The sequence below is a fragment of the Patagioenas fasciata genome, chromosome 9 (assembly GCF_037038585.1).
Source record: "Patagioenas fasciata isolate bPatFas1 chromosome 9, bPatFas1.hap1, whole genome shotgun sequence".
NCBI classification, from domain to species: domain Eukaryota; kingdom Metazoa; phylum Chordata; class Aves; order Columbiformes; family Columbidae; genus Patagioenas; species Patagioenas fasciata.
Genome location: NC_092528.1, coordinates 31,286,002 through 31,401,229, shown reverse-complemented (window position 1 = coordinate 31,401,229; position 115,228 = coordinate 31,286,002). Strand labels below are relative to the sequence as shown.

Genomic DNA, 115,228 nt, shown 5'->3' with positions numbered 1-115,228 from the left:
GGAAGGTCCCTTCAACTCAGACCATCCCGTGATTCTGTGATTTCAGGGAATGACAGCAGCCTCGCATCTCTGCGGGATGTGTGAGGTCTTGCAAGGTTCATTTGTCTTCCGCAGAGTTTTCCGGAGCAGAAGTGAAAATCCGCAGCTGTTGGTGCTGTCACGAGGGCAGAGCTTTCTGGGGTGCGGGAGCTGGGGGTTTCAGACAAGTTTGACAGATGGCCAGATTGTGTCATTGTTGCTTCTTATTTTTAAAGCATCCAGAAGCGTGATGTTACCTTGCAGAAATGAGCACGGGCTTAGTTCTCATGGAGGGAAATTATCAGTTTAAATTTAGCCCTGCGCTGCAAGAAGGTTGTGAAAAGGCGTGAGGACGTGGGGGCAGAAGGAGGAACGCCCATGGGTGGGTGATCATGGGGCAGCGTGGTTTCTCTTCTTTTTTTCTGTCTTTAGCAGACAGACCGGCATTTCCTGAACGCGGATCTGTGAGCGGGATGGGGAGCAGTGGGTGTGGGGGAGCAGGGGTGTGAGATGGAGCTCTGGGGGCGATGGTGTGGCTGCAGGGACTGGGGACCCCGTTCCTGACCCCCGTTCCCCCACCTGTGCGGTCCTGGCAGGTGAAGGGTGGCACGGACCGGGTGACCCTGGGGCCCCTCTCTGCGCTACCCCCTCGCCGTGGAAAACAGCGCTAGAAGGCCGGTTTTTGCACCCTTTTATCTCCATAGGAACCCCTTCAGCTATTAGAAGGCACACGTAACCTCGCAAGGTACCGCGTCGCGCTGGGTGACCAAGCTTTGTTAGCATTTCCTGCACAGTTTCAAGCATTCGTTATTAATTCATTATTTGCATGAGCGTGTGCTGGTATTTCCCAGTTCAAACGAGTGCTGCCTTGCCGTGTCTTGTTGCAAGGCCCCTACCTTAGCGTGGGCTCTTCTCCACCCCCCTGTCCCCGGCTCCGAGGTGCGGCAGCTCTGGTGGGCAGCGCGGCCTCCCTGGTCTGGCAGGAGGTTCTGGGGGGACACAGGGTACCCCCTGCACCTGCCAGCACCCTCCGGCTCTGCCGCGGCCGGCACTGGGGCTGCCGTCTCGCCAATGCCCCCTGGTTGTGGGTGCTCGCAGCGCAGCCCCAGCTCCCGTGCGGTGCCTGGGCAGCGGGGACACGCCTGTCACGGTGTCACCAGGGCTGCAGGCACCCAGGGACCGCGGTGCTCCAGCTGACCCACAGCTCCGGATTGAGCAGAAGCTGAAGAAGGGGGACAATGACCAGTGCAGCCCCCACGTTAACTTGCTAACCCGCAGGCTCCTCATCCCAGCTGGGTTGAATCTCAGGCTGCTTGCGATGACTTCTTTTGTTGTTGTTGTTGTTGTTTAATTCAAATCATTTAAACCAGAGTTATGGATCAGTTGCAGAAAGGTTTGTTGTTCTCAGTACAGTTGTCGTTAGCAACACACATTTTGGTATGACTAACAGGTCTTTTTTGGGTGGTGTCTATAAAAAAGGAAGTGAAAAGTGGTTAATGTGAGTGAAGAGCGATGTGCCTGCCCGTGCTTAATTTTCCTCTGTATATTTCCTCCATGCAGTAATTAATAAGGTGAACCTTGCCATCAAACTAGTTGAACCTTGTCAAACCACTTTTAACTGTTTAATTCTATCTAATTAATTAAACTCTGTCAAATTATTATTTTACCTCGATAAAACACATTGCTGCTTCTCTCTTTTGAGTGAGGCGTACGCCACTCCTCTGCAGCAGTTGCACACACTGGATTAAATAAATGAGGTGCACGCAGTATTGTCAGCTCTTAATATTGATTTCACTTCCACTGCACTCTTAAGAGACACCGGGATTTCTTTAACATCTCTCCTGGCATGGGAGGAAAGCAAATCGCTGCCCCCTTTTCTGCCAGCTGTCCTGGGGCAGCAGAACCCGCGTCCTGCCCGCTGGGAAGATGTGCAGCGAGGCAGCGTCGGCTGCGGCTGCTCCTCCCCGGCGCGGGCTCCCCGGCGCCTTTCCGAGCAGCACGGCCGCTCGGCGCGCCAGACGCTGGTTTGCTGATGAAACTGGTTTTTGTCCTCCGGACTCCAGTGTTCAGTGGAGATGGGAGTGAGTGGGAGATGCAGGGACCCCTCAGAAGAAGGGGTCTGTCTCATTGGATCCTCAGAAGAAGGGGTCATTCTCCTTGGACCCCTCGGATGAAGGGGTCATCTCCTTGGATCCTCAGATGAAGGGGTCAGTCCCATTGGACACCTCAGAAGAAGATGTCAGTCCCATTGGACACCTCAGAAGAAGGGGTCTGTCCCATTGGACCCCTCAGAAGAAGGGGTCAGTCTCCTTGGACCCCTCAGAAGAAGGGGTCAGTCTCCTTGGACCCCTCAGAAGAAGACGTCAGTCCCATTGGACCCCTCAGAAGAAGGGGTCTGTGTCCTTGGACCCCTCAGAAGAAGGGGTCTGTCCTGTTGGATCCTCAGAAGAAGGGGTCAGTCCCATTCCAGCTGATGGTCGCCCCTGCCCACTTGCTCCTGATGGCCATCTCCAGGGACGGACGCTTCTTCCCTGGGTCTTCGCTCCGGTCCACTTCCCAGGGGTGTGAATGAGTGTCTGAAGAGGAAACACAGTTTAAAAAAGGTCTGGAAACCCCAGCCCTCTTAAAAAGACTTTGAGGTGCGAAGCAGAAGGGGCTGCATGGCGTGTGTGTGCTGCAGAGCCGGGGCTGCCCCGCCGGGGGAACTCGGGTGCTGTGACCCAGCTCTGGCTCCTCGCGGGGCGTGCTTGCGTGCTGTTTTCTGAGCAGATGCACACATCCTTATCTGCAGTCACGCTGTGAATCATGACCGTGAGTCTCCAGTCACCCTTCTTTCCTGCAGATGCTGACTTTAGTGTGGTGGTTTCAAGTGTCTTACTGTAAATGTCACAGTGCAAGGAGAGTGAGGAAAAGGGGCTGGGTGCTCAGAAAGCGAAGGCGAATGGTGCACAGCGGCACAGAAAACCAAGAACCTCGCATCCTGAGCACACAGCCTGGTTCACAACCCATTGGAAGCTGCAAGGAGCAGTTCAGTCCTCCTGCTGTGAACCGGAGGTGGAACACGAGGGCCATGGTGGCACCTGCTGCTGGGCAGGAACATATAAGCTTACGTCTAAGGTAGCTGCTGAAAACGGGCTGTTAACCCCTCCTGCACGCCAGCCTTGCTGCATTAGAAATAGGTTTGTTCAAAGTTTTGAATGAATCATGAAACGATTCTGCTTCCCGTTGTGCTTTGTGCCTCCAGGATCGCTGTCTCCTGGGGCTGTCCCGTGGGAGGGGTGGGTGTGTGGGGGCTTCGCCACACTCAGCAGGGTGCTCCTGTGGGACTGAGGGGGCTTCACAGCAACAGAAGGTGAAACATGGTGTTAAACGATATGTCTGTAGTGAGTACTTAACACAGGAGCGATAGTTGCATCTTGTATCCTGAAAACCTGCCACTTCTCTGAGAAAAACTCTTTGCCCTCATGTGAGAATAGGGGACACAATGGTGAAGTCCCGCGTGGCGCTGTGCTCGGAGGAGATGATGAGCTGTGCCCGGTTGGTGGTCACTGCTGCACGCCCCGTGGCTGGGGTGGGCTTGGGAGCACCGCTCGCCCCAACATTGAACATCTCAGCCTCGGCTGCACCCCCTGCACAGCGCCCGCCGTGCTGGGGAACGGCTGGGGCACACGGGCCAGGGCAGGTGGTGCTGCTGTAGAAAACACCCTATAGAAAATACCCTACAGCTATTCCCAGCAATGGGCCGCCTGCTTGAGAGCATCACCCCTCCTGAAATGGCCACAGTCCTGTCAAAGCCGTGTTTGTTTGTGTGTTTTCACGCTGTTGTTTGGAGTAGGCTCCTCTGTGAAAGGTCACTATTGCTTACACTGTGGGTGTGTATACGTTAAATGCGGACCGTCGAGCTGTGTAGCTCGGCACACCCAGCTGCACCCGTATGCCGGCCATACGTGGTCGGTGTGTGCCAGCCACCCCGCGTGCCCCGCGCGCGGCTCCGTACCGACGGTCAGCCGTGCCGTGCTGCTCTGCGCCCGCCGCCCGCTGCACAGGAGCAGGGGGAAGCGTCTCTCCACGCGCCAGTCACGGAGCAGCCGCACGTCGGTGCTGAACAGGACGCCGAGCCTGCTGGCAGTGCTGCACAGCCAGACGGGCAGCCGCGGCGTCCGCAGCCCGCGGCACACCTGGGGGACAGAGCGGGGTCACGGCGGTCCCTGTCCCCAGAGCCTGCTGTCCGCTGTGGGGAGGCGGGGTACAGCCGCGGGGCTGTGCCAGCTCACCTGTGGCTCCGCTGGTGCCCGGCCCCCACGCAGGTATCCCACCGGGCTGCGCCGGCACGGCTCGGCCCCGCCACCGCCACCACCGGCACCGCCGCGCCGCGGCTCATGGCCAACGTCCAGCTCGCACGGGATCGCTTGGCCCCTGAGGAGGAGGCTGAGCAGGGCCTGTGGGAACACGGCCATGGGGACACATCCATGGGGACACAGCCATTGGGACACAGCCATGGGCACGCCATGAGGCACAGAGCCAAGGCCCCATGCAAAATGGCAGCTGGTGTCCTGTGCCCGGTTCTGTTGTGCCCATGGTCAGCAGAGGAAAACCCAACTACCCGTGGCTTTATAATAATAATAATAATAATTATTATTATTATTATTATTGTCGTCATCATCATCCATTTTTTAAATAGACAGTCATTATTAACATTTGCAAAGTACTTTTCCATGGCTTTGTGCATTTTTTTTCATTGGATTAACAACTGAGAATTTTTTGCTAAATAAGGTGTGGATGAAGATGAGGAATGAGGCCAATCTTACCTCTGTACAGGTGATGTTTCCAGAACTGGATTTCAACAGAGGAGTTGCTGCGCAGCCTAAATCTTCCTGGAGCCTGGAGGAAGCACAAGGAGTTACAATAGCATCAGAGGCGATCATTGTAATGTCTGATTGACAGGAAACAGGGAGAAATTGCATGGGCTCCTGGATTCCCTGGGCTGCCCCGGCCCCTCGGTGCTGCCCTGGCGGAGCAGCGCTGGCCCCACCAGCACCGGGTGCTCAGCGGGCGCTCTTGCCCTTCAGGGCTGTCCCATTAAGGTGCAAATTCAGGGTCAGATCAACCCTGGGACGCGCTGGGGTTCCCGTGGGTGCAGTTCCTGCGAACGGCCTCGGCAGCACCCGGTGCGGCCCGGACACAGCTGGTGGAGGCAACAGGGCGTTATTTTGCTAAATAGCTACCATAGTGTCAAATTAGTATGAATCATGTTTCATGTTGGTATAAATCTGCCTCTGTACCTTTCCAAAGCATCTTTTACCAAATCTAATTACATGGGGTTTAGAAAGACCGGTGATCCCTCCCAGCACGGTCACCCTGGCGGAATTCTTCTGTGTTTAAAGAAACTGTGACAGTGACTGTTGTGTCACTGGGGAACTCCTGGTTCCGTGCAGCGCGTTGTTGTATTTTTGGTGTGTGACACCCGTACCCATCAAACACGGTGTGCGGGTTATTGTATTTTTGGTGTGTGACACCCGTACCCATCAAACGCGGCGTGTGGGTTATTGTATTTTTGGTGTGTGACACCCGTACCCATCAAACGCGGCGTGCGGGTTATTGTATTTTTGGTGTGTGACACCCGTACCCATCAAACACGGCGTGTGGGTTATTGTATTTTTGGTGTGTGACACCCGTACCCATCAAACATGGCGTGTGGGTTATTGTATTTTTGGTGTGTGACACCCGTACCCATCAAACGCGGCGTGCGGGTTATTGTATTTTTGGTGTGTGACACCCGTACCCATCAAACGTGGCGTGTGGGTTATTGTATTTTTGGTGTGTGACACCCGTACCCATCAAACGCGGCGTGTGGGTTATTGTATTTTTGGTGTGTGACACCCGTACCCATCAAACGTGGCGTGTGGGTTATTGTATTTTTGGTGTGTGACACCCGTACCCATCAAACGTGGCGTGCGGGTTATTGTATTTTTGGTGTGTGACACCCGTACCCATCAAAAGTGGCGTGTGGGTTATTGTATTTTTGGTGTGTGACACCCGTACCCATCAAACGCGGCGTGCGGGTTATTGTATTTTTGGTGTGTGACACCCGCACCCATCAAACGCGGCGTGCGGGTTATTGTATTTTTGGTGTGTGACACCCGTACCCATCAAACGCGGCGTGCGGGTTATTGTATTTTTGGTGTGTGACACCCGTACCCATCAAAAGCGGCGTGTGGGTTATTGTATTTTTGGTGTGTGACACCCGTACCCATCAAACGCGGCGTGTGGGTTATTGTATTTTTGGTGTGTGACACCCGTACCCATCAAACGCGGCGTGTGGGTTATTGTATTTTTGGTGTGTGACACCCGTACCCATCAAACGTGGCGTGCGGGTTATTGTATTTTTGGTGTGTGACACCCGTACCCATCAAACGTGGCGTGCGGGTTATTGTATTTTTGGTGTGTGACACCCGTACCCATCAAAAGTGGCGTGTGGGTTATTGTATTTTTGGTGTGTGACACCCGTACCCATCAAACGCGGCGTGCGGGTTATTGTATTTTTGGTGTGTGACACCCGCACCCATCAAACGCGGCGTGCGGGTTATTGTATTTTTGGTGTGTGACACCCGTACCCATCAAACGCGGCGTGCGGGTTATTGTATTTTTGGTGTGTGACACCCGTACCCATCAAACGCGGCGTGCGGGTTATTGTATTTTTGGTGTGTGACACCCGCACCCATCAAACGCGGCGTGCGGGTTATTGTATTTTTGGTGTGTGACACCCGCACCCATCAAACGCGGCGTGTGGGTTATTGTATTTTTGGTGTGTGACACCCGTACCCATCAAACACAGCGTGCGGGTTATTGTATTTTTGGTGTGTGACACCCGTACCCATCAAACGCAGCGTGCAGGTTATTGTATTTTTGGTGTGTGACACCCGTACCCATCAAACGCGGCGTGCGGGTTATTGTATTTTTGGTGTGTGACACCCGCACCCATCAAACGCGGCGTGCGGGTTATTGTATTTTTGGTGTGTGACACCCGCACCCATCAAACGCGGCGTGCGGGTTATTGTATTTTTGGTGTGTGACACCCGTACCCATCAAACACAGCGTGCGGGTTATTGTATTTTTGGTGTGTGACACCCGTACCCATCAAACGCAGCGTGCAGGTTATTGTATTTTTGGTGTGTGACACCCGTACCCATCAAACACAGCGTGTGGGTTATTGTATTTTTGGTGTGTGACACCCGTACCCATCAAACGCAGCGTGCAGGTTATTGTATTTTTGGTGTGTGACACCTGTACCCATCAAACGCGGCGTGCGGGTCGCACCCGCCCCTGGGACAGCAGCTTCCCCGCCTTCCACTGGAAGTGGACATTCAGTAAAACAGGGAAGAGAGAGGAAGATGTAAGTAAAGTACAGAAACAAGCGAAATGTACCTTTCCAGTGTCCTGGAGAAAAGCAAGCTGTATAAATACAGGATCACCCCATGACTTCCTTCACCCTGGAACTGGAAAAAGAAAGAAGGAATCACTGGGAAGGAGCCATGGCACATATATGGTGTTTAATTAAAACAATTCCTCTGCTTAAATCCAGCCTCTGGTGAGCATGTGGAGCCAATTGAACAAGGTGTTATTCGGGGAAGATTTTGTAACAAATTCTGTTGAACAGAATCAGGTAAAAAAAAGAAAGAAGAAACTTCCAGTTATTGACTAAACTGTTTTTATACGCTTTTTTCCCGGATTTCTGCTGAAGATGCAAGAACCAGTATTTCATATTTGGGTAATGGACAAGGTGCTGCTCCGTTTGCCCGGCATTTGTGGACGGAGTGCTGACATTGGTGGTAAAGTCCCGGGGATTTTAGTGGGAGCGGGAAAGGCTGGAAACGACCCACGAACTGACTGTAGTGAATGTCTGAACGCCTGCTGAACGCGATACCATCCATCTCCATCAGCTTCGCTTTCGAATGGGAAATAAGATGTAAGCAAGCAACAAAATAATTCAGAATAAAGCAAACATCACTTACTTACACAGTTTATATGGTCAAAGATGAACTCCTGAGCTGCAGCTTTCTCACCACACTCAAAGAGCTGGATCTGCTGGGCATGAGCGCAGGGAAGGATGTTGTAAAGGAGATGTTCATGATACCAAAAAGCCAAGCTTTTTAATCCGGAGCTTCCTTTAGACAAACGAAAGACTAACGCAGGAGAGGAGTCTGCTGCCCCCTCCTGAGCTGAGGAGCTCAGCTCCGCACGGGAGCTGGAGCAGCAGCTGCGCGGCCGCTGGTTCGCGCTGGTCGCGGGGAGGGCGGCTCAGCCGAACCCGCGGGCACCGGGCTGGGAGAAGCCGCTGCCAGGGCGCGAGTGTCTCGGGCGGCACCGGGACGTGGGGTGGCGCACCCACGGTTAAGGGTGCCCCCAAACTAGCGAACAGCTTTATGAGATTTTACCTTTCTTGTCTTTAAGAATTTCAGGCCAAACGTATCTTTAGAGAAACTCCTGTTCGCAGAAGGTGTTTTCACACTCACCTTTTCCGTGAAGCTGTCGGCTCTGCAGTCCCTGCTCGGCGCAGCGTGGACGGCGGCGGTGATGAGGCAGATGACGGCCGTCCTTCCTCCTCCCGCTGCCCACAGCGTGTCCGCCAGGGCCGCGGCCAGCGCTGTCCCCTGCTCCCTGCGGCTTATCCTGCACAGCCTGGCCAGGGAGGGGGGTCTGTGGCAGAGCCCCCCTAGGGCTGCTGAGAGCCCCCCTGCAGCTGAGCCCCGTTCCAGCAAGGGTTGGTGGGAGCCCAGGGTGCTGCCCCGCTGCGGTACCCAGTGATGGGGAACGGGCAGCCCTGACAAGTGGGGGCACAAGAGCCAAGGGGTTTGTGCGGGAGGCAGCTGTGCATCCAGCTGTGCCATCTGCCTGGAGATTTCCACTCTTCAGTCGGTGCTGTCACTGCTGCTGTGATGTGCTCCCCACACACTGGGAGCGACCTCTCTGCCGTGGGGCTCCCGCCCCGGCGGGGCTGCCCCGGGTGTCCCGGCACCGAGGGCTGAGCCCGGAGCGCCTGTGCCGCACTGGTGCTGCCCGAGCACTGCCCTGGCTGCGGCCGCGGTGCCAGGGGTGGGACGAGGAACCCAGTGCTACTGCTACAAAACCAAGTGTTTTGGTGGGAAAAAGCGTTGCCTGGGAGCCAGACACGGCTTTTCTCCTGGGTGAAAATCCCCGTCTGTAGCTGCAAACCTGAACTGGAGTCTGGTTTGACTGAACGCAGAGGCTGGTGTCAGTCTGACTTAGTCCAAATAATGCAAGGAAAGAGGGGAGAGACTCAGCTTCTTACCTTTCCAGGTGAGTATACTCCATGTTTCTTACGAAGAGCAGGTATTTAATGATGTGTGCTTGTACAGCCATCAAAACGGCTCTTGTTCCCCCCTAGAAACAGGGGTACAGGTGTGAGCTGCAGGCAAGGGGTACAGGCATGCAGAGTGTGGGGTGCAGGGGTGCAGGTGTGGGGTGCAGGCAGAGGCTGCAGGGGTGCAGCGTGTAGGGTACAGGTGTGGGTTGTGGGTGTGCAGAGCACTCCCTGCTGTGAGTGGCTGAGTTGCTGGTGAGACGGTGCCGGTCAGTGCACCAACACATTTACCTCTTCTGCCTCCAAAGCGTAGGCCAGGTCGGAGTACGGCTCGCGGAACCTGAAGCACGCTTGTGTCCATTCGCAGCTGAAGCGCTGGGACACATTTCCAAACAGCAGCTGCCGCAGCCCCTTGGAGGAGGAGAGAGACGGGCTGGGGTCAGCTTGCTGCACATCCCGTGTCGTGGATCTGTAACGCCAGCGGGGCCCCGGGGTGCAGGTTCAGTGCGTGTGATCAAACAACCAAGTAGCTCCCAGCTAAACCAGATCTGCCTGCGATCTCTGGCTGTATCGCTGGGTTTCATCAGCCGGCGCTTTCAGCACCGGCACAGAGCTCCAGGGGCAGGCGGGTGCCACTCACCGGGCCGGGACGTTTCTCAGCCGTGCGCTTGGTACCGCAGCCCAGCCCACGGCTCCCCCTCGGGTATGGAGCCCTTGGGCTTCTCACTAAGGTTGTGCCCGGGGGGCTGGGGACTGGTCTGGTGTGGGAGGGCATGGGCGGTGACACCAGCGCTGGGGACCCTTCTGCCATCACCCCCAGCGCCCTCCCGCTGCTGGTGACGGCTCCCGACACCAGTGCCCCCCAAACCAGGTACTGAGGTCAGAGCAGAAATAGCTCACTGATCTGAAATTCTGCCTCTGTTCTGAGGCTGTTTGCTGGGAAAGCACCAAAGAACAGGGCAACGTTAGACTTTGCCATTTGAGCTATTCTCTGATGAGAATTATGGCATCTCGGTTTTAAGGTTATGTTGCAACTATGTTCTTTAGAAGTCTCATCAATAACTCATGACAACTCTATACCTCTGGTCCAGCCGACAGGCTGCAGCCCAGCAGTGTGCCGTAGCGCCCGGTAAGGTTTCCCAGGTTCTTTCTTTTAGTGAGATCAGATTACGGCTCATGTGTACCCATGGCACCGCTCATATGTACCCATGGCACTGCTCATGTGTACCCATGGCACTGCTCATATGTACCCATGGCACCGCTCATATGTACCCGTGGCACCGCTCATGTGCACTCGTGGCACTGCTCATGTGCACTCGTGGCACTGCTCACCGCGTCCATGGCCGAGGAGATGGGACGGCCGCCCGTGGCCGCAGGGAGCAGGAGGGGCCGGGGGACGGCGGGGGGGACGTGCGGGGGGTCCCAGGCTCCAGGGGCTCCAGGGTCTCCGGGGGCTCCGGGGGCTCCCTGGCCAGCGCTGCCCTGGGCAGGGAGAGGAGCAGACGGTCAGTGACCAACGCTGATGCCTTGCGGGTTTCCCAAACACTTCAGAAGTCTTAGTTTGTTATGTGTTGTTTTTCGGTTGTTTGGTTGTTTTTTCTTACCGTGTGTTCTAAAATTGAGAATGAAACCACTACCTGTAGACAGAAAGGTTGATTCATGTTGGACTGCTCCACCACTTTTAGATCAGGAAGACATTCCTCTAAAATATCTGAGGAAAATGAGTGTTTCTTAATGGAGGAGCATAAGAAATAAATGCCCATGGAACTGTTTGCTGTGCTGCACATACAGGTGTGATGTCCTCTACACGCTAACCTGGTGAACAGTCACAAAAACACTGGGCAAACAAAAAACGTTACCTTTCAGAGAAACAGTTACCTGGTGGGTTGTGTTACTGATTTCCAAACTGAAAGAGGAAAATAGAATACAAATTAAAAACCCCACAAACGACGAAGGTGTTGCTGATACGTGAAGAAACAGAACACCAGCCAGAAAAGAACCCCAAAAGAAAGGAAAAGCTGTAGTTACTTGCATTGCTGGGTACGCAAAGACCATTTTCCATGGTCACAGAAGTATTGTAATAAAACGTAACTTTAAAAAATGATATTAAAAACTACCTGGAACTAAAAGCACGATAATGAAGCAGAATAAAAATCTTACCCATGGAAACTAAAAATTTCTCTCCATTTGTTTAGGTCTGAAATTTTGCTGGTGATCTCCTCCAGCTCGGCCTCCCTGTCCCCCATGGGCTCCCGGGCGATGCTGGGGCTGTGTGACCGGGGCTGCCGGCAGCGGTGGCTCTCGAGGTGCCCGCGTCCCGTCTGCGCGATGGCAGCTCCCGCCGTCACACCGTGATTAATCTTTCATCAGCGCTGGTCACAGCCCGTGTCTGCGCTGGGAGTAGTGTGCCGGTGCAACGACAGCCTGGGCAGGGCTCCGCGGGGCTGGGAGCAGCGTGCCGGTGCAACGACAGCCCGGGCAGGGCTCTGCAGGGCTGGGAGCAGCGTGCCGGTGCAACGACAGCCCGGGCAGGGCTCCGCGGGGCTGGGAGCAGCGTGCCGGTGCAACGACAGCCCGGGCACGGCTCTGCAGGGCTGGGAGCAGCGTGCCGGTGCAACGACAGCCCGGGCAGGGCTCTGCAGGGCTGGGAGCAGCGTGCCGGTGCAACGACAGCCCGGGCAGGGCTCCGCGGGGCTGGGAGCAGCGTGCCGGTGTAACGACAGCCCGGGCAGGGCTCCGCGGGGCTGGGAGCAGCGTGCCGGTGTAACGACAGCCCGGGCACGGCTCTGCAGGGCTGGGAGCAGTGTGCCGGTGCAACGACAGCCTGGGCAGGGCTCCGCGGGGCTGGGAGCAGGGTGCCGGTGCAACGACAGCCCGGGCAGGGCTCCGCGGGGCTGGGAGCAGCGTGCCGGTGTAACGACAGCCCGGGCAGGGCTCCGCGGGGCTGGGAGCAGCGTGCCGGTGCAATGACAGCCTGGGCACGGCTCCGCGGGGCTGGCCGGGACTCGGTGCCGCAGAGGGACATCTCCGGCGGGGACAGCTCCTCTGTGCGGGGCGATGGCAGGCGGGATGGAGCCCGGGCTGCAGGCACTGAGCGGGATGTGGTAGCCAAGGGAAAGAAAGCGCAGACTGAGCAGATGTCTGTGAAGTCGAGCTCACCGGGGAGATGAGCTGGAAAAGGCGGAATCTGCAGGGTGGTGTTCCCGTGACAGCTGCCACCGGCTGAGTCGGGAACATGGGTCGGGGACCCTGCAGCCGATCTAGGGAGCTCACCGGCCTTGTGCTGCTGGGGCACAGATACCTGACAGGTTTCCTTCTTCTCTGTCGGTCTGTGAGAACTGGGGGTATCTGCCTGAGTTTTGGTGGAAAACACGTGAGGTTGGGCTGATGTGCCGGAGCTGAGCCCGACTCCACTCACTCACCTGGGCTGCTCGGGCTCTGGTGGGGGCAGCTGGATGCCCCAGCTTGGGCGGCTTCGCATCCTCCGCAGGGTGGTTTGAACAGCGTGGCTCAAACTGTGGCTATGCAAGCGGACAGCATGGGGGCCAGGCTGCGCGCAGGGCATCAAACGCCTGTTTCTGCCTTCCCGCCACAGGAGCCATGGCTTCATCGGCAAAAAAGCTGCTCTCTTTAGTGGTGCTACAGGGGCTCCAGTCTTCCAGCTTCCTAAAAACTGACATAAAAACCCTCCCCGCCTCACGGTTCCTTATAGAAAGGGTAGAGCACCCACCAGGTTCCCAACCCGAGTGTCTGGGACGCTTTGCCGTCACACCGCTCCAAGGGGCAGGTTCCTGGGGGCTCACTGCACGCACACAGACACACGTGCACACCGGCTGTTTACTGCATACGAAAAAACCATGATTTTCAAGAAACTTCAAAATGTACTTATATGTTTATCCTCACCATACAAATGTCGTTTTTAAACAATGAAATACACTAGTAATGAAACAGGGTGACACTTGTGTAGCTGATGCTCATGGGTTACAGTGGTGACAGGTCCGTGCTGTGCTCACCCAGCAGCGGAGCTGAGCAGCTCATGCTGGCTCTGTTTGTTTCAGCTGGTCAGACACAAATATTGTCTCAATTCTGTTTCCTTAGTAAGAAGTTGTTACGTATGCCTCAGGAACTGGATATAAATGAAAACAAGGGCCGGCCTCATGCTGGTGAGTGCGGCGCGATGCGGCGGGTCCGGTCCTGCACGCTGCCGACTGCCAGAGCTGGCACGGAGCTGCGGAGCAGAGTCATGAAACACCCGGGGCAAGGAGGATGGAATATTGCTCCTCATTTTTCACTGTGTAGTGAACAATACCACGAGATGTAATACAAATGATGCATTAAGAAGAATATACATATTAATTAAGAAGAAAATAATGAAAGAAGTCATGAGTCATGGCAACTTGCAGGAGCCCCTACACATGGTTAAGATCCAGGGGCAGCAGTGCAGCTTGGGGAGGCAGGGATGCTTTGGGAAAGAGTTCGTGGACTAGAGGTGTGGTTGACAAACCTTTTACAAAAGCCCCAGCAATGTTTCGCCATTCGTAGTAAAAGCGTAAAAAGGCAGCACAGAACTCAGCGAGGTCGGCTCTCAGGTGTGTTCCCAGCAGCCGGCTCTGGCTCTGGGCACAGGTGGCTGATGGCCCCAGGTGGGGTCGCTCCTCACCTGTGGCCCCACAGATAAATGGGCAGCCAGGCAGAGGCTGCTCCCCCCTGCACCTCCTCTGTTGTGAGCTCAGTGCTGTCTCCATGTCCTGCAAGCAGCGGCTCACGGCCAGGGCACCCAGGTAACCCACGGAGATGGTGTTTGGTGGAAAATGCTGGTTTGTTCTCTGTAAATCAGGGGCTGGCTCAGTAGTGCCTGGGTGAGCCCTCTGGTGGCTTTACCCGACTTGCAGAAGCTCAAGGGTGCAAGGGCTGATGTGTTTGTCTGCTCTGGCCTCCTGTGTGCCTGGAGCTGGAGAACCTCCTCACCAGGCTCTGCTGAGCTGCCCTGTGCCGGCTGCAGTACTTATTCCACTGTCACCCTTTGCTGAGGGTTTGCACTTTGTTATTTGGGTTGTCTGATGAGTGAGAGTTAGCAGGGTGGTTTTCTGGGCAGGGTTCTGTGTGCCTGTGACCGTGGCGGTGCCGCGTGTGGGGTGCTTGCTCTCGCCCCTTTCTCTGTGGGGAGTGCTCGTTGCCGGGCTGTGCTGCGGAGGGTTTGTCCAGCAGCCCCCAGCCCGGCTCCTCGCTCAGGCGCACAGGACCGAGTCCCATCTCCCCTGCATTGCGCTTTGCCATGGGCAGCTTCCTACCCACGAGCACCAAGCCACAGTGATCGCACAGGGAAACGAGGGGGCCCCAGGGTCACAGAGTTGCAGCTTGGCTCGTTAAAACTAAAAACCCAAAAGAGCAGCATGGACAGAAACAATGGCATTGCCAGGCGTGTGGCGCCGGGTTTGGGTGTCAGTGGCGTGTCTGGGCTTTGTCCCGCTAGCGGTCCGCGTGGTCCCGTGCCCCTTCTGAGCGCTGGGACTCTGGGGTGGAGCCCGGCGTGTGTCCGGAGCGAAGCCTCTTCTGTTCTCTTCTGCTGTCTGTAGATTCGCTGGGTGCCGTGTTCTGTGCTGCCCTGGCGCAGTGACCATTTCATCCTCGCCTCCGCCAGGGCTGCAGGGCAGAGCTGCTGGTGACTGTGTGTGCTGCCATTGCAACCCGTTCATCTTACTTTCCGGATCCAGTTCAATGCTGTCAGTGTTACCAGTTTTCTTCATACAACCTACTTGCCAAATAACCTCCCAGGAATAAAAGGCAAATGTTTTCATAAGGCCTTGCCCCAAGGAGGAGAGGGTATTTTGACCTTGCCAAACAGCATGTAGTCTTTTATTTACTGCATATGCCATAATGACATTTGAAACTTTCATTTTTTTTAAAAACTATTTAGAGTTAGTAGTTTACAAATTAGTACATCAGGTGTTTCTTGAATGTAGTGGTGATGAGCCTCTCTGCTCGAAATGTTCTTGAGTGATGTAACTCTAATACATCAGGTCAACTGCCCCAGTGGTTGTCCCCGAGTCTTTTGCTTTTGAGAAGGGAAATTCAAACCCCGCAAGCCGTATCAGCACGGCGTTCAGGAATTGCACCAGCGAGCACACCAGGACGACCCAGAAAGAGTCTGCAAACTGCTCACTGTGAGTCTTGAATGTAAAACTTCCCTCTTTGAAGTTGGCGATTTTCTCTGAAAGGTGATGGATCTTCACCTCCGAAGAGAAGAGAATCATGATGAGGCAACCACAGCAGCCTGGGAGGGAGGGAGAGAGAGGTGTCATTGTCCCCGCGGTCCCTGCCACGAGGCCGCTGCACACAACCAAACCCCGTGTTACGGTGCTGTTGTGGCCGCTGGAACTTAGCTTTAGCAGGGATTAGTTTGAGAATCCAAGCCAACAGTTACTGAAATGGTAAGCTTTTTAAATTGAATTTGGCTTAGGACCCGTAATGTTTAGTATGGCTGCTTTAGTGCCCTGATTCAGCAAAGTGTCTGTGTTCTGTTTCAGCTTTAAGCTGCTCATTGTCCCATTAAACATAACTGAACTGTCTACATGTTTATAGAGAACCATGCACTTAAGTCCTTTATTAAATTGTGGTAGTAATTCATAATACCTTCTAAAGTAATAGTGAACCTTTGCGTCAGCCAAGCCAGCAGCAGAGAATGGGTTTGCCTTCTCTGTACATGGCAGAGAGGCAGGGGTGGCCCCTTGTCCCTGGTGGCCGTGGCTTTTCAGAGACCACTTTACAGCACCTTGTGTCAGTCTGTCCCTCTCTGCTTCTCAGCTCCTCCCTTGAGAAAGCCTTGCTGGTGTGCGTGGGGCTCTCGCTTATGTGGCTGGAAACCTCCCATCCTGGCGAATGCCAGCAGTCGCAGCACTGACTTCCCCTCTCTAGTGCCATTCCAGTTCTCACCATGTGCTGTGGCCCCGGCTCCTGGGACTTGGTTCTGGCTGAAGGGCTGGAGGTGCCGTTGCTGCCTGCGCGCACCTGTCCCCCGTCGCGCTGCCTGCGCGCACGCAGGTTTTGGCTTTTTATCTCTTAACTGCAGTTTGGAAATAACGTGTTTTGATACAGCAAAATCATCTGCCTTCCTGCCTGACTCTGAACTAGCAAAGCAAAGTCAATGCAGCCGCAGCCCTTAGCACAGTCTCCTACACCAATAACCTGGTCACGGCACGCAGCAGACACGCCGGGTGCTGTCCCGGTGCAGCAGCACCGTCACCGCGCAAAACCGGGACAGGAACTCACAGGAGATGAAGCTCCAGAGGTACAACCCGACGGGGCCGTGCAGGGTCTCGTAAGGGCTGCCAAAGGCGTTGAACATGAAGAAACCCGCTCCCACCAGAGCAAAGACAATCAGGACTGTGCAGAACAGAATGACACTGACATGGATACTTGCAGGGATAATTTTGAGCAAATCTGGAAAAACTGAAAACAAAACCAACAAAACATTATTATACACATTAGGCAAAGCTGGTTTAGAAGTCAGGCCATCTGTGGTTTGTGCTGCGGGCAGAACAAACTCCCCACTCGTGGGCACTGTGCAGGGCAGCGCTGGGTTTTGGGGTTATTTGTTCCTCAGACACTGGACCACACAGATGTGAGGTGGAGGGTAACGTGCCCATCATCTGCCAAGCTGCTATTTGTGCTTTCACCGTGCACTATACAATATTAAGCTGGAAACTTTCTGGCTGCATTTGCTGTCAAATGAGCTGCCCCAGGCGGGGCTGTGGCCGTGGGACACGTGGGAGCTGGTGCGGCTGCTGGGCACGGCTCTGCGCGCTGGCCGTGTCTCTGCCCGCTGGCCGCGGCTCTGCCCGTGTCTCACTGAGCTCCACCGTGGAACACCAGTCTGGCTACCTGTGCAAAAATTTGGGAACCCTTTAAGTATCTTTATGCAGCTTTCTAGCTACTCTTTCAAACTGTGATCTTGCTTAGCCAGGGTGTGAGGGGGTAATCACTCAGACCTGTTAGGAGAGAACGGTTTTTAATCAGTTGTGTTTGTTTGGCAACAACGGGTACTTTAGAAGGAGCCATCAAACACACTCAACTGCTCCTGATCCACAGGGGCACAACTAAAGTGGGGGTAATAATGCCTTGGTGCTGCCTCCTTGCAGCTGTAGTGCGTGGAGAGTAAAAAAGCCTCACACAAACGACTCTACCTTGTAAAACATTTACCCACAAACAGGTCTGCAGCTTTCCATGTAGTAAACACCGAGAAGCGGGTAATGTGTCATCAAGTCCATTTATCTCCCTGACTAAATGAAAGGGAAATTAATGAAGCAAATGTTTGCAGGCTATTCTTGATGCTGTGTTAGGGAACTCTCCCCCGGAGTTGCTGGTGGCCGGCTGGGAGCAGAGGCAGCGCCCGCAAGAACAGTGGCCCAGGGACCCGCACAGGGGACAAGGGGACACACGGAGTCCTGGGCCAGCTGCCCCAGGGCCTGGTGTGTGCAGGTGCTGTGTGCAGCAGAACTGCCGGTTTGCTACGTTCACCCGTTTCCCTAAAGGAAGAGTTCACCCGTGGGAAAGGTGACTTGTGCTGCTGGCTGCCCTTGTCCAGCTGTGCCGCTGCTGCTGACATTCCTTATGTCATCATGCTAAAAGACAAAGCATGTTGTAGAAACTAGGCCTTGTGTTTATTTGACTTCATATGACATATTTCATGGATCCGCAAGCATCAGAAGCAGCTGTACTGTCAGCGGGGTGTAAGGTACAGTTTTGCCGTTCAGGGCAGCCAAGGAAAAGCTGAGGGGTCCCTCCCCTCCGGGAATTCTGCAGGGAACGGCACCGGTTCTGCACCGCTGCCTCACCTGCCAGAGCTGTACAGCTGTGTAGTCAATAATACAGTGATACACTGTTTATTTTAAGGAAAACACGTTACTGCGTTGTATTGAGTCTTTCCCTTGGCACCTGCATTGATAGTGGTTTATGTCGTTAAAATTTTATATGTGACATATTAGGAAAAATTGATTTCCAGTAGCTATGTTGTCTTGAAAGGAAAACATTCCTCCAGTGTAATGAATGAAACTGTGTCGTGTATGCACGCCAGCGACCTTTAGAAAATGAGCGGCTGGCCCGGCAGCCGATGGGAAGCAGCAGCAGCAAATGGAGCAGAAGGCTTTCCCAGCCCCGCTGGCACTGCAGCTTCATTTACAATTAGAAGAGAGATGGTGGTCAGAGGGGAGCATTTAATGGGAGCAAACACAGAACTAAATCATTTACCCTATTTTCAGTGCCTTTTCCAAGCATACTGACGTGCAGCTCGGTGCATTAACCTATGGATGTGTATGTTGTCCTCCCGGGGGCTCTGAGAGGCGGAGGGGGTGGGACGGGGCTGCCGCGGCCCTGGGCAATGGGAACCGGCTGCTGGTGGTGTTTGGGCTCTGAAGTGAACAGTTCTAGCAGAAGCAGATTTTACTGAGCACCCAACTGCTTTTGGGTAGGAAAGCTCAGTTGCAGGTGGTTCCTGAGGGTGCAGATAGGGAGCGTATGGCCACAGTGAGAGCCACCTCCTCTAACCCTGGGGAACCTGGGGCTGGAAATGCTCTGCAGTACTCGCACCCATCCAGAGCCCACCTGTGTGTAGCACTGCAAGATATTGAAAATATATGTGATGATTGATATTGTTAAATCATCACAAACAAGCTGCACGTTTGTATGATCTCTCAGAGCTGCAACATTCATTCACATTGCCCACAGAATTAAAACTCTTTCCAAACCACCGCTACAGTGGCACTAACAGTGTAATTTAAAGTGTTTCAGCCACAACCAGGTGCAATGTACGGGGGGGGGGGGCCCAGTGCAAGGTACATGGATGACAAGGCTTAGAAGTATCAGAGTGAGGAATACGTGAGCTGCGGAAACGGGAGCTGTGGTTCATGAAGCGTTGGCTCCAGCAGATAAATAATTCCTTGGGATCCAGTGGATCCCTCTGGCAATCACCCCAGCCTGTAACCAGCGGGTGGGATATCTTCACATTGTGATGGCAAACAAGGCAGTCCAGGGGAGAACTTCAGCTGTACAGATAGACTAGTGGTGGAATTCGATTACAGCTGGCACATCTTAATGGTATATTACATTCATTTGGTCTACTAATTTTGAAAAATATCATATAGCAAATAATTTCTGATACCGAGCCTGGTAGCCTTACATTGCCTTCAAGGACTCATGCAAGCACTTTCCCAGTCCTGTTTTAGCAGAATGCTTCTGAACTGGGTTTTGTAATAGTGTCAGGTGGCATCTTATACATACAATAAACGGCTGTTTGTTATTGTCTGTTTAACATGCTGCTATATATAAACTGTGTTCACTTGATCATCTTATTGATCTTCTTATCCCTGAAGATATAAATAGGTTATGAATATTACATGTAAAGCAAAACCATTGCTAACAGCCTGTGACAAAATCCTCTATGTCAGACAGAAACCCTGCAGATCAGGCAGCACCAGCCGTCCTGCCCGTTAACTCAGCACATCGCTCACTTTTTGGCTGCTTTGTTGCTCACCAGCAGCTAAAAGCCTCTGTGCCCCAGCTCTTCCAGGAGCTCCCTGCTTCTGCAGTTCATCCTCTGGGGGTGCACAGAGGATGTGCCGCTCACACACGCACACAGAGGAAGATGACGGAGATTAGTTGAAAAACAAAAATATTCTTTTTTTAAAGTAATAGTACAGACATTTTGAAATGTAGATATCTGTAACTGAAATATAGGTTGTTGAAAATGTTAATGTGGCTTTACTTGCATTAGAAAATAAGTTATTGGAACCTGAAGATCAGAACACTGCAAGGGCAGCATTTGCTTTGGCAGGTTCTGTGCTCGGTGGGCTCCGTGTCGGAGCGGGGGGACCAGGCAGCTGTCCCCTGGCTCCCCGGCCCTCAGCTGGGCGCTGTTAAACAATGCGAACGCTGCTGCTACTCACATGAGAACTGGAGAGGTCTCCCCCCGAGCCCGCACTGCCTCACGCGCTCGCCGGAGAGCAGCCCGTACTGGATCTTGCCGATGAACTTGTCCAGCTCCTGGCCGGTGGCGTTGACCAGCAGAGCTCCCGTCTGGCACAGGATGGTCCCCGTCACCCAGAGCTGTGTCCCCACGGCCGCCGCCGTCCCCAGCGCGCAGGCGAAGCTCAGCACCCCCGCTACGCAGAAGATGATTTTCTTCTGCTGGGCTGGCATGGTGGTGAGCAGAGCGCCCCAGGGCAGCACTCAGCGGGGCAGCCGCACCGGCTCCATGGCGGCAGAGCCCCGCTCAGGGAACCCCCCTGGGGCCCCACCAGCCACCCCCGCCAGGAACAGCCTCCTGGGAGATGCTCCTACAGGCTTTTGTTCCGCAGCTCCTCCTGCGCAGCTCTGGCTCGCACACGGCTGTGTGCAAACCAGCTGGAGACAGCGCAGTTTGCAGCATCCAGTGCGTGCTCTGTCACTCGATAGCGAGGTTTAGGATGACAGACGGAACCTCTGTAACTCGATGAGCGCTCTGCTCTGCTGCCCCGTCTGACTGGGTGGGGGGGGTCAGGGACAGGCCTGGCTGCACGGCTGATTATCTGCTCCCAAAAAGGATGTTTTCAGAGGGTTTTGTTGTTTCCTGGGTTTTCCTCTAGAGCTGGCAATGCTGGGCTGCTCTGCTGGTGTGTTGTAGTGTGTGTGTGTGTTGTTGTGTGGGGTTTGCGGTCTGTTTTGTGGTGGTGTTATTCCTAATGCGACGGCCTGGGTAACATGCGGGGCCCCTGCTGAGCCAGGAGCCCTCTCTGCAGCACCTGGTTGCATTTGAGCACCTGCATTTTCCCTGGCAAGGGCAGCGTGTGTGTTATAAATCATGTGTGTTGGCTGCAGTGTGTAGGGTGCTCAGACAAACAGTTCAGGTTTCAAGTGGACACAAATATGTTTTCTCTATTTGTCTCCAGTGAACATGGAGTTTGGGGTTTTTACCCCGACCAGATCAATTTAGAAAGTGTTATGTTATCTGGGTGCAAATCCATTGCAGAAATACTCTTCAGGTGGCTTAAGAGTACCATATCAGTCAAGCTTACAGACTGGGTCTGGTTTAACTATGTAGGTTTTAAGACAACCTTAGAATTGAAATGAAGCAAGGCTGTGTACAGACGAAATATTTTTCTAAGCTGATGTTTAAACAAAGCTGTGGCTTGTGCTGTGATCATATGTAACCGAAAGATGGCACACACAAAAGATGGCCGGTCACCGGATCCGTCACCGCTGGGCTGGCACCGCGCACCACGCCGAGTGCACGCAGGTTTGGGAAATGCTTGTATTAGAAGACAGTTTTGAACACTTTACTTGAGCAGAGTGCGTTTATTGTTCCCTGAAGAGGGACTAACATTTCAGTATGATTATCTCCAGCACAACAGCAGTGAAGAGAACAGACTTGAACATCTGCATATAAAAGTGACCATGTCTTAGGAAGAATTTGATGCAGGAAAAGAAATTGTACTTACCTGTTTTGGTGGCTACTTCTTTCAAGAGTCAGCTTTCTGACAGTCTTTCATTTGGGGCACTATTTTATGCCATGGTAAGTTCTGTAGCTTTCTGAAGGAGCTAAGGTGTTCTGGGATCCCTGGGCAGGGGGCGGTGGGGCAGGAGCTGCTGGCGCCGGCTCGGCCGTGCCCGCGGTGGCACAGGAGCTGCTGGCACCGGCTCGGCCGTGTCCGCGGTGGCACAGGGATGTAGCACAAGGAGAGGATTTGGCACAAGTAACAGGTAGGAAGGGGCTGCCCGGCTGCTGCCCCCGCTCCTCTGCACCGCCCCGGGGGCGGCCCCGCTGCGGTCCGGTGCGGGGGGAGGGCGGGGGTCGGGGCCGTGCCCGCGGGCGGGGGCTCGGGCGGCACCTGGCGCGGGTGTGCCGGGCCGTGCCGGGCCGCACCGTCCCCGCGGCAGCCGCCCGCCCCCGGCAGAGCGGGGCGAGGCTGAGCCGGGTGCCGCTCCGTGCCGCTCGGAGCCCATCCAGCGCCCCCCGCCCCGGCGAACATGAGCGACCGTGGCTCCTCAGCCGTGAGCACAGACCGCTCAAGCTCTACCCGCAGGACCCGCGCCAGGAGGTGGGACCGGCAGCGGCACCGGGGCCCGGCCGCCCGCCCCCCGCCCTCGGCGGCCGCCGCCCTCGTCTCCGGCCCGGCACCTCCCCCGAAACTTTAGAGCGGCGCCGGGCGGTCGCGGGGCCGCCCGCTAAGTGGCATTTTCTGCGGCGAGGCGGGGGCGGGTCTGCTCAGCACCCGGGCTGGCCCCGCGGGGCCGCCGACAGTGCGGGGCACAGCCACCGGCTGCAGGGATACCCCTGCCTGTGCGGGTACACCAGGCTGTGCGGGGGCTCCCCTGCCTGTGCGGGTACACCAGGCTGTGTGGGGGCTCCCCTGGTTGTTGGGGGTACCCCTGCCTGTGCGGGTACACCAGGCTGTGCGGGGGCTCCCCTGGCTGTGGGGGGTACCCCTGCCTGTGCGAGTACACCAGGCTGTGCGGGGCACTGGCTGCCCAGAGGGTGAGAGGTGGCACCAGCTGGGGCGAGCGTGGGCCTGCTGAGCTGCCCACCCGTGTTCTGACATGACCACAGGGACTCGTGCATGGAGGAATGGAAGGTATTGAGGGTCGAGAGGTGTATCTGAAATCACAGGGGCGAGGTGAGTGGGGCTGTAGCTCGTACTCCTGTGCCAGGCTGCGAGCATCCTGCTCCCCAGTTCCACAGCCGAGCCCACGGGACTTGCTGTAAGTGGATGCCGGGCTCAGGCAGGTGCTGTGACATGGCTGGCACGTCCAGCAAAGCCACAGGGCCGGTTGTAGTCTCTCCTGGCCAGGCCTCCTGCTCTCGCTTCTGGGCCACGGGTGCTCCAGAGGTGGGTGGCAGGAGCCTCTGGCTGGGTTTTGTGACTGGGATGTCCCCAGCAATGTTAACGGTGTCTCCAGCCACGCGTGCGGGGTTGTGACTTGTACACAAAGCTGTACACCAGATATACACCTCTCGGGTGCTTCGTCTGGTCCTCTCCTGTTCTGCTGTTCCTGGCTGTCTTCTGTCCCAGTGAATTTGTCACTCGCAGGCTGGAGTCCCCCCTGCGCTGGTGGGATCGCAGAGTCCCAGCACGGCTGAGGTTGGCAGGGACCTCGTCAGACCACGTCACCCCCTCGGGCAGGGTCAGCTCCAGCAGGGTCCCCAGCACCGTGTCCAGTGGGACGTTTCACCTCTCGCCCGTGGCTGGGCGGCTGTTTCGGTGGGGCCGCCCTGCGGTGGCAGAGCGCTGTGCCGTGCCGCCGGCGTCCCGCTGCGGGAGCCCCGTGGGCCGAGGACGTGATGCGGGACGGTATCTGCATCCCTCCTGCTGCCGAGGGCGAGTCGGGAAGTTGGAGTCCATCTGACTCCCAGCGTTCTGCGGGTTTTCCCTCCCGGGGACGGATCTGCCGTGGGAACGTCGGCGTTTGTCTCCGTGGGGGCTGCTGGGCTGTCTCGTGTGCTCCGGCAGCTTCACAGCTGCTCCAGCAGCTGCACGGCTGCTTGTTCTGCTCTTCCTCTGCTCCTTGGGCTGTGTCTGTTTCTCTGCTCCCGTTTCTCCCCATTTCTCGTGCCCCCAGGCGGGCGCGGAGCACGGCCAGGATACACACAGGCGTTCCCAGCAGCGTTTCCCCAGGCAAGGGCTTTGCTAAACTGCTGCTTTGCAATCCGAAGCTGCACTGGGGGAGCTTCCCATCGAGTAATCCAGCAGTCTCAAACATGCACGTGTCTAAGATGGACCAGGTTCCGTGGGTTTAGATGATGTTTCAGACCCGGCCCTAGGTCACGAGGCGTTCTGCTGGGCAGGTGCTCCGGGTGGAACGGCTGTTCTGCAGCCTGCCACTGCAAATCTTCAGCAGAAATCCTTCACATTTTACAATTTTTGGGTTTTTTTTGTGCAGTGTAGTTGATGTGTCACCTATGGATAATGTCAAACTCTGAGTTTCCTTGGGAGGTGTTTGGGGAAGATGGAATAGCCAGCTTTAACATTACCCTGTTGAAGCAGAACTTTGAAGTGGAAAATATTAGTGAATCCATCATAGCTGCTTTCATTAATGTTGTGAAACCTTTTATGCAAAACGGCTTGTTCTTTGAATGCACGTGGGTTTTGTTCACGACTGTGTTCTCAGCGATCGATGGGCATAATTCAAGACCCTCTGCTGCACCAGAATACTGCATGATAGCCGCCCACCGGTGTTTTAGTGACTGCGTTAGACAGCAGAAAGCAGTGTTTTGTACGTCAGGTGTCCAACACCAGGGTGCCGCCTCCTGCCATCCCCGTGTAAAGGTCGTATCCCAAAGAACCGTTGTTGAATCCTCCTGGTGTGAAGGTCTCACAGCCAGCGCAAATGTGTTATTAATACCACAATTAATACAGTGAGGATGATGCTACCTTGTGAGTATGACCACGCACACAGTGGGTGATTCAAAGGACCTTTGATTTCTAATTCTGCTTCACTGACTTGTGTAGTTTCTCAGTAGACTCAGCTGGGTATGATGATTTGAAATGCTGTGGCATAAAGCAGTGCACTCATTTGAAATGGCATTGCATAGAAAACTACTGACCTTACTTACAGCCACAGGTATTTTCCATGCAACGTTTCTTTGACTCAGAACATCTGTAGCGCACAGCTCCAGAATGGTCGTCAGTGTGGTGGTTATTGTGGAGTATCCCAGTCAACAGTTTGTGTTGGTACCACACAGTTTTAAATGAGAGCAAAACTGTGCTGCCCTCATCCAGACTTGGAACACCTGCGGTTCCTCTCAGCCCCTCTGGAAGGTCCCTCTGGCTGCTGCAGTCAGTGTGTGCAGCAGTGAAGTCCTCAGGACAGCAGCCAGAGGACGCAACAGCAGCTTCTCCTCTGTGAGGTCACCTGTCGCCTTCCTGTGGCCAAGAGCCATTTGACTCTCACCTCCCTTTTCATCTGCCCGTGTTTAATTATCTGCCACAATCTTTCACAGGTACAGCTAAGGAAGGGAACTGAGAAAGGACGTTTGGTTTGGTTTAGAATGGTTGGTGAGACTTTCACTTGTGAGTCTCCTGTGTTGAAATGCAGCCGAGCGGTGGGGAACACCCGGTGAGTGGACCTTCCCACAGCATCTCCTGGCCAGCGCGGCGGGACGTGGGGGAGAAGGAGCGCGCTTGATTTCCGAGGGGTGGTGCTGACTTCTGAGATCACCAGCAGAATCCTGAAACCTCATGGATATTTGTGCACTTGAATGGCTTGTGAAGCTTAGGTCTCTGAACTCATGTTTAGGTCTTGCTTCTCATGCTGTCTTTGAAGTCCAACTGAAATCTTATGATGCCAAGAGATGTTTTTCATTTTAGAGTGAAAAAGTCCTGGTTTTGAACTTGGTTCTCACGAACAGGGCTTGTTACTAATGCAGAGAGTTAGTATTTGTCTTTCTGAGATCACTGTGCTGGAAATGACACAAGCAAACAAACAAGGACAGCCCCGCTGTGTCTGTGGGAAAGGAGCTCTGCTGGTGCCTTCCTGGTCACTCAGCTACGGTTTGAACGGTTCGACACTGCCTGAGGGACCCGAATCTGGGCGTGCTGGGAGGTGCGAGGGGCACGAGAGACAAGAGGAGGAAAATCAACCACATTCACGCCGCTCGGCACGGGTGCCTGGCGCTGGACTGCCGCCTTTCCCAGTCTGCGGCTCTGGGATGGGCTGTGCGTTGGCAGCACAGTCCCCGCTGCCCGGGGATGCGCTGACTGCAGCCGTCGAGGCCATTGTTCGTGCTGCGGGGACTTGATACAGCTTTCAAACACCTTTGTTATTTTCAGTCAAAAGCAAAACCAAGCGTGTAATGTTTGGACACTTCAGGTTCGCGTTCCCGAGCTGCTGCAGCGCCCGGTGTGTGGGAGCGGCTCTGGTGATGCCAACCTGCCCAGCCAGAGCCTGCGGCAGAGGGGTCACTTACCTGCACCCAGACCAACCTTTGGTAGCTGCTGCACGTTCCTGAGAACCCAACTCACTGGTCTGAGACACTTAAAAGATTTTTCCCCTCTTCCCTCCACCCGGTGTCATTCAGTATCTCTTGCCCGGTGCAGCCTATCGACAGAAAACTTCACTGTGTGATGTGTGTGCACGTCCAGCGGCCCTGGTTGTGTGCTGTTGGGTTTGGTGGTTTTGAGGAGGACGATCAGGATGAATTTGAAGCAGGAACGTCCTTGCTGACTGTGAAGGAAGGATTCTCTTTCTGAGGGGCGTGCTTGATGCGAGCCCTTTCTCATGGAAGTGTAGGTCCCACTGACCTCGGGCAGAGGAGAAAAGTCACCTCTGCTTCGTTTACAGGTCGGTCTTATGTGTAAGCGTTCGGAGATGGCAGTGCAGGCAGGAGCAAGGGTGCTCAGCAGGGCCAGCTCAGTAACACACAAGGAAGATGCACTTCCAAAATGTGGGTGGTCAGTGGAAACAGATTGGATGAGCACTCATGATAGGACCATACCATATCTCATTGCTGTTCTGTACGTACGGCTTTTCTAAAGGTGTGTACAGATGTCTGTGTTAAGTCAGAAATAAGTTGAGCTTTTGGGGAGTTTTTTGACCGAGGTCGTACAATAGAGACCCCTTTAGAGGTTAGGGGCTTTGGTTTTGTTTTTAATGTGTCAGTGGGGTGCAAGTGATGGTCTGGAAACAGACAGAGGTTTGGAAGAATTAACGTGAGGAAAGTGTAACTCGTGTGGTTAGGTGCGTTAGAGGCTCTGTCTGATACGCTTTTCCTGTTTGTCTTGCTCATAGAGCACATCGCCCTTTTCCGTGTTTGTGAAGCAGCATCATGATAAAGGAAAATTTTGATTTGAGCCCCAGCAGTGTGAAAACTTGAGACTTCCCTCTTCGCCTTCCAGATTGTATTTCATTTGAAACACTATGAATGAAGCAAACGAGTGCGTCTGTCGGTACCAAGGAGCAAACCCCAGCTTTGGTGTTGATCCGCAGGCCTGGCTGCTGCAGGCGGTTTGCTCGGAGCAGCCCGTGGCTGCGTGGGCGCGGTGTTGTTCTCACGATGCCGCGGTGACGCTGCGCGGGTGGCCCATGAGCCGCGGGAGCTCCGGGGAAGCACAGCCCGTGGCCGAGCTCCCGGAGAAGGGGCGAGCTGGAATGGAAGCAGAAGTGAGTTAGTTCTGCTTCTAGAACAGTGTCAGCAGAATGCAGATGTTTCTAAGGAGACATCACTTTACTCATTACCCAACACGTAAGCTCAGTGGCATTTGGAGCATTGGGGACTTTTGTAATCAATTCACAGTTTTAAAATTCTAGATACATTTGAAATGAAAAAAACCTTCTATTCAGAGTAAGAAATTGCAGCCTGACTCAGATGGTCTGCACTAGCTGATCTGCGTCTGTTTGAGGTGGTGCGCTTCTGCCCTAAGACAGGGTTGTCACCGTCACTGGAGTCCCTGAGCGGGTGCGGAGTGGGTCTGCAGGAGCACGCGCTGAGCAGCCTGGCTGCAGCTCTGCAGCGCAGCATCGCTCTGGAGCTCTGCACCGCAGCACCGCTCTGCACCGCAGCCTGGCTGCAGCTCTGGAGCTCTGCACCGCAGCCTGGCTGCAGCTCTGGAGCTCTGCACCACAGCCTGGCTGCAGCTCTGCAGCGCAGCACCGCTCTGGAGCTCTGCAGCGCAGCACCGCTCTGGAGCTCTGCAGCGCAGCGTTGCTGCTGCCTGACCCGCAGCCGCGCAGCCCACAGGCAGCTCCCACCCACTGCTGCTCCGCTCAGGCGGCTGTTTTTCCTAGAAAAAGGGTCCCCAGGGCACTGTGTGACGTCTGCTGGGCCCGGGTGTGGGGCAGACGGGTGAGCGCACGTGGGCGCAAACACAGGTTTCACTTTCCAAAGCGTCTCTGTTTGTCCGCTCCCACCACCAACCCAGGGCGCTCACTGGGTTGTTTCTGCCTCACACCAAAATCCACGCAGAGCAGAGGTGTTTGCCCTGGTTATTATTATATTTAGTGTCATTTACACAAACAAGAGGAGTTACCTGTTGTGTTCATGTTGGTCCTGGAAGTTCTTTATCTTAAATTTTAGCTTTTATATGAAACAGTGTCATTGCAGATGATGGTGCATGTCTCACATATTCCTGTTCAATAAGCAATCCAAAGTGATTAAACAAAACATCTCAGAAATAACCCAGTGAGGTACTGGGGAAAAGCCGTTGTTCTAGAGCAGGTCTGGGTTCTAGGAAGAGCCAGGGAACCATCACACCAATGTTTGCAGGTGCAGACTGGGGGAGCATCCCGTGCATTCGTGTGCAGACGCGGTTTTTATTTGTTCTCTGCGCAGGGAAACGGGGAACCTGAGGTCCCAGGTGAAGAGCAATCTCTGTCTTCAGCCTCCCTGGCAGGTTCCAGTCCTTGAGACACACGAGCTCCCTCGTCGTGTGACTATTAGCTGGTTCATGTCCCAGAGCGGGTCAGAAACAGCGGCTCTGCTGTCTGGCTGCTGAAGTTGCTGTTTCTCTGTATTGGGTGTTCTAGAGTTTCTCGGATCACCTGCTGCATGTTCACAAGCACGGGTATTTTGAAATCTCTCGCCTTGTTATAGGATCTCTCTGTGATTTTTATTTCTTTTCACAAAAGGGAAGTTGGCAGAAGCTCTGTTTATTTCTGGTTAAGCCGTAGGAGATTTGGGGCAGTTACTTGCACTCTGTGCATATTTGACATCAAACACTTGTCTCTTTTTGACACGTTCACATTGGAAGTGACTGAATTGGAAATGACGCACAAGTGCTGGGGTCGAAAGCTGTGAGCTGACACATGGGAGGAACGAGAAAGGATCTTTGTTCATCGGACTTTCCTCTATCAAATGTCGTGGTCTAATAAAGCTGCCTGATGTTGTAGCTCATGTTTCTGGTATCTTAAACACTTCTACTTAGGGTGTTTTTTTTTCTTGGTGCCTTTAAAGGGGATTTTGAGTGGTTTGAGACACCGTACTAAAAACTCTCAACACCCGAAAAAGGAGAAACTTCTTAAAACTTTGTTACAGACTCTGAGGTATGGGCAGCACTTCATTTTCGTGCCAACAGTGACGTTGGCTTTACCAAACCATCCCAGCTATGTGTGTTATTTAGTCGTGTTTGCGGTGCCGTTGTGCGCTGGGTCGCCGTGCGAGGGGCGCGGGAGCAGCTGCGGCTGCCTGGCTCGCGCTGTTCTGGGGCGTTGGGGAGCGCTGTTCTGGGGCGTTGGGGAGCGCTGTTCTGGGGGGTTGGGGAGCGCTGGACGCGTTTCGTGGCGCTGTGTGTTTTGCGGGGCCTGGGTCTGTCCCCAGCCGTGGCCGGGTGTCCGGAGGAGGGCAGGGCCCTGCTCGGCCGCTCTCCGGCGCTGCCCGCCCGGCTCGCACGCCCGCCGTGGAGACACGGGTGACAGCACGGGATGTGCTGTGTTTCTCAGGCTTTGCTTGGGCACTGGTAAATAACACACATTTATTTTAATAAACTTTTTCCTGATGTGTGTGAGCATGTTTAATAGATACAGCGCACCACACTGTCAAGCTTTCATAAATATTGCTGTTCCATCTTGGACGCCTGGTGTGTGGACATCTGGAGTCGTTTGAACGCGTTTTAAAAGGTTTTCTGTTATGAATACAAATGTCCTGTAGATAAGACAGTAGCATTTACTGCAGTAATATAATCTGGGAGGAAAGGCCAGCTGTTGGTGGTCCGTTGCAATCCAAAGCTTCAGCTTCAGTTTCTCTGTGCACAGGGAATGTCCTTGTCCCCTGGCAGGGACCGGAGGTCCCCGCGCGGCACGGCCAAACCTGGCGGCTCGTGCGCAGTCCGGTGCCTCCAGCTCCTCCAGCAGAGCAGCTCGTGGCGTGTTCTGGAACCAGTGCAGGTTTAGATTCCACACTGCGGACCACGTTTGTGCCCGCGTGATGAGCTGCAGCCTGTTCTGCTGCACGGTCCGTGGGAGCCTGTGGGCAGCTGGAGCGTCCTCTTGTATTTCTTTTTCAATTATTTGTATATCTCTCATGCCAGTCTCATGCCAAATTTGCCCTGGAATGCAGAGGGTTTCTGCAAGTTGCCTTTCATGGTACAGCAAAGTAGGAAATAAAACCTGTGAAGGTGCGAGAGTCGCTTCCTCTTCTGGAGGTGTCTCTGGAGCAGAACTGCTGGCAGGGATATACTGTGAAGTTTTGCTCCCCCGCTTGGCCACTGCCCTTTTCTGTGTGTAGATTTAGGCTTGAGAAATATTTTGTGAATCAAGGCTTACCATCAAGACTTAAAAGTCAGTATTTGAAAACCCCTTTCCATCACTACTTTTTCTAAATGTTTAGATAGGTGGAATGCTTGGGTTCACTGTGCTTGGTGAAACGGGTTTTCAGTGAAACGTGACTGATGTTTGTTTTCTCTCTCTGGCAGTTGTTAGGATCGTAGCATAACGGAACGTATGGGCATTGAGTCAGGAACCACTGGTGGTTTTGATGATGTAGACAAGAGTGACTCGAAGGCAGATTTTAGTTCAATTTCCAGTAGGTCTAACTTTAGATTTCTGCATGCCTCTGCCCGTGTCCCCCCGTGACCGGCAGCTCCTCGCTGCTGCCCTGTGCAGCCTGTGGCCCGGCCCCTCCGTCCCTCCCGTGCCCCGTGCTGTCCTCGCGCTCCCGGTCCCTCCGTCCCTCCCGTGCCCCGCACTGTTCTTGCACTCCTGGTCCCTCCGTCCCTCTTGTGTCCCTGTGCTGTCCTCGCACAGTCCCGGTCCCTCTGTCCCTCCCGTACCTCGTGCTGTCCTCACGCTCCCGGTCCCTCCATCCCTCCCATGTCCCCGTGCTGTCCTCGCACTCCCGGGCCCTCCGTCCCTCCCGTGTCCCGCACTGTCCTTGCACTCCCGGTCCCTCCGTCCCTCCCGTGTCCCGCACTGTCCTTGCACTCCCGGTCCCTCCGTCCCTCCCGTGTCCCGCACTGTCCTTGCACTCCCGGTCCCTCCGTCCCTCCCGTGTCCCGCACTGTCCTTGCACTCCCGGTCCCTCCGTCCCTCCCGTGTCCCGCACTGTCCTTGCATTTCTGGTCCCTCCGTCCCTCCCATGCCCCAGGCTGTCCTTTCATTCCTGGTCCCTCTGTCCCTCCTGTGTCCCCACGCTGTCCTCGCACTCCCGGTCCCTCCCCGCACTCTCAGGGCACTGCTGCTTTTGTCTGGGGGCTCATGGGCACCAGAGAGCCCGCGAGTAACGTCCCCAACCCTGAGCACTTGTTCAGGTGGCTCTTTGTGTTCTACTGGGCTGGAGAAAGGGCCCGAATACTGAGCAAGGCTTGGGTGAGAACGTTTCTGCTCAGTTATTTGTTTCTGTTCTTTTAAAGGATGATAACTTTTAAACAGTCTTATCAACACAGGGAGTGTCATGTGAGAAAATGATGTGTTAACCACAGTTTTCTTTGGTTACGTTTTTAACTCCTCAGTTTTGGGTTCCGATTCATTGCAGGTGCGTTGTTACGAGAACACCGAGTGGGCTGTTTCTCTTCAGGACAGTTTTGAATGTTGCTTAAAGCTCCATTGGTATTTTGTCCATTTGAAGGACTAGAGAAGTCTGATGCGATTAGGTTTAGTTCCGGAAGTGTTTGACTCACAGCCGGAGCCAACCGAGGTAGCTGCATTTTGCCCATGCAAACAGACTTAAAATTTGGTTTATTGATTATTCTACATACGCATTATTTTTTAAAGTAATTGTAAATGATAATATTAATAGAATTGATTGCTGTTTTATAAATTCTTGTAGATAAAACCAGCAGAGAGAACACACTGGATATTTGTGCTTATTCTTTAGCTTAATTTAAAATTTCGTGGAATTGTCTGTGGTACCGTTAGCGTTTCTCGTGTTCGCTGAGGCAGCGCAGGGAAAGGCAATGGAACTTGGCAAGGGCAAGAATTTATTTATAAAGACTGCAGGTGTAATGTAAGCAGATACAATAATTTCTAATCAGTGCAGCTTAAAATCACGTTCTGGGGTAATTAATGCCCTCTAAAATGCTGTTGCGTTAATGGTATCTGTCAAAAGTTCGCAGCTTATGAACTGCTATTAAATAATCTCTTCACCTGATTGCACCAAGTCATTTAATACAGTGAGTACACAATATTTAACTTAGAAAGGCGAGTTGCGGTGGTTCCCATAGACACGGCTGGGGTGGCTTTGCGGGCGCAGGCTGTGACGGCGCCGTGTCCTGCAGCGCCGCTGCTCCGCGCGGGGCCACCGCGGCGTGAGCCGGGCCTGGAGGCGTCACGGCACGTTCTGCGGGTCCAGCCTGCGCCGTGAGGTGTCCCAGGCCGTGGGTTTGTTGGGGTTTCTCGTGCGTGGGCAGGCGATGCCGTTGGCCGCGGCAAGCTCGCACACCCTTCCAACAGGCTCTGGAGTCAGCACATTGCGTCCTGCTCCCCGCTCTGCCGCACCCCCGCGGCCGTGGCAGCCTTCTCCTCCGGGGGTGCCGCAAACGCCTCGGTGAATTTCAGCCGGAAGGATCTGGAGAGGTGGTAGTAGAGGATGGGGTCGAAGCAGAGGCTGGACACGGCGAACAGCAGCGTGCACTCTTTGGCTATGAAGAGGGCGCGCTTCAGCGGGCAGCTGGCGATGGCGTCGCTCTGGCTGAGCGTGTAGGGGATGCGCACCACGTGGTAGGGCACGAAGCACAGCACGTACCCCGCGCTCACCAGCAGGATGCTGAGCAGGGCTTTCCTCGCGCTGCCGTAGCTCTCGCTGTCCTTGTTACGATAGAGCTGTCGGACAACCAGGAAATTGGAGATCAGTATCACAGCTGAAAAGTTCAGGAATATCGCTGTGCATATGAAATTGGTTAACACGTGCCAGTCCCTTCCGAATTTCGATTTGAAATCGATGCATCCTGTCCCGGGTCTTTCTTCGATGGTTTTTATCGGGATCGCCATGTTGGGCACCGTGATGAGGAGAACCATCGTCCACACGACTGCAGACAACATCTTGGCGAAGCCAGGCTCCTGGATGCGGTAAATCTTACAACTGTGCATTAGCTGAAGGCAACGATCCATGCTCACAAACCCCAAAAATATAATCGATAAGTACATGTTCAGGTAGATGAAACAGGCTGTGACCTGACAGTGGAATATCCTCAGTTTCCAGGATGCGACTCCTAGGTCAACAACGATCTTCACTGGCAGCGCCAAAGTCAACAAAAAGTCCGCTGTTAAGAGGTTAATTAAGTAGATGCTCATAGGCTTCTGGTTCTGATCTTTTTGCGTGAATGCCCACAGCGCAAAACAACTTCCAATAAATCCCATGAGAAAAACCAAGTAGTAGAAGTAGGTGAAAGGTTCCATCTGCTCCCAGACGAGGCACTGCGAGGCATTGCTGGGCATGGCGAGCTTCTCGTGCGGGCGGTTTTGCTGCCAGGAGATCAGGGACCTACAGAAAGAGCCAAGGAGCCATCAGGGACGCTGGCCGAGCACAGCAGGTGTGCTCGCAGAGGTGTGTTGGGGTGGTTTCGGGGAAAAACACAATTGGGAAGAAGTGTTTGTCTCTCTCCTTGTGCTGCTTCACAGGTACCCAAGAGAGCTTTGCTCTTGTGTCAGGAAAGTTTGGAGATGTATTAGGACTGGTTCTAGAAAGCATGTGGACTTCAGAGCAGCTTTCCCATGAGCACAGTCCTTCTGGGTGTGTGCTTGGTTCAAAACCCCCTCCAACCAACCAAACCACCAAAGAAAAAGGGTTGAATTTCTTCAAGATTAAGCATCTGGTTGACAATGGTCGTACTAGGACTTCATAACTTTTGAACAACTGAAGCTATTCCATAAAGAAGAGTAATATTTGTAGTGGCTTGTTCTATAAAAACGTGTTAAAACGCAGATAGATCAGATGAGCAAACAGTTGTAGTCAGTCCTACTTGAACAGAGGAGAAATTAACCTCACGTTTTTCTGAAGCCTTTAGGAAAACGCACGTTCTGAAAGAAGCTGCTATTAAATATGGTTGCTGACTCCCCTTTTACACTTCACTAAGAGATCACAGGGGAGAAAGAAGGAAAGTGTTGATCTTACTTGAATTACACGTGCTGCTCGTGCCCGACAGGGCCCTGTGCCGGCTCGCTGTGCTGGCGCACTGCTGCACTGGGCGCTGCGGGGAAGGAGGCATCAAAACCAGTACATCTACGTCTGGAATAGCGTTGGGCTGCAACAGCTTTCTATTTTATCCTATTGTTCCTAATTTTAATATATAATATGAGAGAACTGCATTCGCACACCTGTTTTCTGCTCTAAGACGTGTATCCAGATGTGCAGAATTTGTAAACCAAAGTGACTGAGGATCCTCCGGTGATTTAAAAGAGGAGAGAAGCGGTTTGTTCTCGATTGGCTTTCAGGGTGCTCTGTCACGGAAGGCAGTTGCTAAGCCTGGGTCTGTGCTGGGCCGAGGAGCTGCCGGGGTGGGAGTCCCGGCAAACCCAGCCCTGAAATACGGCTGAACCGGAGCCGCCGAGGGTCACCCGTTGGGGTTAGAGCTCAGCCGGTGAGAACGCTTGGGCCTGGCTTTCCCTGTGCTCGGCACAGCCCGCGTTCAGGCTCTATTTTCACGTACTCTAGACGGGCTGGAATGAAGACCAAGGCACGTACCTGTCTCAGCGTCCCGGGGCTTCTCCGAGCATCGCCCTGCGAGGGTTCGGCGTGGCTGGGCGGCTGCTCCGCAGCCCGGGAGCGCAGCCTCTTCCTCTGCCGCAGCGGCTGCTGTTCAACGCCTCTGTGGTTTTTAACTGTGCCGACTGACGCAGTTCAGACCGGCGTTCAAATAACTGAACACGTGGACGTTACCTAAAAGAGAGGTGACGGAAAATGTCAGTGCTCACGGCAGAGCCCAGAGAAACCCTTTTCTTCCTTCCTGGGGCAGGGGCACGCCGGGGACGGTGTCCCCCCCCCTGCACCGAGGACTGTATCCCCCCCCCCCGCCGGGGACGGTGTCCCCCCCCCTGCACCGAGGACTGTATCCCCCCCCCCCGCCGGGGACGGTGTCCCCCCCCCGCCACCGAGGACAGGGCTCTGCGTGGCCGTGAGCCGAACCTCAGGCACTCGGTGCTCTACGGGATGGAACTGAGTGGCGGGGAGGAAAAAGGCTGAGAAAGAGCCGGGTTAGGCAGGGTGCCGTGTGCAGGAGCGCGGGCTGTTGTGGTTGTTGTGGCTCGGAGCTCATTTCTGCGGAGCGAGGTGTCGTGGTGCCGGCTGTCCCCGGAGCGCACGGTGCCGGCTGTCCCCGGAGCGCACGGTGCCGGCTGTCCCCGGAGCGCACGGTGCCGGCTGTCCCCGGAGCGCACGGTGCCAACTGTCCCTGGAGCACCGCGGTGCTGGTGCCGCAGAGCGGGCCCAGGGCTGTGCGGGGCTCGCTCCTCCTGGCCACAGGGTGAACGCTGAGTTCAAACGTTCACCACGAGTGCGAGGGTGACGAGATGTGTGCACTGAGTCAGCCCCGTGCGGGGTCCCCAAAACCTCGGGGGTCCCAGGGTCTTGTCTGGCGCTGGGGACGTGTGGCAGCAACCGCGGGTTCTGTGCGTTGGGCTTCACAAATGTGAAGCTCCCCCCACCCCCCATGTGCCTTACACAAAGATCGGTGTGGAGCCGGGGTACCTGCAGTTGGCCTCTTTCACTTTCATATCCCTGCATGATCTCTTTTCTAGAGTTGTAACCTGTTTTGCAGATTTACAGGCACACGGACTCCACCAATAGCAATTACAACTCTAAACCTTTGGCCACTTGCCAAGCACTATTAAAAATAATAATGACACTTTAGGGATTTAAGGGAAATGTTTATAATTGAACTTTTTTTAAAAACCAAACGAACAGGAGCAAACGTCCAACAGGAGGCCAGGAGCCGAGGTCCTGCCAGTGGTACCAAACCCCCACGTTAGCGCGTTGTCACAGCTGGAAATCCACAGGAATTTACACATCACGCACCAGAGCTTTGTGAGGAAACAAGTGAAGAATGTCTGGTTTGAAGTTTAGTCATAAGCTTAAAGTTCAGGCCATATTTGTCGAAATGTTTGTGAAGTTCATTATCCGCGAAGATCCCATGTGTGGTTTTGAGCACACGCGGGCTGGTTTGTGGTGGTACGCTCGTGATGAAAAACCGGTCTTTGTGTGCTCGTATTTTTCTTTTTTAAACTTGAAACGCAGCATTCAGTCGGTTTTTGTGTGTTTGTGTCTCCCCTTTTCTGCAGGGTCAGTTTGCAGCTTAGACAACTCTTCCAGGGCTGAACCCCGGTGTGATGGCTGCGTAAACCTTTACTGAAAGATGATTTATGCTCCATACAGAGGTGTTTTGGGAGGAGAGGAAACATGAGAACGTGAGTCCACCGAGCTGTGATTCTGTTTTTAGCGTGGGTCAGTGTCATCCTCGTCCCCTGTCTATAAGCCTCATTTAAAACGTCCTTTATGTTTATAAATCACAGATGCAGGTGGTAGATTTCACTGTACTAAAGCCGCTGAGCACTTCTCATCACAAACCCCTATTTTTGGTGGTTTAAGCTTTGCTGTATTTTTGACGTTAGAGGTTTTCCGTGGTGCGCGGCTGCCCGGGCTGGGGGTGCGAGGAGGGAACTCATCCAAAATGATTAAATCTGCTCTGAGAACAAGGCTGGGGAAAAGAACATCTAAACCTTATAAAAACCAAACCTAATCCAGTGACCTTTCTAAGAGCAGCGGGAGAGTTGTGTTTTGAACTGGACACACCAAAGATGGTTGTGGGTGGTTCTGGCGTTGGGATCAGTTCTGGTACCTCTTCACATTTTGTGTGTGCAGTTGGAACCACAGATCAGTTGGGTTGGAGGGACCTCCCCAGCTCCCCAGTTCCCCTGCCATGACAGGGACATCTTCACCAGCTCAGGTTGCTCAGAGCCCGTCCAGCCTGGCCTGGGATGTCTCCAGGGATGGTTCAGCCACCACCTCTCTGGGAACCTGGGCCAGGCTCTCACCACCCTCAGGGCCAACAATTCCTTCCTCATGGCCAGCCCGAATCTCCCTCCCTTAGTTTAACCCATCACCCTTGTCCCATCTCAACAGGCCCTGCCTCCTTTTTTCAAAGCTTGCAAAGTAATTAAAAAGTCAGACAAGCACATACTGTGGAAGCGTTTTCGTTTCCGTGTGCTACTGTGCTCTCACAGCCACAGTTATTTAGATTTACGTGGGCAAATACCAAGCCCTGCCATGTAAGGAACTAAATGTTTTTGCCATAAATGACAAAAACCTCTCCCTCAAAGCAGCAGATTCCCTTCCCCACAAGCAGTTTCCCTTCCTGGGAGGAAGAGCCTGCGAGGTTTCAGTTGGACAAGCCAGGGAGCTCTGAAAGAAACAGATAAATAATGTATTTTCTTGAAAGAACAGAACCAAAACGCAGCTTTCTCCCATAGACCCTGGGGCTGGCTGGGCCGGTGGAGCCCCAGGCTGTGGGTGGGGGGTGCGGGGGCTCCGCAGGGGGAAGGGACGGGGTGAACCCCCAGTGTGTGCAGAGTGCGCAGGGGAAGGGACGGGGTGAACCCCCAGTGTGTGCAGAGTGCGCAGGGGAAGGGACGGGGTGAACCCCCAGTGTGTGCAGAGTGTGCGCAGGGGAAGGGACGGGGTGAACCCCCAGTGTGTGCAGAGTGCGCAGGGGAAGGGACGGGGTGAACCCCTAGTGTGTGCAGAGTGTGCGCAGGGGAAGGGACGGGGTGAACCCCTAGTGTGTGCAGAGTGTGCGCAGGGGAAGGGCTGGGGTGAACCCCCAGTGTGTGCAGAGCGCGCAGGGGAAGGGACGGGGTGAACCCCCAGTGTGTGCAGTGTGCGCAGGGGAAGGGACGGGGTGAACCCCCAGTGTGTGCAGAGTGCGCAGGGGAAGGGCTGGGGTGAACCCCCAGTGTGTGCAGAGTGCGCAGGGGAAGGGCTGGGGTGAACCCCCAGTGTGTGCAGAGTGCGCAGGGGAAGGGCTGGGGTGAACCCCCAGTGTGTGCAGAGTGTGCAGGGGAAGGGACGGGGTGAACCCCCAGTGTGTGCAGAGTGTGCGCAGGGGAAGGGCTGGGGTGAACCCCCAGTGTGTGCAGAGTGTGCAGGGGAAGGGACGGGGTGAACCCCCAGTGTGTGCAGAGTGTGCGCAGGGGAAGGGCTGGGGTGAACCCCCAGTGTGTGCAGAGTGTGCAGGGGAAGGGACGGGGTGAACCCCCAGTGTGTGCAGAGTGTGCGCAGGGGAAGGGCTGGGGTGAACCCCCAGTGTGTGCAGAGTGCGCAGGGGAAGGGACGGGGTGAACCCCCAGTGTGTGCAGAGTGCGCAGGGGAAGGGCTGGGGTGAACCCCCAGTGTGTGCAGAGTGCGCAGGGGAAGGGCTGGGGTGAACCCCCAGTGTGTGCAGAGTGCGCAGGGGAAGGGCTGGGGTGAACCCCCAGTGTGTGCAGAGTGCGCAGGGGAAGGGCTGGGGTGAACCCCCAGTGTGTGCAGAGTGTGCGCAGGGGAAGGGACGGGGTGAACCCCCAGTGTGTGCAGAGTGTGCGCAGGGGAAGGGCTGGGGTGAACCCCCAGTGTGTGCAGAGTGCGCAGGGGAAGGGACGGGGTGAACCCCCAGTGTGTGCAGAGTGTGCGCAGGGGAAGGGACGGGGTGAACCCCCAGTGTGTGCAGAGTGTGCGCAGGGGAAGGGACGGGGTGAACCCCCAGTGTGTGCAGAGTGTGCAGGGGAAGGGACGGGGTGAACCCCCAGTGTGTGCAGAGTGTGCAGGGGAAGGGCTGGGGTGAACCCCCAGTGTGTGCAGAGTGTGCAGGGGAAGGGCTGGGGTGAACCCCCAGTGTGTGCAGAGTGCGCAGGGGAAGGGCTGGGGTGGCCCCCCAGTGTGTGCAGGGGGAAGGGCTGGGGTGAACCCCCAGTGTGTGCAGGGGGAAGGGCTGGGGTGGCCCCCCAGTGTGTGCAGGGGGAAGGGCTGGGGTGGCCCCCCAGTGTGTGCAGGGGGAAGGGCTGGGGTGGCCCCCCAGTGTGTGCAGGGGGAAGGGCTGGGGTGGCCCCCCAGTGTGTGCAGGGGGAAGGGCTGGGGTGGCCCCCCAGTGTGTGCAGGGGGAAGGGCTGGGGTGGCCCCCCAGTGTGTGCAGACTCTCGGTCCCCCAGTTTCACTGCGCCCGTGTGCCGGCAGAGCCGTGGCGCGGTTCGTGGGGCTCTTGCACCAGCAGTTTCCCACAGCCCAGGAGGAGGCTCAAAGCCGGTAGGTTTATAAACGTCTCACCCGAGGCAGTGTCTGTTGGGGCTGGGATGAAGCACAGTGGCAGAAAGGTGAGCACATGATATTTCTGTTCCTCTCTCATCTTTGTAAAGTGAAACGAAAGCATTCGGCTTCCAGAGCCATTGCCTGAAAGCTTCTGTGGGCGCTTTGTGCACCAGTGTGTTTTCCCTGTGCAATGATAAAAATAATCAAGAAAAAAGAAAAAGGCTGCACTGGAAAATACAGTTAAAAAAAGATATTGTATTTATATATAGAAGGTTAGTGGCTTTCAGCTACTATCTTTGTACAAAGAGAAATAGCTTATCATTGTCTCAAAAGCATAGGAAAACCCAAAACATCGTTCTTGCTGGATTTAAATATACCCCAGAGTTTCTAGGCTGCGTCCCCGTGTGTTTTGCAATGGCTCTTTGAGTGTTCTTACCGTCTCTGCAACAACAGAGGGAGTTACTAAGATCTCAGTTTGGTGTGGACATCTTTGCGTTCACCGTGGCACTGCGGAGAAGCCCTGAGGAGCATGGTGCAGTGTAACCGTGTCGGTTTATAGAAGGATCCTCCTTAGATGCTTGTCTTGAGCATCGCGTTTTATAGAAGTGCTCTTACATTTGATGCCTAAGGGTGACAATTGTGCTTAATGTTTAAGTTTGAGTGTTTTCCCTAAGAAATCCTATACATATATATATATTTAGAGGCTCTGTGCAGATCTTTGAGGATTTCATCTGTATTTTTGGTTCATGTGTTCTCCACAGCTGTTGCGATAGTCCTTCCTGCCGCTGCGCGCTGCCTCGGCGCCTTGCTCCGGGAGCTGGAGCGTGGGACGTGGGGCCAGGGCCGTGTCCCTGCCTGGGGTCCCAGTCCTGTCCATGGGCTGTGGGACATGGGGCCAGGGCCGTGTCCCTGCCTGGGGTCCCGGTCCTGTCCATGGGCTGTGGGACATGGGGCCAGGGCCGTGCCCCTGCCTGGGATCCTGGTCCTGTCCATGGGCTGTGGGACGTGGGCCCTGGGCCATGTCCCTGTCTGGGGTCCCAGTCCTGTCCATGGGCTGTGGGACGTGGGCCCTGGGCCACGTCCCTGCCCGCGGTCCCGGACCTGGCTGCAGGACATGGGCCCTGGGTTGTGTCCCTGCCCGCAGTCCTGGTTCTGGCTGCGGGATGTGGGCTCTGGGCTGTGTTCCTGCCCGCAGTCCTGGTCCTGTCCATGGGCTGTGGGACGTGGGGTCAGGGCCGTGTCCCTGCCCATGGTCCCGGTCCTGTCCGTGGGCTGTGGGACGTGGGCTCAGGGCCATGTCCCGGTCCCTGGGCCGGCCGGTGCCGTCGCCGTGTCGCTGTTGGGCAGTTGGACTGTTGGGCAGTCCCTGGCTGGGGCACCGGGGGTTTTGTTCCAGTTACTCCTCTGTTTTGAGATCCAGACAGGTCGTATCCCACCATAACGCCCTCACAGCATCAGCTGCGATAGCGCGTAGTAAATATATTGGCAACACGCAATAATGTGTTTATACAGAGAAACTCCACGTGGTATCTTTATGCTGAAAGCTTTTTCTGTTACTGCTGGTTCTCATCTGTTCGGTTTCTTTGAGACCTGAATACTTGAGTCCCTTTCCGAAACGTGTGTTATTTTGCAGCCCTGAACCTACACTATGTTTATACTTTCCCCAAGCGTGTTGGATCTTTTGGATTTAGAGATTTCAGCCTCGCTTGAAGTTTTCGGCTTGAGCTGCAGTTTTTGATAGAGCTTTTCTCGGAAGGGCGCGCAGAGGAAGAAGTAAATGATGGGGTCGAGGCAGACGTTGGCCGCGGACAGCACCAGCGTGAACTCCTTGGCGTAGAACAGGGCGGCTCTCGCCCGGCAGCTGAAGTGCGAGCTGGTCTGGCTGAGCGTGTACGGGATCCTGCAGAGGTGATAGGGGACGAAGCAAACCACAAACACGAACATGACGCTGAATATGTTGCGGTTGGTTTTCCTCTTGGTCGCTTCCGAGCTCCTTCTGAACCTTTTGTAAGAGCTGTATATTTTTTTGGATATAGAAGTGTAAACAATGATTAGCAGAAGAAAAACAACCCAGAATATTCCTGTGCAAATATAACTGGATGCCTTGTGCCACTGTCTGCCCAGCTCGCTTTTAAGACCTATACATTTTCTGGAATAATTTTCTTTAGTGATTTCAGTAGTTAAGATCATGTTTGGAAACGATATAACCATTAACAATAACCATACAATTATAGAGACCACCTTGCTCCAGTTAACAGTGTGAACAAAGGAGGCGAACAACGGCTTTACAATCTTGTAGTATCTGTCAGAACCGATGAGGCCGAAGAACGCTATCCCGATGTACATGTTCGTGTAAAAAACAACAGCGGAGTATCTGCACACGAACGCGTTGAGCTGCGGGGGCGCGATTTCCGAGTCGGCGAGGATCTTGAAAGGGAACGTCAGGCTCATGAGGAGATCGGCAACCACGATGTTCTTGAGATAGACAATGAAGCTCTTCTTGCTGGGCACGTGCAGGAAGAGCCAGGCGGCCACGGCGTTCAGCGCCAGCCCCGCCAGGAAGATGAGGCAGTAGAGCAGGGGCAGGACCGTCCTGGTTATCACTGTGCTGTGGCTGCAGCCGCTGCCCGACGAGTTGCTGCTGGAGTTGGGCATCCTACCATGTCCTTGTTCCTGGAGGCAGAGAAAGACTAATTAGTACAAGATTTCTGCTCTTACTTCACAATAAACCTGGCACATTACTCAGGAATTGCCACATTATCATTTCCATAGTAAGTATTTTCCAAGTGGTGCCATCTCACTCTTTGATGTTTAAGGGTTTACTGCTGTTTTAGATAGAGAATCCATTTGCTTATTTGTTTGGTTTCAATCTGTTGTCTTCAAGCCCTGTGCTGCCCTTTTCTGCAAGTATCGGCCTATGTGCTGCAAACTGGGGGGGCACCGACACACAGGGATGTGACCCCAGCACATCCCATTATCCCTAAGGACCAGAGTGTAATTTTAGCCCTGGTTTACCAGGAAGCACGTGAGGAATATGAATGTTCCTTGTACCAATGTTCTGGTTTGTATCCAGGCCCAGAGATTGCTCTTCTGTTAGTCAGGCCTGGAAATACCTGGTGTTTGCCAATATTCTCTGCCGCTCACTTCAGACGGCCGTGTGTGCCGCCCCACAGCCTGCGGGACGCGGGTGCTTGGAGCAGCACGTGTCTGCGTGTTAGCGTAATGTAGGAGCCAGGCTGGTCCTCTCGGGTCGTTCAGATCTAGATTTTAGAGGATCTCCGAGAAGGAATCACATCTGCTGCGAGCTTTTCTTTGGCAGGATGTGTATGGGGGCGGATTATCCTCCGCAGGGAGGGCAGAACAGATATAGACACAATGCTGTTGTGTTTGGCAAATGAAAACCTCGGCAACTGGAAAACACGTGCCATGGAGCTGGGAAAAAAAAGCCACCCTGTCTTTTAGAAAATAAAGAATTTCCTTATTGCCACAATCAGAGCTGTAGCTGATGCCTCCATATAGCAGATTGGAACCTGAACGCGACCTTTCAATAACTAGAAATGAGAATTTGCTTTTAAATAGGTAAAACTGGCTTCCTTTGGTACGTTGTCTCGTGTGCGTTTTGCGGCTGAGCAGCGCGGTGCTGTTGCGGCCGGAGCAGGGAGCGGGTGCTGCGCTGTGCCCCCCGGCGCCCGCGGGTCCTGGTGCTGCTCCATCGGACCTGCGCTCCCGTCTCGGTGTGTCGGCTCCAGTCACGGGGCGTTTGTCGTCATTTGGTTGGGTTTTTAAAGGAGTAAGATGGCACGGGGCAGGTGTCACACTGGAGTTACCACGTGAATAGGTGTGTTAGGATTAGTAGGTGATAACGGGTAAGTTTGGGGGTGATATTGCTAAAACTAGAAGATTCTCCCCTTTTCCCTCCGTATCCTTCAGCCGTCCCCTCAGACAACTGGAAAGCGCCAATAACAGTTGGCATTTTGTTTCGGATGGCGGCACGCGGCCATTGAAAACCGTTCTCCTCCCCAGGCGAGACCGTGAAGGTTTCCGTGCCCGCGGTTGGGCTGCGCAGAGGAGCCGCCCGCTCTCGCCTGGGCTGCTCCTGCTCCTGCTCAGGCCTCCCCCTGCCCCACAGGAGCATCCTCTTCCCTCGTGGAACGCGAGGACTCGCGGTGGCTCCACAAGGGATGTGTGGCTGGAAATGAGCCCCGGCGTTCAGCCCGCGTTCCGCGTCGGGTTCATCCGGACACCGTGACCGCTCCTCGTTGGCATGCACTGGTGGGTCCGCTTAGGAGCTTTGTGTCCAGATGCTGCTTGAGGCCATGACTAAACTTAGGGATTATTTTTCCCCCTTCTACCCAATTCTTCCATCACTGCTGTTTCTTTGTGCTGCTGCGTAGCCACTGCTGTTTGCTGGTGTGTGTTGGAGGGTACATGTTGGCACCCAGCAATTCGTGATATGTAGGTGGCAATGGCCTTTCATACTTGGGCAGCATTTTGTGTTCAAATGCCTGGTCCACCATAAAGTCTATTTATTCTATGTAAATAATATCAACTAGTTGTGCAAAAGCAGCAGGCTTGGTTCACCAATTAACAAGATTGTTTTGGTAAAATATAGAAAAGTTTTGAGCTTTCTCAGTTTGCAAATCATGTCGTCTTGGCAAAACACAAAAGGAAAGTTGCGTCAACCATTAAAAATGCTTGGTTCCTTCTGTATTCAAGCTCTTAACGCTATCATTTATAACCCTTCCAATATCACCAAGGCACTTTTTCTTCTGTAACTTAGCTGTCAGATTTCAAAGTTCATGGCTGCTTTACTGAACATAACAATAATATTTACAAGTTCTTTTTTCCCCCGAATATAATGAAGTTGTGTGGCACTGAGTGCGCATTTAAGCTGTTTATGGCAAGCGGTGCAGCTGCTTGGTGAGTAACGGGGTCGGCTGCTGGCAGCGGTCACCGTCCCCGGGCCGCGTGCCCTGCGCTGCGGTGTGTGGGGACGGAGATAGGGCCACACGTGGTCTCTGGTGTCGGAGCTCTGCAGGACACGCGGTGCCCAGCGCACGGAGCTGCTGAGAGAGGAACGTTTCTCTAACGTGTTCTTTCTGATGCGTTAGGACGTTTGACCTCTTGCAAGTTTGCCAGGAGACGAAGATTTCATTATTTTCTTGTTCTTATGATAAGATCTGTCACAAGGCAATGTCTGCATCTCCATACTCCAGAGAATAGAAGTATGCAAAATCTACCACGTATATTTCAGCTCTTTAAAACGAGGTGTCGGGTGGTGGTTTGTCGCGGATGCACGGAGCGCGGTGCTGAGCAGTTGCACCCGGGTGCCAGCAGATGACAATCGCGTTGCTGTTGCAGGAAGTCACGAGGAGCTGCGATACCATCGTCCGCGGTGCTGCGCGCGCTGCCGTGGGACGGGCTCCACAAAGGGTGCAGCGTCGCCTGGGGGTCTGGGCTCCTCGCTGTGCTCCGTGTGCTCCCCCTTCCTTCCTCCTCCCCAGCCGCTCGCCCTCTAGCAAAAATACACGTTGCAAGCCGACGTTTTCAGGCAATGCGGGGATGAGGAAAATGGGCGTTTTTGTGCCCGGGTTAATGGAGCAGTGTGGCGCACAGCCCGGTGCTGGGGGAGCAGGGACGTGGGACCCCCCAGCCCTCCCCACAGCCACGCTTCCAGCATCTCGCTCGTCCTGCTGCCCGCCCAGGACACGGATGGCGCGGGGGACCTGCTGCTGTCACTGTGGCCACCGGGCTGGCACCGGTGAGCACAGGTGCCTGCAGTGCCGGCCGTGTGTGCCAGGCCACTGTCGCCATGGCAGTGCCAGCCATGTGTGCCAGGCTGCCCGCCGAAGGCGCCACACACAGAATCCCAGAATGTCAGGGGCTGAAGGGCCCTGGAAAGCTCATCCAGTGCAATCCCCCATGGAGCAGGAACACCCAGCTGAGGTTCCACAGGAAGGGGTCCAGGCGGGTTTGAATGTCTGCAGAGAAGGAGACTCCACAACCTCCCTGGGCAGCCTGGGCCAGGCTCTGACACCCTCACCCCAAACAAGTTTCTTCTCATATTTAAGTGAAACCTTCTGTGTTCCAGTTTGCACCCCTTGCCCCTTGTCCTATCATTGGTTGTCACCGAGAAGAGCCTGGCTCCATCCTCCTGACACTGCCCCTTTCCATATTGATCCCCAGGAATGAGTCCCCCCTCAGTCTCCTCTTCTCCAGCTCCGGAGCCCCAGCTCCCTCAGCCTTTCCTCACACGGGAGATGCTCCACTCCCTTCAGCATCTTGGTGGCTGCGCTGGACTCTCTCCAGCAGTTCCCTGTCCTTCTGGAGCTGAGGGGCCACAACTGGACACAATATTCCAGGTGGTGCGGCCGTTTGCCCGCTGTGTCGGTGATGTCCGGTGCTATGAAGGACAAGGTGAGCGGGGAGAGGCACGGGAGCAGCTGTAGATAAGGCTGTTTGTTCCGTTCCAGGGCCCTGAGAAGGGCAGCGCAGGCACCCGTGGCTGTGGCATGGGGACACCTCAAGGGCAGAATTTCATTTCTGTCTTGCAAGACCCACCAGGGGTTGTTTCATTTCTTCATCTTGCCCAGCAGCCCCTGGCACTTTCGAAAGCTGAACTTTAACAGCCTCATTCTCCTGAAAGTTGAAGTTTTCATTCTCTTTTCATTTCTGGTTTTTAGACAAGGGTGTGAATGATTCTAAAACTGCAGTCTTTTAACATTAGAAGATTAGAGCTTGCGAAGTATCTGTGCAAACCCTGATACCTGCACTGAAACCTGGGCAGTGCTTTGAGCTGTTTGCATGTAGGGTGTTTCTGGTCTAATCCAAATTCTTTCTTATTAAGCCTCCAAAAAACCACACTGAGGTCCTTGTGATCCCCCATCAGTAACGATGTCCCAATTAGGGAGTGGTGGATGAAAGGAGAAGTTAGGACCAGAGTATTGGGAATGGGCAGTTTATGATTAGATATTGGATGATTAGACAGATCAGCTTTTAGAAGTGACTGTCCTGTCAAAGTGGGATTTGTTCTAGTAGGAGTGTGTCAATAAGGCATTTTGATGATTAGTAGTTTTATTCTCCTAAAACTGGGTATTTAAAAGGCAGAAAATGTGGCTCAAATAAAGAAATAGTTCTTTTTAGTATTCTATTGTAACAGTAACATTCACCATTTAAATATTGGATTTTTGTATTCTATTTTCTGGTGTTTTAAGCTACGAGATCTATGTAGTTATGTTTCCCTATTTGTAAATGAAAATGGCAGTAGTTGCTTAAGAAGATTCTCTTGCCAGATGCCCGGTGCGGAGCAGCCCTTACCTGGCTCTGTGGCGCAGCGCCGGGGCGTCCTGGGCGTCCGTCTGTCCTGCTTTGCCGTGTTCATTTACTGTCGTGGCTGCTCGTTCCCGGGATCTGTTTGTGTTTTGCGTAGCGCCTGGATGATTTCCCACTCAGCTTGTTAGTCAGTTACAAAAATGAATCACAGCGGTAGCTATTTTAAAGTCAGAAGAGAATGTTTGAGGGCGTTGGTGTCGTACAGAAACGTGGTGCAAAGGCAGAGCCTTTCACCTGGAAGGAAGCATCAAATCACGTGTGTCCCTCGTCAGCCGCGGGCAGGTGTGCAGAGCGCGTCCCGCAGGCAGGTGTGCAGAAGGAGCGCATCCGGCGGGCAGGTGTGCAGAGCACGTCCGGCGGGCAGGTGTGCAGAGCGAGTCCCACGGGCAGGTGTGCAGAAGGAGCCCGTCCCGTGGGCAGGTGTGCAGAAGGAGCCCGTCCCGTGGGCAGGTGTGCAGAGCGCGTCCCGCGGGCAGGTGTGCAGAGCGCGTCCCGCAGCCGCGTCCCCGCTGCCGTGTCCCCACAGCCACGGCGGGTCAGTCCCTCCCGGCTGGCTCCGCTCTCCCGTGCGCTGCGCAGGGCACCGGCGGAGCCGCCAGCGCGCTGTGCAGTGACAGCTATCTCCCCATCGGCGGCGGTGGCTCGTGGTGCAGTGGAGCAGCTGCTGGGCTGAGCTCAGGGCTGCAGATGGCCGGGCTATTTCCGTCCCCGCGGAGCAGCGTTGAACTGCGGTCAGGAAAGCCGCGTTTGTGCAGTTGGCAGAGCAGCCGGCGCTCTGGAGCTCGGCGCCCGTGTTTGCTTTTCCTCGGCCGTTCCCAGGCCCGGCTGTGACGTTGCGTGTGGAGCCCAGCGCCGTCAGAGCGGCTGCTGGTGCTGGAGCGCAGCGCAGGGGCTGAGCCACGCTCCGGGAATACGCGCTGCACCCCTGCTCTATGGCTCCTTGCTTTTTAGTTGTTCCTTTTCTTTGAACGTTTATTACTTGTCTGTCTTCCTCCCTTCCTGTTCTTTCCATATGTTTACTGGGAGGCTTTGAAATCAAGCACAAAATTGGTGGCAATGTATGGCAATGGCAAAGGTAATACCTTTGTTGTGAAGCTGGCAAAGCAGTATGTTCAGAGATCTCAGGTTTGGGGAGAGGAATTGAAGTTTATTTGTTTACTTTTTAAAAAGTGAAATATGTAAGCTGTGTATATTTCTGTCAATAATTATTTAGTACATGACTTGAGCTCTGCTTTACAGTGCGTAGCCCAAACCCTCTGTTAAATACACGGTTGGCTCCTGGACTTTCCGTCTGTTTCTCCCAGTACAAGACCGGGCTGCACGGTGTGCAGGGTGTGCACAGGTGAGTGTTCCGTCAGCCGCTGCATCGCCGCGAGTGCGTGTCCTGCGCTCACAGCCGAGCCCCAGCCCCTGCCCTCCCCAGACCCCAGGGAAACAAGGGGTGTCTTCAGAGACAGAATTGTCTTTACGCTATTGCAAGTGCTCTTGCTCCTCGGTTATTTCTGAGACTTCCAGATCAGAGCCATAATGGTCAATTGTTCATTGCTTTTGGGTGGTGAGCTTGGCTGTTTGTTTCGTAGACAGTTTTAAACTTGCCTTATGTCCCATTTCTGCAGCGGTGTGAGTGTTCGGCCTTCTGAGAACCTGCCTCTGAGCTCTCGGGGGTGCTGGGCAGGGACCGTGATGTGAACTGGGGTTCAGTCACTTTCTCGGGTGTCTGAGGCAGGGACTTGCTCTGGTCCCCTCTCAGCTGCCCAGCACCAGGTCCTTCCTCTTCAGGTGGCAGCTGCTGTGGTGATCCTGCTGGTGCCAGCCCCCTGGTTCGGTGCCAGCCCCCTAGCGTGGTGCCAGCCCCCTGGTTCGGTACCAGCCCCCTAGCGTGGTGCCAGCTCCCTCGTTTGGTACCAGCCCGCTTCCCCGGCCCTGCATCTGCCCCATGGGCTGGTGGCTGCAGGTTTAGGACTCACGTCCCATGGACGTTGTGTGTCACCCCTCGCACTGTCAGGATTTCTGCACGGTCCAGCTGCTCTCGTCGGAGGGAGAAATGCGCCATGCTTACGTCTTCATCTGAGTACGAACGAGAGAAGATGTTGGTTTTCTCTGGGTGAATGAGCGCTCCTCGAGGTAATAACCCAGTCGCCATCAGAAAACACACACGTTGCGGTTGTGTGTGTAGTTGTGTGCTGTCCTTTTCGATGGGAACAGCTATGGAAACTTTCAGTCATGGGATTCTCTTGTCCTTTTATTAAAAGCAAGAACAGTGAACTTCTGCCTTGCCTGCAAATTTCCTTTTTTAGAGTCATAAAATCTGCAGACCCACACGATGTGCTCTGCAGCATCTTCATTGGCAAGTCCATGAGCTGTCTGTTTGCGCTCAGGGTTGCTGCACATTAACCATCTCACCCCATCAGGGGATTTGCCTGTAAGGTTTACACTTCATTGTTCTTTACTGACGAGAGGCTTCCTGGCAACGTCACATCTGGCAATCGTCAGGCAGTGTCACCTCCCACCACCTGCCCTGACACTGAGTAACCCATCCTGGGAGGCTCTGGGGCTGCTCAGGACCGCGGCCACCTGTGCTGTGCGTGCGTCCTGCCCTGCCCAGAACGGTGTTTCTTCACGGAGACGCCGCCTGGTTTGGCCGCGTGGTCGGTCTCTGGCTTTGCGGCGCGTGGACGCGTGGGTGCACGTGGAATCCGGGCACCCCCATCGTGACCGGGCTCTGGGACCAAGGGTGCCCATGGGAACTGCTGAACAATTTGCGGGTTCTGCGTGTCCTGAAGCGCTGAGTCTTGGCAGTTCTCATCTGCAGTGACGGATGTTGTCATCAGGCACAAGGTGTTCCTTGTCAGGGGACAGAACTCGTGTTTTACATACTTTTGGCTCTATTGAAAGCCCGTGGGCAGAGCGTGACCGTGGTGCGCACCGATGGCAGGGCCCAGGTGGAGAGCTGCGGCTCAGACCTGGGGGAGGCCAATCCCGGAACAGTTTCGACTGCATGTTCATTTTTCCTGACCAGGTGGTCCCGACCAGGCTGGAGGCTGTGCTGGGTGCCATGCCAGCTGTGGTCCCCACCAGGCTGTGCTGGGTGCCATGCCAGCTGTGGTCCCCACCAGGCTGTGGTCCCCACCAGGCTGTGCTGGGTGCCATGCCAGCTGTGGTCCCCACCAGGCTGTGGTCCCCACCAGGCTGTGCTGGGTGCCATGCCAGCTGTGGTCCCCACCAGGCTGTGGTCCCCGCCAGGCTGTGCTGGGTGCCATGCCAGCTGTGGTCCCCACCAGGCTGTGGTCCCCACCAGGCTGTGCCAGCTGCTGTGCCGGCTGTGGTCCCAGCCAGGCTGTGGTCCCTGCCAGGCTGTGCTGGCTGCTGTGCCAGCTACGGTCCCCACCAGGCTGTGCTGGCCATGGTGCCGGCTGTGGTCCCCACCGGGCTGTGGTCCCCACCGGGCTGTGGTCCCCACCAGGCTGTGCCGGCCGCAGTCCCCACACTGCTCTGGGCAGCACGGCAGCTTTGGCCACCTCCGAGGTGCTGAGCAGGAGCAGCAGAACACGGCTGGTCAGGGCCTGGGGCGCAGTGTCACTGCCGTCCCCTCCAGGGGGGCCGGGAACCCAGTTCTGGGCAGGCAGAGTCACCCCAGCACGAGCTGAACTCCTCAAACGTGCAGGTTCCCTCTCAGAAGTTGTGCAGGTCTTGTGATGGAGCAGAAAGCTCAAGCTTCATAATCATTGGTACAAAATTATCTCAAAAATGGTAATATGCTGAAAGATAACAGAATCCAACAGTGAGCAGATTTGGGGATGGCTTTTTCATAGTTTATCTTTTGAAATGATGTCATTGTAGGACTGCCTAACAACATGGCTGTGCTTTTGTGTTTGAAATGTCATTCTTGGTTAAAACTTGTTTAGAATTGTTAAGCTAGGACCAAATAGACGGGTCACAGCGCTGCTGGTACAACACTGAGGTGTGCAGCTCTCCAGAAACGCGGTGGTTCCAAGTGCAAGGGCTGTTGTGTGATGGGTTAAACGTTGCACACAGATTCCTGTGCACTTCAGTGAGCGGTTGTTGGGGCAGAGGATTAAGAGCTTAAGTGGTGGGTGGGCTGTCTCAGCTCTGTGTACAGTTTCACCCCGTTGGAATGACTCTGGACAGCAGGGCAAACTGAAGGGTCACTTTGTTATGAAAACATGGATATTTTTCCAAAATGCCAGCCAACTTTAGTATTTAAGGACCTAAAGATTTGGCTGCTGTTTGCAAAGGGTTAGAAAGCCAGCAGTGAGCGCGATTGCGAGAGGACTCCTGCTGTACATCGTATATTTTGGTGGCTTAAAAACAGACTGATAATGCGTTTTACCTTTAGCTGTATAGGTCTTTCCCCAAAAATCCCAGATTCACTTCTGCTGGTCTAACTGTTGTTTTAGTAAGAAAATAATTTGAACTTTTTGTCTGAGCTCAGTGCCTATGAGAGGAAGCCTTGTTAATGGTCCTGCTGATGGAGCTGTGTGTCAGACCCGGAGAACACAGGTTCCAGACACAGGTGAAACGGCTGGTGTACAAGCGACCTGGTGACCGGGTGCTCCCGTGCCTGGGGACAGACGAGCACGGTGGGTGGCAGTGGTGTTAGCTCTTGCAGCCATGGGTGGCAGCTCCGCAGCCGTGGTGGCAGCTCCAGATGGGGCTGCTCTAAAGGGAGGATCTCAGACCGCTAGACCATTGCCACACAGCAGCAATATCTCTGACTACTAATTTTACAGGTCTGTGCCCCGTTATCCCACCTTCTGATGAAGTACTCGATGCTTCCAATGCTTCTGAATGTGAAAACACGTAGATCTTATTACTTCTGCTGCCAAGCTCTGTGAATTGGTAAAAGCAGAATGAACAAGGTAAGATTCTGGAATAACCCTAGTGGAAGGCATGCTCGTGCCGAAGGATTGCAGGGCTTCTGGATCCCGGTTTTCCCCCCATCAAAGCTGCTGGGCGGGTGTCTGTGCAGCGTGTGAACAGTCTCCTGAGCCTGACCGGGAGCTCTCAGACACAGTGCGCGGGTCCTTGGCCACGTTCAGGTGCCACCGCTGTCCCCCCAGGGCGGCCCGTGCTGGCGATGGCGCTGGCGCACTTCGGAATGGTCACGGTCACGCCAGCTGTGGCATTGCAGTTGCTTGATTCATGAGATTCTGCTGTGCGTCAACACAAATATAGGTTTAGAGAACTTTTGGGGGTTTAGTTTCTGTCCTTAAGATGCCCGGGAAGCCGTGCTGGTGGGAAGGCACAGTGAGGGTTGTTGCTAGAGAAAGTACAGAAGGAAAGGGCATCATGTATGTAGTGACCAACCTCCGGCACAGGTTGTGCTCCGGAGCTGTTCCGAGTGCGTCCGAACGTTTCTTCCACCATCACCCATGGCAGGGGAGTTCAGGCTGGGCCGCTCCGCTCCTCTGTGACACAAAGCTCCCTGCGTGAGGACACCCGCCAGAGCTCAGGGCTGCGTGCTCCTTGCGTTGTTGGCTCTCATCTGCTGTGGCGCCTGCCCCTGAACAACCACCAGTCGCATACGGTGTCCTGCACAAACAGGTGTCTGGTGCCACACAGCCCGCGTTCCTGTGCCTGCTGTGCTGCTCCGAAACGGAGGCAGATCAGCGCCTCAGACTCCTCCTGTGAGCTCGCTTGTACCTTTTTCTTTCGAGGAGAACTTCTAAGGAGCAAAATTCCGTGTCAAAATCAAACAAATTAGATGTAGTTATCTGGTATTTGGGGACTGGGATGTTCTTTTGTAAACTTGTTTTTAGCCCTGGGAAAATATTTCACAAACAGCATCTTCAAGGATGCTGTTTGTATGTAAGTGCGTGCATCAGCCGGCGAGAAAGGCTTATCACAGAGACATCCGGCCGAGATAAGGTTATTTTGGGGCGGCTGTGTGCAGTGTGGTGTGATCACAGTCACCGGGGGAGGGGGGCACAGCCGCCCCCTTGCCCAGGACCCCTGTGGTCCCACTGCGTCTCCTGGTCCCCCGGGGAATGGGCTCTCCAGCCAGTCTGAGATGGGCATGGCCCGGGGCGCCTGCTTCGGGAACACATTCTTGGGTAAGAAATTGTTCCTAGGGAACAGCAGCACTCTTTCTCCTGGGAGGAAATCCTGTGCAAATGCAGCCTTGAGTTGAACAACAAGTGTGTGGTGAGAAAGCGTGGTGTATGTGTGTGCGTGTGCGTGTGCGTGTGCGTGTGCGTGTGCGTGTGCGTGTGCGTGTGTGTGCGCGTCCCGTGCGGGGCCAGTGCTGGAACAGTTCCGTCCCCAAGGGGCTGTTGGGTGCTGAGCAGGCTGCCCCGGGCCGGGGGAGCTGGAGGGGGGCGAACGGCTGCCATCAGAGGCGAGGCTGTGCTGTGTGTGTGAATTTAACACAGTCATTATCGAGCAGTTTAACGAGCCATAAATCCTGTGATTTACCATTATTTGCATTGTAAAAGGGAGACCAGAAGCGCTTGGTCTTGGTTTTCTTTAACCATATAAGACCTGCTGAGAGCCGTTGTTTATTCACGTCTCTGTGTGCATAACTCACCCCCCAGTCCCACACGCTGCGTTTGACAGGGCCAGCGCAGCACGCCGGCCGCTTCCCTTGACTCGGTGCTCACGAGAACTGGACTGCGCTACCCAGTCCCCGGAGTGGCTCTCAGTGCGGTTTTGTACCTGCGCAGACCCCTAGGAATACAGGATGGCAAATGTGATTGCAGACTAATCTTGGAGGTTGTGTGTGGACATAGTTCTGTACAGATTGGAAAACAGGGTTTATTCTGTGGTATTTTGGCCATTTAAACTATTTTTATTTAAAGCAGGGTAAATACCCAGAATATCCTTGCCAAGGACCAGATGATCCTTGTGGTCCCTTCCACCCAGTATTCTGTGGTTCTTGTCTCCCTTTCCAGAAATGGTCTCCCCTGAGCGATGTAAATAGTTTTATAACACTTGCATTGATCTGAATATATAATCCAAATATTATAGTGCTTACACTTCAGCTTTTTCATTGTACGTAAAATGGAATCTAAACCGGAACTAATGGCGTTTTCTTAAAAATGAGAACTCCTTGTTTCGGTAGGAAGGTCCCTCGAAGGTGTTCTACAGCACTGCATCTAGTTACCTGAATTCTGCATTTTCAGCATTATTTTAGGAAACGTTTTTCCTGTATCAGAAGTCCTTGTAGGAATCGGGCGCTGGGTGAGGGACCGACGCCCCCTTCTGCCTGCTCAGTTGCACTACATTGCACAAGATCCTGCACGCACGGATTGCTCAGGACGCCTGTCAGCTCCTCACAGTCCGTGGGGTTTAAGTTGCCTGTTTATTTTTTACACGAGCAGCTCTCACTGTGAACAAATCTGACCCAGCCCCCGGTGGAGCAGGGGACAGAACGGTTTGTGTGGGTGTTGTTCTGTTTCCAGGGTGAAATTCCAGCGCGTCCTCGCTGTTCTCTGGGCTTTGGGCCGGGGTGTCCGGGTCAGCACAGCTCTGCTGGGCGCTGCCCAGGCCTTGGTTTTGTTCCGAATGACGTGTTGTTGGTCAGTGCTGCCCCAGCAGCAGCTGCTGTGCCGGTCTTGTCGTTCCTGTCTCCTCACGGGTGCTGGGTGCCCTCAGTTTGCTCTGCTCTGCCTGTGGGTGCTGCAGTGTCAGGTGAGACCCTGAAGGTGTTCACTGAACTGCTCTCCAAAACTGCATTTCTCCCACTTATTGCAAACGGTTATTGTTTCCCAGAGGTGAAAGCAGCTGCAGTTCTAAATAATTCTGAACAAAAAATTCCTAGTGCTTTAGGTCTTATTCCTGTTGTATTAAGCAGGAATAGAAAGTAAATTTTGAGCTTGATGTTGATTGCTCAGTCGTATGACATGCAAGTCTGTCAAGGGACATTTTTGTTGGTTCCTCACTTAGAATGAGATTAAGTGGGAATGAAAAGCCTTTTTAACAGGACTCTTTTTTGAGAAGAGAATGAAGCTAGGGTTGTGTTTGAGTTTTCTACGTTTGGTGTTTTGAGAGGGGTGTGAAGCACTTGGGAGGCTCTGTCTGGACCAGGCGGCGCTGCCGGCGCCACAGGGAGCGAGGACGCTGTCGGATGGCGGCGAAGCCCTTTCCAGAGCCCGAGCCAGGCTGCGGTCTGCGCCGCGGCGTCCTCGGCTGCCGGTGGCCCTAAAAACCAACCAACCAACCCCCCACCGGCCCCCGGAGCCCCTCCGGACAGAACCTGCTCTCTGCATGGGTTTGAGGTTGGAGACAGGTCTCAGTAAGCTGGAACGGAAAAGCTGTACGAGTCAGCGCATCAATGAAACGCCGTGGTCGGATACTCAAAGGTGCGTTTTATTTACACGATGTACAAGCGTTCTCACAAATGAGCGAAAGTCTCTGCGCAGGTGAGTTCAGACGTCGGTGTATTCGTGGTATATGCGCACTTCTGATCTTCTCACGCTCTGAAGCGATCGAATACTCTCACTCCTGGTTCTCATATTGGATTTTCTGAACAGCCTTCGCGAGAATGATCTGCACATGAAGAAGTAAATGATTGGGTCCAGGCAGACGTTGCACGCGGACAGGAACAGAGTCATTTCCTTACAATAATACAGGATTTTATGTGCGGAGTCGTCTAAAATTTTGTCTAGATGGCTAAAAGTGAAGGGCATTCTGCACAAATGGTACGGCAGAAAGCAAGTGAAAAACACAGCCACGACAACCCTGATGCTTTGATTATGCTTCCGCTTTCTGCTCGATGAGCTGATGAATTGTTTGCTCGACTTGTAGATGTACCTGGATATGGCGATGTAGCATCCTATGAGCACTACCAGCACCACCACGAAGGTGCAGGTGTTGATGTAGATGACAGCCGTGTGCCACTGCAGCCCCAGGGGGGACTTGAGCTTGAGGCAGTCGTCGATGTTCCTGCGCGTGGGGTAGCCGTTGGTCAGGATCAGGTTGGGCAGCGCCAGGAACGCCATCACCACCCACACGCAGGCCGACAGGACCTTGGTGAAGGTGATGCTGTACATCCGCGAGTCCCCGAAGGGCTTCACGACTTTCAGGTAGCGATCGATGCTGATGAGCCCCAGGAACACGATGGTGGTGTACATGTTGGCGTAGAACAGCACCGTGGTGTAGCGGCACAGGAAGGAGTTGAAGTGCCACGGCCCCAGCTGCGAGTCCTGGATTATCTTGAACGGGAACGTCAGTGTCATGAGGAGGTCTGCGACCACGATGTTCTTGAGGTAAAATATAAAACTGGTTTTATTCCTGATGTGGAAAAAAATCCAGACTGCAAGGCCGTTGAGCAGGATGCTGGCCAGGAAGATGATGAGGTACAGCACGGGCAGGACGATGGTGGTGAACTCGTTGTGCGCGGCGCTCCCGAGCGAGCCCGCCGTGGCGTTGGGCGCGCTGCTGTTGTCCGGGCTCAGACGATCATCTGCCAGAACGGGGGAAAACAACGGGTTTAGAGCACGTTTCTAGTGTTTCACAAATGGGGCTGTTTTAGAACTGTCCTCTAGGAACCGTCCTGTCTCTGGGCAACTCCAGGAGCTGCTCGGATTAAGCAGCCTGGAAAACACGAGTTTAAACAGCGCTTCTAAGTATTGCACGTGTCAAAGTAAACGCGCCCGTGGCTTGTTGGCCTCAGCAGGGCGTCTGTGCCTCCTGCTGAGATCCAGGGACAGCACAAACGCGCACGGTGCGAGTGCGCGTGTTCGAGGCTCCCCCAGGGCGGCTGGTGCAGGTACGCGTCCCAGCAGCATTGGGAGAAGACAAACAGCCCAGGAACCCTGTGCGGGGGCAGCGGTGCCTCTGGGGGCGGTGAGCAGGGCTGGGTCTCCAGAGCCCTGTTGGCAACGAGCCGTTGGTCGGAATTACAGGGTGGCAGCTCTTGGCTGTCTTGACACAACGCAGTTTATGAACTGAGATGATGTGTTTATCAAGAAAGGACTCTGGAGAGACTCTCTGGGCCTATCAAAACACTGTTTTAAAGTTTAGCTTATTTAAATCTGTTTAAAAACAGTCTTTGGAGGTTTTGAGATTTCATGTGTAAATATTTTTGGAAAAACTTCAGACTTAGATCTTCCCTCATAAAACTACAGCACGCTGTATTTCACATTGTTTATACGCTGAGCTCGGCTGGTGCGGCAGACCAGGACAGACAGCCCAGGGCCAACACTTGGCAGTATTTAGACTTTTCTGAAGTGACTGATGTCTTTTAAGTGTTGGTAGGAACTGGTAGTAATACAATAAATAGTTCTCAGTCACTTAGATTTCCAAGGTGACTTTACCTGGCAGTTTTCCATAGGACAGGTTGTACCCCATCGTTGCGTTGTTGTCGGTTCTCAGCTGAGTTCAGGAGTCCCGCTGGCAGCCGCAGGTCCGGGACGCGGCATGGGCTGTGCCAGCGCTACCTTCGGGGAGAGCAAAGGGGAATTAAACCTGAGGCAAACAGGTCCCCACCTTCCTGTCTCCAGCGTGGAGAGGAACGGTGTGGGATGAGCATCCTCCGAATTCCCAGTGATGGGCTGACCTGTGGGCACCGCGCGACTGTTCCATTGAGGCGGCCCCTGCCCATCGTTCCTGGCCGCGGGGCATCCCGCACCGCTGCCGCGGTCCTGCCGGGATCCTGCCGGGATCCTGCCGCGGTCCTGCCACCGGGGCCTCCCTGCCAGAACTGTCTGTTCCCTCTCTCCACCTTGGGAACGCGTCTGTGCCGCGGCCTGGCTGCTGTCACCGTTAGCCACCTTGTTCTGATTGCCAGCCTGACTGCCTCTGTGGCCGTATATATAATGAATATATATGGTCATATATTCTTGGATTAGTGCCTTTCATTTAAAGCGCTCTGTCTGTCGCCAGTCAGCCCTCTGAGTGTGTTTCTTCCCCTGCCGAGACCTCTCTCCCTGTGCCGCGGCAGCCCGGGCCCTCCTGTCCCCGTCACACGTGCGACGCCAGCGCCGCGCTGCTCCTCAGGCCTCCCCGGCAAACCCTGCACCGTCTTACAGAGGAGCTCCAAGAAGAGCTCGTTTGCTGGTGGTTGGTTCCTTGTCACCCAAAACACCTCAGCTGACTGCCTCTCAAATGGAATGAGTACATGATACAATCACTGAAACACTTTCACAGAGCTAAACTTGTTTTATGTCATTGTCACTGTGCTGTGAACTGGGTGGAATTGTCACTAGATGGCAGTGAAGCAAATTACTGCATTTTAAAGCATCAATTAAAGTTTTTATTCTGATGTTCTAAGCTTTTTATTGGTTTGATTTCTTGTCTGCCATTGTTTGCTCTGATAATAACTGGGGTCCGTTATGAGGTTGTCAGAACTACTTTGGATATTTGTTTTCTCTTGGTCTGAGAAGCGGTGGCCTGTTGGTTTTTTGCCGTTGTTTATCATTTGCAGCCATCCTTTTTTGCCCAGGAGGCACCAAGATCAAACGAATATGTCATTTTAAGAGCAAGATGCATATCTAATGTTCTCAGGCAAATAAGGTGCTTGTTTTCCTGCTTCTCTTTTAGGTCTGTGCAGCTCCCGGTCCTGGGGAGCTGCGGGGTCCCGGCTCTGCAGGCAGGGGCTGCAGGATCCAGGGCACCCGTGCGGGCACTGGAACCCTGGGGAATATTCAGTGTTTGATGGAGCTGGGACGGGATCTGCGGTAGATGGAGCTGGGACGGGATCTGCGGTAGATGGAGCTCTGTGTACTGCCACATAGTCTGGGTCCCAAAGGGATTTGCTCGAAATCCTGTCCAAAAAGGCTCCTTCCTTGTGCCACCTCTGCATCCGTCCCGTTAGGTGGGGGTTGGCTCTAAGGCTGTAGGGATCTGACAGCAGGTAGCAGAAAGCAGCCAGCTCCTGGCTGACGTGACCCGGGAGCAGCGCGTCCCGCCTGGCAGAGCCGGGCTCAGCAGAGCAGGGCTCAGCAGGCTCCGGAGGAAGCCATGGAGTCTGGGGTGGGTGAGCAAGGCTCACTGGGGACAAATCTGGTGGGTCCTTGTGCTCCAGAAGGTCGTTTTCTTCAGAGAAAGACCACTGGGTGCGGAAAGAAAGTTACCATGTATGGAGAATTCGCTTTTCCATGTGTGCTCTTGGAACGGGAGATGAAGACTGCTCTCTCTCAAAGACTCTTTTAAGATATTTGGTACTTGCTCGTTGGTTACGCGCTCTGATAGAGGCTTTTTTACTCATTTGAGTATCTGTGTGCAGGGAAGGTTGGTTTTCCACTCCTTGTCCAGGTCCCTGGACACTTCTGATCAGTCCTATCCTAACGAGCTGTCTCGTTCTTCTGTACAAAAGTACTCTGCTCGAGTGCTTTTGAAGAGGCACTAGAAGCTGCTCCTTTACTTGAGTAGCTCTATAAGCCAAGAATACTTGTTACTTCTTGTAGTTCCTGCGCTTGGTTGTGTTTGAGTTTTGTTCTTTGTCTTTTGCTGCCGTTCCCCTGAAGGCTGACAAGTGCATTAAACACCAGCTGCGTTTCCCATGAGGTAATCTGGTGCTGCCGGTGCTGCCAGACTGGTTTGTGTGCCCGACAGAACCTCAGGTGAAAACCTGAATAATGGGCTGCACGGCAGGCTTCGCTGTCATATGGGCAGGGGATGACTGTATAGTTTTCCTAATGACTCAGGCTTTACGTTGCCTCACTGTTTAAAGAAATTCTGCATCCTCAAATCTAATCGCTCTATTTTTGTCTTATTTAAAACTTCTTAAAAATCAGAAGATTATCTTTGTGACCTAGATTAGATATTCTAGGTCATAGGGCTGCAGAGTTTTAAGGGTTTGTTTATTTGTTTGGGTTTTTTTGAGCATATCACATTTGATGTGTGCCTTCCTGCCAGTCAGTCAGCGCTCATCACCATGAAGCCTGGTAAATGACAGAGTTAGCGTAAATAGAAATGCCAGACAGTTTATTAAATTTGCTGTGGGCTGGCTGCAATTAAGTTGTTGTCTGTTGCCCATCAGAACCGAATCTATTTTAATTGCGGAGACGGAGGGGCAGACAGCATCGCTGCAGCTCAGTGTGTGCGTGGAGCTGCAGGCTGCGGGTCAGTGTGTGCGTGGAGCTGCAGGCTGCGGGTCAGTGTGTGCGTGGAGCTGCAGGCTGCGGGTCAGTGTGTGCGTGGAGCTGCAGGCTGCGGGTCAGCGTGCGCGTGGAGCTGCGGGTCGCGATGTGTAAATGGAGCTGCGGGTCGCGATGTGTAAATGGAGCTGCGGGTCGGGGGGTGCGCGTGGAGCTGCAGGTTGGTGTGTGTGTGCGTGGAGCTGCAGGTCAGGGCGTGTGTGAGTGGAGCTGCGGGTCGGGGGGTGTGAATGGAGCTGCGGGTCGGGGTGCGTGCATGGAGCTGCAGGTTGGGGTGTGAATGAAGCTGTGGGTCGAGGTGTGTGTGTGTGGAGCTGCAGCAGCACCCGGAGCCTTCAGCCCCATCACCCCGGCCAACGCACACCTGGTGAGCCCTGCTGATGCCCTCCCTAGCGCCCTTCCTTGCTCCCCGAAGGGAAGCCCAGCCCCAGTAACCGGACACTACCACCTTCTCCCGCCTCCGAGGCCTCTGTTAAAATTTGTCTGTCTCCTTTTGGTAAAAGTGTATGTTAATGTACTGTTAATGCGCTGCGGAATAACCTGAAATTCCTGTTGGAGTCTGCCCCTACAGCGAGTCAGCGCGCGCCTCTCACTCCTGTGCTTTGCAGGCGTCCTTGTCGTTTGCATGTTTCTCCCTGTCACATCGCCATCCTTGGAGCTGTGCGTCCGTACGGCGGTGCTGGAGATGCCGGTGGCAGCTGTGCGAGCAGTGGGGTGGGCTGGGCGCTTGGGGTGCCCCAGTGAGGGGGTCCCCGGGACCCGCTCCTCAGCCTGCCGAGGGCTCGGGGTGTCCCCACCCCACGTGTGCCTCAGCCAGCAGGCGCGGGTTGGCCGCTTCGGACTGGGGGCTGCCTCAGCGCCGGGTGGCTGGGGAGGGGGTGGCAACGGCCCTCGTAGGCTCTGTGCCCGTGGCTGCGGTCCCGCCGTGCTGGCACTGGGGTGGCAGAGGGACGTGCAGGCAGCGTGTGCTGGATCACTGTGACACGGTGACGCTGCCATGCTCAACCGATGGAGTTGTGGAGGGGCTGAAAGCCAAGAGCTGGGCTATAACTGTCCCCCGCTGTGGCTCACGGTGCTTGTCGCTTACTCATATCCAGAAACAGGAACTGCTGCCGCTGCCCTGAGCGCTTCTCGTCTGCCTTGGTGTCTAGCAAAAAGCACCCTGCTTGGTTTGCAGGTTCCTCCTTGAACTTCCCCCTCAGCTCCAGCCCAAACTTTTCTCTCACGCACCTCTGCCCAGCGTCCTGCAGCGGGCACGCTGCGGTGTGCGGCTGCCAATGGACCCACCGCCGCAGCAGCTGCTGTCGGGACGCTGCTCTGCCCCGGCCTGCCCCTTGTCCTCGCAGAGCCTGCGTGGGTGCTTGGGGAGCTGGCACCTCTGGGGGCGCGTGGGGGACAAGCAGCCCCTGCGGATCTGCAGTGACGTGCTGCCAGCGGGGACTTCCTTCCCCAGTGGCTCCATGAAGTGATCCGCGCGCTGTTTCTGTGATCCGCGCGCTGTTTCTGTGATCCGCGCGCTGTTTCTGTGATCCGCGCGCTGTTCCCGTGGTCCGCGCGCTGCTCCCGTGATCCGCGCGCTGCTCTGTAAGCGCGGAGCTGCCTGCCTGCAGCCGCTGCCTGACCCTTGGGGTTTGGTCCGTCTTGGTCCTTTGTGAGCGCCAAAGCACCGTGCCCGTGTCCAGTGCCCGTCTGGGGTCTGCCCTGCATCCCAGTAGCCGCTAAGCGTGCTCGTTCCCCCTTGGTGCATCAGCCTCCGCCCTGCTGGCTGCGGGCCTGCCTGGAATCGCGCAGTCAGGCTGCACCTCCTCCCGGCTGCAGGAGAGCCTGAGCTGGGTGCAGCCGAATGCTGCAGCAAGCATTAAATAATACTGTTTAATATGCAAAATTCTCAGTTTGGGAGGAATATGCCCTTAGAATAACATTATTTCCTCACTTAAAAAATATTCGGACATATCTCATTTTCTCAAAGTCGTTTTTGGAATACTTAGTCCAAATGTAACCGTTAATTTTTTCCTCGTTTCAAGGGAATGATTATGAACCCTTATTTTCCCCTATGTGGGATAGCTCTGATGTGAGGCTTTTGCAGGATGCTGCCCCAGCTATCAAGTTCTTTATCTTTTCTGTCTTTTGAACTGTTCCTCATTAAAATTTCGTGCGTTAATATTACTTCAAATAAGATTTTCTATGCAGAGGTTACAAAATCTGGTAGATGTTGTTAATTGTTACTGCAAGACTGTTTATTTTTTAAACTAATTTGCAGAACCTAAAGATGCCTTAATTCTATTTGACTATTTATTGTAGTTCGGGAGCGATGTTGAAGAAATACGTCCCAGCCCTTTGCTATATTAGCGACAAGCGTGTGCCTTGTTCATGACCCAGCAGCTGGAGCTGCCGGGCTTATGGCGGGTCCTGGGCTGGGTGCTGAGCTCTGCTCTATGCAGGTGGCAGCGGCTCCTGGTGTGTGGCAGCGGCTCCTGGTGTGTGGCAGCGGCTCCTGGTGTGTGGCAGCGGCTCCTGGTGTGTGGCAGCAGCTCCTGGTGTGTGGCAGCATCCCTGGTGTGTGACAGCATCTCTGGTGTGTGGCAGCGGCTCTCGGGTGCAGCAGACACCGACGCTCCGCCGGGCACATCCAGGACCGTGTGCGGTGCAGTGCGGTGCTGAAGTCCGGCTTCCTTGGGCTGTAGTTGCTTTTACATGAGGAGGCAGGAGGGAACCGTCGGCAGATAAATGGCTGCTGGTGGAAAATGAGCTGTGTTGCAACTGCTTGCCTGTTTTTTATTTTTTTTTAAAAAAGAGCACAGCGCAATGGTTGGCAGAGTTGGGATAATTAAGGTCTTCTCAATATGGCAGCCTCTAATTAGACAGGAGGAAAGGATTAACTCTGGAATGTTTCCTTTGCTTCTTTCTAGAAGCAGCTGCTGCTGGTTTCTGGCTGCGGGAAGCCTGCTTGCAGTGGGAGCTGCGTTGTGACCCTGCAGAGCTGCTCTCTTCCCCCCGCGTTAGGCGCCGCGGTGCGAGGCGCAGCTCCCCGCAGCGTGGGGTGGGTGCAGGCGCGGTGCCCGGGCTCCGAGCAGTGGCCCCGCTGCTCCCGGCACTGCCGCTCGCTGCTCTTTGCTGACGTTGGCGTCGGTGGGTGCTGCTCGGGATGGTGGCGGCAGGCGGTGTGTGGCCCCAAGGATGACGGCTCCACCGCCTCGCTGGGAAGCCTGTTGCAGGCCTTGAGCACCCTGACAGCATTTCTCCAGAATAACTTCAGCTTTTCCCTCCTTTAATCTCTTCACAAACTCCTCTCCCAGCCCTTCCATTCCCGTTCTGCTTGTGTGTTCATGGGCTCTGTTCTTGGCAGCATGGAAATCATTGTCAAATAATCACCCCTCAATTCCACAGGCCGTTCCTGACTTGTCCAGTGTGCTTAATTAGCCCGAAGCCGTAGTCTTTTAGATTTAAAATGTTACAATACTTTGGGCAAGAAGCAGAAGCTGGTGAAGAAGTTTGAGCATGTGGTGCCTGGGTGGTCCTGAGCGGGTGCCAGCGCAGCAGCTGCCATGGGTGCCAGCGCAGCAGCTGCCACGGGTGCTGTGCAGCCCGTCACCCAGCACAGGGACCCTGGGGTCCCCTCCGCACGCCTGTGGCACAGCCTCCCGGGCCCAAAATGTTGGCTTTTACGTTTGATTACTCGTGTTTCGCAATGAAAACGATAAGTTAAAAAGCTCAAAGTAGAGCTTTAAAAGCAGCCAGGATGGCTGGGTCACAAGGAAAAAGAAATGAAGGTATGAGACTGAATGCATTACACCTTCACCCATTGTAGTTCTCGCTGTTGTGCATGTGTCACGTCTCTTAATGCTGCAGGGTATACTGTGAAAAAATATCTCATGAGGAACCAAATGTTATTGGTACATGCATGTGGACAGTGCCATTTAAACTCTGAAGTAATTCCAGTCTCACTTTCAGGTGTTCTACTTTGCATTGGAACAATTTCTATTGATGTTTTTTTGTACGCAATTCTAATTCATATTACAAAAGGACAAAAAAGTCCTCATCCACTGTTGCTAGCTGGGTTTTTCTGTGCTGTGACACAACTGGCCACGTTGGCTACGTGCAGCAATGCCACTGCTGCAAAGAGGAAGGGAAAGGACACGGGGATTTCGGGGTATGGCTGGGAGAAGTTCAGCCTGGTGCAACCCGCTGTTCCGTGCGCAGCCCCAGTGTCCGTCTGTCCGTCCCTCTCGGCTGCGGACAGATGCCGGTCCCGGGTGCAGCTGTGGGATCTGCTGCTCTTCCCGGCCCAGCCGCGCTGTTCCTGGGGATAAAAGCCCGATTCATAGCGCTTATCGTCAGTGGTCACTTTGACACGCCATGGACACTTTGCCGGGGAAAAACAAGCGGCAGTGGTTATTGTAGCATCTCACGCAAGGTTGGTCAGATGTAGAAAGCAAATTTTGATAGCTGAGGATGTGATTCTTTCGGTTTTGTTTTTAAGATGGCATGATCATTTTTTATGTTGGGAAGGGTTACGACCACCGAAACATGGGCATGAATATCGGTGATGCCTCTGGTGCTGCCTGGGCAGCGCTGGTCGGTGTCGCTGGTGTCCTGGCAGCAGCGCGCTGGGTCCACAGCACTTGCTTTACATCAGGTACGTTCTCCATTCCAAAGTGTTAATAATTATTGTGCACATCAAGGTTAATGGCACAGTCTCCCTGTGGGTGTCCTGAGCGGCTTTCCCCAGCACTCGGTCAGGGGGGCGGTCTGGCTGGGCTCTGCTGTGCCACTTGTGAAGAGAGACGGAGTTTCCCCTTCCCTTGGTCCTGGTGCACCTGGCCTTGGCTACGTGCAGCGAGTGGCGTGGGCTTCCTGGCATTCCCGGCTCCAAGAAGGAGCATCTCCGCTCCGAGGCCGCGGCGGTGCTGGGGTGCTGGACGGTGCCCTGCCAGCTCCCTGACCCGGGCTGTGCTGCGGGTCATGGCCAGCGGCGCTGGCCGGGCTGTGGGTGCAGCGGCTGGCAGAGCTGGTCTGCCCGCTCCCGCCCTGCCCCGGGGCAGCGCTGTGGGGCAGCGGGTGACACAGCCGGCTGCGCCGGGACAGGCCGGAGCGGGTGACACAGCCGGCTGCGCCGGGACAGGCCGGAGTGGGTGACACAGCCGGCTGCGCCGGGACAGGCCGGAGCGGGTGACACAGCCGGCTGCGCCGGGACAGGCCGGAGCGGGTGACACAGCCGGCTGCGCCGGGACAGGCCGGAGCGGGTGACACAGCCGGCTGCGCCGGAGCTACCGCTGGTGCTGCCGAGTGTTCTGCTCTGTGTCTCAGACCCCCGAGCACACAGGTTCTCTCTGTTTGCGAGGTCCCTGCCCCTCCCGCTGCCCTGCACGTCTCTCCCTGCGGCCAGGGCGGCCCCGTCCCCACGCCGGGGTGTCCCCGAGGTGCCCGTCCCTGTCCCCCCGCAGCAGGGAGCAGAGGGTCTGGCGGGGCTGCCCAGAGAACCAGGGGAGCACGGGCGGCTTCCGCGAGATCTGGGGCCACACCGCCGGGAGTGAGCGGCGGCAGCAGCCGAATGCTTGCCCGAGTTTGCTTTTCAAAAGAAGATCGCAGAATCTTCTTTAAAATGATGGAAAAAAGTGCGAAAGGCTACCGGAGTTCCAGCCCAAGCACCCGTAGCGGGAAGGCAGGTGTGAACAGTCCCAATAACCCACGAATGGAGGGTCACTTTTAACATACAAAACCTTCAATTGCACGACTACTTTCAGTTCTTTATAACTAAGAATAACCTTTGCCATCAAAAATACTCCTTAAAAGACGTAGGTTTCTGAAAGTGCCTTGTATATTTCCCAGGCTTTGAGGCTAATGAGATGTTTAGTTTGTAAGTTGCTTGTTCAGAGCTATGTGGTTTTTCCAGTGAACCTGACAAGTTTTAACACGACCTGAGTGAAGTATGAAGGGAGAGAACCTTGATTCTGTATAATATAATTAAGCGAATTCAAGTTTGCTTTTCTGTGCTGAAAGAGTTGAAAAAGAATACAGGTACAAACCTTTTATACCAAATTCAGTCGTTACGGTTACTGAATCTTGACATGAATTAAGCTCTGTCAGGAAGTTCTTGAAGCCATGAACCCTCCTGCACTTTGATTTGTATCTTAGGAGGAATGATTGTGAGAAAGCCATTTTTTTTTGCCATTGGAAAAAACATAACAACATTTAATGTTGAATGAATAAAAGGTTAGTAAAGGCTTGCTATTTCGAGAACTTTTAACTGATGTGATATTCGATTTATGATTCCAAGTCTGGTTTTCAGCAACCGTATCGTAATTTCTGTTTTACTTTCCCTTGGGGGTGATTAAGAGCGAGAAGATTCACAGAACACCTTATCAAACGCTTTTCGGGTGGTTGGAGATCACTTACCTGTCACCATCGTCGCCTTCCGCTTGTCCCTGAGCTGCATCTCGAAGGTGCCTTAGACTCCTCCAAAACGCTCCGTGAAGCTACAGCAGGCACGGGAGTGTTTCTTGCGGTGAAGTAGTTAAACCAACCATATCTAGAAGTAAGTTTTTCTGCTTCCGATGGCTTTTTTTGCGATACCCGGTGGGAGAGTCAGAGTTTGGCTGGGCAGGAGCGGCTGGAGCGGCTGGCGCTCTCATTCCCGGGATGACTCACGGGAAGGTGCGCGCTCCCGCTCCCGCCTGCCGGGGCAGACGCTGATTCACCGGGTGGGTTCGCGCTGCCGAGCGCAGGAGACGCTGCGGAGCGCCGGGTTCACCGCAGCCCCTGCGAGCCTGCCCGCGCCTTTCGCTTAATGCGGTTCTGTCTGCAGGGGAGTGCGAGTTTAATGTGATACTGAAAAACCTTGTGCTGGAGAGATGCAAATGTCTGCTAATCAAGATGATCGTGTCAATTATTCATTTGACTATATTTAGACATCTGTAATGTTGCGCTTTGAACAGATCTTTTCTAAATAGTGTGTAGGATGAAAGCAAAATGTTAAATCAGTAACTAAATATTTCAGCCGCAGTGACTAGACTGTTTACTGCACACTTCTACTGTCACGCTGCTCCTACAGACACCGAGCCTGCGGTCAGCGGTGCTGGCTCTGCGCTCGTTTGGAGAAAGATAAATTAGTGGCTTCAGAGCATTTAAATAATCGTGGCAGTGGGTGTATCGGGACCAAGTTTTGCGTCGTGTCAGAGCACCCCAGACTGCCAGGGTGGCCAGGGCTGGAAGGACCTCGGGGAGAGGGCCGGTCCGTGCTGGCAGGAGCCTGCTGACTGGGCTCGGCTTGAAGGAGCAGCCTTGCAAGGCAGCGTGTGGACCAGCGGGCACCGGTGCTGTGCTCCTGTCGTGTGTGCTCAGCTGTGTCACCCCAGGCTGCTCTGGGGAGCCGGGCGTTCTCACGGTGCGATGGTCCCAGCTGCACACACGTGCTGGAGGCACACGTCACATCACCGGGGACGGAGGAATGAAAATCTTTAGCAGAACGGTTCGTTGCTTTGGTTTTTGAGCTTTTCTTTAAAATCTCTGTACTTTGGTGTATTGGTAAAACTTAGTGGGTTAGAAAGCACATAGCATCTCCTGGCAGGCTTTCGGTTCAGACACGCCGTCGGGCCGTTCCCGGGCCGGAGCGAGTCAGGGCGAGCCGCCACATGAGCAGGAAACGCTGTGGAGCTGGTCGTAAAAACAGCGCGGAAGCAATGGGAGGCTCTGATGTAAAGAAAGCTGGAAGCTGACCTATAACTTTACTATTGTTTGCGTTACTTAAAGGTTGGACGTCCCTTTTTGTATTCTGGTGATTAGAGAGCAATTCTCAGATTTCATAAGTGCCCGAACGACGTTATTACAACAATTATTGCGTTGCTTCATTCTAAAACTCCTTTACTATCGTATTTAGCAATGTGAACTCCAGGGTTATTTCTAAAGCAGGTTAGCCACCTGGATAAAACAGGAGACTGGCTCGTTCTTGGTTTTAAACACAGGAAAGCAGCGGCAGGATCAGAGCATGTGGTGCTGGGAGGTTGCTCCAGCGTGAGACGCTCAGTGCCAGGCGCAGGTGCCGCTGTCACTGCAGTGTCCTGGCGCAGCGGACGCGTCCCCTTCCCCGTGGTTTGCTGCAGCCGCCGGCCGGTGGCTGTCGCTACAAGGGAAGGAAGGAGGAAAGGGGCTAATTAAGAACTGACGTTGCAAAGCTCGTTTCTCTTTTCCCTCTGTCCTCAGGCTCCTCACGTGCTGTTGGTGGCTCACCTGCAGTTCCCACCGCGGCTGGTCCTGCGGACCCAGCTCTGTTGGGGTGTCTCCGGGTTCCCCGCAGCCCGCGGGCTCCTGCGCTTGCTGTGCCGGCCGCGCGGTGTCCTGGTGCTCGGCTGGGCTTCCCAGCTGTGACACAAGCTGTTGGTTTGCACGTCTCGTTAACCGAAGCACTGCTGGATGTTCTGGGGATGCTGTCAGTGCAGGAATGGGTGTCGCTGTGCCGGGGCGTGGGTGAAGCACAGCTTGTCTTGGGGCATTCAGGGGATAAGTGGCTGTCCCTCTGCGGAGAGGCAGTCAGATATGAGATCTGGAAGGCTAGGTGGTGCATGTATTAGGCGAAGGTATTGTATATTTCCTTTTCCTCAAACACAAGTAAAATAAATACAGAGAAATAGATATAAACCTTTGTGTACCCAAATAAGATTGATTTCCTACAAAACCTGACTGTCTAGTGCCCTATAGTTCCCCTTTTGGGAACCCAACAACCTGTAATGATGTTTAGAATAAGCATCAGTAGTTTTCCTGTGAATCCTGGAGCAAGGTTCATTTGTCTCAATCACCTCGCGACCTGGTGCCAGTTTCCCAGTTCCAGGCTGTCTGTTTCTTCTGTCTGGAGCGCAGAGGAGCCCGGCGAGCGCCTGTGGCCGTGGGAGGGCAGAGCCAGCGGTGCCCGTGGGGCCGGCCTGGGGCGAGCACGGGCTGCTGGAGCAGCAGGAACAGCCTCTTCGGGGTCAGATGGGAGAACAATCAGATTTGGAAAAATGGTGATTGTTGTATTGAACGCGCTGGTAACTCTACCGAATTGAATAAATTCCCTGCCTGCGCTAAAGGAATCCGGAGAGCCCCAAAGAGCAGCGCTTGGTGGGATGCTGCTGGTACTCTCGACCTGCGGTCTGGGCTGACGGCTTCCTCATCTCTGGGGTAAAACAAGGCTCCGTTTGGGTCCTGCTGGTCCTCAGCATGCCGGGGGTGAGTGGCAGTGGGAGCGTGTTATTGAGGAGCAAGGCAGCATTGCTGGGGCTGAGGTGAGTTGGACAGGTTTTTCAATATACTGTGTAGAGTTGGAGTTAATACATAGTGGGTGTCTCTTTCATGTTAGAAGAGTGAAATAAATCCCGGGTTCTCTTGGGGCACAGTCCGTGTGGGCTCCCCTTTGGGACAGCGAAGGGAGAGCTGTGCCGGCGCTGCGGGAGCCGGGAGGGGTGTTCTGGATGGGGTCGGGCCGCGTCCTTGCTGCCGCCTCTGCCCGGCGCTGGGACTGGGAGGGCCGAACGTGCCACCCGAGGGGCGTTTCTGCGGCGGGGTGAACGGTGCGCGGCTGCAGGTGCAGCTCCAGGCCTGCGGTGCCCGGGCAGGATGTGCCCTGCGGACGCGTGGGGCTGCGCTGGGTCCCCACCCGGAGTCCCTGCCGGGACGGAAAGGAGGGCGTGAAACCTGAAGTGTGTGTGAGAGGTGGGGAGGGACGGGGAGGGACTGTGTCCCCCCTCCCTCTGTCAGTGCGGTGCCTCCTCAGCCCTGCCCTGTGCCGGCCGAGCTGACACCCACCGCAAAACTTACTGACTTACGAAGTCAATGGCTCTGGGTTTTAACCCCTAATAAAGCTAATTTGTCCTAAAAAGCAGCCATAGTCAGTAAGCTGCTTAAGTGCTAACAAGTAAGGTTTTTTGTTTAAAGCAGATAGAATTATTCTGTCGATTGCCATAAGTTATATAAAGGTGTTTTAATTCACAGGCTGTGGTTTGTCCGCATTCTGCGAGGCGGATGTGATCTAGTGACCCGATGGGAACGCGTCTGCTCTTGTTGGCAACACAAGCCTAAGGACAACGACCGAGCTGCTGGTTTTGTGCGGCCCCGGCGCTGGGTGCGCTCGGAGCGCCGTGGTCGGGCTCTGCGGCCCAGGGCTGTCGCGGTGCTGGTCTCCGGTGCGGCCGGGCACAGCCGCGGGTGGTGACAGCGGTGACAGTGGGAGCACAGCGCGGCCAGCACCCTGCTCCACCGCAGGTCACACAGCGTTTGGCCTGGTAAGACTGAGCAGCGAGCATAAAGAGGGACATCCATTTTGCCATTTTTATTAAGTGTTAATATTCCTGTACAACTGCCCTTCCATTTTCTACAGCAGAAGGAGAACAAGGTATTTTCTAACTTCTCTGGGAATATGCAGAGACTGTAGGATCAGAGTTTGTTAGGAGACGTTCGTGTGTCCAGTTCGGCTTGTGTGTTTGTGTGAGCTGTCCTGACCCTCCCGCACAGCACCCTTTCTAGGAACGGCTTGCACAGGAGCAGGTAGATGAGGGGGTCCATGCAGACGTTGGTGGCCGCCAGCCACAGCGTGCCCTCCTTGGCCACGAAGAGCCGGGTGTGCAGCCGGCAGTCCACCCAGCCGCGCGTCTGGCTCAGCGTGTAGGGAACTCTGCTGAAGTGGAACGGGGCGAAGCACAAGAAAAACACAGTAAAAATGATGAATACTTTCGCCTTGACCCTCCGTTCGCTTTTGTGATCTTTCTTCTGCATTTTCCTGTAAGACTCGTATACCTTTTTGGCAATAATCGTGTAAAATAGAAGCATGAGGATGAGAACAGTCCAGAAGATGAACTGACAGATGTAAGTGACGGCTTCATGCCATTGGAGTCCGAAGCGGTTCTTCAGCGAGGCGCACTTCTTCACTGACGCGGGTGTCGCCGTCCTGTTCGATAGGATCACGTTGGGCAGAGAGAGGACAAGGAAGAAGAGCCAGACCAGGCCCGCGAGGATCTTTGCTGAGAGCAGGTTTTGCACCCAGAACTTCTCGAATGGTCTCACAATCTTGAGGAATCTGTCGAACGCAATGAGCCCCAGCAGCACGATGCTGATGTACATGGTGTCGTAAAACACCACGGCCGAGAAGCGGCACACGAAGGCCTTGAGCTGCCACGGTCCCAGGCCAGAGTCCGACAGGATTTTCGGAGGAAGCATCAGGGTCATTATAAAATCAGAAACCAAGATATTTTTCAGGTAGACGATGAAGGTCGATGTGCTCGGGATGCGGAAGAAGGCCCAGCAGGCCAGGCTGTTCAGCACGAGCCCCAGCAGGAACACGAGCGCGTAGAGCGCGGGGAAGAGCAGGCGGGGGAGCGCGGTGTCCCGGGGACACGCGGCGCTGGCGGTGCCGCTGCCGTTACCGCCCGTGCTCTCGTTTGCAAAGCCTCCCATCGTTTGAAACAGACTGGGGTGGAAAGGAGAGAGAACACACAAAACATAGCATTCTGTATTAAAATGACGTGTTCCTTGCAGTGAGTGGCAGGTTTATAAATGCAGAAGGTGCAGTAAGCAGGCTGGCTGATTTCTCTTCTGCTTCTTAGAAGATCTAAATATTTGCCTAAGTTTAACTTGTTTATAAACTACTGTCTAATGAAAAGTTAAAATAGAATATATTCATTATGGACGCGTGAGATAAGATAATAGCAAGGTATAACAGCAGATTTCCCAGAGCGCTATTTATCTTTACATGGAAATGCATTTTAACTGTGAGCAGAAATGTTAGAGTTGTGGCCCAAAAGCGAGGTGCATCCGGGGAAGCAGGTTCTGCTGTTTCTTACCAAGCAGGCACGGCTTTTCCTTTCTCAGCGCTGATCTGGACGGCACTTTAGAGACAGGGGCGCAGTGCGGGCTGGCGGTGTCTGGAGGGGGAGCCCGGTGCCCCAGCCCGTCCCCCGGTGAGCGGCGCCGGTGCCGGTGCCTGCGCGGGGCTGCCGGGAGCTGTCAGGCGTGGGTCCCCGGCTGCCTCCGGTCCACCCGCGGCTGCTCTGGCGCGGAGGCCTCCAGCGCAGGAGTGGGAATGGGGAAATGTGTAGAAAGATGAGACTTTTTCTGTTAGTGTGGTGTTTCCTTCCTCATTCTCATGTGTTGCCAGTTAGTTAATCGCTTTGGCTGTTGCTTTTCTCTCTCGCTTTTGCTCTGTGTCAGGAGGTACGCTGCCGTCTGCTGCACTGACGGGCAAAAACCGACGATATCCGTCAAGACGGGTACATTTGGTTTGTGTGGACACTTCAGCTGTGCCGTGACAGTTTGGCTGCTTTAGAGACATGGGACGAACAGACCCCGGGTGGTTCCTGACAGTGTTCCAGGAGAATGCTCAGCTGTAGGGTTCTCATGTAGTTCTGATCTGTGCGCCTGAGTCCCCCTGTTCTGGACAGCACCAGTTGTCATCAAATGTGTGACCAGAAAGTCTGCTCAGAGTCACCCTTACCACGGGGTGGCTGCGAACCCACGTGCCCCGACATCTTCAGAAGCTGTGCCCTCCCTCTGTAGCCTGGTGCTGTCGACCCACAAACCTGAGCTTGACGGGATCTCCAGAGCGGGATTTCTGGTTGATTTTGGCATTGGTGTAGCCAGGGGACGCAGCGTGCTGGTTACAGGCGCTTTCTGGTTCTGTCAGCAGCTGCTGCACGGTGTGCTGTGTAACCATGAAGTGTGTGAGGCTGGAATCCGGCGCATCCCTGGAAACAGAACTTGTTGTGTGCGTTTACCCGTGCCATGTGGTTTGCCTGGTGACCCCTGCCAGCTGTGCGTTAGTGTTGGTGTGTGCCCAAGTCGGTGTTGAGTGGCTGTCAGAGAGCAGAGAGCCTTGAGGATGACCAGGATGAGCGTCACCCTCGCCATCGTCATCAGCATCCCAGCTGCCTGACCCAGCTCCTGCTCATTCACTGTGGGGTGTACAACGGGGACAGCCTGTGCAGTGCCCAGGACCGATGGCCGCGGTCCATCTGCCACGTTTGCTGTGGTGCTGGCCCTGGCACTGTTCCAGCCCTAGAGGCCGGTAGGATGTGTCCCCGCGTGTGCTGCTGTGGCTGCCCCACAGATCACTGCGTGTGCCCCCAGGAGAGCGGCCGCATGTGTGGGGATGGCGGTGGCAGGGACGGGCCCTGGGGGAGCGGGACCCTTTGTGTCCCCATCGGGCATCCCGGCAGCGGGGGGTCCTGGGGCTGGCGGGGGAGCGGGACCCCGCGTGTCCCCATCGGGCATCCCGGCAGCGGGGGGTCCTGGGGCTGGCGGGGGAGTGGGACCCCGCGTGTCCCCATCGGGCATCCCGGCAGCGGGGGGTCCTGGGGCTGGCGGGGGAGTGGGACCCCGCGTGTCCCCATCGGGCATCCCGGCAGCGGGGGTCCTGCCGGTGGCAGCGGGGGGTCCCGGGGCTGGCTGGGAGCGCCGACCGCGCTGTGCCGGCAAGGGCTGGGGCCCTGCTCTCTGTGGTGTAACCAGCTACCGATTGCGGTTGGTCCTGGTGTGTGTACCAGCATAAGCAGTGCACAAAAGGCTTTGTGAAATATTTAATTCATGCAGGCAGGTGATAGGAAATCCATAAACTCCAAGGCTGGGTGCTACAGTAAGTGAGCTGTCTTTTGGCTTTTTAGGAACATGGGTATGGGTTGTGAAATGGCGCGGTGCCGGCCGGGCACAGACCGGTGCTGGAGATGGGCGGACAGACGGCGGCTCTGGCACGATGAAGAAACAGCTCTGAACTGGTGTGCAGTGATGATAAATGAGCTGTCAGTTATTGCCGTAGCCGCAGATCTTTTCCACGTGTGGTTGGTATGATACCTGAGCATGTTGTGTGCCTGAAAATACCTCCCTCTTTTGTCTTTCAACTTTGCCAAATGAAAAAGAAGCAGTTAAATTTTGGGTATAGTGCAAAATAGCTGCCCTTAATAACCAGTGAAGATTTTACCATGAGCCTTTCCCTAAGTATTCTGTAAATAGTCTTTGTATGTTTTCTAATATAACATATTGTTCTTTATAAAAGTATACATTTTTGTTTATTCGTATAGTAAGGTCAAGTATTTGAAGAGCTAACTCGCATCAAGATAAACCTGGTTATGAAATTATTTCCTATGACACACAACAATTAATTATCGGTCAATGGATTAAGAATTGCAAGCGTATGATGAGATAAGCAAAGTGTTATTCTGTTACCGAAAAATCTACACAGATAAACAGCTTTTCTATATATGTCCTATATTTCTGTTCATCCACCGGTTGTGTTTAAGGTGACAGCTCCCTGTATTCAAGAATCACGTTTAGCGTGGACTGTGTGTTTCCCAGGTCTCGTGCTGCCACGGCCTTTACTCCGGCCCCAGTTAAGCTATTTCTGCAAAATCTTCTCAGTTCGTTGTCTCACCTGCAGCGTTTAATGACTGAGCTTTTCCTTGCAGCTCTGGTTCAGACCCTCCCAGCGGTTCTGCCGGCGGGGGGGTTGATCAGCCGGGGCTCTCGTTCTGCTCCAGCTTTCTGGGTGCACCGTTTGTGCAGCGGGTGACGGTGATGGCAGGGCACTTGTGCTTCATCTGTAGGGCGATTTCTAAAGAACCTGGTGGAATTCTCGGTGTTCTTTGCAGGATTTGCGCCGCTTTCCCCCCACCAGCGGGCGGCCGAGGCTGCGGAGGGCTCTGGGTGGCGGCCGGCTCTAGAGCGGCGTCTCGTCCGTGTCGTCCGCGTCGTTCTGCTCCCTCCTGCGCGCCCGCAGCTCTGCGGACGCCGCGCGCTCGCACAGCGTGGCCAGCAAGGACCTGCGGAAGGACTTGCAGAGGAAGAAGTAGATGAAGGGGTCCAGGCAGGCGTTGAGCGACGTCAGCCACAGCGTGCTCTCCTTCACGTAGAACAGCGCGGTCTGCGCCGAGCACTCGAAGACCGCGCGCGTTTGGCTCAGCGTGTAGGGGATTCTGGTGAAGTGGAACGGCACGAAGCAAATAAAGAACACTGCGATAATGATGAAAACCTTCAGGTTTACAGTCTTTTTGGATGCTTTTCCTGTGCATCTTGTCCTTTTATAGGATTTGTACAGTTCTTTGCTTATGAGTATGTAGCATACAACTATGACTGCTAAATTAACCCAGAAGATAAGCTGACAGATGTAGTTTACAATTTCGTGCCAGACCAAGCCAAACTCAGATTTCAAGAGAGCACACTTCTTCACGTTCTTAGGCGTTTTCTTCTTGTTTGTTAGAATCATGTTGGGTAACGAGAGCGCGAACATCGATACCCAGATTGCTGTGGACAGGATCTTGGCACCCAAAAGGCTCCTCGATGTGGATGTTCTGAAGGGCGAAGTGGCTTTCTGATAGCGATCGATAGTGATGAGACCGAGGAACAGAATGCTGATGTACATGGTGAAGTAGAACACGACCTGGGTGACCTGGCACACGAACCCTCTCAGCACCCATGACACCAGCTTCGCGTCGCTGAGGATTTTAAATGGGAAAGTCAAGATCATGAGGAGGTCCGAAATGACAGTATTCTTGAGGAAGATGATGAAATTTGATTTACTGGGTATTTTAAAGAAGACCCACATTGCCAGGCCGTTCATGGTGATGCCCACCAGGAACAGAATTGTGTAAAGCAGAGGAAAAATGACTTGACTGAGATTGTTGGTGCTGGTGCAGCTGCTGTCGTTTCTGGAGTAGCTGAAGTTGGTGGTGGCTTTCATTTGCGCTTTGTCTTCACCCCTTGGCTGTAAGAAAAAGAAAAGATATTGTGAATTAGATCTGTCGTAAGGCCTCAGCCTTTTTGGTCTGCTTTTAGTTTCTGTGTTGGCAACATTTCTTCGGGGGTTTTGTCTGCCGTAAGCTGTGTTATTTTGGTTGTCCCCGAGCCTGATCCCTGCCGCCAGCACCGTGTCACCCGGCTGCTCGGGCTGATGGGGCACCCACAGGGCCCCTGTTTGGTGCTTCCAGGGGAAGAGAGGGGAGCACCCGCCTCTCCACCCCGCGTGCTGGCACTTGGGCGGCCGGCGGCAGCTTCAGCCGTCACGCGTTCGCCGGAAAAGTCTGCAGCTGTTTGCAGCTTTATTGATGTAGGTGTTTCCATACACCTTTCTTTCTACTTGGGCAGTTTCTCCTGTCGTTTTCCTAAATCGGTTGCTTTACCGGTGCTGTGCTGCAAATCAGTTTAGAACTTCACTGCCTGAGCCAGCGCGCAGGAGCTGCACCCCCAGGCTCTGGTGCCGAGAGCCCCGCGCTGCAGCACCGAGAGCCCCACGCTGCGGCACGGAGAGCTGGTCACCACCGGCACCGAGAGCCCCACGCTGCGGCATCGAGAGCTGGTCACCACCGGCACCGAGAGCCCCACGCTGCGGCACCGAGAGCCGGTCACCATTGACACTGAGAGCCCCACGCTGCGGCACCGAGAGCTGGTCACCATCGACACTGAGAGCCCCGCGCTGCGGCACCGAGAGCCCTATGCTGTGACACTGAGAGCCGGTCACCATTGACACTGAGAGCCCTGCACTGTGGCACCAAGAGCCAGTCACCATTGGCACTGAGAGCCCTATGCTGTGGCACTGAGAGCCCTATGCTGTGGCACTGAGAGCCCTATGCTGCAGCACCAAGAGCCGGTCACCGCTGGCACCGAGAGCGGGTCAGCGTTGACACCAAGAGCCCCACACTGCGACACAGAGAGCCGGTCACCACTGGCACCGAGAGCAGGTCAGCATTGACACCAAGAAGCCCACGCTGTGACACTGAGAGCCAGTCACCACTGGCACAGAGAGCCCAGCGCTGCGGCACTGAGAGCCGGTCACCACCGGCACCGAGAACGCTGCACTGTGACACCGAGAGCCGGCCGTCCAGCACACTGGCTGCCATCCACAGAACCACCATGTGCCCTGGGCTGAAAACTGTTCCTCTCACTCTGAAACCCTGGCCAGGTCAAGTCTGTCCCAGCCGGTTCCCTGGGCAGCCAGGCAGGGCTGTGGTATCAGCCGGTGCTGCTGTTCAGGAGCAACCTCGGTGTGCAGCGATGCCTTTGTGCAAATGGCTGAATTCCTGTGGGATCCCCGCCTCTGCAAAACACGGCCCTCCGGGAGCTGACACTGTCTGCCAGCGCTCAGACACCCCTGACGTCTTCCTCACTGAGCTGCAAACTTTCCTTTCTATCTATAAGACAGAAATGAATTGGGTTGTGCTTTGAAGCACATAACACATTCAGCTGCCAGGTCTAATCCCGATGGAGCAAGTGTTCCCGAGCCATGCAGAATCAGCCCCCCCGGCTGAAGGAGGAGCTCACCGCGGTGCTGTGTGGTGGGATGCCGGCTGGCACCGAGGTGGCCACGGCTCTGCTGGCTCGGCTTGGTGTGCAGGTCCCGCGCCGCGAGCAGGGGCCGCAGCAGCTCCGCATCCACAGGCTCAGCTTGGTGTGTGGGTCCTGTGCTGTGAGCAGGGGCCGCAGCAGCAGCTCCGCGGGCTCAGTGCTGTGTGCGGGTCCCGTGCCAGCCACAGCAGCTCCGTATCCGTGGGCTCAGCGCGGTGTGCGGGTCCCGCACCGCGAGCAGGGACCGCCGCAGCAGCTCCGTATTCGCGGGCTCAGTGTGGTGTGCGGGTCCCGCGCCGCGAGCAGGGGCCGCAGCAGCAGCTCCGTATCCGTGGGCTCAGTGTGGTGTGCGGGTCCTGCGCCGCGAGCAGGGGCCGCAGCAGCAGCTCCGTATCCACGGGCCGTGCTCACCCGTCCTTGGCTCGGAGCGGCTGTCTCAGCGCGGGCAGCTGCAGGTTCCAGGTGACGCTCAGCGCTTCTGCTTCTGTTTCCTCTGGAAGAGACAGAGAAATGGAATCTTTAAAAAGAGTTAGCGGTTTACTTCCCGCTTTTGACCTGCTGACAGAGCGACTATTTTTAAAAGGGAGCGTGCATTTTGTAAGACTGTGCAGCTCTTGTGCCGCCTGCTGCTATCTTTTGGATTCTGGATTTTGTATGCAGCTTTATTTTTTGCAAACTTTTAAAGCGGTTTCAGTTGAAGGAGGCAGCAGAGGTAGCAGCTGGTTAGTTTGCAGAACTTAAGTGTGTTACAGAGCAAAGTATTCATACCTTGTATGATTTGCAGAGCAGTTCTCCAAGCTTTTAAGTTTTATGCAGTGCATCAGCGTTATATGATACATTCTATTAGAAGACTATAACCAGTTACAGTTTAAATAAACTGTACATATTTCATTTTCTTTTGGATGTGCAAAACAGCATTTTAGGAGTTGTGCTGCATCTTCTTTCGCTGGACTTTGCTAGTAAGTTTGGATGGACTTACAGCACACAGTTTCTGGACATCTCATGCTCTGTGGGATACCCATGCAGGGACAGTCGGAGGGTTGTCCCTGTGCATCTCCTGCCTCTGTCCTCAGAGGCACGTACGGAATTCATCATGCAGGGTTACAATTTTCCCTCTCTGTCCTGTCCTCCCTGGGCCCAGGTGAGGGCACGGGTGACACCGAACCCCGCTGTAGCCGCAGGGTCTGCCGTCGCGTTGCCCGGCTAACAGTGAGGTTTATACCACGTGTAACAGCGTGAGATGTAAGGTGTGTTGGGCCGAGCTCAGAGTGGTTTTATCTTACAGGCTGTGCGGGGTGGTGAATCCCTTTGCGTGCCCTCCCCGGAACGGTGTATCCTGGCTTGTCTCTGCCACCTGGACGTGTCCTGCAGTCACCTGAGAAGCGAGTTTGGGAGCTGCGAGGCGGGTGATGCGGCGGTGCCCGCAGTGTCCGCGGTGCCCGTGGCCGTGTCCGTGGACACCGCGCTCTGCCCGTGCTGCTGTGCCTCCCAGTGCCGTTCACCGCGCGGTGCCGGCGGCCGGGGCCGTGTGCTGCAGCACATGGTGCGGGACGGAAAGATCACCCGGTCTGAGCCGGCGTGGCTGCGATGTTCTATTAAACGCTCCCTTTGATGTGGGGAGAGGCGCAAACATGTTGGAGTTTGTGGAGTTTTATGCTCGAATCTTCAGTTCCTTGATTTTTAAATTAAACAAATATTTTAGGTGCCCGTGTGCTGTATTTTGGGCTCTTACTTTTCAAAAGGAGAGTGGGAACCTTTCATATGCAAATACCCATCTTGTGAGACTTACAAACTGCTTCAGTTACTGTTTCCATCCTGGTTTATATACCTGGCTTTGGTTTGCATATTTCAGATTTGCGGTTTTCACTTCACAGGGAGCAGGAAAGGAGTTCTCAGTTACAATATTAATATGTTAGTAGGTTTACAAACACGTGGGAACAGTAGCGTTTAATATGAGAAACACCAGGAAAAAGAAACCTGGAATATAGAAGAACTAGAGAAGCGTCTTAGCTGTGTGCTCACTTCTCTGCTTCAAACCTGAACTTCAGGAGCACAATAAAAAGTAACAATTAATACTGATCTACACTAGCAAATCAAAACATCATCCAGTAATTTAGAGATATTTAGGGCAGTAAATCATATATTAAATATGTGATCTACATCACTTGATTTGAAGCCTCTTTTTTAGACAAGTGGAGTTAGAAGTTGTCTGAAAACCGGTAAAAAAATGTATATATACATTTTTTTAAATGGCTGCATATAAGGTAATAGCGATACACTCATTTTCCTCTTGGTTTCCTTCCTACAACTGAAAAAAGCCCTAAAGCCATGGTTTGTGCGCAGCAGCTTTCCCAGCTGTTTTCAGCAGGTGTGAGTGCGGCTGTTCCTGGTCCCGAGTCAGCTGGAGGCAGCAGTGAGGAGCAGGGACCGGCGCTAGAGACTCAGACTCGCCTCCCGTGTCCCGCAGGGCGGTGACCGGCGCTAGAGACTCAGACTCACCTCCCGTGTCCCGCAGGGCAGTGACCGGCGCTAGAGACTCAGACTCACCTCTCGTGTCCCGCGGTGCAGTGACCGGCGCTAGAGACTCAGACTCACCTCCCGTGTCCCGCAGGGCAGTGACCGGCGCTAGAGACTCAGACTCACCTCCCGTGTCCCACGGTGCTGCACGGCAGCTCCCAGCCCGTCTGCCGCATTCCTCATGGCAGGCTCTGTTCAGTGAGCCGCATGGTCTGCTTCAGTATGCTTGGTATGTTTAGTTGTGTTCGCTAAACTTCCTTTTTTTGAGTCATTCCTTCACTTTTTCTATTTTTTTCAAACCCTCTGGCCACTCCCTGCGTTGCCGCTGGTGCGGGGTGGTGTGGGAGCTGCTAAAAGCCCCCGCCGGGGACAAACGCCTCTCAGAGCACTGTGCGTGACACCCACAGTCCTGCTGACACCTTCTCCTCCCGTTCCCAGCCTGGAACATTTCTAGACCTTTCGTTAGAATTGTTAATGTCAAAATATGATCTTTTAAGTATCTTTCTCCGTTTACTGATTTCATCTTTCAAAAAGTTGTCCGTTATGTGACGTCGTTACCGAATGGAGAGATTTTAATTTAGGTTTTTTGTGCGTGTGTTTTCATTTTCCCCGGTCTCTCCTCCTCCCGTGGCTGCGCTCACGGGGCAGAGCTCGGAGGCACCGTCGGTCCCCGCAGAGGTGCTGGTGCTGCAGGGGGCTGGGTGTGCGCTGCTCACCCACCTGCTCGCCACTTCACTCCCAGAAATGCCTTAAAGCGATGTGGAAACTTGAGAGTTTATTTGCAGGAAAACTTGAATGAAATTGAGGTATTGGCCTCATTTTCAAGTAGATGCTTCATATCAAAAATGAGTTTGAAAATGCGTACGGGATGGTAATCAAACAAGCGATCTCTGATCGCACATGGTGTGTCCAACGGTATTTCTGCAAAACCCATTTTTGGCAACTTTCTGATCCTCGGTAGTGCCTGTTCTACGGTGAAACAGACGATACACAGCAACGTTCAGCCTTCAAACTCCAGTTTGCTGTGGGACCCGCGCTCACGCTGGGTTTCCTCGGGAATCCCTCTGCTCACAGCACCAGCCGCTCGGCGCTGGGCGAGCTCCCGTGGGACAGCGCGGTGTCCTGACACCCTCTCGCTTCCTGTCTTTCTTTGCCATTGTTTTCATCCGTTACTCTTTCTGCTTGCTGAAAGCTTAAGAAGTTTCCTCTGAGTTATTTCATTAGATCAGTCTGCACAATTTAATGGGAGTATCAAGCAGGAGGTGCGGGACAACCAGAGCTTTGTGTATCGGCTGCTGTGCCGTTTCGGGCAGAGCAGCTCAGCACAACCTTTGCTCATCAGAAGCTGGTAAACGAGGGAGGGTTCTGTATTAGCTCATTTCCTTCTCCTGATGCAATCAGTGTTTAATTTGTTAAATGTGTCATTTATTCATTACGGAATGCATCTTCATAGATAATAAGCAGATTTTCCAAAAATGCATTGTTTGCTATTAAGAGTTTTATGGGATGGGAGCTGCTGGAGCTTTGGCAGCTGTCGGTGGTGTTCTGAGAGCCCCCGCTGCACGGCCCGGGCCCGTCTCCGGTGACGGGGGTCGGGACGAGCTCTGCACCCCGTGTCCAGCACTCATCACGCTCACCTGGAGCTTTGGTCCGACCAGCACGACGCTGCTGGGCCTCGCGCCTGTTCACATTGTTTTAGGTGACTGCAAGGGCCCGACGAAGTGCAGTGAAGAACCCTTGCAGTGGAACAGCACCAAGATCAGGGTTTTACACTGACGCTGCTTTCTGCTGTGATTCAAATGCGCTTCTCTCAGTCGCTTCCTCCTTCCCGTGTGTAAACGTGTAAACTCACCCTCGTGCAAGCGCGGCGTGCAGTGCGGGAGCTGCTGTGCCCTGGGGTCCCGTTCTGCAGGGCCTGTGCTGCAGGGGGACACGGACACGTTTTGGATCCAGCCTCTGCCCCCAGCACCTTTATTCCTCCTACACAACCAAAGCCACCAGAGCTTGATTTTGTTCAGATTTTTATCAAGAAATTCTTGGTTTTGATAGACCTGGGTGCAGCAGTCGCTGACGGTCTTTTCTCAGCTGCTGACTGATCACAAAACTCAAGGAAACTGTGGATTTTTTTCTTTTCCGATTGACTCCTGTCCCTGTGTTTGCAGTTCCCGTGTCCTTCTCCCTGTGCCCACTGTGCAGCCACCTCTGGAATGTCCAGAGGAGCCACAGAATGCTGCAGGGGCTGGAACAGCTCTGGGATTCTGTGAAGTGCGGGGCATCCTTGGCAGAGCAGGGCGGCCGAGGGGAAGCAGTTTTGTAAGAGCAGCAAAGGGGAACAGCTAAATGTGGCCAAACGGGTTTCGCTGTGGAACAGAGAAAAAATAACTTGCCCTGCGATGAGTCAGCCCTGCTCTGTTTTGTAGAATATTGCATAACCTGTGAATCACACACCGAATCACACGTTACACGGTGTAAAATGCATCAGTGCCCGTGGGTTTCGTGACTCTGCTCCCCCGGGTGCTGGCCCGCGGGGGCGCGGAGCGGCTGTGCGTGCGGCACTGTGGGTGTCCCCACAGAGGGGACAGGTCCTGGGCGCGGGGCAGCGGTTTGGGTGCTGGTCCCTGCTCTGCGCCGCGCACACGGGTGTGCCGAGTCGGGTTCACACAGAGGAAAGGCCCCGCGCCGGTGTAGCTCGAGTGGACGCGGGTTATGGCGTACAGGGCACGTACTCTGTTTTTTCTGAGGTGCTGCAGTTGCCCGCAGCTGAATAGCCCTGGGTTGCATGTGCAGTGGCACAATCACATCTGGACGTAACCCCCGCCTTAAGGAAGGAAACACCAGTTCTTGACCGAAATATTTATCGTTTACAAATTCCCTGACTTCTGCCGGAGTTGTCCCCTCTTTGCCAGGGTCGGTGACGTGGCCGCGGGTGCGCGGAGCTGATGGCGCGGTGCGCGGCGCTGAGCTCTGCGTGCCCGGGCGTCTCACAGCGCTTTGCTGCTCTTCGGATCACATCTGGGCTTTCACTGGTCTGCTCTGCAGCCTGGGTGTGAGTTCAGTCTCTGAAGTGCCTGTAAACCTATTTACTTAGAGGCACAGGAAGGTTTCAGTTCTGTACAAAATGCTGAGCACAAGTGTGGTCTTGTACCCACTTGAGTTTTCAAAGCTTTTAGTGGGATTTGTGATTGATTTTTATTCTTTCCTACATCTTCAGGTTCAGTGTAGAATTTGGGCAGTGTTTGTTCTTTGTTACGGGATGATGGGGAGGGTCGGCGGTGCTCTCTGAAAGGAGCAGCCGTGGCCGTGCGCGTTTCTAAAACACTGACGGATGTGCCAGTGACCCTGTGCTTTAAAGCCCCTGTTTCGGTGTTGGCTCAGGCTGTACAAGGCGTGGTACACCCTGCTGTTCCTTACTCACCGGTGTGAGTTACTGTAGTCCTCTTAAAGTCAGCAGGATTATGGTGACCAATGTTATCCAATGTCTGATTCAATATAGTTATCTATAGTTTGATTACATGTGCCTTTAGGAACAGATTGAAGCTGTGTACTTTGGGGACGTATTGTCCTGAAGCTAAAGAATGAGGATCGATGTTATTAGTTTTTATAGAATGATAAAATTTTCCCAAGTCTTTATAAGGCTGATGGTTTTTACGTCAGAAGTTGCGGTGTTTGAAATAGGTGTTTGCTAAGGGAGCTCTTGGTAGTTGAAATACAATGTTTGGGGGATGCCACGCGCTCCTCTCATGTCACAAAGTGAACCCAGATGGGTTTGGGTGGCTTCAGCTTTCGTGTGTGAAACAGCCCGTAGTGCCAGTAGGAATGGTAGCCCATTCACAGTACAGGTGTTCCACTAGTGCAAAGCTGGGAGTTACCGTTCTTCCGTGTTTGAGAACTGGTCCGTGTGCATGTGAAACCACAGAAGTTTGCTGAAACTTATCCGTTATCAACACCTGGCCACCCAGGTGTGGCATCATCTTGGCATAACACTCAGCCATATTAATATAACCTCTTAAAGAAGAAAACCAGGTTTGAACACAGCATCTGTGTACACTTCAGCAAAGGGGAGTACATTTAGAGGAGCTGTTCTGTCCCGAGAGCAGTGACAGCGCTTGTCCCCGTCCCCAGCTCACACCGGTGCTGTTGGGGCAGTGACAGCGCTTGTCCCCGTCCCCAGCTCACACCGGTGCTGTCGGGACAGTGACAGCGCTTGTCCCCGTCCCCAGCTCACACCGGTGCTGTCGGGACAGTGACAGCGCTTGTCCCCGTCCCCAGCTCACACCGGTGCTGTCGGGGCAGTGACAGCGCTTGTCCCCGTCCCCAGCTCACACCGGTGCTGTCACTGTTGAAATGAAATGTGATTTAAGATAGGGTATACAGAGCACCTAGCCCAACAGAAGGACCGTGACGAAATCCCTTCTCAGAATATATTAATGCAGTTCTGTTTCCTTTTCAATTAGAATATTCTGTGGTCTGACCTGTGTGTGTTTGCCGCGGACCAAAAGAGGAAGGAAAAGGACAAGGAACGGGCACCTAGCAGTGAAAAGGAAACAAACCTGTTTTGACTTATGAGTATTTCAGCCAATTTGATGACAAGACTGTTTCTGTGGGAAAACGAAACTGGGCTCTCGGGCGGTCTCGGCTGGAGCTGCAGCTCATGATCAAACAGCGCAGGAAGGAGCCTGTGAGTGTTTGTTTGCAGCCTTTCTAATCTAAATATTTAACGCAAAAAAGTATGTTAAATTTTAACGTAGTCCATGAGCATGCCACGAATGTGCTTGTTTACTGGTGTTTCACTGTAGGGGTCAGGGTCTGTGCCTGAAATGAAGAGCTGGTTGGATGGTATTGCGGAGGCGGCGCTGGAGGTGTTCCCGCGGTCCGCTGGTCTGAACGGTGGCTCCTCCAGCTCTGGTCTAGGCCTCTTCATCCGAGCTCCGCTGGAAATGCTGACACACGTAGCACAAGACAGAACGGCAGAAAGACGTTCCTAAGGTATTTTTTGTAGCACCTTTTCTACAACTGCAAAAATCGTTGCATGAGCTGTAACTCAAATCCCTTTGCTGGCACTTCTAACTTCCACATCACGTTTACCTCCAAATTTATCTTGGTGTGTGTCTTTCAGTCTGTCTTAATTTTATGTTTAGAATGAATACAGATTAATCTAATGAATACATATTGATCAAGATCGGTGAAAGCGCTGCCGTTGTTAGGGCGCGTGTCCCACAGCCAGCGCCGGCTGCACCGCGCTCCGTGTGGGTGGCTTGGGCGGCGGTGACTGTCACCGGTGCGTGTAGGGGAACCTCCTGGGGTGCACTAATGAGGATTGGACACTTCAGCCTCCTCGTCTGCACTACAATGATGTCCCTGGTTAACCCGGGTCGTCCCGAAGCAGCACGTTGTGTTCGTGGGCCTGGCTGTGTGTCCTGCGGTTCCTGGTCACCCAGGGGTGACATGGGTGTGCTGGCCCTGCCTGCTCCGCCCGCTGGGGCGCGTGTGCTTCCAATTGCTCCGGCAAGGCTTTAATTAACAAAACCAGGAGCAGACACAGATGGAGGCAGTGCCACTTCCAGGAAAACAGGTCCACCAGGCAAGGACGGGAGGGATCAAAATGACTTCACCAACTGCCTGTGTTTGCCTCTCAAAGCATGGCCCTGCTGAGTCAGCAACCTTTCCTGTCCTTGGTGCTCACCTGCCCCAAGGGACAGGATGGGCAACGCAGAGGGCTTCTGACATCCCCGCAGAATCAAGTTAATCAGGTAGAACAAGCACAGCACCATGGGCGCCCTTGGTTAGGGGCTTTGTGTGTCATCAGATCTGTGCGTGTGCGATGCTGTAGCACCAGGAAGACTGCAGTGCGGTGCTGTGCCAAAGGGAACAGGCCGAGGCGGGCGGAATGGGAGGTGTTTGTGCCTTTCTGAGAGTGGATGCGTCCTTTTTTCTAAAATTGTTACTGAGAAAGATAATGAACTCGAGTCTGATTTCAGTTCCTTCCAGGAAAACCGGTAAAAGGCGTTTATCCTGAGAGAGACAATCTTCTCAGTCTCTAGTTTGATCATGGGAAGTTTTCATGAGTTTAATTCTTTCCTGCTTTAGGAAAACCCTTCATCTTCCCCAGCTGGTAGAGATTGGGAGTTTTTCCTGTTTTAAACCCCAATATTGCTGGTCCCAAAGTGGCCCTTGGCTGCAGCAACTCCTTTGGGTCTCTGCGGGTCCTGCTGCAGAGCTCCCCGGCTCCTGCTGGAGCCCTCGCTGCTGCTGGGACTCCTTGGACGTGGGCGTACGAGCGGCCGGGCCGTGGAGGCGCCTTTTTCCTTTTTCCTTTTTCCTTTCCTTTCGTCTCCGCTTTCTCTGGTTACTGTGACAGCTGATACCTGTGGGGCCGCTATTTCTCACGTTCCCCTCGTCTCTGCCCGGCTGTGGTGCAGGTTCACATCCCAGTCAGACTCGTCCCTTTGATATTGTTACCCCTGTTGCTGCTACCCGGGCTTTGCTTTTGCTGTGTGGGTTCTCCCCCGAAATGCAGCCGCTCCGGGTTCCCTGACGTTCTGGTTGTTTCTCATCCAGAGATCGTGCCAGGTCCTGCTGGGGACCTGCATCCAGTGCAAGAGATCTGTTTATTATACTTACATATGGTGAACTGGTAAGTAGGGTGTTTGAAACAGCGTTTTTAATAAATACATAATGAAGCTGCTTACTTTCTCTTTGCTACAACAGGAAGATCTGGCCACGTAATCGATAGCAGATTATCAGCTCTTTACAAATTCTTCTTTCCCTTGCTAGGTTGGTTAATCTGCTCTAAGCCTTAAGCAGGCGTGAGGGTAAGGAGGTTAATAACCTTTTATGATTCCGTATCGATAATGATCAGAAATGCTTCAAGGGGAGGCTGGGGGGTGAGGCGTGCGAGCTGAGGTGTGTGCACACAGCCCCGCAGGACGCGCGGGGGCCGCAGGGATGTGCGGGCGGCCTCTGCCTGTCCCCGTGCCCTGGTCGTTCCTGTCTCCGCTCGCAGGGACTCGTGCCCAGCCCTGCTGGACGCGCCGAGCGGCCTCACAGCGGGCACCCGCCGGGCACGGCTCAAACGCTTCCCGCGGAGCCGCTGAGGAAAACAAAAGGGCCTACACGAACTCAGTGAAAAAATCACAAGTAAGTGTTACATCTTGACATTTTCAGCATTTCTTTTGAATTGCGTTGTATGCTCGTCCCTTCATCCCATCGTTTCTCGTTCTGGGAAGGCTCCTGGAAAACCAGGAGAGGCTGAAACAGCGCTGGTGATAGCGAGGAGAAAAAGAAGAAACAAACAGAGGAAAGTGGGGCTGGGAAAACACATTTCTAATATGTTCTTCATATTAAGTTAAAATTAAGGATCCTGCAAGACAATTACTTTCATTCGTGTGTGAGACGCTAGATTTGTATTATGTAATTTCTACGTTCTGTTTAAACAAGAGATTAAAAGATAACTTACATTCTTAAAAAAAAGAAAAAAAAAGGAAAAAAAAGAAACAAGAAAAAAGCCCCTTGCAAAGGCACTTGTTTAAATTTAGTAGAAGCACAAGGAAATGATTCACCCAGGAACGGGACCATTTCTAATAGTGAAAGCAGCGCAATCTTCCTCTTGTTCCTCCCTCTGGTGGATCCAGAGGCGCTGGCAGACGGCGCTCAGGCAGCACCCGCAGGGTTCTCCAGCGCTCCCCGTGCCAGAGCCGGCCCGTGGGATGATGATCACCTGTGAGCCAGGGGCCTCCGTCAACACCAAGGGGCACAGAATCGCAGGGTTTGGCTGCATTGATCAGAAACAGACCGGAGTGAACATTTGTGTTCATCTCAGGTTTTCGTGGTTTTTGAAGTGTGGGAAGTTCGAGCGAACAGGTACAGCTTGTACAGCACCTGCGTTTGTACCCAGTGCCACAAAAGCCCCGCACTCCTGCTCCCGTGAGCGGCGGTGCCGGGTGCGGAGCAGGGGCCGCTCCGTGGTCCCTGTACAAGGGGTTGCGAATGGCAGACGGCTGCTTGGTTCGGAACGTGTTTCCATTCCACGTATTCTTGCGCAGCTTTTTTCTGAGTGAAAATTCTCAGGCAGGGTGTGAAACGGGAGCTGCCAGGCCCCAGCTGGTGTGCTGGGACGTGTCCCCAAACCAGGGCTCTGTCACCCGCTGTGCCTGGGGCTGTTGTCCCCAAACCAGGGCTCTGTCACCCGCTGTGCCTGGGGCTGTTGTCCCCAAACTGGGACTCTGTCACCCGCTGTGCCTGGGACTTGTCCCCAAACCAGGGCTCTGTCACCCACTGTGCCTGGGACTGCTGTCCCCAAACCAGTGCTCTGTCACCTGCTGTCCCTGGGACTGTTGTCCCCAAACCAGAGCTCTGTCACCTGCTATCCCTGGGACTTGTCCCCAAACCAGGGCTCTGTCACCCGCTGTGCCTGGGACTGCTGTCCCCAAACCAGGGCTCTGTCACCCACTGTCCCTGGGACTGTTGTCCCCAAACTGGGACTCTGTCACCCGATGTGCCTGGGACTGTTGTCCCCAAACCAGGGCTCTGTCACCTGATGTGCCTGGGACTGTTGTCCCCAAACCAGGGCTCTGTCACCCGATGTGCCTGGGACTGTTGTCCCCAAACCAGGGCGGTCACATCCTGCTTGCGCTGCTGAGCTGGGACAGCCCGTCCTGGCCGGCTCCTCTGACCGCCTGTTGCGTTTTAAGCAGCTGTAATTATAAGATCACTTTCTGGTCGTTTTGATGTTTCAGTTAAGTTCTTCCTGTTATTTATGTACTGATAGAGGGAGCTGTGCTTGTGCTATACCTACTCATCGCCTGCAGAAATACTTGCTACTAAGGTAAAAACGGCTGCTGTGTGCATGAAGTCGTTAATGGTCACCTCTTGTTAGGGGCCGCAGGTCTGTCTCCATTAAGCTATTAAGCTTTTTTTAGTAGATAAGCAAAAATGAGCTGCTGGGGTGACAGTACAAGAAAGGTGTCAGGAGTTCACTGAGGAGGGTGGTAAGGGAGGGATGATTGGAAGGAACGGATGACCCTTGGGTTCCCCATACCAAGAACCATGGTGGCCAGTTTAACATCTGCTCGCTGGAATACATAAACCCATTGGTTCACGGTTTTCAGCATTTGTGGTGTGTGCTCGATGGTTTGTTTCTGCAGTTAAGGTGCCACCGTCTGGCACAGGTATTTACTCGCTCTAGGGGGCAGCAGTTCATGCTGTTTGGAGAAATACTCTTTGTCCTTCTTGGCTGTTGTGCAGAAGTTTGGAAGCTTGGTTCCAGTTATAAACGTTAAATATTTTTTTGTGAAGCTCTACGTACAACTAGGTCTGTATTTTCAGTGTGTAAAAGTCTTCACAATGTGCTGCACAGAGGCTACAAAGTTTAAGGAAATGCTGATTTTTAAAAATAAATGGTTCAGATTACCTTTGTAAGTCTGACATATGATAATAGATACATGATTTTTACCAAATAGCATAGAGTGCATGAATTATTGCCATCTCGTTATAAAATTGGCTCCACATAATAAGCTGTTCATATCGTGCTTTTGATGTGACGTGCAACTTTCCCTCAGCAGTGGTAGTCAGACGTTTTATGGGACACAGAACATGCGGCAGCCCATCGTGTTTTACTTCTTGTTCTCATTTACACGTGATCGTCCCCAAAGTTCTTTTGCCCATTTAATTTTTCAGGCCAGTAATCTGGTTTCATCCCATTTGCCGCGTGCCTTCCCAGGGATCAGTTCATCCCCGTTCCTGCAGCGCTGGGCCAAGGGAGCTGAGGATGGAGCTGAGCACCACCGAGATCCCCGTGAGCAGCAGGGGCCCGGCAATGCTGTTCACAACTAAAGCCCCAGGAGGTCTGCCAGGAGTGTTTCCACTCGTGTGTGCACACATACACCCGTGTTCTCTAGGAACAGCTGCTGTTTCCTCTTGTGACGCCTCTGCGGAGCACGGCTGTTGTGTCAAACTGCGCACGGCTGTTGTGCCAAACAGCGCACGGCTGTTGTGCCAGCGCATTTCCAGCATGTGGCTCCAGAGGGCTGCTCCGGAGTTGGTGGTGTGAGAACAGAAAATGGGGGTTTGGGATCGCAAATAACCAGCAGTCTCTGTACAGTAGCTGGTGGTAAAACCCATAACCAGCAGTCTCTGTACAGTAGCTGGTGGTAAAACCAACAACCAGCAGTCTCTGTACAGTGGCTGGTGGTAAAACCAACAACCAGCAGTCTCTGTACAGTGGCTGGTGGTAAAACCAACAACCAGCAGTCTCTGTACACTGGCTGGTGGTAAAACCAACAACCAGCAGTCTCTGTACAGCAGCTGGTGGTAAAACCAACAACCAGCAGTCTCTGTACAGTGGCTGGTGGTAAAACCAACAACCAGCAGTCTCTGTACAGCGACTGGTGGTAAAACCAATAACTTTTCACCTTTATTTTCAAGTCCTTCCATACCCATTGTTACCCTCACTGCACTATATATGATGTTGCTCTTATGCTGTCTTGCCTCCAAACTCTGCGATGTGTCCTCTTTGCATAAAATGGTCAAAATTTTCAGCAAGTATCCCCATAATTTCTCCCGGGCTCTCTGTCTTGTTACAGCTCCCTCAGTGTCCTTCTCATCCCTCTTTCAGTTTCGGCATGCACGTGGGGCCCTCTGCAGCGTTCTGTGCTATCAGTGGGTGTTTCATCCCCCGTGGCTCCCGCGCTGTCGGCTGCGGCGCTGCCAGCTCCGCCACCCCCCCGTCCCCGCTGTGTCACCAGCCACCGCTGGTCACCTCTGCTGCTAATGTGCTGGGAAAAATGGGCTTTATCTTTGATAATCCTTCAAAATCGAATTGTTAGTCATAAAACATGAGGACAACTGTACCGACAGAATTGGTTTTGAGACGTTCCTTTGTGCCTTTGCGGCTCAGTGCTTACCAAATCACTGTCACTACCAAGTAAGTTTTGTGGACACGGCCACTGAATTCCCAGCGTCATTACGCTTGTTCCCTGTATTTGGCCAGTTTATTCAGACGTATTTAAGGTAGCTGAGGATAACTAGAAAAAGCTCTTGGCGCTCAAATACCTCTCACTGCTGGGTGTCTGATATTAATCTCTCTCTTAGGAAGAAAATAAGGAGCTCTGAGCTTTAGTTAATGTCTTAATCTTCTAAGGATTTATTTGACCAGTCCAGTCCGTGATTGATTAGTGGAAGATGTGTAGGTAACCATTTCCTACCGCTGTGAAGGTATTCGTCCCCCGGTACAGACGGTTGCTTCTTAGACCCAACTACTGAACTGAGAAAGCAGAATTCTAAATGTATATGCCAACCGATGGAATTGTTTTCTAGTGAGAAATCTTTACAAGCAGCTTTTGTGACAATAGGAACAGGATACCAAGCCGGTCTGTACACTGTTCGTGAACGGCACCCAGCGGTGCTGGAGCACACCCGGCCTGAGCTTATTGGCACAGAGCGCTGTTGTTCTGTATGTGCCATCCCAAAGTTCTGCAAACCAGGCTGTGAAACAGAGCTGTATTATTGAAAATGCTTCACTACTTGTTTCACCATTTAATATTTATTAAAAAAATACTAAATAGTCAAACATTGAGAAGGTAATCTGCATCACAGAAATCTGCTCTCTGGTTCTCACATACTCTTGCTTATGTGATCCATGCTCATGATACTCGTACAACGTGGACAATGTTAAACTAATATGCAAAGGTCTATCCTTCACTGAAGATCTCTAGGTACATTTCCAAGAAGTAATTTTATCTGATATTCAGTGTTTGCTGGCAGAGCAGAAGAGCCCTAAGTTTGTTCTAATTTAAACTTCCTTCATCACTGACAGGACCACTGCCAGGTAGTGCTGCCTGATCTACTGTTCCCAAGTCCTTCCTCTCTTCTTTTGCAGGATCACTGCAGACTGAACACTGTGCGTGTTTTAGGCACTTACATGCCTACGGCTGCCTTTGACTAAACCGATCCCAAGGATGAACTCAACGCAGCTGTGGCCTTTGTTACCGACCACTGGTGCTGTACGAGTTTCAGACAACGTGCAGGTACGTTACTGCGAAATCGCTGCCCAGCTGGTTCTTTGCTGTGCACATGTAGGCGCCAGAATCGTGGTGCCGGGGGCTGGGGATGAGCAGTGTCCCCGGGGGCAGCAGCGTGTGCCCCGGGGCCGTGATCGGGTGCCCTGCGGAGAGCACGGAGCGGTCGGGCAGCTCCCAGGAGATGTGTGGGGTGGGGGTCCCCAGTGCCACGCAGCGGAGCTGAACCGCCGCCCCCGGCAGCGTGCGCACCGTGCGCGGGGGCCGGCGCGTGATGCGCGGGGGAGAGGCCGCGACCGCCACGGGAACGGTCACGGAGTCGACCCCGGCGCTGTTGTGGGCCTCGCACACGTAATTCCCTCTGTCGTGCGCGGCGGCGTCTCGTACGAGCAAGGTGCCGTTCTCCAGCAGCGTGTACCTGCCGCTGATCTGCGGCCGATCCAGCACGCGTCCCCCCGGCAGAGTCCACGCGGTGCTGGGCTTGGGACGCCCGTCGGCCAGGCAGTGAAGGGACAGTGTCTGCCCGCTAACGCCCGTCACCGGCCCCTCTGGGCCAGCGACAATAGTGGGCTTCTGGCCAAGCTCCAGGATGATCAGCTTCTCGATGTAACCAACCTTGTTCCTGGCGGCGCAGCGATACCTCCCGGCCGTGTCTCGGTCGGGGCTGGAGATGGTGAGGGTACCGGCGCTGCCAGTCAGGAACCGGGGGGTCCTGATGCCCCTGGCAAACCACGTCCCGTTAGGCAACATCCAGCTGATGTCGGGCGGGGGGTTTCCATCCGCAGAACAATTCAACGTGGTGGTTTTCCCGGGTGTTGCTATTATTTTTTCATTGAATGGATTTTTAAACATCGGTCGCCTTAGCATTTCTAATACCTCCAGCTGCACCACCAGCACGCTCTCTCCCGCATCGTTACGTGCCACGCAGATAAACTCTGCTGTGTCAGAGGGCCGGATGTTCCGGATCTCCAGCGTCCCGTTTTTGTGCACTGCAATCCTGCTCCCGTAATAGGGAGCTGTCAGGAAAATATTATCGGGCATGATCCACGTAATCCGAGGGGGGGGTGTCCCTTCTGCCCTGCAGTCAATGTGTTTCTTTGCATGTCTCACTGCCGTCACCTTCATGATCGTTTTGTTCATGTGTAAACCATTTATGACAGGTGGTTTGGCAACAACGTCCAGTTTATACAATTTTGTATCATCCCCTCCAGGATTACGAGCGACACACATGTACTCCCCGGCATCCAGCGGTGTGACGTGGCCGACTGACAGAGAACCGTTGCCGTGCAGGATGTGTCTGGCTGTTGACGAGGAGATCATGTCACTGGAAGGCAGCAACCAGAATATTTTTGGCTTGGGTTCTCCAACAGCCTCACAGTCCAGCAGTGCCGTATCTCCAGCTTTCACTTTAATGTACATCTTGTAGTTGTGCTTTATCCGGGGGGCTGCCATGATGACGGTGATGTGTACCTTCATTTCATCTCTTCCCAGAGTGTTTTGAGCATAGCAGGTGTAATCTCCTCCTTCTGCTACGCCAGCTTTGTTGAGATACAGGGTTCCATTGTCAAAGAGGATGTATCTGCGGGACCCGTGCCCGCTGTCGTCTGCCAGCATCACGTTGTTGATCACCGTCCCGTCCGGCAGACTCCAGGATATCTCTGGTGCGGGCGACCCAGAGGCCTTGCAGTCCACTTGGAAATCTTTTCCGTAGGGCACCAGTTTCCTGAAATACTGTTTCTGGTCAATCTTGGCTGGCTTCATGGTGATGCTGACCTTCATCAGTATCAGATCATCTCCAATTTTGTTTCTTGCGACACACAAATAGTCCCCTGCATCCTTTTCAGTGACCGCCTCGATAACCAAGGATCCATTGGGGTAGACGCGGATTCGACTTCCCATTCTGTCGTGGGAGAAAGAGGAAAAGAATTAGGGAAGAAAATGCTGGAGGTGAATGCAGAGCACTGAAGGTGACTGACAGGATTAATGGCACGACACAGAAAGTGTCTTTTTCTCCCCAAAGGCGCCGTGTCCGCATCACCCGCCAGCCCAGCGGGCTATAACCCGGTGCGGTGGCTGGTTTTGTCGCCACAGGGGTGTGCAGGTACTCCCTGGCTGCACGGGGGGTGCCGAAGCTGCACGGTGCCGCCTGTGCCACCTGAAAGCCAGGCTGTGAACAACCGAGCCTGGTGAACCTCGCGTCCCTCATCCTCCTGCTCCTCTGCTCGCGCTTCTCTGGCAGACACCCCATGCCATTGCCCCGGCACGTGGCTGGCCCTGCTGCCCGTGCTGTCCCCAAGGCCACCGGCACCAGCCGGCACCAGGCAGGGACCTGCGCGTCCCCCAGTCCGCGGGGAGCAGCCGAGCTGGGCTGACGCTCCCCGCGCGAAGGTGACCGGTTACTGGGGCTCGGCAGAGGCTACAGAAGCCTCTTCCTCCCAAGTCCTGCTTCACAAATCTCCAGCCAATGTGTGATTAACATCAATTTCCCTAATTCAGATAAGACTTGTGTCTATTTTGGTAAGACCTCACCTGCTTACGACAACTGATGTGGTCTGTCATTAGGCGTATAATAATGAGCTGTCACCACGGATGTTTCACCACTTTAAAACGTTTAAAAGTGAATGTAGTTCACAAGGTATTGTTTCAGTGCTGTAACAGGCATATATGAACACCAGAGAAAACAGCGTCTGAAGTTTCAAGGGGGTGGGGATAAAAAAAGACTGGTACCTGTGGAACTGGTCCGCCAGGGCCTTGGAGGGCAGCCGCCAGATGATCCTGGGCCTGGGCTCCCCGGTTGCCGTGCAGTTCAGAAGCAGCTTATCCCCAAAATTCAGCTGCGTCACTTCCTGCGAGGCAGTGGCTATTCTTGGGAGCATGGCCCTGTGTTCCACCACGAGGTTCACCACCCTCCTCTCCGAGCCGGTGGAGCTCGTGGCGATGCACTCGTAATTCCCGCTGTCAGCCGGGCCCACGTTGCTGATGTGGAGGGTCCCGTTGGCGAACAGGAACAGCCTGGCCTTCACTAACTGCAGGGGCTTCACCACCGTGCCGTCAGAGAGCACCCAGTGCACCGTGGGCTGCGGGGTCCCTTGCACGCTGCAGGGGAGTTTCAGGTTTTCCCCCATTGCCCCTTCAACACGTTGTCTCTTCTCTTCCAGAATAGCGGGAGGTGCCGCAACGACCTGCAGCTTCACAGCCAGCGCGTCGCTGCCCGCCGGGTTCTTCGCCGTGCACGTGTAGAGGCCCCTGTCGTAAACGGTGACCTCCTCGATAACCAGCGTGCCGTCTGGTTCCACGTGCGCTTTGCTGTTTCCCGGGGAGGAGCCGGAGAGGTGGGTTTGGTTTGCCAGCAGCCAGGAGATGCTGGGGGGGGGCCTGCCCTCCGCCGGGCAGCGAAGGGCCAGGCGCTGGCCGGGCCGCGCGGTGAGGAGCCGCCGGGCGCCGGCGATGCGTGGCGGGTAGGCCAGCACGGCCAGCGTGGCCAGCAGCCGCGCGGTGCCCAGCGGGCTGCCCGCCGTGCACAGGTACTGCCCGCGGTCGCCCAGGCCCGCCCGCGCGATGGCCAGCGTGCCGTTGGCAAACACGGTCCAGCGGCCCTCGCCGCGGCTCCCCGCGGCGTCCGTCCCTGCGGGCACAGCGCAGCACGTCAGAACCGGCCTCCGCTCACCCGAAGCACCCGCCCTGTCCCGCGCTACCTTGCCCGCTTACCGAGACACCGGTGATAACCAAAATAACAGTGTCTGCATATACAGTGACAAGGTTTTAAAATAAGAACAAGTCTTAGTCTGCAGTAGCGACCAAGTTTGGATAAAGCAGATGGGGCTTTGCATATTCAAAAGTATTTTGGCGTGGCTTTAACTAGATTTGATGGTCTGTTGACACAGGTGGATTTTCCTTGTGCCTTACTGTTCTGAAATAGCAGGTAACATACAATAAACACTGAAATCTTCTCACAGTACGCACAGAATGATAGTTAAATACACTTGTATAGATGTATTTCTTTTTTATTTTTTCCCTAAAGAATTGTTTCATAATTAGTAGTGAGACACTCCAGCAGATGTGCTGCGATGTCTTTCTTTTTCACTGTTTCAAAGTTCATCTTTTCTGATTAACTTCTGATACTTCTTGGTACTCTCAAATAGAGCAATACTTGAGCTTGGCTCAAAAACCACCTGCCAAACTCCCAGACTGGAACAGAAGGTAAATTCCAGAGAGGTTTATGGAGCTTACCTGACGGTATCTTGGTCCACTGGATTGTTGGGCGGGGGTTACCGGTAGCTTCACAGGGAAGAAAAGCGTCGGAATCGGCGAGCACGGTGAAAGCGGCCAACGCTCCTCCAGCGATTCGGGGCTTTGCAGAAGGATTCCTGCTGGAAGAGTCCCAGCCTGGGGCAGTGCTGGTGGTGGCTCCTTGATCTCGTCTCTTTCCAGCCCAGCCTTTGGCAGAACCGTCGCTGTCCCTGTGCCATCCCCACGCAGGAGCTCGCGGGGTCGCGATCTGCGATGGCTTCAGCGCGGTTGGTGTGACAGCTGGCGTGTCACCCCTCCCTCTGACTTTGGCAGAGGGCTCCTGCCAGAACGGGGTTTTGCCCCCCAGGGACAAGGTGGCTCTGGCAGCAGGTGCAGGTGGCCCCGGTGCCACCAGGGCTGGCAGTGGGGGGAGACGCTGGCCATGGGGAGGGGGGATGTCCCTGGATGCCGCAGGAGCTCTGGTACCTGACTGGGTTCCTGCTGGGAACGTGGGCTCTGTGATGTGGTTGTCTTGGAAATCCCTCTGTGCCGTTTTCCGGTGTGACGTGTCACCTGTGGCTGCGGTGGCTGCGCTGTGCCGAGCCGGGTCTGACCCAGACGCTGCCCAGAGCGGGGCAGGCCCTGTGCTCATGGTCCCCGGAGGCTCTGAATGCAGCAGGGGGGCTTGGGTTGCGCTGGTGGGGCTCTGAGTGACATGGCCATCAGGCGGTGACGCGGCTGAGGGTTGGGTGGTGACGTGGGTGTCCCTCCGTGTGACCGGGGTGGCCGATGTCCTCGTGGCTGCTGTGGGCAGGGGCTCAGGAGCCGCAGGGGTGTTGGGGACCCTCGGTGCTGGCGTTGCTGTCCCCAAGGCAGTGGTTACACTCCCAGGGGAAGGCTGTGCAGCCATGGGGCTGCTGGCCACAGTCCATGGTGCAACTGCTGTGGTGACCGTGGCTGTGGGCACAGTCCATGGTGCAACTGCTGTGGTGACCGTGGCTGTGGGCACAGCCCGTGGTGCGGCTGCTGTGGTGACCGTGGCTGTGGGCACAGTCCGTGGTGCGGCTGCTGTGGTGACCGTGGCTGTGGGCACAGTCCGTGGTGCGGCTGCTGTGGTGACAGCTGTGGCTGTGGGTACAGTCCGTGGTGCGGCTGCTGTGGTGACAGCTGTGGCTGTGGGCACAGTCCGTGGTGCAGGTGCTGTGGTGACCGTGGCTGTGGGCACAGTCCATGGTGCAACTGCTGTGGTGACCGTGGCTGTGGGCACAGCCCGTGGTGCGGCTGCTGTGGTGACCGTGGCTGTGGGCACAGTCCGTGGTGCAGGTGCTGTGGTGACCGTGGCTGTGGGCACAGCCCGTGGTGCAGGTGCTGTGGTGACCGTGGCTGTGGGCACAGTCCATGGTGCAGCTGCTGTGGTGACCGTGGCTGTGGGCACAGCCCGTGGTGCAGGTGCTGTGGTGACAGCTGTGGCTGCAGGCACAGCAGGGACCATGGCAATGCTCCGGCCACCGGGCACGCTTGGCAGAGCAGGTGTTTTCGGGGGCCTCTTCCTTCTCTGACCTCTTTTTCTTCCCACTCGGAGCACTTTACTTTTGGTGATTTTGGTGTCAGTTTGAGGAGCAATAATAGGTGTAACTGCTGGCTTCACATTCATTACAGCCATGTCTTGGGCTGCAGTAGTCGCAGGACTAGAGAGAGACTGCGGCTTTGCAGTGGGGAGATCTGGCTTACCATTGCCATAATGAGCACTGCTGTGGTTCGCAGCTGTTGAAACAGGCACCGAGTGCAAAGGAGATGTTTTGGACATAGAAGACGCTGCCATAGTTTCGGGAAGCATGGTCGGAACCTCTGTTGATGGAAACGCCTCTGTCCATGGTTTTGGGAGCTTTGTAACCTTTTGTTGTGCACCATTTCCAAAGCGATGCTCCCAAGTCATTTTTCCTCTTGGGGAATTTTTTTGTGAGGTTCTAGGTTTAGTGCTGGGTGAGACTGATTGAAGGGCAGGAGATGCTGTAGTACCTATGGTCTGGGGCATTTCCGTAGCAACATGAGCGGCGTGGGTTGCCGTGGTTGGCGAGCTGATGCTGAAAGGTGGGACTCTATCAGTACTCATTTGAAATGGAGCACTGGGCTCCGACTTCCACTGAGGAGCATCTTGGGTGTCCTCTGTCACCAAAGGCACAACGGGCACAGGGGCTGTTTGCCTTGCCCTGGCTTCCCTTTCCTCTCCCCTGGGCAGTGCCGTGCGGTGACGAGCACCGGGTGGCTGCTCCCAGGGCACGTCCAGGGCAGAGGGGGAGGACAGAGGTGCTTCTGGGCCAAACTGGTGGATGGAGCTGCTTACGTTATCTAAGGCTGGGAAACTTGATACATATTCCATATTCAGTTGAACATCTGCAGCCACAGCTGTATTTCCTCTCACAGATCCTGGCCTCCCAAAACTGTATTTGTGCTCTTTCATACCTGGGATACGTCCTGGTCTAACAAGTCGTCTCCTACCAGACATTTTCCTTCGTTTTCCATGTCGCTGGTGGGTCTGGGGTGTACGAGTTGTGACATCCCGCGTATCCTGAATTTGCTGATGAGTAATGACGGTTGAGGCCAAGGGCGGCTCAGGAGTTACTCGCTTCTGAGCACTGTGGACATAACTGCGACCAAATCCCAGACTTGGTTCACTGACACTCACTACAGATATCTGATCTGTTTTGGTGGAAATCTTATCAACAGACTCAGTAAAACCACGTAGCTCATCCACTGTGCTCTGGGAAAACACAGACTTGCTGGTGATGTCTGTCTCAGGTGCCATAGATACAGATTTTAAATGCCGGTTATTACTTTCCTCAGAATACACCAAGCTTTGTGCAGCAGGGAGGAGTGTGGATGTTCTGCTTGCTCCATTTGGTGCAGTGGATTGTTTTATACCGTTTGCTGACATTGGACTTAAATCAGATCTTTCCCATGGGTTTGTAACCGTGGGGTCGAGGTGTGTTTGTGGCCCTCTGCTGCCAGCTGGCTCGGTCAGGGGGGAAGGCGAGGGCAGGGGAGTCACGGTCCCTGTCCCCCGGGGGGAGGTTTTCCTGGCAGGGGTGCTGCCCGTGCTCAGCCCAGCCGCCACACGTCCCGTCACCCTCCCCGCGGCCGGTGCGGTGGCTCTCGCTGATACCGGGATCATGAATTCTTCTTCCGGAGACAGGACATCACCAGATGCTCCCTCCTCATCCCCAGGTGCTTCTGAGAGCTTACGGACTTCAACAGGTGGCTTCGTTGCAACTTCTCCTTGTTTTTCTACCAAAGTCGAGTTCCTCTTTGTTTTTTCCAGAAGGGCTGCCCAGCGCTGCGGATCGACTCTCCTGGCCGAGGAACCGAACTGTCTTCTGTGGCCTCTGAACCGCCGGCCGCTTCTGTCCCGGTAGAGCCGGTAAGCCGTTCTCCCGTAGCTGCTCCTTTGCTGCGCGCTCGGTGCCACCCAGCCCCTGGATGCGGCAGCAGATTCCTCGCGAGCTGCCGAGGCCTCCGGAGCAGCCGCAGGGTGGTTCTGAGTCACGGCAGGGGCCAGCACCGCGTCGCCGGAGCCGTCGCCCTCGTCCCGTTCTCCCGCAGCCACGCGCTTTGTCTGCAGAGCGGTTTCATCCTCTCGAACCAGCACTTGCAGAACCAGGAGATCGACACCGTACTGGTTGGCTGCCACACATCTGTAGTAGCCACCGTCTCGCTCTGTCACCCCTTGAATTCTCAGGGTACCGTTGTCAAAAACATGTTTGTTTCTTACAGAATGATGGAGAATCTCATGCTCAGGTAAAACCCAGCTAACAGCAGCATCAGGAACGGCGGTGGATGTGCAGGGAAGGTCGAGTGTGCTGCCAACTGACGCAGAAACGTGGGCTCCGTTGACGCTGCTGTGTTCCACGTCAGGATCAACCACAGTAATTCTGAAGGTGAGAGCATCTGCGTCATTGCCGTTTGTGCCTATGCAGTGATAAAGCCCAGTGTCAAAAGTGTCAGCCATCCGTAACGTGAGTGTTCCAGTCTCAACTACCATGATTCTTCCATCCTCGCTGACGTGAGGAGCTCTGACTTTGCTTCCATCAGCCAATATCCACTCGACTGCAGGGGCCGGGTCTCCAGTTGCTCGGCACTCCAGTTGGACAGTGCCCCCGACTAAGACCGTGTGCTCCGTTTGTGTTTGGTTGTCCCTGGAGATGATGGTCCAGTTATTTCTTAACGGCTTTTTGTCAGCACTGGGCAAAATAATCTGAGCATCCGTGAAGTACTGGATGTGCAAAGTGCTGAGCGTGGTTGCTGTCCTGTCCAGCTGTAATGACACTTGGCTCTGCATCAACCAAGATGGTTCAGCTCTCAGTTCAGCCTCTATATTGGTAAAAAGCTCATCTTTTTCGGAGTGGATTTGCTTATATTTGTAAGAAGGCATGTTACGTGCCAGGACAGTCCTTTCCAGCTTTAAGGGAGAACTACTGTACAGTGCCAGGATGCCCCAGAGCTGCTGGATCTGTTCGTAGTCAATGCCGCACACCAGAGCCGCTGAGAATGATGCTCTGAGCACTGTGCTGTTGCCATCTCTGTCCAGTGAGATGGGAGACAGTTCTTTAGGTCTTTGGATGTCGCAAACCAAGTTGCCTCGGCTGCCCGCTTGGTCGGTCATGTTCAAAACCACGGATCCCAGCGGAGCCACGAAGTCCTTGGGGGACACGGCACTGGCGTCCCCATCGCCAGGCAGGGTGAGGTTCCTGGATTTGAGGGAGCCGTGTATGGCTGGCTTCCCGCAGGCCAGCCCCGCGGCAGGAACGGCCGCCAAGCTCTTCCCCTTCTGATTTTTGGGACTGGCACAAACTGGGCACTGCTGAGCACCAGAACTTCTGTCCTTTTTGCACTTTATAACATCTGAAGGGAAGAAAAATGCAGTAAACTTTTGTGATAGGGTTTCTAGTATTAATAAAGATATACAGATACCAGCACGTTATTCTCTCGAATATTAACGAAGTTTATCCTGAACTAACCTCAGACAAGCTGCGAGATGCCCCGCTGAAGCCGCCTGTGTGGCCCATGTCCTGCTGTCCGGGGACACGCAGGGCTCTCCCACCCAGGGCCAGGCTGTCACAGCGCGGTGCCACCGCCCCGGGGCGTGCGCCCTCTGCCCAGGGTGCCACACGGAACCTCCGTGGGTCCTGCCTATTTCTTTTTGGAAGAACTGAGGACAACGTGGCCTTCGCTCTTGCACTTACGTAAGAATCAGAGTCGTATCCCCTCTGGGTTCTCCTGGTGCACAGGAGCTTTGCGCTGGCCAAGGAAAAAGCTCCGTTAAGGAAAGCTGCGCTTGGGAATGGGTTAAGAGCGTGAGAGTCATTTAATCTAGGAAACTGAATGATATTGATCTGTTTATTCTGATTGCATGCGCCTACAAAAATCCTGTCTTCCAGTCGTTCCTGGGAGAATAAAGAAAGGGCCATTACCTTTACCAGAAAGAACAAGGTGCTGTAACGGGACTGAACCGCACAATCCAAACCGTGAGCTCACCTGCTCTCTGTTGGGCCCACTGCGCCAAGCGCTGAAGGCGGCAGTCACAGGACCAGGGGTTCCCGTGCAGGTAAATGCTCTCCAGCTCGGGCAGGTAGGAGAACATCTCGTGTGGCAGGGAGGTCAGCACGTTGTCAGACAAATAGATGTGCTTCACCAAGGACATCTTAAATATCTGGCTATAGCGCAAGGTGACAAAAGTATCTGGATGAAGCTGCTTGAGTAGATTTCCTTCCAAGTGGACCAGCCTCAGCGATGTGAGTCCATAGAAAACGTTGGGATTTACAAATTCAACTTTGTTGTGGTCCATATGCAACCGTACCAAGCTCTTTAGACCATAAAAAACATCCTGCTGAAGTACTCTGACCTTGTTATAACTCATTTTTAACACCTGTTGATGAAGAAGTAAGAAGCGCATAATATTAACCTGTGTTACGTTGTTCTAAGGCTCCTCACAGATTTTGACTGATGGTTACTCTGTGAAGTGAAGGTGCTTCAACAGACCAGTAACGCGACTGATGGGGAAAAACCTTAGCGGGAGGAATTCTCTCTAAATGTAACGTTAGGTGCAGGACTAGCAGGATGCTTTCTGGTTCCAGCGGTCCTCAGGGCGGCACTTCTGCAGTCGCATTTACGTGATGCAGTGGTCAAAAAAGTAAAGCAGTGCTTAGATCTCACTCAACAAACCCCAGATAAACCACACTCGGGAAAGGGTAAGCAGAACCTGACCATAAACGGTGGCAGCCCTCGTCTTTCGTATGGATACAATAAGGAACAGGAAAACAAAGTGCTGCAGACCACTGGTCTGGTTCCATTTTCAGTATTAATGTAGATTGTTTAAAGTCATAACAAAAATTAAGTCATTTAATTCTTACCTGTAAGGAATATAGATCACTGAACACTCTATCGGGGATTGTAGTTATCTCGTTGCTGTGCAGCATCAGTAGCTCCAGTTTCTCCAGGCCGGAAAAATCCGTTTCCGTGAGCTGCAGCAATCGGTTGTACCTGGAGCAGACACCCGCCCGGCTCGTCAGGCTGCACCGCGCCCGGAACAACCGGTAAACCACAGCAAAATAGCAGCTCTGGGGGACGCAGAAAGGGGGGCAGCACTGCTGGTTGCTACCAGGACATTTCAAGTCACTCCTTCATGTTAGCACACCTGGTTACTTTTGCAGGGCAGCTTTCTGAAGACTGTTCTGGGTGGACATGGGAAATAACAGCAAATGTGCAGACAGGAAGGCTGGTTTGGGGCTCAGCGCAAAGAGCAGGAGCTTGTGATGGCAGCGGCTGGCGACACGAGGGGCTCCCTGCAGCGGGGGCTCCCTTCAGCGAGGGCTCCTGGCACGGCTGGCACCGGAGCTGCCCTGCTCTGCTGAGACCCATGGGCACCGGCGGTGACGTTCGCCCAGGACCTGGTGACCGGCACTGGCTGTTACGTTCCCCCAGGACCTGGTGACCGGCACTGGCTGTGACGTTCCCCCAGGACCTGGTGACCGGCACTGGCTGTGACATCCCCCCAGGACCCGGTGACCAGCACTGGCTGTAATGTCCCCCCAGGACCCGGTGACCGGCACTGGCTGTAATGTACCCCCAGGACCTGGTGACCGGCACTGGCCGTGACATCCCCGCAGGACCCGGTGACGATGGCTGCGTGGGGCTGTGGTGCAGGTGGGTTCTGCGGTGTCTCGCTCTGCTCCATGTCCGCCCTTTCCAGCTGTGCATCTTTAATTTTACATGCACTCCCATAAACTTGACAGATAAAAGCGGAGATACTGGCATTGTGTGACTTTTAAAGTCACAGCCAAGTCTCTGGGGATTTTAATACACACACTAGTTTTCCAGCCCACTGTCTGAGCTCTGAACTATCTTTTCCCAAACAGAATTCTACTTCAGACTCCTGCCGAGTTTCATGTTACAGATGCAAAATGTTTGGGTAATATAAAAGAATTCATGGAAATTCAGAACTTCTTGAACTTCTTACATGCCCTGTGATACCTCCCCAAAATTTCCCCTTGGTGCTGGCAGCCTAAGGCTTTGCTAGCTGTGATTGCAACCCTTCTGAATACTGCAGAACATTAAGCTCTTAAGATGTATTTATTGCTTGGGTTAGTTTTTAGCCCTAAATCTGGAAACTCTTAATTATGGCTCTGTAAAGCGTTGAAAGGTAAGTGGTCGGAAGGTTTAAAACCTTGCTGTCGAACATACCCCAGATTGATGCGCTCCACGTCCGGAGGGATGTGCGGCGGGACGGCGGTGAAGTACCGGAACGTGCAGTGCACCTCGGTGGGGACGTAGCAGGCGCAGAGCCGGGGACAGGCGGTGGCAGCGGGGGGGGCAGCCAGGCAGAGGGCCAGCAGGGTCGCCAGGCAGCGCGCTGGGCCCCCGCGCGTCCCCGCCATCCTGCAGGGACGGCTACGCTGCCATCCGCGCGGTGACAGCCAGCGAGTCCTGCAGGGAGAACACAGCACAGGCGCTGAGAGGGGCATCCCTGTCGGGTTGCTCAGTTTTAGGCTACAAGCACAAGAAGAATTTTTAACTTGGAAAAAAAAAAAAAAGATCCAGAAAACAGACTCAAACCTGTTGTTTTTCTTCCCAGTTTTTAGAGCTGTGCAATGGTCGAAAATGTTTGCTGCTTTAAAGAAACAGCTTCACAATTTCTTCCTCTTAGTGCAGTGTGTCCCGTGGATTCTTGCTTACAGGTAAAGTTTTAATTTTGCAGGAAGCGAAGGTGGAAAATGCAGCATTTGGCTATCGTTACATCACGACTCCAGTTATGCAGAGCGTGTATAAATCTGCTTGTAATTTATCCTCGGGAAGGAACACGTCAGCTCCTTTCTTGCCAGTAATTATTCCAAGCAAAATTAACTAATTTCAAAGGCCGAGCGCTGAGCCGCCGTGCGGCGGGAGCGGCGCCGGGACCCGCAGCGCTTCCCCGGGACCCCTGAGCGCTTCCCCGGGCTGCCCGCAGCGCTCCCTGGGTCCCGCTGCACCCCCGTCAGCTCCGCGGACCCCCCGCAGCGCTTCCCCTGCCCCGGGCGGCACCGCCTCCCGCCCGCCCGTCTCCCCCCGCGCCCGGAGCGGGGCCGCGGCCGCGCCGGCACCTGGCCGGGTGTGCCCGGGGCAGCGGCCTCGCCCTCCCGTCCCAACCTGCGGTACCTGCGGTACCCGCGCACCCCGGGCAGCTCCCGTCGAGCCGCGCTGGCGGCCGCTGTTCCCGGCGGGGCCGCTCCTTCGGGGAACGCCGGGCGGCCCGGAGGGTCCCGCTGCCGCCGGCTCCTCCTCCCGGGAGCTGCGCCGCGCTGGTGGGGGCGCGGAAGGGGCCGCCCGATGCGCTGCCCGCCCGATGCGCTGCCCGCCCGATGCGCTGCCCGCCCGATGCGCTGCCCGCCCGATGCGCTGCCCGCCCGATGCGCTGCCCGCCCGTGAGCCCCGCAGCCGCCTGGGCTCGGCTCGGCTCAGCTCTGTTGGGCACGGCTCGGGTCGGCTCGGCTGGGCTCGGCGGGCGGCGGAGGCCCCGGGGCAGACGGAGCCGCACTCGAGGAAACTGCGGCTGCGGCCCCGGCCCCGCCGCCCGGCCCCGGCCCCCCGGGGTCTGCGGTGCCGCAGCGAGAGCGAATTGCAGAGCAGCCGGTCCTTGGCAGTGAGGAACCGAGCAGCTCCCACCGGGGGCAGTTCTGCTGATCCCTCCACAAAACCGGCTGATGGCACTTCACTGCCAGGTTTGGGTTTTGGGGAGAGTTTTATCTTCCCTTTTAGATCAAGTCCACCAATACTTCAGCTCCTCATGTTTTGCTGAATGATGTTTATAACATTGATGAACTTGACTGACAGGATGTTCTACTGAATGTCCGTTAGAAAAGGTTAGTAGATACTTTAACGCAGCTTTCTGATAGCTCTTGAGCTGCTGAACTTTACAGTTGTATTTTAACAGATCCTTTAATTAATGCCAAATGATTATGTCTTTATGCACTCAGGATTAGAGGTTAAACATGAACCCTCTAAGCCACAGGAAATTTCTAGTACATCACTGCAGGCCAGGCTGGACGGGGCTCTGAGCACCCTGAGCTGGTGAAGATGTCCCTGTCATGGCAGGGGTGGCACTGGGAAGGTCCCTTCAACACAAACCATCTGTGATTCCGTGGTTCTAAATCCATCTCCCAAAGAAGCCCCGTAGCTTCTTAATCCCCTTTCTGCCCCTTCTTCGATATTATTATCCACCATGGGTACCGACATTGCAGGTTTTTGTCCAGCAGCCGAGTTTTCCCCACTGAGGCCCGAACGCACTTGACAGTCCTTGTCTCTGATTCTCTTCAGGTTTATGTTCCTCAGCGCTGGGTTGGTTGAACATGCAGCACAGTAATGGTTGTGTTCATGTGGCTGTTTCTGGTCCAGCCACAAAGATCTTCCTATCTGTGCACAGCAAAGAGCAGCTGAGTTGAGACACGTTGGGTGGGACACCCAGATTATTCCACAGTCACTCGGGTTTAGGGCGGTTCTGCTTGTCTTACCTGTTTGTGACTCCACCTCTGTGCTCCCAATCAGTGTTGTTTCAGGAAACCAGCTCCTCAGCAGTGTCACATAAGCCCCATGTTCTTTGCAGAAATACTCCTGTTTATCTCAAACATGATGCCTCAGGAATCATTGATGATCAGATCTGAAAAACCAGCTGTGCCAAATACAGAGCAAAGCCAGTGGGTTTGGACAGACGATAACCTGTTGCTGCTTCTTTATGGGTAAATGTTCAAGCCATTGTGTCAGGCATAACTAAATCTCCCTAAAGAGTTGCTGGTAGTTTCTTGGTGCTGTTTTGGTATAGTCTGCTGTCCATGGCGGAGATGAGCAGCAGAGGACACCGCTGGGACCACGTTCCGTAAGTGACGCTGGCTCCTGCTCTTGCTGCCTAAGGTGGTCCAGGGGGACGTGACCATGGCAAATGGGTTTTTCTCCTGAGATTTTGCACTTTCCAGTATTTTTCAGCGTTGACTGAACCTCAGAACAGCGGAGCAGAGGTGACTGTGGGAGCCGGGTATGGCAGATGGAGCGGGCACCGGGGGTTGTTTGGGCTGGTTGGGGTCACTGGCAGCTTTTCTTGGGATTAAAAAGGAAAGACATAATGAGAAGCAAAACGTGACAAATTTAGTGAATCTCTTAGATGAACTCAAAATTACTCTATCTTTTTCTTCTCAGCCATGGGTGTGTTACTGCAATAGGTGACTGATGAGTGAATCTGTGTATTATTTCTTGGACTAATTTGATGACACAGCTAATGCTGTGTTTTTGTAAATAGCGAACATAGAATTGGAGCCGTAATGGCTCTAGAATTGTTCAGACGAATTTGAAATCAAACAAGGAGGTGATCTCAACCCAGCAGAGCTGTTTTCTAAAGCTTAATTGCAGTCTGAAGGGCAAAGGATTAATTGCTTTCATAAGTAATGTTTTTCCACAGATTACCGAGGTCGGGGCTTCTGGAGCGGCACTTTCCGCTGTGTCGCTGGGTTCTTGGTGGCTGTAAACATAGGTAAGAGACGTTTTTAATGATTTGTACCAGTCCCCACAGCTTGTGGTGGAAAAGGGGCTGAAGTTTCTGCTGGCAGCGTTTTCCAAAAACACATACTTGAAAATCTGCAGGAAAATAAAGACATATTTGAAATGTACAATGTGCCTTGTCAAAGTTTTAAGAAAAGGATATTCATCCAGGGACACACTGTGTGTTGTCACTAAAACGCGGCTCTTACTGCGCTTCTGAGAAGCAGGGTATTAAATTACAGAAAATACAAAGTTCCCCGTCCAGAAGGTTCCTGAAGAACATGTGGAATATTTTACATTACAATGCGGTTGTGGCTTAATGGGGCCGGCTCCTGGAAAATACAATGGGCGCACCAATCCGTGCTGGTCCCTCTGCAGCGCTGGCAGATTCTGGTCCGTGTCTGATAGGAAAAGACGTTGGTTTTGCTTTGAGTGGAATTCACCATGGGGGGGAATTGAGGGCGCTTTCTGCTGAGTGAAACTGTATTTGGGAAAGAAAGCGCGGTCGAGGGTAAACCCAGTGGTTTTTCTGAGGAAAGCTGAGTGAAGAAAGCACTTTCAAACTGGGTCTTCACAGCGATTTGTGCACACCGGGAATGGAACAGGATCTCGGTTTCCTTTAGCAGTTCAGTTCCCAGCGTACGTTTGTGTGGTGTGACCTGGACAGGCAGCGAGGAGCGGTGGCGTTGCAACCCGCTCCGTCCTCTGTGCGCTTCGCAAAGCGCGGCTCCAGCAGGCAGGTCGTGCTCCTCAACTTCACGTTTGCTGGCACCACGCGGCTGGGCAGGCGAGCGGGAACAGGAGCGCGGTACCGGAGTGGGTATGGGAATGGGGTACTGGAGTGGGGTGCTGGAGCAGGGACAGGAGTGGAGTATGGGAATGGGGTACCAGAGTGGGTACGGGAATGGGGTATGGGAGCAGGGACGGGAATGCGGTACAGGAATGGGGTGCTGGAGCAGGGATGGGAGTGGGGTATGGGAATGGGGTACCGGAGTGGGTACGGGAATGGGGTACAGGAGCAGGGACAGGAATGGGGTACAGGAATGGGGTACTGGAGCGGGGATGGGAGTGGGGCATGGGAATGGGGTACTGGAGTGGGTACGGGAATGGGGTATGGGAGCAGGGACAGGAATGGGGTACAGGAATGGGGTACTGGAGCGGGGATGGGAGCAAGGTATAGGAATGCGGTATGGGAATGGGGTGTGGGAGCAGGGATGGAAATGGGGTACAGGAATGGAGTACTGGAGCGGGGACGGGAGCAGGGTGTGGGAATGGGGTATGGGAATGGGGTACCGGAGCAGGGTATGTCCCAGGGCCATGTCTCGCGGCGCAGGGATGGCTGTCACACCAGGGACCAGAGGGTCAGGGGGGACAAGGACACACGTGCACATGTGCTGGGTGAGCAGTGGGTGACGGCACAAAGTACAGAAATATCTGTGATAGCGCGAGGAAACAAAGCTGCCATCCTGAGCCTTAGTTCAGCGTCTTGGTGTAAAACTCATCATTCCAGCCTCTGCTATCGAGGTCCTCATTCAGGGAAAAACACCGCTCACATCAAGCAGAGGTCTGGGCTCTGCAACTGAACTCCGCTTAGTTTATAACGTATTTCAACATCACTTACAGCTCTGCATCCTTGAAGAAAGCCAGGCCCATGAAGTCAAATATGCACAGGCTTTTCAAGTGCACGCTCTAATCCACCCTGCATTACAGCTCAGCGTTTGGTGCGCTCATTTTGCTTTTCAAGTTTTTTATCTACTGTTTTAATGAGCATTTTCGTTTTCCTCTTCTTCAACATGAATAAGTCAGTGCACAGTGACTCAGGCTTTTGGGAACGAAGTCATGGAGAGCAAATGAGGTATGGAAGGAAGGATTCCTCACCTCTTTTTCATGGAAAATGGGAATAGTCTCCTTTTTCAAGCAGCGCGTCTGCAGCTCCGGCGGCCACCCCTGTCGATAGGGCACGGCTGCTGCTCTGGTTGGCAGCAGGACAGACGGGCGCGGGGAGCAGACAGATGGGTGGGAATGAAGTACGGTGTCCCCAAAAGCCTGTCCAGCCCCCATGCACCGACAGCGGCTCCTGGCGGGACAGGTGCCCGCGGTCCTTGGGTCCCAAAGAACCGCTTCCCCGGCTGCGGGAAAAGTGCTTTGTGCCCTGGGGAAAGCCGGCGGGACTGTGCTTCTAATACAGTAGTGGAATTAACACTGTGTAGGTGATGCTGCCGGACTCAGGTTCTTTAATTCACAGCGCTGCTCCAAAGATCACGGCTATAAAATTGACATAAAACTACAATTACTGTAAAGCGTTGCCCTGGCGGTTGCTTTCTCTGCCCGATGCTCGGCGGGGCCGTTCGTCCCACGTCCCTGCGGTGCGCTCGGAGGTGGGGGCAGCGGGGCTGGGGGCAGCCGGGGGCTCCACCGCCCCGGATCTCCGTGACACGGGGCCGATAAATCACCCGCAGCATTGGCAGCCACATCAAAAGCTCCCGCTGGGTGCGTCTGGCGCAGGCGGGCAGATGGTGACCCGCGGAGCTCGGGAGGGTCTCTCGTCTCGCCTGGTGGGAAGCTGCAGCACCTTTTTCTGATTAGAGGTGGGCATGTGAGGGGATCATCTGGCTCTGGGGTTAGAGGAGAAGCTCGTTTAGACCCCGGTGTGCCGGGGGACAATCTGCTGTCCTCGTTACCGGAGCATCTCCCCAGAGCGGGGATTGCGGGTTTGATGGGACGGGTCCCGGGGCAGCTCTGCGATGCGCTGGGAGCTTTGATCTCTGCTGGGCCACCCCGCGGTGCAGGTGCTGCACAGCCCCCTGCCCAGCACTCATCCTGCACACCGCCCAGAGCTGGGTTTAACGCCCTCCTTTCAGAAGCAGTACTGAAATCAGATTTGGAGATTGGTCTCTGTGTTGCTCTCTCTGGGTGCATTGTGAGGATGCTTCACCCAGCAAGTTGTTGGTTCTCAATGGCCACTGTGCATTGTGAATTTACGCACACAGGATAAGGCAGCAAGTTTTCTGGTTATTTGTGTCATTAAAGGCATGAGGATGATTGAACTGTTTTAATCTAATTTAAACTTGAAGAAGCAGCTGTAATATCTTGTTTACTTGCTCTGGAAAGGGATATTTCAGTAGGTTGCAGTGTAAACGGGCTGCCAGGATGAACGCAGGATTAAAGCCCGGGCCCTCGCTGTGGGACGGGAGGGCGCAGTGGCCGTGCGGGAAGGCTTTACCCAGATTCAGGGAACGCACCGCGGGCTGAACTACCGGCTCTGGTTCTCTGGCATTTTGTAAGCCCTGAAACCTTGTAAATATTCCATTTCCTCTCCCCTTAGCTGTAAAAACTGACCTTGAAATTGAAGATGTGCTAAGTCATCAGGTTCTGAGCCAATCTGATTAATCCCAAATGCCAGTCTTACTACCGTGCTTATAAAATACCACATGGGTCGGAAATTCTTAGAACCAGCTTTGATCGATCTACGTGGCTCGCGATTTCCCCCATGATACTACTTGATCTGCGGCAGAGAGATGTATCAGGAGAGCCCTGCATGCGCGGGGTCGGGAGTGTTCGCTGGTTGGTTGGTTTGGTTTGGTTTTTGCTTGGTTTTTTAAAAGTTATGCTAAGAATATGCAAAACTTTTCTGTTTATGCATCTGCATGAAATTACAATCAGGTGCCTTTAAATAAGGGAGTTAACTGCCCTTGCTGTGATGTGAGCAGTTCATATATAAAACAACAACAACAAACCAACCCCAATTGTATCTCCCCATGCCCAACCTGTACCCTTGCACGAGTCAATAGCTTTGATCAGCGTGCGAGGAGCAGCAAGGTTTGTGTGGTTTGCAGAAAGCACGGCTGAGGTTTGAGTTTTATGTGGGAAGCTTCGCCTGTTTTCCCCGAATACACCAACTCAGCAGCAGCTCAGTTTTGGTTTGTTTCCTGCTGAGTGCGGCCTCTGGTTTAAAACGCGTATTTGCAAACAGTTTGCTGGGGCGTTTGTGTCGTCCTCCGCGCACTTTGGGGTGCACTTGTGTACTTGGGCTGGCGCTGTTAGTCCCAGGCTCAGCGTGGGCCCAGCCAGCGCGGCCGGGAGCCTTTAAACCGGCTTCAAAAACACGATTCTTTGTGTGTTTTATCTATCATAGTGCTCTGGGTAAAGCTGCACCTCATCACCTTGTGAGACCAGGTGGTCACGGTTCCGCTGATACAAAAATAGCGTGAAAATACATATATGACTACATAGATTATCTTTAATGAGGTAACGTATCAGCGGGAATTGGAGTAGAGTGTTTGTTTAATAGCTGATACCATCTTCAACCATTCGACAATTGCTGGTTCAAATTAGCCAGCGTCTTACGTAAAACCAAATGAGTCCGAAGGGCAGTGTGGGTAAAGGAAGCAAGGCCTGGTTGGTTATTTCCAGCTGCAGATGCGAGTCTGTTTCTGAATTAGATTGTGATTTATTTCCCAGTTAGACTCCAGTGAACATTTTAAAAGCGGAATGCTTCAAAGCCACGTACGCCGGGTTCCCGGTCCCAGCTGCGGCCCGTCCTCCCACAGCCCAGGGCTTGCGGTCCCTTCGTCAGCTGGCTAATTACCCCGAGAACTGCACTGATTTCAGCTGTTAGAGGGGCGAGCTGCTGTGCTGCTCTCGTGCACCTGAACCTGCAGGGACTATTTAAGGTGGTTCCAGGTGCTGAGCTCCTGTTTGGCAGGTGCTGGTGCTGCTCTGGGCGGGAGAGCAGTTTTGGGGCTCGTGGTTGAAGCGCAGCAGGACAGGAGAGCTCTTACGGGGTGGGGGTTCCCCCAAGGTCAAGGTTAATCCTAGAGGATTAGATTGAGTTGCGCTATGGGGAGGAGGGAAGAGAAGAAGCCTACAGGTAAGAAACCCCCAGCGCTCAGCTGGAAGGTGCTTGTTCACAGTATGGGCAGCAATCGCGCTTTAGCCGATACACGTTCTTCCACTTGTTGAGCTGGCCATGGTGGGCGGCGCAGAGTAGCAAGTGTGCTTTCCTGTGTCGGTTTAACCTGCGTTAGAAGGATTTTCTGCTACAGCTATAACAGCAAAGTGGTGGCAAGGGCTCTGGGCCGGGTGCCGGGGGTGTTGGTGTCGGAGCCATCAGTCGGCTGAGTGACCTTTCCTTGCTGAATGTGACACTCTCCAAGGATGGATGTTGTGAACTATCCCAAAGCGCAGATTTCTTCCACAAAAACCGCACAGAACGTCAGACCGCTGTGCTAAAAGACAAGAAAATTGATGCTTCCTTAGAGATGAAAATACACTAAACCTGAATTTGTTCACCCTACGCTCAGCCCCGTTTCTTGTCTCCTGGTTTCGAGTCCCCATCCCAGTGGCCGGGGGCAGCGGTGGCTGCGGGGACAGCGGTGGCAGCACAGCTGTGCTGTCCCCCTGCCCGGCCTGGGGACACCGCAGCGTGTGGCGCTTCCAGGGGCAGGAGGATCCTGTGGGGAGCAGTCGGGCTCTGGGATCCCTCGTGTTGGGCCCAGCATGATCTGGTTTTATTTATTCATTTTCTGTTAGGGATGTGGAACAGAGAGAGCATTTGGGAGCAACTGGACAGCCACTAAATAAATGTTCTTTTCTGTTTATTCCTTGGCTTGCCTTCAGAGATTAAATTGTGATGCATTAAGAATCCAAATCTTTGTCTGTCGTACTAAGTCTTTAATTGCATATGGTTCAAAAACAAAAACACGACTTCCTTTCTTTTTGTGGCACTAGGAAAAAGAATGATTCGAGAGGCTGGGTACGTTTCACACTGTGTATGAATCGGAACAGTCTAAATGTATGTGCGTTTACTTTCTTTTACTGAAAAAGATTAAAAAGCCTGTCATTCAGCCAGTAGCTAAATTGTATTTACTAACCTGACACAGACAAATTCCAGATGATCAGTTTGGCGTTTTTTAAGGGCTTGTGTTAATTTCAGTGCAGTCTGTAGGGTTGCTGGGCAGATACTGGGTAGTTTGTTTCCCCATTCCGTGTCTGTTTTGTGCATCCCGGGAGCGGAGGAGCCGGTGTCCCGGGTCCGGTGGGGAGGGTGGACAGGACCAGGGCGTTCGCCGGGTCTGGTTCTGCCACCAGCAAGCGCGCCCTGCTGTGCTTTTGCGATGCGGGTTTAACTCCCGCAGACATCTGCGCTCACATTGCAGCCACTTGCGAAGGCTTCAAAATGCCCTTTCCGAGAATCCAGATTTAAAAATCTGTTCACTTTCTAAGGGTTCTGTTCCTCTCTGCCATGTATACTGGTGCGTGTCTCCCAGCCCTGAGCAACAGAGGGGGTAAGATCAGTTAACAGCACACATGATCACACACACACAAGGTCAGTTAACACACACATGATCACACACACACAAGGTCAGTTAACACACACATGATCACACACACACACAAGGTCAGTTAACACACACATGATCACACACACACAAGGTCAGTTAACACACACATGATCACACACACACACAAGGTCAGTTAACACACACATGATCACACACACACAAGGTCAGTTAACACACACATGATCACACACACACAAGGTCAGTTAACACACACATGATCACACACACACACAAGGTCAGTTAACACACACATGATCACACACACACAAGGTCAGTTAACACACACATGATCACACACACACAAGGTCAGTTAACACACACATGATCACACACACACAAGGTCAGTTAACACACACATGATCACACACACACACAAGGTCAGTTAACACACACATGATCACACACACACAAGGTCAGTTAACACACACATGATCACACACACACAAGGTCAGTTAACACACACACGTAGCGTGGGTCATACGTGCAGGGTCTGCTCCGAAAGCCCCCGGAGGCACCGGGGTCCCGGTGTGTCCTGTTTCCACAACAGTGAGCTTTATACGGTCACTTTTGCACGGAGAAAATTGTTGAATCAAGCTGAAAGGAATGTGCCCTTAATTCTTTCAGCAGTTCCAAAGCCACATGCTCAACAGCTCTGTCTGGAAACCCGAGCACTGTTTTCCCTACTTCTGCAACAACATTCGCCTCTCGTTTCTCTCATTTTCATGCTTTCCAGTATTTTTCTTGGTTTGAAGAAAATGTTTTTTTTCTCAATGCCGTCTTAGGGCTGTTGGTACTCGGATAATGTAATATACATGAACAAATGCTCTCCAAAGCAAGCTTCGCTCTCTGTAACGTGGTGTCACACGGGCTTGTATCGCAGTTAGGAGCCGGAAAGCTGCTGCAATGAGCTGCTGTTCATCCGAAGGCCCGGGTGCCACGCTGAGCTCTCCTGTGCCCGCCCAAAGCCAGCGCTGGCTCCCGACACGCAGCACCCGTCCCCCTGCGCATCTGTAAAGCCTTGTTTGCGATCAAAGGAGTTGGAAAAACACATCTGTAAACACCAGGCTTGCTAACAGTAAATATTACACTCAGTCACAGGAGATTTTCCTCTTAATTTGTGAGTGTTTTGCATGTGTTTTTCCTTTGTTTTGTAATGGAGGAGCGGCCAGGGAGGTGAGTTACCCGCGCAGCGCTGAGCTCGGGGCCGGGGGAACAGCCCGGGGCTGCCCCTGGCCATTGACATCCATTTGCACCAAAGCCGTCTGTCATCTTGTTGAAGGTGTTTTCAGGAATCTTTTTTTCATTAAAAGGAAAGAATGAAAAAGAGGAGAAAAAAAGACTCGGTTCATTTCCGAACCCTTCCGAAAGAAAAATATATACCCCATCCTGGAAAAGCGTTTTGTGAGCTGAGATGAGCCAAGAGCAGAGTCACTGTCTGGAAGTGCTTAGCTGGGAGTTCGCGTGCTCTTGGCTTCCCGCGGGTTTCATGTCCCGGTGTTCAGCAGATAACCTTTGGCTTTGTTGTGGTTTTGTTTACAGCGCGGAGTCCGAGGCGACTTCGCTAGAGGGAAATCAGACGTTGTGAGAGCCAAATCGCGCACGTTGGGCAACACCGGAGCCTTCTGTGCCTGTTCACCCTGTGATGGCACGGAGCGTAATTAGAATAACGTTTCACTGTGATCTGGTGGTTGTGCCGATCCCAGAGGGGAACTGAGCCTGTGTGAGGCGATTTGCTGGAGCTGCGGTACCGGGGTGTCACGCGGGGTCCCAGCAGGAAGGAGCCGTGGGCTGTCCCTGCGCCACCGCTCAGCGGTTCCATGGGCCCAGTCTGGGAGGACACTTGGTGGGGTCTTTCCTCCCCTCTTTCCTCC

At 54.1% G+C, this 115,228-nt stretch overlaps 8 protein-coding genes and 1 long non-coding RNA gene across 12 annotated transcripts; 1 reads left to right on the top strand and 8 right to left on the bottom strand.

Annotated features, from left to right (window-relative positions):
* Positions 1–2,460: 2,460 nt before the first annotated feature.
* Positions 2,461–14,617, bottom strand: MINDY4B (MINDY family member 4B). The gene is made up of 18 exons (XM_071812303.1): positions 14,455–14,617; positions 13,852–14,000; positions 12,763–12,861; positions 12,500–12,562; positions 11,501–11,700; positions 11,200–11,246; positions 10,978–11,051; positions 9,981–10,214; positions 9,632–9,751; positions 9,329–9,420; positions 8,532–8,697; positions 8,035–8,100; positions 7,444–7,514; positions 4,827–4,899; positions 4,430–4,457; positions 4,275–4,360; positions 4,016–4,196; positions 2,461–2,594 (listed from the first exon to the last, which is right to left on the bottom strand). Exons 1-18 carry the CDS (start codon positions 14,615–14,617, stop codon positions 2,461–2,463), a joined length of 2,046 nt encoding a protein of 681 aa, XP_071668404.1.
* CLRN1 (clarin 1) lies at positions 13,160–20,756 on the bottom strand. Its single transcript, XM_065844815.2, has 4 exons — positions 20,281–20,756; positions 16,550–16,789; positions 16,498–16,509; positions 13,160–15,614 (listed from the first exon to the last, which is right to left on the bottom strand). The coding sequence occupies exons 1-4, from the start codon at positions 20,531–20,533 to the stop codon at positions 15,349–15,351; spliced, it is 771 nt and encodes a 256-aa protein (XP_065700887.1). The 5' UTR covers positions 20,534–20,756; the 3' UTR covers positions 13,160–15,348.
* A 1,979-nt stretch (positions 20,757–22,735) lies between these two features.
* Positions 22,736–100,928, top strand: LOC136105291 (uncharacterized). Of its 2 annotated transcripts, none has more exons than XR_010651845.2 (8): positions 22,736–22,944; positions 36,512–36,637; positions 84,508–84,697; positions 91,587–91,734; positions 92,937–93,138; positions 94,884–95,057; positions 99,275–99,373; positions 99,727–100,928. It is a non-coding gene; the product is annotated as an uncharacterized lncRNA (long non-coding RNA). The 2 variants fall into 2 exon arrangements; XR_011740571.1 differs by having other exon boundaries at positions 92,937–93,692.
* GPR171 (G protein-coupled receptor 171) lies at positions 32,300–35,072 on the bottom strand. The gene is made up of 2 exons (XM_065845062.2): positions 34,920–35,072; positions 32,300–33,719 (listed from the first exon to the last, which is right to left on the bottom strand). Exon 2 carries the CDS (start codon positions 33,671–33,673, stop codon positions 32,699–32,701), a length of 975 nt encoding a protein of 324 aa, XP_065701134.1. The 5' UTR covers positions 33,674–33,719; positions 34,920–35,072; the 3' UTR covers positions 32,300–32,698.
* Positions 39,792–47,125, bottom strand: P2RY14 (purinergic receptor P2Y14). Its single transcript, XM_065844896.2, has 2 exons — positions 46,827–47,125; positions 39,792–42,182 (listed from the first exon to the last, which is right to left on the bottom strand). The coding sequence occupies exon 2, from the start codon at positions 42,162–42,164 to the stop codon at positions 41,151–41,153; it is 1,014 nt and encodes a 337-aa protein (XP_065700968.1). The 5' UTR covers positions 42,165–42,182; positions 46,827–47,125; the 3' UTR covers positions 39,792–41,150.
* Positions 55,215–57,201, bottom strand: GPR87 (G protein-coupled receptor 87). The gene is made up of 2 exons (XM_065844971.2): positions 57,119–57,201; positions 55,215–56,265 (listed from the first exon to the last, which is right to left on the bottom strand). The coding sequence occupies exons 1-2, from the start codon at positions 57,150–57,152 to the stop codon at positions 55,229–55,231; spliced, it is 1,071 nt and encodes a 356-aa protein (XP_065701043.1). The 5' UTR covers positions 57,153–57,201; the 3' UTR covers positions 55,215–55,228.
* P2RY13 (purinergic receptor P2Y13) lies at positions 70,155–71,932 on the bottom strand. The gene is made up of 2 exons (XM_065844873.2): positions 71,710–71,932; positions 70,155–71,336 (listed from the first exon to the last, which is right to left on the bottom strand). Exon 2 carries the CDS (start codon positions 71,321–71,323, stop codon positions 70,307–70,309), a length of 1,017 nt encoding a protein of 338 aa, XP_065700945.1. The 5' UTR covers positions 71,324–71,336; positions 71,710–71,932; the 3' UTR covers positions 70,155–70,306.
* On the bottom strand, positions 73,454–80,001 carry P2RY12 (purinergic receptor P2Y12). 2 transcript variants are annotated; one of them, XM_065844696.2, is made up of 3 exons: positions 79,838–80,001; positions 77,606–77,687; positions 73,454–75,617 (listed from the first exon to the last, which is right to left on the bottom strand). In XM_065844696.2, the coding sequence occupies exons 1-3, from the start codon at positions 79,885–79,887 to the stop codon at positions 74,574–74,576; spliced, it is 1,176 nt and encodes a 391-aa protein (XP_065700768.1). In that variant the 5' UTR covers positions 79,888–80,001; the 3' UTR covers positions 73,454–74,573. The 2 variants fall into 2 exon arrangements, with proteins under 2 accessions (XP_065700768.1, XP_065700769.1); XM_065844697.2 differs by having other exon boundaries at positions 77,171–77,687; positions 79,838–79,972.
* On the bottom strand, positions 90,823–104,814 carry IGSF10 (immunoglobulin superfamily member 10). 2 transcript variants are annotated; one of them, XM_065844986.2, is made up of 7 exons: positions 104,644–104,814; positions 103,693–103,935; positions 102,363–102,492; positions 101,488–101,878; positions 95,956–100,854; positions 94,453–95,350; positions 90,823–93,625 (listed from the first exon to the last, which is right to left on the bottom strand). In XM_065844986.2, exons 2-7 carry the CDS (start codon positions 103,884–103,886, stop codon positions 91,720–91,722), a joined length of 8,418 nt encoding a protein of 2,805 aa, XP_065701058.1. In that variant the 5' UTR covers positions 103,887–103,935; positions 104,644–104,814; the 3' UTR covers positions 90,823–91,719. The 2 variants fall into 2 exon arrangements, with proteins under 2 accessions (XP_065701058.1, XP_065701059.1); XM_065844987.2 differs by lacking the exon at positions 104,644–104,814 and adding an exon at positions 104,065–104,597.
* Positions 104,815–115,228: the final 10,414 nt, after the last annotated feature.

Bases quoted from the DNA above. Each gene is read 5' to 3' on its own strand.
- MINDY4B (XM_071812303.1), bottom strand. From the start codon at position 14,617: ATGGCAAAGCGCAATGCAGGGGAGATGGGACTCGGTCCTGTGCGCCTG. The intron at 12,563-12,762 runs GTGAGTGAGTGG...TTCCCGACTCAG, and splicing joins CCAGAGCCCGAGCAGCCCAG to CCGGTGGCAGCTGTCACGGG. The intron at 4,458-4,826 runs GTAAGATTGGCC...GTGTTCCCACAG, and splicing joins GAAACATCACCTGTACAGAG to GCCCTGCTCAGCCTCCTCCT.
- CLRN1 (XM_065844815.2), bottom strand. From the start codon at position 20,533: ATGCCAGCCCAGCAGAAGAAAATCATCTTCTGCGTAGCGGGGGTGCTG. The intron at 16,790-20,280 runs GTGAGTAGCAGC...TTTTGTTTTCAG, and splicing joins GAGACCTCTCCAGTTCTCAT to TTTTTCCAGATTTGCTCAAA.
- GPR171 (XM_065845062.2), bottom strand. From the start codon at position 33,673: ATGCCCAGCAATGCCTCGCAGTGCCTCGTCTGGGAGCAGATGGAACCT.
- P2RY14 (XM_065844896.2), bottom strand. From the start codon at position 42,164: ATGCCCAACTCCAGCAGCAACTCGTCGGGCAGCGGCTGCAGCCACAGC.
- GPR87 (XM_065844971.2), bottom strand. From the start codon at position 57,152: ATGGGGTACAACCTGTCCTATGGAAAACTGCCAG. The intron at 56,266-57,118 runs GTAAAGTCACCT...CCGTTCTGGCAG, and splicing joins GTCCTATGGAAAACTGCCAG to ATGATCGTCTGAGCCCGGAC.
- P2RY13 (XM_065844873.2), bottom strand. From the start codon at position 71,323: ATGGGAGGCTTTGCAAACGAGAGCACGGGCGGTAACGGCAGCGGCACC.
- P2RY12 (XM_065844696.2), bottom strand. From the start codon at position 79,887: ATGCGGCAGACGGGCTGGGAGCTGCCGTGCAGCACCGTGGGACACGGG. The intron at 77,688-79,837 runs GTGAGTCTGAGT...TGTCTCTTCCAG, and splicing joins AGCACCGTGGGACACGGGAG to AGGAAACAGAAGCAGAAGCG. The intron at 75,618-77,605 runs GTGAGCACGGCC...TTTTTCTTACAG, and splicing joins CCGCTCCGAGCCAAGGACGG to CCAAGGGGTGAAGACAAAGC.
- IGSF10 (XM_065844986.2), bottom strand. From the start codon at position 103,886: ATGGCGGGGACGCGCGGGGGCCCAGCGCGCTGCCTGGCGACCCTGCTG. The intron at 95,351-95,955 runs GTAAGCTCCATA...CTGTGCCCGCAG, and splicing joins GTGGACCAAGATACCGTCAG to GGACGGACGCCGCGGGGAGC. The intron at 93,626-94,452 runs GTACCAGTCTTT...CTCCCACGACAG, and splicing joins CTGGCGGACCAGTTCCACAG to AATGGGAAGTCGAATCCGCG.